General features: G+C 48.7%; 1 protein-coding gene across 1 annotated transcript; it reads left to right on the top strand.

Annotated features, from left to right (window-relative positions):
- Nucleotides 1-65,889: 65,889 nt before the first annotated feature.
- Nucleotides 65,890-140,032, top strand: LOC133342593 (scm-like with four MBT domains protein 1). The gene is given in 23 exon segments (XM_061551815.1): nt 65,890-66,433; nt 106,935-107,078; nt 117,036-117,130; nt 118,183-118,423; nt 118,998-119,086; nt 119,677-119,751; nt 119,753-119,800; nt 119,802-119,897; nt 119,899-119,992; nt 120,602-120,696; nt 121,169-121,270; nt 123,475-123,724; nt 124,999-125,081; nt 125,480-125,597; nt 126,515-126,628; nt 127,217-127,259; nt 129,572-129,642; nt 130,191-130,330; nt 131,226-131,335; nt 132,919-133,094; nt 134,853-135,016; nt 135,921-136,460; nt 137,076-140,032. Coding segments are annotated over 22 exon segments (2,970 nt in total). The 5' UTR covers nt 65,890-66,433; nt 106,935-106,993; the 3' UTR covers nt 137,217-140,032.
- The last annotated feature ends 4,147 nt before the right edge of the window (nt 140,033-144,179 follow it).

Raw genomic sequence — 144,179 nt, 5'->3', positions numbered from 1 at the left:
ATCAATTTCTACAAGCATGGTGAGCATGCCCATCACCATCGAAGAGACGAGTTGGTGATACCGCGTTAGCAAGTGGTGCAGCAAGCAAAACATTAACAACTCAATACATTCGTCATTAACAACGGTGGCCTGTAATAGAAAACATATCAGGGGCAACGTTTCGGGCGATACCCCTTATTCAGTTACGTGCTAAGCAGACGAGCAATTACGTGACATCATCCGTGTGACAAATAAAATCAGCTCGGCAAACTCATTGCCCGACGCGTCGCATTATCGCTATGTTGAAGGTGTTATTGATGAATGCGCTGAGATTTTTTTTCTGAGCATGCCGATGTTCATTTCGCGTGCTCACACACATTAGCGACGATGCCTGCCTGCCTGCCTGAAAGCGAGATTATTACATGTTTTGAACGTCTCCCTTGGGTTTACGTGTGTTGAAAATGCGTTTTTTTAACTTGCTTTGAAATCGACTTCCTTTGAAATCGAGTACCCATATCAAACTTTAATGTGCGAGTGTCCAGGTGGGGAGCGGTGGTGTGGCGGTTAGCGCGCTGCGCTACGAACCCGGCGACAGGAGTTCGATTCCCGCTCACGGCCAACACCGGTGACGATTATTTAAACCGGTTTTGGGCCTCCCCTAGGGCGACTCAGCCTCAAATGAGTACTCGGTGCGGTGTGTAAACATCGCCACTGGGGAGACAAAGGCGGCCGGGCGTGGTGCTGGCCACCCACCCCCTGGTGTGCCGTTGCCGGCCTTCATAGGTGCTCGCTAACAGCACTTTGCCCAACAGTATGTTGCAGGCTACACGGGGGATCTTTGTCTTTGTTTGTGTCTTTGTGCAACTGGGGAGTGGCAGTGTTATTAATTAGCACACTGCGCTGCAAACATCTTTGATGAATATGTGAGCCAGTCTTGAGCCTTCGCGAGGTCGATTTAAGCCTTAAATACCAGCACTGGCCAACCACTCCCTTGTGTGTTCGCTAACAACACCCACCCTAACAGTCTGTTAAAATACATGCGGGCGAGGGGGGGGGTCTTTGTCTTTGGGGCCGTCCATAAATGACGTCACGCACCTAAGGGGGGGGGTCAGACATTTGTGACGTGGGGGGGGGGGGGTTGAGAAATGTGGCGTCACATCAAAATGCGCAACTTAAAATAAATATAGACAACACGTTCTACTGAATTAAATTTACTTTTTAATAAATGTTTTCTCCTACATGAGAGTGCAGCGCCACATTAAATACGCACTACAATGACTATAGTTTAACGCGATTTGAAGCATGTTTTATTTTTTTTGGGGGGGGGGGGCAGAGCTTTGTGACGTCATATTTCAGGGGGGGGGTCTGATTTTTTGTGACGCCGTGTGACAAAGCGGGGGGGGGGGGGGGGGGTCAAAAATCGTCCAAAATCGCGTGACGTCATTTATGGACGGCCCCTTTGTGTTACAATGGGAGTGGTGTCCATTGGAAAGAGAAACTGGGCTGTTGTTGCAACAACCTCATTGCAACACCTCGCCATGATGCAGAACATCAGTCTCAACGATGGCATCTGAATTCGGTCCGGTCCTCCCCTGGGTCGACTCAGCATTAAATGGGTCGTGGACATCAGCAGTGTGGGAAACGTGTATGTTGAACTTCTTTTGCACCGTACGTAGCCAACCGTGCTAATCCAAGGCGCCTTTATAGCTGTGTGTGTGTAAGCAGATAAGCAAATACAACAAAAACACGAATGATTATTGCGCACACACAACACTGGGTAGCCCTGCAGTATATACGTGAACGTGCGGTACAATACCACACAGTAATTGCTGAGCATACATCAATAATATACTTGACACGTTGTGGGCGCAGGACAGCAAGCATTATTAGAGAGCCATCGGGTTTACTCACTCACCACTCTAACCCTGAATAATCCCCTAATCGGCTTTAAATGCACTGCAATCACAAGGACGTTACTCAGCTTTTGTCTTGCAAGTTAACGCGTTGTTTTTAGCTCTGGAGAAGGCGTTGCATGTTGCGCGTCTGCATCCTTGCCTTATCGCAATCGCTGGTGACACGAACGCGTTTGCTTTCCAATCGAGCCGAGTTCATCGTAACGGAACGTGCAATGCACCCCCGTAGCGAGCAAAGCCAGAGACAATTGAGGCAGAGAGAGAGAGGAGGGTTATGTTTGTTCTCTCACCTTGGCGCAGCGGAATTTTGTGATTTCCCCTTAATCAGCCAGTCATTTCTGTTATGCAGAAAACAACGAAATGGGTAAAAAAATACTTGTATCGTCATATGCACACACAACAACAACCAAATATATCCCGTATAGCCTTAACAGACTGTTGGGGCAAGTGCTGTTAGCGAGTAGCACACCTATGAAGGCCAGCACGGCACACGAGGGGGTGGGGGTGGGCCAACACCACGCCCGGCCGCCTTTGTCTCCCCAGTGACGATGTTTACACACCGCACCAGGTACTCATTGAAGGCTGAGTAGACCTAGAGGAGTCCCCGGACCGGTTTAGATAATCGTCACTGGTATTGGCCGTGAGTGGGAATCGAACCCGGGTTTGCCGGGTTTGTAGCGCAGCCCGCTAACCGCTACACCACCGCTCCCCCACACTAACACACTAACACACCAATGCACACACCTACAAATGTTCACCAATTGAATTGGCCAACATCTTGAAAAATATGACAGTTTTCAGACTCGAAAGGAGTTTTCCTCGGCAAATGAAAAACATTGTTTCGACCATGCACACAAGCACAGACACGATAGATATAAATGCTCCATATATTATGCACTCAGTTAATTGCAATATCCATAGTGACCGTCATACCGTGTGACATTTACATTTCCTTAAATGCAACGCCTGCGTTTAGCATGCAAGACTACATTTCAATTGTGCATTTTTTCGTATTGCACAGACACACAAAGACACAAAGACAATGATCGCCCGTATAACCTTTATTGTATTAATTAAGTATGACACACACAAAGACGAAGATCCACCGAATGACCTTATCTGACTGTCGGTGAAAGTGCTGTTAGCGAGCACCTATCAATGCTGGCATGGCACACGAGGGGGTGGGTGGCCAATACCACGCCCGGCCGCCTTTGTCTCCCCAGCGGCGATGTTTACACACCGCACCAGATACTCATTTGAGGCTGAGTCAACCTAGACAAGACCCATGACCGGTTCAGATAATCGTCATTGGTGTTGGCCGTGAGCGGGAATCGAACCCGGGTTCTCCGGGTTCGTAGCGCAGCGCGCTAACCGCTACACCACCGCTCCCCCGCACGCACACAACACACACAAGACACACCACACACTCTCGCACGCACACAACACACACCACACGCACGCACACAACACACACAAGACACACCACACACTCTCGCACGCACACAACACACACCACACGCACGCACACAACACACACAAGACACACCACACACTCTCGCACGCACACAACACACACCACACGCACGCACACAACACACACCACACGCACGCACACAACACACACAAGACACACCACACACATTCTCGCACGCACACAACACACACCACACGCACGCACACAACACACACAAGACACACCACACACATTCTCGCACGCACACAACACACACCACACGCACGCACACAAGACACACCACACACTCTCGCACGCACACAACACACACCACACACACGCACACAACACACACCACACGCACGCACACAACACACACAAGACACACCACACACATTCTCGCACGCACACAACACACACCACACGCACGCACACAACACACACAAGACACACCACACACTCTCGCACGCACACAACACACACCACACACACGCACACAACACACACAAGACACACCACACACTCTCGCACGCACACAACACACACCACACGCACACAACACACACAAGACACACCACACACTCTCGCACGCACACAACACACACCACACACACGCACACAACACACACCACACGCACGCACACAACACACACAAGACACACCACACACACTCTCGCACGCACACAACACACACCACACGCACGCACACAACACACACCACACGCACGCACACAACACACACAAGACACACCACACACATTCTCGCACGCACACAACACACACCACACGCACGCACACAACACACACAAGACACACCACACACATTCTCGCACGCACACAACACACACCACACGCACGCACACAACACACACAAGACACACCACACACTCTCGCACGCACACAACACACACCACACACACGCACAAACACACGCGCGCACGCACCCGTGCGGCAGACCGCAATGTGCAAGCGGGTATCAATGCGCTGCAGATGGCTGTATCTGTAACCAATCAGAACTGCGAAGTCAGTCCTGATTACGCAAAGCGTCTGATCGCTCGAGTGGTGCTGCGACGGTGGCGAGCAATGCCCCCCCCCCCCCACCGTTACCCAGTTTCTTCCCCGCCGCCTCTTCACGGCTGGGGTTCTACTCAGAGCCCTAAGTAGCCCCGTGTCCTAATTAGGGCAGGCAGGTTAGCCGTGGATGTGGCAAGCCTCTTAAGAGGAGAACGATCGAGCGAGGGAGTGAACAAATGCCGCCCCCCCCCATCAACCACCACCAACACACCGCCATCTGAAACCTCAGAGAGAAAAAAAAACCCGAACACAAACCCTGGCTGCTTTGCACCATCGCTGTTTAAAAACACAGTTGTTGCTACTGCCGCAGCTGCTCGATTGCTGGATGATTCCTCTGTCTGCTCGGTGAACCTATCACTCCCCCCTTAGATCCCTCCCCTCCACCAGCGTCGTGACGTCGCTGAAGAGAAACACACAAATGATGTGTTCGCAATTAATGCGAGGAAATCGTGAATTGTACACAACAAAAACGACAATGACACTCACATCCCAGATCTGTTCATTCCACGCGGCACTGGTGTGCACACATGTTCGAAACCCGCTCACGGCCAACACTAGTGACGATTATCTAAAACCGGTCCTGGGCTTCACCTAAGTCGACTCAGCCACAAATGAGTACCCGGTGCGGTGTGGAAACATCGCCACTGGGGAGACAAAGGCGGCCGGGCGTGGTATTGACCACCCACCCCCTCATGTGCCGTGCCGGACTTCATAGGTGCTACTCGTTGATGACACTTGCCCCAACAGCCTGTTGAGGCTATAGGGGAATCTTTGTCCGTGTACACACGTGTACACATGTGTACGCACACGTGTACACGTGTGTACGCACACGCCAGGCTTTAGGGCACGCGGGAATTACGTTGCACGAACGTCGCGTGAATTACTGTTGTTTTCTAGTGAAGAGGGCAGAGTCATTAAAACGATAGCCATGCCGAAACGCGTGGTCACAGACCGTAGTTGCTTATCGGCTTGGAGCAGGACTGATTCCCGGATCCAGGCAAATTCACGTCAGTGGCTCCGTGCGGCAATTAAAGTCGCTCGATTTCGTCATTGCATTGCAACGGATTCATTAGATATTACCGTTCTCAGCTGCTCGGCCAAGAATAACACGGACAGCAGACATAGGGTTCGTCGTCTGAAACGGAACGAAAGCAACGTGCCTCACTCGAAGTCCACAAAGCCACTAGGCTGGCTTGGAGTCGGGGTTTCTCGGTGTAAGGCACTACCACTGGAGTACAACTCAGTACACGTGGAACGTTGGACCAACGTTGACCCCAATCCTACGGGCGAGTTTGTAAGGTTAGATGGACACAATGAAGGTTAGACCGGACAAAATCCAGCGATATGGATGCGGCAGAGTGCCAGATGTAATTCCCGGGACGGCGTTCCGTACAATTCCAGCTGAAACGACAGCACCGAGTCCACTGCGCAATAAACTGCACGTGCGCGTGTTTAACACCAACGCGAGCAATATCCGTGGAATCGACTGCAATCTGTGCGGACAATGGGACGGGGAGGGAGACAACGGCGGTGTTTCATCTCCGGTCATTTTCATCCTGAACGGCCGACCCTAATTAATTCCAGGGCTAGCGTGGCCGCGCGGCATCGCTGCTCTGCCAAACGCGCGCCGCGAACTCAATTCGGGAGGACGTTCGGATGAAAAAACGCGCGGCGCGGAAATGCCGCGTGGATGAGTCTGCCCCAGGCGAAGCGTCGTTCGCTGCTTGCAGGCTGCAGCTGATCTGCCGCGCCGTTTATGGTCGCGCGGGCACTCCGCGCACGACCCACGGGGGTTATTTTTGGTGCGGAGACTAAATAAGCAAAAAAAAAAACGAGCGCTCGCACGCACGCAACGCGCACACGAATGCATTCATTAATTGACGAGATCCCGGAGAGTTTGGCGGTACACGTGCGTGAATTCATAATCAAGGTTTTTTGGTCAGTTTGCGTCAGTATAAATGCGTCGTAAACCCTCCATCACCCGACACAGGCAATTAGTAAGGGATTTGTCACGTAAACAAAACGCCAATTAGTTTACTACTTCAGCCCCACCGGTGTGTTGGAGAGTAAATCCACAATGTTTACAATTTGAGTAGCACGACGTATCGCCGGTAATTACATTCGGCATCATCGGGCGATTTGCCAGATTAGTGAAGCCCTCCACTTGGTTACGGTCTTCTATCGAGCAGCAGGGTGACGTCATCACTGAACCCATCAGGTGCAGAGATCAGAGGCGGAGGAGGAGGGGGGGGGGAGCTAGTATATGCTGTGCACGTGTATTTAGTATTTTACACATTTACATACGTGCGGCAACTCGTTGTCCACTCACGTGCACAAGTAACAAAAAATTGCACAGCTTGACTGTGCATCTGAGCGGAGAGCTCGTCCCCGCACGGTATGTAAATGTTTAAAATGCAAAGTAAAAATAGGCATTCTTATAAATTTGCAAATAGGTGTGTGTGTGTATATACATCTGTTGTATATTTGGCGTTTGTTTGTTCTCTCTGTCTCTCTCACAGAGGTTGCATGACATTTTTTCTCCGGGTCCTCTGGTTTTCCCCTCCGTATTTTGAATCAACGCGCGTTTCAATGATTTGGCTGCTACTGTAAATTTCCCACATGTATTGATGATATAAGCCACTTCGATGTGCCATCACGTGTGGCCAGGTCGCCTCTGAAAAAGAGAAAATAGTTCAGTATAGGCATTACCTGGTAGATAAAATAGTTTGATAAAAACAAACGAGTGAGTTTGATTGCATGCGCCTCGCCAATACAGGAGACCCTTGAATATCGTGGGGTTTACATTCTTGCAAAGTTCCGCGAAAGCCAAAACACGATTTTTAAAGGGGTCTCCTGTACCCAGTCTGGATGAATATGCATACTTGTAAAACAATATTCATATTCTGCTGCGGCCTTAACACGCGAGCATGGCTGGCGCAATAGCAGAGGGGCGCGTTGTGATCCAGACGCGCATACAAAGTGCCCTCACTGCAAATTAAAACACGAGAGTTTACACCTCTTAGCTCACGAGAGACTATAACATTGCAGTGGGTTCTGGCAGACGCACACATATAGTACAGAGGCAGGAGCGCGGCGATGGTGACCACGCACGTGGCCTCTAATCCAGCACTGTGGAGCCAACGAGGGTTGGTTGCCCCAACGGATCTCCCTTCCCGTTGGTGTCAAGGGGCCATGCCCTCCCGCTTGTCATGATACGGCAGTACAGCTAAGTGCGGAGTAATCTCATCCGTCCCTTCTGTATGGGATAGAGTGTTGGCTCCACGCACACGTGCATTTTTTTTCCGAGTGCTCCGGTATCCTCCCATATGCATTCTTCTTCTTTAGTGCTGCCTAACGGCGTGTGCGACTTCACGATGATATTGGTCCCGGTCTAGCACGGCGTGTAGAGTTTGTGCTGTTGTTAATTGTAGCCATGTTTTGATGTTACTGAGCCATGTCGTTTTTGGCCGTCCTGGTCGTTTTTTCCCTTCGATTTTTCCTTCCAGGATTTGCTTTAATAGCTGGTATTTGTGGTCGTTTCGGGCAATGTGGCCTAGGTAGTAACACTTCCTGCTAATGATGGTCTTCAGCAGTTGCCTGTCAGTGCCCATATCTTGCACAACTTGTGTATTGGTGGTTTTGGCTGTCCATGGGATTTTCAGCATTCTTCGATACAGCCACATCTCGAAAGCTTCGAGCCTTTTTGTTGCTGTTGTTGTCAGTGTCCACGTGCATTAAGACTCACTAATTGGCTGAAAACATATTTAATATATATAGAGGACTGCTGAGCTCGGGCAATTGTTAGGAGCGTCGAATCACCGCATCGCTGCTTTCCAGCTTGTCTGTGCTTCCTCCGTGATTGTGAGATGCAATTTGCGTGAATGATGCTACGTGAAACTCAAACGTAATCATGATTAGTCATATATTGCCGCGGCAAAAGGATACAAATAAATAATTCCCCCATGCAGCATAAATAGACTGCTGGGGCAAGTGCTGTTAGTGAAGAAGCCACGGCTGTCCGCTGAGGTCAGTATCACACGTAGCCACCTGTTGTCTGCCCAGTGCTGATGTTTACCCAATACACTTGCTAGGAATACTTATTTTAAGGCTAAGTCGGCCTATAACCGGTTGAGATATTCAGCACTGATGTTGGCTGTTGCCGGGAATCGATACGCAGTCGCTGCTAGGTCCGCGCAAGTGCAGACACAGGGAGAGCGATGCAATAGCATTTGGATTGATTTAACGGCGAACATTAAATCACATTTCAAGACGCTTTGTAAAATGGCGGGACGTGCATCCTGAGAAGAGCGGTATACTGTGATTATTTAAAGAAGAGATTCGGTTACAGCCACAGAAGGAGAGAGAAGAGGAAGATATTGAGCCTGGACCTGCACAGGGGTCGGGGTTCAACAGCACGGAGGACTTGGGGAACGGAATTCCACATCACAGGGGCAGGACATAACGAGAGCTTTTCCCCTCCTAACATGATGTTTGTGTAATATTTTCTATTCCTCATATGTGTGTATGTATGTGGAACGTCTTCTTGGTTCTCTCGGTAAAGTCACGTAGAAGGGAAGTAATAAAATAATAAAAATAAAACACAATAAAATAATTCTCACGACGTTTGGGCCACAACGCAAGCAGCCGTCCTCTTCACCTGAGGACGGCTGCTTGCGTTGTGGCCGAAACGTCGTGAGGATTATTTTATTGTGTTTTATTTTTATTATTTTATTACTTCCCTTCTACGTGACTTTACCGAAAGAACCAAGAAGATGAATCCCTGCAGTTACGAAAGCTTTAAATCGAAATTTATGTGGATCGTATTTTTCACTGTACGTAGCCAACCATGCTAATCGGATGTACGGGGAAGGACAACAAACTAAGCACCAAAAGCAGTTGGAATGAAATTAATTTCTAATCGAGATGATTTGAAAGTGCATAGTTCCAGTGGGTTTCTAATATTGGAAGGAAGAGCGCGTTCCAGACGGCCGCAGAAATCTGAATGCGGTGACCGTCTGTGTTTGATAGCTAGCCAAAAGCCGGCGCTGCGAGGATGACTGGAGTTCGAGTGACACGGTTGTTTTTTGTTCTGATTTATATTTGCTTCATTGCGTTACTCTCTCTATGTTGTTCTGCTGTTGTTATTTTTGGTGGACCCCAGGTCCCTCTTGCAACTGAGACTCAACCTGGTGTATTGCGTTCCGCAACTGGTTGAACACAACACGCTTAAAACTCGCACAAAAAGGCCGATACGCCAGGCTGTGATAGCTGTCATCTCTGCCGTGGAGCCATCGGAGAACTGTGGCCCAGCCGACAATTGGCACCAATCAGATCAGCATAGCAAAGAGCAAAGAAGCCATTCACATCTCACAGCTGCAGATTATACACTGGTCAACACACTTTTTCTGGCATCAGTTTTTGTCTATCACATCAGGTTTTTGAGATATAAAACATTGCATTTTCAATAAAAACTGCAGAAGAAAAATATTAAATAAATGTGGATATCTACATAAAATTATTTATAAACACACTATCCTAAAAACACAGCACCATATTTTATCACTAAAGCAGTCACTGACTCGCAACAACTTGCAATCATAAGTGACAGAGTTAATTTCGGGTAAAATCAATGATAATGGGGTATGCCGATAGCATAAAAATGAGATGTGATAGAGCAAATCTGAGATCAGATTTGGAATCAGCACCCTGAAATTAGTCTAAAACAGCTGAAAAATGTCCAGGCCAGAATTTTTTTTTCTTTTTTTCTTGACCAGTGTTATTTTTTTGCTATAAATGTTCCAAATGATAAGCCACTTTGTCTAGCTATCATTTATGGTCAGGTTACTTTTGAAAAATGAGTTAATACCTCAGTGGACTTTATCTGTTATGATGGGCACGGTTTCGTTTTATTGGTATGTGTTTGGGTGATTTGTTTACCTTTGATGTACTTTACACTCCTATCGTCTTTTTGTATTGTTTGTTGGAACGTTCTTATCTGCCCCGACTGGACATCTGTGAAAAAATAAATCATAGCTCATCGTATTCCTCCGGTATGAATAAATATTCGGATGCTGTATACTCTATTGCATTTTTAAAGTGTAGATGATATTGACAATAGTATACTTTTATACCGCATGCTGAATTATATTTTTATTCGAGATATATAAAAACGATTAAATGCATCTACTCTAGACGATTGAAACCCATAGACTGGCTGATTTAAATTACAAATATATTCGAGGTTATCCCACTTATCCTGACCCAGTGTCCCACATTCCATCCCCATGATTTCATTCTCGAAGACCTGAAAACAATTACAGAAACGTACGCAGCCATATATTGTAGAATTGATGTACGTATGACATTAGGCACACCTATAGTTAAGTTCACACTTACTGTAATACAGATCTGAAACCCGTACATGATAGGCTCCCAGTGATGGCATCATCTTTATCTCTATTTAAGACCCAAACAGGAAGACTTCTTCACAATTCTGGCAATTCGCCTGATGAAGCTGGCTGTAATCACCAGCGAGACGCCATTACTCAAATTGTAAATGTGTATTCTTAGGTTTTTTCGGTAAAGTGACGTAGGTAAAAAACATTAAAAAGTAAAATAAAATAAAAATCACGACGTTTCGGAGGCAACACAAGCTTCTGTCTTCAGGTGGTACCTCCGAAACGTCGTGATTTTTTATTTTATTTTACTTTTTAATGTTTTTTACCTACGTGACTTTACCGAAAAAACCTAAGAATATGAATCATTGCAGTCACGAAAGCTTCAAATCTAGAATGTAAATGTGTATTTACTCTCCCACACACGGTGTGTGCTGAAGTAGTTGACAAAACGTGACAAACCTCACTGATTGGCTGTGACGCGTGGTGGCATGTGAACGACACATTTATATGCGCGCAAACTAACTCATAAAACCTTTACAATGAATGATATTGGTCGCTAGAGCCTACCACGTGTTCAACTGAAAACCAAACATCATCTTTTTTTGGTCCTCCAAAAAATACAACCTGGTTGTACTGCTCTCACGCGTCCGGTAGGGTCACCCCGTGGCTACACATTGATGACATCTCCTGCTGAACACTTTAAAATGCATTGTCCCCGTCGTAAGTTAATTTAAGTTACTCGCCTCTAATTGCCTGTGACGCTCAACCCAATGGGAAGGGGGCAACGCTGACTTCGGGTACAATGCGCAGTGTAGGGGTGAGTGACATTCTGAACCGGTCCTGGTCACTCCGCAATTGACCAACCCGCACTGACCAGCGTGGTGAAGTATGGTTAAACAATCTCCATTAACCTCATGGCGCAAATTGTGCGGTGAGGCCCCTTCATCCAGCAGTGGAATAACGAAGAACTCAAAGAAAAAAAATTAAGTCATTGTTATTTATTGTTTGTTACCATTAATCGCATTTGCACAAACCATGGCAGTAGATGTGAATACCTGATGCACGAATGGAACAATAAAAAAAAGCTCCAGTGTGCGACCGCAGTCATCCAGAACAGACTGTACAATGCTTAATGACGCAACTGCCCGATCCACGGATACGAAGGAGACGTCGCAGCGATGCAACTCTTCCACTGCTCCTGACGCGCTTGTCTGGGCTTGAGCACCTCAATGTGACATCGTAGTCCTTGCTCTGCATCTACATCATCATCAGCAGCAGCAGCAACAGCCATACGGAAGAAGAAGACGACGAAAGCGAATTTTTTTTGACCGCATCATAGAAACGTTGAACTCCCGCACATGGCTTAGCGCTGGCATAGAGGTGAGCACTGCCTTCTGCTTGTTTGAACAGGAAACATTCTGACTTTGAGGTGTGCACAGTGCGTACCGTACTTTGAGTTCGTGTACAAATTCAAGTGTTACATTTTTTATGAACTAAACACAAATCTAACGTAAGCTCAGCCGTGTCAGCACTGGGATTTTTTGAGAAACCCAAAATGATCTTGCTTATGGCTTTGAAATAAAATCATCAAGATCATCAACATCATCATCCATGGTGAATCCGTTGCTGGATGAAGACCTCCCCAAACCGATACTCATCCACACAGACACAGAGAGACACACACACACTCTGTGTGTGTCTCTCTCTGTGTGTCTCCTTCTGTGTTGTCTTTCTCTGCTTGTGTGTCTGTCTGTGTGTCTCCGTGTCTGTGTTTTGTCTCTCTCTCAAATGTAGTTCTACCTGATGACGACTGCTTGTGTTGCAATCGTAAGTTCGTATTCTATTATTTCATTTATTTTCTTTCTACGTGACTTCATTAGATCTTTCAACGGATTTAGGGAATTATCGAATGCTATCTCACCTTCATAATTATGAGTGAAAATGTTACTTAATTGACTCATTGACAACTCGCTCGTTCTGCACGAGCGTTCGTTTGAGAATAGGAAAACGCAAATGTATGACTTATGCATTGCCAGTGACACTGCATGCGTGTATACATCTTGATGTCGACGGATCTAAAGCTAAAGTGACATCATTGGAAAGTGATAATTTTATCCCCATTCCAAAGTTCAAGCAGAAAAGTGCTTTAAATTTTTTTTTGCAGTACAGATGACACCATTGTAATTGACAGACAATAGTCAAAAGGGATAAATTATTCAGAGTGGTGCACATTAGTAGCGGGAATTATTCTCAATCTCGAGGCAGGGTAATGAGGCTGAACTTTTTCGAAATGACAGCACACACCGAATCAGAAATATTCAGCACGGGGTGACAACAACTGCTAAGGTGGCCGTGGTGAGATTAGGAGACGGGGGAGATTGCGTTCGAATTGCTCGCAAAACTATTTGTGCACTGATTTGAAAATAACGCGTTCGCGATTTTAATTGGGTTTTTATGTTGGGTTGTGAATCTCAAGTTTGTGTTGTGTGTACGTTGAACCTCTTTCGCACCGTACGTAGCCAACCGGTCTAACCGGAGGTGCGGGAAATCGGAGGTTTTGATGCAAACACGAAACTGAGCTCGCCATCACCGGCTCGACGTCGATGAGAAATTGCAGTTCGTCATTGACGTGCGTACCGTGAATGGAATCATCGATTTAAAAAAATCAAAGAGTTCATGCATCGGATTCACACTCCGATCCTGATGTAGCACCGGAAATAATTGAGTGCCGTTTATTTTATCCCCCAAAAAATATCTTTAAATTACGTTTTTGGAATTTCAATCAACTTCACATTTTACAGGAGCAAAATATTAACAACTCAGTTAATATTATTGGTTCGGTAAAGTCATATACGTAGAAGGGAAATATTTCCCTTTTACGTATATGAATCCCTGCAGTCACGAAAGCTTTAAATCGAAATTTAACTCGGTTAATGTCGATTAGCCGAGGTCGAAGGTGTACATGTGTAGCCCCTTTAGCAATCCACTGCTGGATAAGGGCCTGCGAACACATTTCCCGTCTATGATGGATACTTGACCATACTTCACCACGCTGGTCAAGGCGGGTTGCTGAAGGTGGTGGTAAGGGGAGAGCATTAGGGACAATAGTTGATGTCTCTGCACTGCCCTCTGCTAACCCTAACACCTCTCACAGCTGCCGAGTGTCTGTGGTGGTCACCCATCCACGTGTTTCAGGATGTGATTGGGCGCACTGCGGCTGCGTTGGTCACAGGCGAAGTGGAAGAAAGGCATTCTTCTTTCGGATTGTCCAAGCGTAGTCGATACGCGGCGGCTTTCTGGATAGCCACCGAACAAAAACGGCACGCTTTCTGACGCGCTTCTGCAACCGTCTGGAACGCTCTTCCTTCTGATATTGGGAAACCGCTGAGGCTATGGCACTTTTAAATCATCGAGATTGAAATCCCATTTCTTTAGAACTGCGTTGTTGTGTCTAGTTTGTTGTCCTTCCCCCCCCCCCCGTCGCACCTCCGATTAGCGCGGTTGACTACGTACGGTGCGAAAGAAGTTCAACATAATTCGTACATACAAACGAGTCTGTATGAAAACGTTGTTTGAGGAAGTGATACTGCATTGTAGGCAGGACGAGCGTGCACTTGAGAGAAAAAAAAAACTTTTCACCAGCAGTGAATTAAATAAATGAGAAAACAATGTCTCCTTCACGTATCCGTCTCTGTGCATGAACATGAATATGTAATGACCAAAACATTACCCCAAGCCATATGCAGCCTAAACGGCTATTTAAAACTAAACAACAGTCTCCGATTGGAGGAAAGAGACCTCCACGGTGATTGGTCGGCAGGCAGACTTTAAAGGGATTGGATAATAAGGGGGTTGAACGGGAAAACAAAAATGATCCCTCTTATTGGTTCTTTCGGTAAAGTCACGTAGAAGGGAAGTAATAAAATAATAAAAATAAAACATAATAAAATAATTCTCACGATGTTTCGGCCACAACGCAAGCAGCCGTCCTCAGGTGAAGACCAGGTCTGTCGGACGGCTGCTTGCGTTGTGGCCGAAACGTCGTGAGAATTATTTTATTATGTTTTATTTTTATTATTTTATTACTTCCCTTCTACGTGATGACTTTACCGAAAGAACCAAGAAGATGAATCCCTGCAGTCACGAAAGCTTTAAATCAAAACAAAAATGAGCCGTTAATGCGAAAGGACGGGGATTGGCTGTAGGTAAAACAAGGACGAGAAGGTTCGAGAAAGGGGGCTGATGAGATGTATAAGGAGGGAGAGCACGAGGAGTGGAGACGTTCGGAGGAAGACACAAGCTGCAAGACAGTCACGAAGCCCAGGGTCCCTTGATGTGGAAGTCTTCTCAAATAAAAGTGGCTCTTCATATAACTGTTTTCGTCGAGACGAATTGGCCACGTTCTGTTTACGTGACAACCCTTACTAGTTGGCTGCGTCGGGTGTGTGGCGGGTTTAACGACACATGTATATATTTACGCGATCTAACCCCCCCAAAAAACCACCTCTATAATAAATGTTTCCTAATACAACCCGTGAGTCGATCGGCCTTCTGGGAGTGCATCAATTCAGCAGCCTTTTTTTGCTTTGTTGAGACGAGCAAACTGCGAGACCAGGTTTCGTCAACATAGCGTCTCATTAGCAGAGTCAGGCTTGCTTGAATCACTGCTGGTGGAACTGTCGATCATTTACAGGCACGCAACTGAGCAGCATGCGATTGTGATCCATGCTGTGTTTAAATGCCATGCTAAATGCTGCATGTCAGTTCCTCTCACTGCTGCTCTGCGTAACGCGACTTTAGCTTGCTCGATAGATTTAAATTGTACAGGGTTCTCATTGCTTATTAACCATGTTTTGTAAACAAAAATCCCTGCGTTCCATATAACTCCTGTAAACCCTCCTTGCTCATGTTGCCTGCTAGCTACTATCATACCAGCCGTGCTATGCTGCCCATGTAAACCCTCCCTCCCCATGTTGCCTGCTGACTACCATCATACCAGCCGTGCTATGCTGCCCATGTAAACCCTCCCTCCCCATGTAACCTGCTGACTACCATCATACCAGCCGTGCTATGCTGCCCATGTAAACCCTCCCTCCCCATGTTGCCTGCTGACTACCATCATACCAGCCGTGATATGCTGCCCCTGTAAACCCTCCCTCCCCATGTTGCCTGCTGACTACCATCATACCAGCCGTGCTATGCTGCCCCTGTAAACCCTCCCTCCCCATGTTGCCTGCTGACTACCATCATACCAGCCGTGCTATGCTGCCCCTGTAAACCCTCCCTCCCCATGTTGCCTGCTGACTACCATCATACCAGCCGTGCTATGCTGCCCCTGTAAACCCTCCTTGCCCATGTAACCTGCTGGCTACCATCATACCAGCCGTGCTATGCTGCCCCCTGTAAACCCTCCTTGCCCATGTAGCCTGCTGGCTACCATCATACCAGCCGTGCTATGCTGCCCCAGTAAACCCTCCCTCCCCATGTAGCCTGCTGGCTACCATCATACCAGCCGTGCTATGCTGCCCCTGTAAACCCTCCCTCCCATGTAACCTGCTGGCTACCATCATACCAGCCGTGCTATGCTGCCCCTGTAAACCCTCCTTGCCCATGTAACCTGCTGGCTACCATCATACCAGCCGTGCTATGCTGCCCCCTGTAAACCCTCCTTGCCCATGTAGCCTGCTGGCTACCATCATACCAGCCGTGCTATGCTGCCCCCTGTAAACCCTCCTTGCCCATGTAACCTGCTGGCTACCATCATACCAGCCGTGCTATGCTGCCCCTGTAAACCCTCCCTCCCCATGTTACCTGCTGGCTACCATCATACCAGCCGTGCTATGCTGTCCCTGTAAACCCTCCCTCCCCATGTTACCTGCTGACTACCATCATACCAGCCGTGCTATGCTGTCCCTGTAAACCCTCCCTCCCCATGTTACCTGCTGACTACCATCATACCAGCCGTGCTATGCTGCCCCTGTAAACCCTCCTTGCCCATGTAACCTGCTGGCTACCATCATACCAGCCGTGCTATGCTGCCCCCTGTAAACCCTCCTTGCCCATGTAACCTGCTGGCTACCATCATACCAGCCGTGCTATGCTGCCCCCTGTAAACCCTCCTTGCCCATGTAACCTGCTGACTACCATCATACCAGCCGTGCTATGCTGCCCCCTGTAAACCCTCCCTCCCCATGTTACCTGCTGACTACCATCATACCAGCCGTGCTATGCTGCCCCTGTAAACCCTCCCTCCCCATGTAGCCTGCTGGCTACCATCATACCAACCGTGCTATGCTGCCCCTGTAAACCCTCCTTGCCCATGTAACCTGCTGACTACCATCATACCAGCCGTGCTATGCTGCCCCTGTAAACCCTCCCTCCCCATGTTGCCTGCTGACTACCATCATACCAGCCGTGCTATGCTGCCCCTGTAAACCCTCACTCCCCATGTTGCCTGCTGACTACCATCATACCAGCCGTGCTATGCTGCCCCTGTAAACCCTCCCTCCCCATGTAGCCTGCTGGCTACCATCATACCAACCGTGCTATGCTGCCCCCTGTAAACCCTCCTTGCCCATGTAACCTGCTGACTACCATCATACCAGCCGTGCTATGCTGCCCCCTGTAAACCCTCCCTCCCCATGTTACCTGCTGACTACCATCATACCAGCCGTGCTATGCTGCCCCTGTAAACCCTCCCTGCCCATGTTGCCTGCTGGCTACCATCATACCAGCCGTGCTATGCTGCCCCCTGTAAACCCTCCCTCCCCATGTTACCTGCTGACTACCATCATACCAGCCGTGCTATGCTGCCTCTGTAAACCCTCCTTGCCCATGTAGCCTGCTGACTACCATCATACCAGCCGTGCTATGCTGCCCCCTGTAAACCCTCCCTCCCCATGTTACCTGCTGACTACCATCATACCAGCCGTGCTATGCTGCCCCTGTAAACCCTCCCTGCCCATGTTGCCTGCTGGCTACCATCATACCAGCCGTGCTATGCTGCCCCCTGTAAACCCTCCCTCCCCATGTTACCTGCTGACTACCATCATACCAGCCGTGCTATGCTGCCCCTGTAAACCCTCCCTCCCCATGTTGCCTGCTGACTACCATCATACCAGCCGTGCTATGCTGCCCCTGTAAACCCTCCTTGCCCATGTAGCCTGCTGACTACCATCGCATCAGGTCCACTGAGTTCAGAAGACGTACTTCTGAACTCAGTGGACCTCACCCGACATCATTTAACCGATTGAAGTGTTTCCCCCCCTCTCTCTCTCCCTCTCTCCTACGAAACAAACGCTTCGTACTCGTGTCGGTTGGACAGCTCACGACAGACAGCTGATGTGCGCATCTGCTAGACAAGGGGGTTTACCAATCTACAAGATCAGAGTTATTTGTTCAGGTGGCTGCGCCTTTCCTTCAAAGGAACCCGCCCTCCGCACTCGCTCCGTGTCTTGTAATTTGCCTAAAACATTTTGAGAATGTAGCACAGTTCAGGGTCGTGCCCTGCCTCTGAGCCAGGAACAAAAGGAGGGGGGGACTTCAATCGAGTACGCAGTAACCCTGCACATTTATCTGCGCTCGCATGGACATACTTAGCATTTATATGGCAGCCCGGACCTGTGAGCCCCCGCTCTCAAATTGTGAGTGCGGCGACGGCGAGAGAGAGGTGCGTATAGCAGGGGGACCGAACCTAGGTCGGCGGTTCCGATCCCAGCGGCCTCCCTGGTTAATACTGCGCGCCGTCTCGCTTCACTCCCAGTTGACGTTAAAGATCCCGTGACGTCATTCGCAAGAGTAGGCCGCAGCGTTTCCGGCACCCGTGCGTCCAAAAATTGTGACATTTTAAACAAACAAAAACCACCCGCAAAGTACTCGAATGGGATTATACAGAGCGATCAACTCCACCCGATTTGCAAACACTTGGCAGGACCAGGCTGAAAAGGGAGGAGTGAGACTGGGTGTAAACAAGACGTCATAATAACAACAATCATCATCTTACACTCACACATCCAGCGTGACGTGCCAGTCGCTGCCTGTGTCATTGAGCAATGACGCAAACACGCCCCCACACCCCTCCGGCAGACTCACCCAGTGGTAGAAACACACCACAACGCAGGGTGAGAGGGGGGGGGATGATTGCATTTGGGTCATGCCACCTGCGTTACGTGACGTCTTCTCGATCGCCGCCGCAGCAGCAGCGGCTGTCTGGCGTTGTAGCTCAGCGGTAGAGCGAGCGGCTCGTAAACCAGCAACTCCTGGTGGATGTGGGCTGACTCAGCCCATCGTCCCCCCGGTAGGGGTGGAGGGGAGGCGGCGATAAAAGGATGGACCGCTTTGCGGGGAAAATCAACACCGGTTGTGCAATGGAGAAACTCACCATGCCGAGCACGTGAATATGGAATGTCCACCACTGCCTGTGCAGGGCTGTGAAACAGGAGCAGGGGACACGTTTGAGCAGGACATCACTGTGACTTTGATTCTCACAACTTGTAAACTGTATCCCCCCGTGGCCTTGATTGCACTGATGACATGAGCGTGTACAATGAACGTCATATACAGGACGGGCGCATTGAAGTCGGTTTAGAGGAACTGACAACGGGAATTGAAACCGGTGTCATGTCATACTTTCACAACGCCTCGTAATGCCACCGATGTGGAGCGTCCACTTCTTTACTCGAAGAAGTTCAACATACCTATGCGCACTGTAATACATCAACAACAAAAAATACAGTCACCCACCTGATATGAAATGTTGCATTACTTTAAATGTAATGCTGAACAATTTGAAGAGATATGTATAAAGAATGTCAAGATTTCAAATGGATCTTTCTGCATCGTTTACGTTTTTCTCTTACCTGCTCGTGGACAAAGGTCGTCTGTTTATCTGGCGATGATGCGTTCCGTAAGAGCGGATTTGACATTGTGCGTCCAACCTACGTTGTTGGCTGATTTCTGGAAACATTTAACACCGCTCTGCTTGATGCATGCAGCGCTGGACAAAGCTTAATGGGTCTGCAATTAATCTCCATCGAAACGGGAATGTATCACGCCCGTGGTACGTGTATCAAACCTATGCGTCTAACAGTCGATTAATTAGTAGTTGTGCCGATTATGTTGCTAAAATACCTTTAGGTTCACAGAACAAACATTGCATTTCATCGACACAATTAATGCAAATAAGGCATACAAATGAGATGAAAGTATATGCATTCTTGAGTGGAATTGTGATTCAATAATTGGTCTTTCTGGTTAGTGACAAATCATGAAATTGCCATGGTGGTGGGGTCATCACACTCGCAAAGCTCATGCTCGCGATCGTCTTCAAGCCAGAGGAGAGATATTGTATTGATTGCGAATCGTACGAGTAGCCTTTCACATGCTCGCTTTCCTGAATCGATATCGCCTGGATTCAATAATTGATCTTTCAGCGCGTATACATTTTGTAAATTCTAAGTGTCACGATAGAATGTGCTATCTTTAAAACAATATCATGCAGCAAGTTTGCTGTTCCTACATTTATTGACATTCTTCTATCGAGAATTGCAAGCACATCCACGTGTATCAGCCACAGCAAAATGACCTTGCAATCATACCAATGTTCACGCGTAAAATTGTGCGTTACGAATAATGAATATAACCAACTACATTTATTTATTCCAGATTTTAAGCTTTCGTGACTGCAAGGATTCATATTCTTGATACAGTCAATCTGGCTGTGACGGTCCCACCTGATGACGGAGACTTGTGTTGCCTCCGAAACGTCGTGATTTATTATTTTATTGTATTTCTATTATTACTTTTATTAATTTTATTTTTTTACCTACGTGACTTTACCGAAAAAACCTAAGAGTACATTTATTTAATTTGCAGATAGTAGCAGCTAAAATTGTGTACTTGCATTGCTGTGAATTGTCCACCAGCAGCATTGTGTTTGTCGCAAGGTCAAAGGCCACATCAGTTATGAGTTGTTTTCTTTCTGTATTGATGTGGAAACAGTGAGCGGAGCATGGCTGCTGATTAAACGATGATTAAATAATCAAATGAAACTTAGTGATAGATTCAGCGCACAGCGATCAATTGCACGTGAATACAAATCACACCATGAACAGGCATGAGTGCTGACATCGGGGTCGATTCACGGCTTGTGCGGGCTGATGGATGCTCAAATTGCTACGATTGGTAAGCGCGCTGTGCGTGACGCTGCGTTGTGATGTGTGTGGGAGTACCAAAGCCCTGCTCCTACAATGCAATCAAAATAGAGCGCACATAACACAGGGAGTTTATATATATGTATAATATTATATATTTATATATTCACGCGATCTCACGCCAAAAAAAAACCTGTATTATGGATGATATTGGTCGCGGAAGCCGACGTGTTTAACCGAAACAAAGGGGATTGCTTGCTTATCCCCACGTTACCAATTTAATTGCAAAAATATATATCTTTCCAATGTTTTTTTTTTCTCCCGAATAAACGTTTTTTTTTATGTAAAAGTATTTTTTACAGCTTCCCCCATCAGCCTGCGTGGCCTTGTTGGAGTCAATCTTATTAGCAGCAGTAAACTCGACTAGTATCAACACTTAGTATCTCATCAGCAGTCAGGCTTGGTTGAAGCAATGTCGGTGAACTGCCCAACGTTTATAGGAAAGGACCACTTCTGTAATAAAAAAAAATATGGTCCTGGTTTGATGGGTAACTGTGTTACATAAAAAAAATTCAATAATTCCCACGACTTATCCTTAAAACAAAAAAAAACGTCGTGTACAAAGGTATTCTTAATAAACTGACTTAGTCATATTTTTTTTATTAGTCATATATATTTTATTAACATTTTTTTTAATATAAGCCATTCATTATATAAGCTGTGTTTCTATGCTATCCTGCAGAGGACGTTACTTGTGTAAAAATTCGGTGGTGACTCAGAGTTTACTGCACTGCTGAACAACCCACAAACCTGAGATTAATCCTGATAATTGCAACGTTATTTTGTAATTACACAACAATTAGTAAAACAATAATACTCTGCGTGAGCTGACTTACACGAAAGTGAATCCAGTATTTTTCATGATTTGTGTTTGTGAAATATTTTCTATTTCTCACCTAACAACAGTGCTGTTTTTGTCCTGAATCTCTCATTTCTTCATCGCTCTATTTCACTTTATTTGTTTTGCATTTGTCAATTCAGTGACACCTCTTCTTGGTTCTTTCGGTAAAGTCACGTAGAATGGAAATAAAAAAATAAACAAATAAAAACATAATAAAATAATTCTCACGATGTTACGGCCACAACGCAAGCAGCCGTCCTCAGGTGAAGAACAGGTCTGTCGAGAAGACAGAGTCTGTTATGTTTAATTTTTATTCTTTTATTATTTCCATTCTCCATTTTACGTGACTTTACCGAAATAACCAAGAAGATGAATCCCTGCAGTTACGAAAGCTTGAAATAGAAATTCAGTGACACCTGTCACTCTTGCAAATGAGACACGTCATCCTTGTCTCCTAAGTTCTCACCCTGGTGGAGCAAAATCAACTTGAAAACCGGACTACCGGCTAACATCCGTTGCCAGTGATATCTGAACAACCGGTCCTGGACACACGCATTCACCAGCGTGGTGAAGTATGGTGCTGCAACCCAAGCACGACACAGCATAGAGATGCCTTGATCCAGTACTGTCGTTAGGTTAACAAAGGGCTGTATATTATTGGTTCTTTCGGTAAAGTCACGTAGAAGAGAAATAATAAAATAATAAAAATTAAACAATAAATTATCACGACTTTTTCATTGCAATACAAGCAGATCATCATCAGGTGTGAAAACCACAGCAAGCGAAACGTCGGAAGCTATTCACTTTAAATCTAGATGGAAAAATAATTTCTATCGAGACGATTTTTTTCGTGATTAGTTTCTTGTCCTTCCCCCAGCACCTCTGATTAGCACGGTTCTGTACGTACGGCGCGAAAGAAGTTCAACAAAACATACAAATAAAGTTTGTCATGAAATTGCCCGCAGTACAGAAATCCACACTTTGTTCGTGTCGGAGAGACTGCTGACCGCAGAGTTGGTCGCGTGGAATTTCGGTCTCCGTTTCACGAAGTCCACTGCGACGTACGAATTAAAGACAATTGCGCGCGACCTAGCAAGGATTGGACGCATATGAAGCGAAACTGCACGCAATTGTATGATGTTTGGCTATTGGCAACGTAGCCTGGAAACAATGTCACGGCAGAATTGTCTGTAGGAAACGGGGGTAGTGGACGGGGTTGGGCAGGTGCCTATGTACTAATGCAAGCATGTGTATTGTATCATGCATGTTGGACTTCTTTCGCACCGTACGTAGGCAAACATGCTAAGTAGACAGAGTCTGAATGACAGACCTGTTCTCCACCTGAAGACGGCTGCTTGCGTTGTGGCCGAAACGTCGTGAGAATTATTGTATTATGTTTTATTTTTATTATTTTATTATTTTCCTTCTACGTGACTTTACCGAAAGAACGAAGAAGATGAATCCCTGCAGTCACGAAAGCTTTAAGTCGAAACAAAACTAAGTTATAACGAAACGAGTTTTCCATCGAGAAATTCGTTTTACATCTCGCCGATGACGTTGCACTCACACAGCTTGGCCCTCGGAGCCAAAGTGCAGACTTGCGAGCATTGCACGCGGATTGCGTGGCGAGACAAATTTAAACGGCAGGGCCATGGGGGAAGTTCACGACTTTCCATATTTACTGCAGTTAAGCGGCAGCGTGGGGGCAGGAACTGAAGCAGGGGGTGGCTGTGTGGGTGTGGAACCGATCGTACCGCCCATGCTAATTCTCTCTTTGGGAAACTTGTAGCTCATACTCAAAACAAACATTGTACAGTGCAGTGCTCAGGATCATTATCTCAATCTTGATTTGTTCCACTGAATTCACAGGGCCTGTGTGTCGACAAAAGCCCTTTTCTCTATCATGCGTGGATTTACAGCGATGATTCGTTTGTTTGCTGGTGACTGTGTATTTCATATCGGAATCGCCTCCAGCGCTGTTGCTGCTGGCGGCAATAAAAGTTGTTTAAAAGTCAAAGTCTATCATTCGGTTTGCTTGTCGCGATTCGAGTGTTCCACTTCTGCTTGTGTGCGCCTCCTTTGGAAGCAGACTGTCTTGATCTTGGCTGCCACGTCTCACAGCTAATCTCCTGGATCACAGGCGTCATCGCGGTTTTGGAAACTTTCGACGGTGCCACACTTTTACCTGCCAACTTCCTGAATCGTCGGGGCGACGTCTCTCACACTCACGGGTGCGCGATGGGGCGCTGCGGAGGCGAGACATTAACTCCCTCGCCCGGTATGTAGGAGGTCGTGGGTTCGATCACCTAACCCTCTGACGCCTGCTGCTGTATGTGTGGAGTTTGCGTGTCTCTCTCCCCGTGGTCGCGTGGATTATTTTCTGGGTGCCCCGGGTTTTCTCTCCACATTTGGAATCGACATCGAGCGTTTAGAGTATTTGGTTGCTATACATTTCCACGTGATAAACCACTTATTTGAGCTATCATTTGTCGCTTCTGAAAAAGAGCTATGTTGCTCAGTGGGCTTATCTGGTAAAAGTAAAAAGTTCTTCCGTTAGAATGTTGATGGCTCCCGACTATAGGCTTATTGTTCACCCGCGTCTTGGAGTGAGTGTATGAACGCATTCAGGTTTTGTCCACGGCTTTCGTCTTTATAATTAAAAGGGTAGGCGAATTCGAATACAAAAAAACATTCTAAGGGCCTGATTCACATGTTCATGCGCATCTGAAATGGCTCGCCTTGGGGATTTGGCCCCAATGTAGAGATGGCATCGTCACTTTTTTATTGCTAATCGAAAGTTGGCAAAAACTAAAAAACAGGAACGTTTGTGAATTGACCAAATGTGGTTCACGTGTGTTCGGCCAAGGCCACAGTTTGTCTCCAAACTCAAATTGCATGGGGAAATTTCGGCTTTTAGCACCTTGGTTGCGTATGGTGCAAAAGAATGTTTAAAATTTACGGAGTGGTATTCCTGTAATCTCTCATTTAATTGATACGGCTGTCGGCGTGACGCTTCCAGCCTGAGACGGAAGCTTGGTTTCCTCCGAAACGTCGTGATTTTTATTTTATTTTACTTTTATTATTTAATTTTTACCTACGTGATTTACGAAAAACCTACAGAATTGATCATTTGCAGTCACGAAAGCTTCAAATCTAGAAGAAGTTTAACACATATATATCGGTAGGACCCAGAGCCCATGGTAAAAAAAAAAAATCCATATTCCTATGTTGGGTGCCAGTATCTCCAATGGGTAACGGATAGGCAGAATACTTTGGTAGAAGATTTAAATTGAGAGTCAGAAACGTATCGCATGCTGCCGTGGAGGATTATGAATCGTAAAGTATGAAATACACGTGCAAACTAACATTTTTCTCTCCAGATAACAAATAGGTTCTTTATTTTATTAACCCATCCAGCGTATTTGCCTTCTAGACAAGTGTTTTACAAGGGCATTTGTTAAAGCAGCCAAACTCTATACTGGTCTTGACTTCATTGGCAGGGTCATGTCTGTGAAATAGATGCTGAAGGGATTTCAGATGTTATTGGCAAGAGCGACTGTGAGTTATTGTAACACCTACATGCAGTTCGCGCGCACGTGTGCGTGTGTGCATTTTTCTTGTATTGGAACTTATATTATTTAAGAAAATAAAATATGAGATAAACATGTTGTGCTAATGTATCCTCATTCCTCAAAATGAACAGATGACTAAAACTGTTGGATGCAGATTAGGTGTGATACATCTGCATTATATTACCTTAATTGAGCAGCACAAAGCCTTATTTATGATTTAAAGCTTTCCTGACTGCAGGGAATCATATTCTTGGTTCTTTCGGTAAAGTCACGTAGAAGGGAAATAATAAAATAAAATAAAATGTATTGTTTTATATTTATATTATTTTATGATTTCCATTCTACGTGACTTTACCGAAAGAACCAAGAATATACTTAGTAGGCAGCACAAAGACTTATTTATGGCTTTAGAGAAAATGAAGACATCCATGAGGCTGCTGTGGACTTGTACATATGTTTATTTTTATTTCTTACCGGTGACATTATCTGTTTACTTAGCAGCTTGGAATCAGAAATCGCAATTAGCATGCGGCCTTAGGGAATATTCCGTTGTCAAGTGCGGCAGTAAATAAAAGCCTGCCACGCTTTTAAAACCTGTTGCTGACTTCCGGACAATTTCTGACACACGTGCGAGCCATACTTTCCACGGCTCCGATGGCAATGCGCGAGGGGGGTGTTCGTTATGTCCATCAAGTCTCGCTCATCACGGATCGTGCACACTTTGAGCAATTAGGCGATCACCAAGCGCGGCCACTGGCACGGGGAGGAGGGTAGGCCGCCGTGCGAACGTTTGTTGAGGCCCACCGGCGTTTGAGAACCCTTCCTCGATGAATAATATACATCGGCTGGGGGGAGAATAGTTCATTGAAAAAGTCTGCAGGGACGTTCAGAAAGCGCCGAGAAAGGCACAAAAGGAATGGAGGTCGTTATTTTTTGGAGTGAACGTGGCAACTCTTAAAGGGCCTCGTACTGCAGTGTCATTGCTGCTGCTTTTCTTTCTTTCTGCCGAGCATTAGCGCGGCGATGAAATGCCACCAAAGGCCACGTTATTTTAAGAACGTTCCGATGTTTTTTTTTAAGCGCGCACCGTGCACCGCATAGGTGGATCCTCTTGCAGAAAGCTGAAGCGTTCATCGTCGTCGGCAAGCGTGGTCCATCTACTGCTGGATGAAGGCCTCCCCAAAACCGCTGCCACTGCTCGCGAATCTCGCTGGCGATGTGACCCAACCAGCGCCCACGCGGTAGCGCGAAATTCCACCGCTCCCATCTCAATCGGTGGACGGTACCGTTTAGCAGACAGTGCCACGAGTTCTGCGAGGAAGTGTGTATATATAATATTATTTCGTGCAACCTATCATACAACTTTCATTAATACTCTTTGGTTCTTTCGGTAAAGTCACGTAGGTATTCTAGATTTGAAGCTTTCGTGACTGCAAGGATCATACTATTAGTTCTTTCGGTAAAGTCACGTAGGTAAAAAATGAAATTAAAATTAATAAAAAATAAAATAATAAAAATCACGACGTTTCGGAGGCAACACAAGTCTCCGTCATCAGGTGGGATAAAATAAAATGTAATTAATAAAATCAAATTTCATTTTATACCTACGTAACTTGAACTTTAATGAACTATTATTTTTGCTACGACTGAGAGAATACGTTCTACGCTATGCCCCTTCGCTGGAGCCCACTCATGGTGGATTAAAGAGACTGCATGCGGCCACAGGTACGCCAATTGACCACCACTGCTTTGAATGCATTCGTTTGTAAGTTGAACTTCTATCGCACCGCACCCAGCTGACGTATCCTGGCGCAGCGCACTCTACTTTTTAAATATATTTTGGATGACGATGTTGTTAACCTGCGTGTGTACCCGAATCCACGTGTTCCTCTTTCCGCCTCGCACTGTAATTCCATGTGGGATTCCACGTGGATGGAGTTACATTGTTTTGCTGCATTGCCCGAAGCGTGCATTTGGTGTTGAAACATCGGCAGGAATTTACGTAAGTTTTTTTTAATTTCCCGTGACTTGCCTAGCTTTTCTATATGTTGCACCCCTGTTGTGTTTTTTGTACTGTTTGTTGTTGTAACTTGCTGACCTGCCCCTGCTGGACATCTATAAAAAAGCCCCTGGAGCTTGATTGAAAACGAATTTCTTTCCAACTGCTTTTCGCGTTTAGTTTGTTGTCCTTCCACTGCACCGCCGATCAGCACGGGTGGCTACTTACGGCGCGAAAAAAGTTCAACATACATACGTACAAAAAGAGCTTCATAGCTCATCGGATTCCTCCAGCCTAAATAAGGATTCTGATTCTGATTAATTAAATGTTTCATGGCCGTGTATATGTGTTATAAGAGCAGCCACTGCAACACACGCACGCACAGAGTTTAAGAGTCGCCACACTGAAGTTGCTGGCAAATGTCAGAGGCATTGCACGGCTTGTGGAAAACTCGCCCTCGGCACCACCGCAAACCTCAGCACTTCCCCAAAAACCTACGGCAAAAACGGATCTCAAATCACCGACGCCCCGACCAGTTCCAGTCCCTGCGTCAGCTGTTCCAGCGATTTCCTGCTCAAATGAGTGTGAAGGTGATGACTCGTCCCCCTGTGTGCAGCTCTGTACCGGCAGTGGAAATTCCACTTTCCCGTGGCGGGGACACGTCCTCCCATGGGATGGTCGATGCGTGTTGACTTGCTCACAATATGGTACCAATTGTATCGTCCCCGGAGGCATGATGGGCCGAGTCAACCCCCAACCAGGACTTTGACTCGCAAATTTTTATAATAATACGACTGCTATGATAATTATTCATGTGCATATTGCACCTTTCCTTGAAAGATCACAACGTGCTGTACATGTGAAAATATTCAACACTCCGTGACTAACAGAAGATAAACATTAAACTGCTGTACGGTCCAAGACAATACATTTACCGAGGCATTGATTGGCCTTTGTGTTCCAAAAGCTTTAAAATATCAACTTTAAAACAAACTTGAAACTAAACAATTTTTTGTAACTTTACCAAGTAAGGACCACTGAGCTAATTATCTCATTTTCAGAAGCGGTCTGGCCATGATTAATAGCTCAACGAAGTGGCTTATCACGTTGAAATTTATAGCAGCCAAATACCCTAAACGCACGTTGATTCTAAATGTGGAGGGAAAACAGGGAGGGCCTGGAGAAAAATGCACGGGACCACGGGGATTGAGAGAGAGACACGCAAACTCCAAATATACAGGCGTCAGCGTTGGGATCGAACTCACGACCTCTTTGCATACCAGGCGAGGTAGTTATCATCTCGCCACTGTTAGCGTTGGAGGGGAGGGAGTTCGACACACAGCTGGGGTTTAGTACGGTATCATAAACTTCTTTCGCGCCGTACGTAGCCAACCGTGCTAATCGGAAAGACAACACAAATTTGACACGCAAAAAAAAGTTCTAAAGAAATCTAGAAATTGAGTTTTCAATCTTAGCTGGTGACGTGACACTCACACGCTGGTGCCGGGAGTGCCGTGTGGGTTTGGGGGGGGGGGGGGTGCAGTCGATTCCGGCTGTGAGCCGCTTGCTCCGGCACAGAGACCACGTGGCGGATGGGGGGTCAGCCGCTGCAGCGATCGCCTGTGACGCACGCGCACGCACGCACGCGCCTCACGATGAGCCGTGCGCGCACGAGGCCAGCGGCCCCAACGTAGCCGCCGCCGCTACAGCCGCTCGATAGAGGCGTCCTCCTACCCCATCAACCTCAACGTATAGTGCATAGATTAATACACGGGACAATAGATTCCCCGAGTGGGGGCATGCAGACTCTGACGAGTGAGAGGGGGGGGGGGCAGTTAGCGAGAGGCCTATGAAGGCCGGCATGGCACACGAGAGGTATGCGGCAGGCTGACAACGGCACAGTGCCGATGTGTCCACGCCCCACCAGGAACTCGTGTTGAGGCTGAGTTGACCCGGTGAGCCTGCTGGAAAAGGCTCACTCCTGCCATACTAATGTGGAATTTCCTCCGCTGAATCAGGGATGTGAACAGGACGTGGGCACGAGCCCACGCTCCTTTGAATGTGAAATTGCTCACTTGTTGACTATGCTGTGAATGTCCGTAAAGCAGATGGAGATAAAGCGTTTGAATGCCAACGTTCGAGACTCACAGTTTAAAACAATGCCAAGTAAAACATGCCTTGCCGTGGAATAACCTTGCATCTGTTTCTTTTAGAGATAGTGTACAATGTTCGCTTGCTATTCGCCACCCTGCACTACCCTTGACGTCGAACACTGAAGTAGACTAACGTCTTTACTTTTCTACGGCGCATTCATTTGTAAATCGTACGTTGAAAATGTAGCCAAGCTGTTGTGACAGATATAGATATAGAGGGTGACGTGAGTTTATAACTGCGAGCTTCATCGTAGCTTATTCGCCGGATTATAAAGCACACGTTTTGTGTCCGTGTTTTAAAGCAGAAAGATTGGAGTGCAGTTTTATAATCTGAAGCGTATAAGTGTGTGCGTGTGTGTACACGTGTGTTAGTGTGGAGAGCGGTTGAGTAGCGGTTAGCGCCACGGCTAACACCAGTGACGATTATCTGAACCGGTCCTGGACCTCCACTAGGTCGACTCAGCCTCAAATGAGTACCTGGTGCGGTGTGTAAACATCGTCACTCGGGAGACAAAGGCGGCCGGGCCTGGTGCTGGCCACCCACTCCCTCGTGTGCCGTGCCGGCCTTCATAGGTGCTACTCGCTAACAGCACCTGCCCCAACAGTCTGTTTAGGCTACACGGAGGATCTTTGTTAGTGTTGTGAGACCAGATTAGTAAACGTCTATTGACAATGGGTGCGAGTTTAGGGTTCATCTCGAAGGTACTTTGCGTGACTTCTGTTTTATTTCAGGAGGCTGTATGTGTGTGTTATCTAACGCGTGTAATGAGCATTTCGAAAAAGAAAAATCCCTGAAACGCGCCGTGTCACCAACGCACCATTACCCCGCGCCTCACCGTCTACGTGTGCTTTGTGACTTGTACTGAAAGTTATTTCGTCAATAGCGTGCAAGAGGGGCTCTGACACAGCCTTGCGATCTTCTGCTGCGCATTATTCATTTTCTAAAACAAATGAATAAACACACGTGGACATGTGTAATGGCACGCCACGAGACCGAATTCAATCCTATATGAAATGCAGACGCCTTGCAATGGTTAACCACGAGTAAGCAAGGCAATCGTCCTTGCGGGATCAGAGCTCATAAGGAAGCGATATGCGTACTGCATGCACACCTTAGACACACACACAGACACACCGTTTCACAATTTCAAGCCTCTTTGCACCCCGCCCCCCTTCTCCGCCCTGCAAGATTTTCGTTGCCCGTTGTGTGATCGCACAGCCACTTGTTTTCTTTGATGACTAATATTGCTAAGTGTTTTACCAAATAGATATTCTTCTATACTCCGCCACCGTTTGCAGCCGACACTCCCCGCTCTGCACAAAATCCGTGTAGTCAACCTTGCATTGTGTTCACGAAAAGCCCCTTTAAAAAGCCAAGGCAGCATGCGTGCTCTCTCTCTCTCTCTTTGGCTCTCTCTCTCTCACACACAAAGGACAAAGATCTCTCCCCCCCAGTACAGCCTCAACAGACCGTTGGAGCATTGTTCTGTCAGCGAGCACCTATGAAGGCATGGAAAAGGCACACGAGTGGGTGGGCAGCACCACGCCCGGCCGCCTTTGTCTCCCTCGTGGCGATGTTGAGACCACCGTACCAGGTAGACATTTGAGGCTGAGTGGACCTAGAGGTGTTCCCAGGACCCGGTTCAGAAAATCCTCAGCGGTGTTGGCCGTGGGCGGGAATGGAAGTGGGGACGTCGGTGTGGTTGCATAGCGCGCTAACCGCTACGGGACCCCCTCCCCCACACACACAAAGACAAAGATCCCCCGTGTAACCTTAACAGACTGTATGGGGCAAATGCTGTTAACGAGCACTTATAAAGGCCGGCACGGCACACGAGGCGGTGGGTAGCCAAAATCACACTTGGCCGCCTTTGTCTCCCCAGCGGCGATGATTACACACTGCACCAGGTACTCAATTGAGGCCGAGTCGACCTAGGGGAGGCCCAGAACCGGTTGAGATAATCGTCACCGGTGTTGGCCGTGAGCGGGAATAGAACCCGGGTCGTCAGGTTTGTAGCGCTGACCACTACACTACCAGACACCCCACACACGCGTGCATTCACACACACCACACACACACGTTTATTCACACACACGCACGCGTGCATTCACACACACGTGCACAGACACACACGTACACACACACACGTACACACACACACACACACGTGTACACACACACGTACACACATACTACACACACCACACACACACACCACACACACACACCACACACACCACACACACACACCACACACACCACACACACACACCACACACACCACACACACACACCACACACACCACACACACACACCACACACACGCGAGGGTAAAGAACACGGGACATTAAACGAGGGTCAGCGACCGCGCGTGGCAGAGAGCGATTCGCTCCAACAAGGCACCGTGACGCTACGAAGCTGTCTCGTATTCTACAAGAGGATGAGGGGGGGGGGGCGATCACGTGACTCCCTTTCTTTTAATCCGACCACGAATTTGGGCGCAGAATTAACAAAACAATGCACCCATTAGCATGTCTGTCAACCGCTTATCAGTGCTTATTGATCACCCCGTGGTGCCCTTATACATCTCAACGTTCATCCTACAAAGTCCCATCGCAAGGAATAAATAACAACAACAACAAAAAATGTTGCCCGTATTGAAACGGCTGTACGGACCTGAAAACTCAATTTCCGCGGACAAGAAGAATACTGGAGGGTTGAAACCGTCCGAGGGTTAACGACGCGGTGCTCAGTAGCAGCGGCGTGATCGCCGTCTCAGTAAGTTCCACGCGACAATTGAAACGAAGCTGCGAAATAAACCATCCGAGGTGCTGCTGCTGCTCAACCCGCACGAGGATTGTCACCACGACGCACCCCCCCCCAAAGCACCCCCCCCCCCGCCGCCTCCACCCGCCACCCCCCAATTAGCGACTTGGCCCATGATCAGAAGGGACCCCCCCCCCACCCACCCACCTTGCTTTTGGATACATGACGTTAACAACAACAACAACGCTTACACGGGGCAATTGATTTTGTGATAGATCGGTGGGAAGACAAAGGCGGCCGGGTATGACGTCGGCCTAATCTCTGCCCTCCTTTTGCTCCCCTGTTCCGCTTCAGCTCCCCCAAAAAGGAGCACCCTCGACTCCAGGAAGTCACCGCCGCCCTCCGCAATCCGCCGCGATTCACACACGAACCGCGGCCGGCGTGCGAAGAACCTCCACGGGCGCCTTTGCTCAAAGCGCCCCACACGACAACCAATTTGTCCCCAAACGCCTGAAGTTGAACGGAGGGGCTGCATGCTGCATCCTCTGCTCTCGCTCACTGCCAGCCGCGAGCCCCCCCACCCCCGTCACCACCCCCTTTTATCCAGGAGGTGACAAAGAGTGGGGCACGCGCTTTAATTGCCGCGTGATTTCTGCGCGTGGGCATGAATGGCTCATTAAAAGTCGCGGGGAGAGGAGGGGAGGTTGCTGGCAAGCGGGCGTGTGTGTGTGTGTCTGTGTGTGTCTGTGTGTGTGTCTGTGTGTGCGCGTGTGTGCGTGTGTCTGTGCGTGTGTGCGCGTTGGTTTGTGTGTGCGCGTGAGGAGCGGTGGTTTAGCGGTTAGCGTGCTGAGATACGAACCCGGCGGCCCGAATTCGATTCCCGCTCACGGCCAACACCGGTGACGATTATCTGAACCGGTCCTGGGCATCCCCTAGGTAGACTCAGCCTCAATTGAATACCTGGTGCGGTGTGTAAACATCGCCGCTAGGGAGACAAAGGCGGCCCGGCGTGGTGCTGGCCACCCACTCCCTCGTGTGCTGGTCTTTATAGGTGCTCGCTAACAGCACTGGCCCCAACAGTCTGTTAAAGGCTATATAGGGGATCTTTGTCTCTGTGTGCCCGGGTGATCCTGTTATGTATAAAGGTCGCCACTAGAGAGACAAAGGCGGCCCAGCGTGGAGTTGGCCACCCACCTCTTCGTGTGCCTTGCCGGCCTTCATAAGTACTCGCTAACGGCGCTTGGCCAAAACGCGTGGAAAGGCTATACGGGGTATCTTTATCTTTGCACGTCCAAGCATTGCGGGGGCTGAACGGCTGAACGGCTAAACGGGCACGGCTCAGACTCTAGAAGAGATGGGCTGATGTGGTCGAGGAGGATTTGACGCTGAGTGGACTTGCCGATGATTGGTCCCAGCGGTATCAATATCGGCGGTTGGAGGCAGTCGCCCTTCAACAACAATGGAGGGCATATGAGCGACCCTCACAACGAGCCGAGAATCGGGTGGAGAAATCTCAATGTGAGGTGACACCGTGGGGAGCACAGCTGGTGCATCTGCCAGTAATCTCAGTCAGTCAACCCACGCCACTTGGGCCTTCGACGATTCACGTGGCCTCAAAGTGCACCTCGCCTGTGGAGACGTGACAGCCGCCTGGTAGGGCAGCTGTTGTAGTTGCATGTGACCGCTTCATACTCTAATCGGTGGAACAGTCCGTGGCGACGCAGCGTTTATGTCAATTGGGCTCCAAACCCAAGTAGCATGAGTTTAATTCCTGGCCATGGCTATACATCACAGTGGTGAATATCTGAATCGGTCCTGGATCACATCACCTCCACGTGTGCCATGCAGGGCTTTAATAGGCACCCACAAGCAGCACTTGCCCCAGCAGACTTATAAGGGCCGTATGGGCGATCTTTATCTTTGTGTAGGGGTACTGCTGTTAGTACGGGACTCGAGGCTTACAAGGATGAAGAACGGAACCCTTGTCTTTGTGGCAACCCGCATTACAATTTGGGCGACCCGGGCTCGATTTACATCACACATACAAGGTGCTTCAAAAACATATTAACACTTACATGGGGCCATCGTTTGTAATGGAAAAAGAACGGACAATACACTATAACACGATAACAAATGTGATGTTAACAGCTTCAAGAAGTCAAAGAGTCTCTACTTGTTCGTCATCTTTCGATTTAAAGCTTTCGTGACTGCAGGGATTCATCTTCTTGGTTCTTTCGGCAAAGTCACGTAGAAGGGAAATAATAAAATAATAAAAATAAAACATAATAAAATAATTCTCACGACGTTTCGGCCACAACGCAAGCACATGAGGACGGCTGCTTGCGTTGTGGCCGAAACGTCGTGATAATTATTTTATTATGTTTTATTTGATTATTTCCCTTCTACGTGACTTTACCGAAAGAACCAAGAAGATTGTTCGCCATCATTGTCAACGCGTGCCTGGAATCTTCTCCAGGTGGTCTCCAGAGCCCAGAGGCACATTTATTGCGGTACTCTTGCAAATTCTCAGAAGCGTTATATATCCTCGGTGGCACTTGCTATTTTAACCCTCCCCGAGCAATGCCCTAGGTCAACTCAGCCTTAAACGAGTACAGAAACCTGGCGTGGGGTACAAACATCAGCGCAACAGGGCACGATGCCGTCCAGGCCACTCGTCATCCACCCCAATCTCTCGCTTCGTGTGCCGTGCCGTGCTTCGTAGGCGCTCGCTCTACAGCAGCTTGCCCCAGCAGTCTCAGCAGGCTTGCGCAGGGCGGTACTGGCGAGAAATGCCCCATGTTGTAGCTGCTTGTCCCGAGCTATGAATGCCCCGAGATGTGTGGCATTGTCCTTGTGCTGTTCGCCTCTTGGCGTTGTTCTCTGGTCGAACACTGGGTAGGACTAGTCCCTAAAGAAGGCTGCTGTCTCTGGGTTAGAGCAATCAGTTTGAAAGACAACGCCATATATATTGCCCGTCCATGTGTTTGTTTGCATGTTCACCACAAGTACGTGTGGTTAATTCCGACATGATTCATGGCAACAGGTTTTATGTTTGGTGTTTGAACATCTTAACACCACCTGTTTTATTGCCAGAAAGGCTAAAACGTATTCTTATACACAGGAGGATATTGTCTATTGTGCGTGTATACATAAGGTCACGTTGCCGACGAATGTGCTGCCGCTGTATTATTCACAGCTTGCTCGTCACACCCACTCGCACATGGTTAGCGGGGGAGGGGAGTTCTTTCTGTCTGTCACGAAACTTTGTGAGGCTCGGACATTTGGCTCGTGGTGAGGGGGGTGGGTTTAATAGTTTGATGCGAAACCACCCAGCCAAGTGCTCATGAATGTATCTCTGAAAGAGAGAAACAACCAACGACACACGACACGACACACACACCGATGTTTGTACACGAGCCACGCACGGGAAATCACACACGGGTCGTTGAACTGCGTCGTACATCTTCTTGGTTCTTTCGGTAAAGTCACGTAGAAGGAAAATAATAAAATAATAAAAATAAAACATAATAAAATAATTCTCACGACGTTTCGGCCACAACGCAAGCAGCCGTCCTCAGGTGGAGAACAGGTCTGTCAAGTAGACTGTACAATGCTTAACGACGCAATTCCCGATCCACGGATACGAAGAAGACGTAGCAGTGACGCAACTCCTCCGCTCTTCCTGACAGAGGTGGGACAAAGTCATTGTTATGCAAGTCCAAGTCGAGTCTGAAGTCATCAAATTCATGACTCGAGTCTGACTCGAGTCCAAGTCACATGACTCGAGTCCACACCTCAGAGGTGGGACAAAGTCATTGTTATGCAAGTCCAGGTCGAGTCTGAAGTCATCAAATTCATGACTCGAGTCTGACTCGAGTCCAAGTCACATGACTCGAGTCCACACCTCTGCTTCCTGATGCGGTAATCTGGCGTGACCACCTGAATGTGACATGGTAGTCGTTGCTCTGCATCTACAGCAACAGCAGCAGCCATACGAAAGAAGAAGAGTGACGATCAAAACCGGTCCAGAGTTTGTTCGTGTGAAACCAATGCTGCTGAATATTGTGTACTCACAAAAGGAAGACTGTGTGCTGATGATGTGTAAAAATATATATATTTTTTATTTTGTGTGACGGAACAGACATGGGGCAGGTGTCAATGGTGGCATATTTTTTTGATTGTTTAAGAAGATACTTTGCGGATTTATTTCCATATTCGGATTTTCCTGTTGAATCGGATTACCACAATCATCGCTACATTCAGTTTTTTCTCCATGTCACAGTTATATGCTTCGTACCTTCACATTGTACTGTCACTAGGAGCCAGGATTAACTCAGCCCATTAGAACCATCATGACAATCGTGACATGGCATAGCTAGCAATATAATATCATTATTATTAATATCTTCCTTCACACCACCATCACCAGCAGCATCATCAATCTGTCTTCATCGGCATCAATAATAATAATGTCATCATCATTATGAATCATTGTTATCACCACCGTCATTGCTTTTTCCATCACCGTTATCATCATTGTCAGCACCATTATATCTCGTGCACAGCTCAAATTAGTTCAACACCATCAGTAGCGCCTGGAGAAAAGTCAACAAATATTGTTCTCAGCATAGACGAGAAATGTGTAATGTACACTATTATCTCTCTACGTAACAATGTATGGACCAACTTGAGAATTGCTTGCAACTAAATTGTAACGTGTTTATTAGTCTTGTGTAGCAATGATACCAATAACGACATCTTTCATTTAACCACATAATCGTCATTGAGTCTCGAGACTCGTTTTCATGAGGGTCCTGCATGGCTGAGTGTGACTAAACGACACGAGGAGTTCATTTCAGCAGATACTGAATACTGAATCTCAGGGGTGGAGTGGTGGAGCTGTGAATCCGGCCGGCCAAAGTTCAATTCCCAGGCAGGGCTAGCGTCAATGGCAAGTGGCATCGGAACCTGGTCTGCCTTTGCTCCACCTTCATCAAGCCGCGCTGAAGAGCGTGGTGAAGTATGGCTAAAAAATGTACGATGACAAACGTGTATTTATGTTGAACTTCTTTCACACCGTACACAGAAAACCGTGCTAATCGGAGGTGCGGGGGGAAGGACAACAAACTAAACACAAAAAACACTTCTAAAGAAACGAGTTTTCCACCCAGATTTAAAAGTGCTTAGCTCCAGTGGCTTCCTAACATTGGAAGGAAGAGCGTTCCAGACGGTCGCAGAAGCGCATCTGAAAGCGCGCGATTCGGTGACAGTCTTTGTTCGATGGCTCAGCCAAAAACATGGAGTTGGGGAAGCCTTCATTCACTTGGTGGATTGAGAATGTCCGGAATTGTTGTTGTTATCATCAATGAGTGTCAGTGATGTCCTGAAGTTCTTAAATAAGAGACACAACATCGAGTGTGGTCGAAAGGCGTACGCTTTCGGGAAAAAGCAAACCTTTACCTAGCTGCCGGCTGGCAGCACTCAAAATTCCACAAATGTTTTAGGCTCTTCAAATAAAAGCACCGAACACTTTGTGCAAAAACGAGCGCCAACGCTGCTGCATTGGCTGCTATGAGAACCCCGCGATCACTCTCGACGGCGGAACGGCTGAGTAACGACGAATAATAGAAATGGCACAGATGGATTTACAAGGAGTCAATATTTATGCGTGCGAGTCGTAGCATTACACGTGCAATGAGCTGTGTCCGCGATCCGGCACTGACCACACGCAGCAAACACAAACAAATCTGCACACGACCGTCAAGATCCTCCGCCCTCCCAAAGACATTGAGAATCAATGGGGTCCCACTGCGCTAAGTGACATCCCGTTGAATGATTACTCCATGGCGCCGTATATGTACATAACGTATTGAAGAAATCATCAAAACTGTCGGTACATTCACAGTTTGATTAAGAATAGAGTGTGGGAAGGAGGCATAGATATATGCATGTGATGATGTCTGTACTTGCTAAAATACTATACATTATATATATATATATATCATCATCAAGATGTAGTCATCCACTGCCTCTGATGTCGTTCCCGTGTTGTTCGGCACCATGTCCAACGTTTCACTCCACGTTCTGGGATCTTCTTCAGGAATCTGCGGAGGTCGAACGTCACGCAGTACAACCCGAGAGTGCATCGCAGAGTCGTACGCTACAATCCCATGAAACATTTGCAGTAGCGTAACGGCGAGGGAGCTCTTCAGATTTAATTCGCTCAAATATTCCTGCAACAAAATTGCTTTGCTCTGCCATTGGAAGGCTGGGCCACTTGATCCTGGCCAAATATAATGCATAACAAATGTGGGAATGCCTCTGGCTTTCACGATCAATGAGTCCACAGACATTGATAAATCAAAAGGAAGAAAAAAGCATACAAACACAGGCTCTGTGTGTAATGGGCAACATGGAAGTGGTTTGCATTAGCATCCAGATGTGTTTTCTAAAGTGGCACAATTGCATCCAGTTAGTGCAGGGGTGGATTTAAGCAGAGTAGATCCCTTGTGCCATCCAGTGATCGGAGGGTACTGTCCAAAAACACTGCTCATGTTGTCACACTACCTGTGCATTTGTCTGTGTCCATGTGTTTCGTGTGGAGTAAGATCGATGCGCTCCCAATTGTCAGATCACGTCAGAAAAAAAATCCCCAAAATTGTGTCGAAAGACAGCCCTCCCAATGATCAAGAAATCATGCTTTTCCTGCCAACATTGATTGTCAACCTGTCATCCGGCACCATAGCGGTGAGCCTTAAATGAACGCCTGGTGCGGTGCGTACACATCAGCAGTGGGGAGACAAAGGCGGCCCGGTTTGGTGTTGGCTAACTTACCCCTCGTGTGCCTGCGCCAGCCCTCATTGGTGCTCGCTAAGAGCACCTGGCTCCAACGGTCTGCTAAGCGCTCTACGGGTATTTTTTGAGTGCTTGTTCTAGATTTTTGTAATGTGTGCACGTGTTTATGCAAGCCGCACGAGCTACCTGGGCAATGCTTGCACCAATGGTGACACACCTCTGCTATCGATTGATATTCAGTATTGCATACATAGGCACACCAGCGGTAGCCGATGGGTTTTAAATCGCGTAAGTCTTTGCTTATTAATACAAATGTTCAATGGGTGAGTCATGCAGCCACATTGTTTCGAGACCTCCGCGGGCCAAATGAGGTTTCTTAGGCTCGATTCTGCATCGGATAGAAATGTCAATAGGCATACGGTCAAGATAAAGTGGACTATAACACATTTGTATCCCATTTTCCCCGTGTAACTCTTGCAGACAATCTATAACTTTTTCAGAGGTTAACGTGCGAACTTACTGGGATCGCAGACCCGCCCCCTCACCCTTCGTCCTGCGGATGGTGGGGCCCACAGGGACGGTAACCACGTAGACGTTTCGGGCTGGGCCCAACCGGGTTACGTGGGGGGGGGGGTCATCCGGCCACCGGCACTTGCCGGCGAACACCACTCCCAGGCCTCGCTCCAGGAAGGTGTCCAGGTCTACCTCGTCCGAGCGAAGTTCTCTGATTTTAACATTTCAAAAGCATTCATGAGAGCCTTTGTTTTGTACCGTTATTTGCCTGGAACCTCCCCCCCCCTCCAGATCTGTTCGCCAAGGGAGACACGTGCCAGGAGTACGAGACTCCAGTCGACATTGTTCTGAGGGTCATCGGAACACACAAACTCCGCAACCATGACAAGGTTGACGGTGAGACCGTCACCAGGACGAGCGGACTGAGAAAGCGAGCGAGCGAACGTGTTGATATTGTTACCGACAAAATGTTGTTGAAAATCCCTCCAGATGTCCGCGTATGTAATCCCGAAGAATCACTCTGAGACTCTCGCTGTATTATGGGCGCAGTGGTTAAGAAGTGCCACGGAATGCCTTAAATATGCAATCAGTGTACTGCAATGCCGTAACAATGCATCGTTTATATCTGCCAATGCCCTATAATGCATTGCCTAATGATGTATTTATATCAGAAATATATCAACGAAGCTCTTAATCTCTCAATGCACAGGAATTCTAATACACATATCAAACTAAAACTAAAGATACTGTAATATAGGAATAATATAAAATAACACAATTTTTGCTTACTGCGTAACAAAACGCCGTCCCTAAACGCTGTGATACGCACGCCATGCAGATGGTAATAGCAATAGTACACATGTAGAGACGTAAATAATCCAGAGAAAAGGCAGTCAGTCATAGGCAGAAAAGAGGAAAGTTTGTATATACAATACACAGTACTCTGTGTGTGTGTATTTATAGAGTACATAGAAAACATGTTTTCTTAATTGACGTATTAACCTAAATCATATTATGAACGAAAATGCTTTTGTTTAGTCATTAAATACACATTAAATGTTGAGCCAGCAAGATATAGCATTGCCATTAGTGACTCTAAAAAATGATGTTGCATGAATAATGTAATCGCTCTGCAATTATATAAAAAATTCCCGAGTATCACATCACTGTCCTTGCTGCTCTGCTACGGTCCTATCTGCTCTGTTGAAGTCAGGATGCACGGCATTGGGTGTTGGACTTTTGCAATAATGCTGAGTGCAAATTATGTAAATGCACATCTGTAAAATGTAACATGATGTGTTGGTGAATATGTAAGTGGCAGAATGAGCCCGTGCAACGCGTTACCACCAGATAAGACTTCACCAAAACAGATCTACAAATGCAACGCGGCATTGTTCAACAAGGCTGAGTTCATCCACCCTCTCTGCCTGTTTCACCACTGTACAATCACCCTCTGGTACCTAAACGCATTCATGTTTGCAGTCTTTCGCACTCACGGAGTTGCATTGGATACAGCTATTCGATGCAAAGTTAGCTTTAAAATCATGGTGATCGATACATTAACAAAAACATATTTGTTCAAAACGCATTTCACTGCATGGAGGAATTCAGGAATTCAATTCCACTGACTTTGATGAGTGCGTGGTAAGCACGATAGACTACGTATGGCGCGAAAGAAGTTCAACATACAGACAGGGTTCACTGTGTCTGTATGTTGACACAATTCAATGTGTCTGGGATTAAGACGGACGGATACTGGAGCGGTTAAATCATTCATTTGGAATTCGTCATCTCTCGCCAAGACAAACGTGGTTTCTTGAATCGCGAGTGATTATTCGCAAAATGATTTTCATTGCCATCAACAATGAGGCACACTTCATCCAACGGGGAATGTTATTTGAGGGTTAATATTTTTTTTAATGAATGCCAATATTACTGAAGTGAAACAGCTCCAATTAATTTTTGAAACACGAAAGGGAATAGATTAGCGGCTTAAATTAGGCACACATGACTGGTGTGACGAAACTTAAATGTTCAAAAAAATGTAATCTAGGAGGTAACACACGCTAGAGAAGGCTGCTGCTACATAGGGTTGCGACGATATATTCTTTCACAGTACGATATTGAATTTCACTGTATGCCGATTGTCACGACATCAGTTTCTGTCAACTCTGTAATTGTATTGAACACTTACATTTAATTATTTTTGTGCTTTGCTGAACTTCAAGTTTGAACAAAACTGCGTTTTTCTCAACTTAAAAGGCTTCGAAGCTTTGTTACTCCACTCCCAATAATGCAGTCAGTTACACAAATACATTAAGAGTCAAATAAAGTACGGCAATAACGGTGCCACAGTACGATCATCCGCAAAATGCATTCCAGAGCCCCAACATTCATGGGTAATCGCGCTTTTTATCAAACCTACATTATTATAGATTCTTCAATTCACTTGCCAGGAAATGCGCTGCTGCATTTCAGGAACATTAAATGAAAACGGCAATCATAAGGTGACAATGTTTTGCCCAACGGACGATCCGATTCCCACGGATCGGATATCGTATGAGGTGTCGCAGCATCGCCGTTTCGCGGGCATAGCCAGATTCACGGTGGTTTCAGCCGGTAAGAAAGTTGAGTTCATCTTCTAATTATAATTGAGGGTAACCCCTCATTTAAAACGAGCCGTCGGTTATTCCCGCCAGGGATGAATTGTGGAAGAAAGTTGAGTTCAACTTCTAATCATAATCGAGGGTAACCCCTCATTTAAAGCGAGCCGTCAGTTATTCCCGCTAGGGATGAATTGTGGAAGAAAGTTGAGTTTCTCTTCTAATTATAATCGAGGGTAACCCCTCATTTAAAGCGAGGCGTCAGTTATTCCCGTTAGGGATAAATTGTGGAAGAAAGTTGAGTTTCTCTTCTAATTGTAATCGAAGGTAACCCTCATTTAAAGCGAGCCGTCGGTTATTCCCGCTAGGGATGAATTGTGGAAGAAAGTTGAGTTTCTCTTCTAATTATAATCGAGGGTAACCCCTCATTTAAAGCGAGCCGTCGGTTATTCCCGCCAGGAATACATTGTGGAAGCTCCGCAACTGATGATGAAGCACTTTAAACAAAATGAAAAAAAACATTCCTGAAACTCACAGACGGGCTGGGAGCTCGTCGCTAGTAAGCCATCAAACCCGACCTTGCGCCCACTTTAAATAGGGCAGCAGATCGCATGGCAATGGCTCAAAGGAGACGCGGTGAGCAGATGCTGCTCATCGCTCACACAGTCAAAACCACAAGTGCAAAAATTAGCAATGCCCAACACCCAGGGAGAGCACGGTCAAGTTAAAAGCCATGGTTTTTGCGATTTGTGAGCGGTTGTTGAAGATAATTTCCTGTTGCGTGCCTTCACAGTACGCTTGTTACAGCCCTTTGTCAATCCACTGCTGGATGAAGGCCTCGCACAAGCTCTGGGGGTTATGAGGCTTGTTTGACCATACTTCACCATGCTGGCCGGTGTAGACTGAAAAAAAATCGGGAGGTGAGAGGGGTAGGGTTATAGTCCAGGACTCGTTCAGATGTCGCTGCTGATGTTAGCCGTGGCTGGGAATCTAAAAACGAGTCACGATGTTGGTAGCGCAGCGTTGCCAGCTGCTTCGCCCGTGTACCTTTCAGATGTACCTCAAGCGGCGTTGTGTTTTTGTATTTTGCTGCTGCTGCTGCGTGCAAACTCTTGCTCGTTAGAAGACAAAAATCAGATATCGCTTGCCACTAACGCCATCCGTGTGATCAGGAAATACAACCCCCGAGTTTGGAGCGCAGTTCACTAACCACTGCGCTACCATTCAACGACCCAGATCGATGGCTGAACGTGACACGAGCTGTGATCGTAAGAATGGGGTTCATGAATTTGATGCAAACGTGCGTATTTCGTTGCACGCTGTTACGGCAACGTCTGATCGGAACTCGCGTTACTGCACATGTGCACGTGCGTTGCACTTCTTTAGCACCGTACGTAGCCAACTGTGTTCGTCGGAGGTGCGTGGGAAGGACAACAAACTAAACCGCACAAAAATCAGTTCTCAAGAACAGCTGCATTTAACTGCATTCGCGGAACCGGTATTTTCATTTCAACCTATCTTCAGCAAAAAAATAAAGTGTACTGATGAAAATAGAGCAAGACCGTATGACGGCTTGCCCGTTCATCCGTCGGCAAAGTAGCCGTGCATGGCCAGTGAGGTATGCTTGAGATGTACCCTGGATGGATATTGTCTGCGATTTTATTTAAAGAATCGGATGTAAAAGACCCCGATCGTTATTGTGGATCGTGGCGGTGAGCGAGGGGCAGACACGGCAATGCCCTTTTTTCAACGATTTCCAGGGTGTTCTTTAGTACCACGTTCAGCTTAGAGCGCGCTACTCATGCAAAGGTTTAAAGTTTCTACAGCTGTTAGAGCTGCCCGCGTGTGAGTGAGTGCGCGTTCAGCCATGCTTTATGAGCCGGCAATGGATTACATCAACCGAGTGGCGAAATGTTTAGCGTCGCTGACTTTATAGCCAAATGCGGTCTAGGATGACCGATCTTTATTTAGAATAATATATAGGCTCAATTTCCCGTGCCATCTGTGTGGCTATTTGTACGTGAGCACAGACGTGCCTTCAGCTGGATAGTGGCAGCTAACACCTGCAAAGACAAAGTAGAATTTGTCATCATTCACCATTGCCCCCGTGTGTTTCCCCAGGGGCACAGTGAAATCGTCACGAATCAGGGTTGCAAATTAAATGCGAGAATGAATCACGTTTTGGTTTCACTCTCACGTCTCGTAATTCCCTCCAATTGTCTCTTTCTCGCAAGTCCTTTACAATAACCTTGTTCAGCTCCAGCCACCTGTGAACTCTGAGCTCATTAACACCCTCGATCGTGTTGCTTGTTGCTGTCTGTCAGTATGGCACGTGGGCGACTTTTTGGGCACTGGTGATCGTGGCAAATGTTTCGGACCTGTTTTGTAAACATTTAGGTCCACTCCCATTATCCTGAATGTAACATGAGCGCGTAATTTGCATGTACGTTGCATAAATCGTAAAATAATTCCCAACACGCACGTGATTTAACGCGTGCATCATGAGCATGAATCAATTTAAACTGCGCAATGAATGCTTCATTAAATGCTTAATGGTTATATGCGACCTATAGTGTAGAGTACTGTGCATAGGGCAAATGTGTGTATAGTGTATGTAGTGTGTATAGTGTATGTAGTGTGTATAGTGTGTATAGTGGGGAGCGGTAGTGGGTAGTGGTTAGCGTGCTGAACTACAAACTCGGCGACCCGAGTTCGATTCCCGCTCATGGCCAACACCAGTGACGATTATCTGAACCGGTCCTGAGCCTCCTCCCCTAGGTCGACTCAGCCTCAAATGAGTACCTGATGCAGTGTGTAAACATTGGCACCGGGAAGACAAAGGCGGCCGGGTGTGTTGCTGTCCATCCACCCCCTCGTGTGCCGTACCGGCCTTCATAGGTGCTGGCTAATAGCACTTGCCCCAACAGTCTTAAAGGCTACACGGGAGGGGATCTTTGTCTGCTTGATAGGCCGGGAGCGGTGCTGGGCACACCCCCCCCCCCCTCATGTGCCGTGCCGGCCTTAAGAAATCTTTAATTTTTTCTAGCATCATTCTTGCTAATAGCATCCCAGAACGCCGACAAAGGTGCTCGCGAATTTGCACTTGCCCCCAAAAGTGTGTTAAGGCCACGTTGGGGGATTTTGTCTTTACCTTTGTGTGTTTGCTCAGAAATTGCCCGGACATGTCATAAGGGAGAGGAAAAATCACAGCAGCAGCAGCAGAAGAAGAAGAAGAAACGCAATGGACAGGAATGCACCAGGGCAGAGACCCAAGGGCTGGCCGAGAGAGTGGTGTTTTTTTTTGTGTGGCGCGCCAAAAGATGAGGGCGAGATGTTAACTACCTCGCCTGGTATACACGAGGTCGTGGGTTTGATCCCGACCCTGACGATGTCTGCATATTTACAGTTTGTATGTTCTCCCTCATGGTCACGTGGATTGTTCTCTGGGTCCTCCGGTTTTTCCCTCCGCATTTAGAATCATGTGTTTAGAGTAGTTAGTAGCTGTACATTTACACACGATGAGCCATTTCGTTGAATTAACATTTGTGGCCAGGTCGCAGACCCCACGATCGTGGGAGAAATGTCAGATCGTAGAAGATGCAGTCTACCTACAATGTGACGAGGGGATGAGCTCGTTGACAGTATATGCAAGTTGAGATATCTTGAGTCAGCTTATTTGAGGTAAAACCCATTGAGTTAAGACGTTATTTTTCCATCGTGAGCCGGTCGCCAGGAATTTCTACCGGGAAGTATCAACGTTTGCCGTCTCCTGTGAAATGGATGAATGCCAGAGGCCCTACGATATCGTTCACATGAGCAGGTCACCGAGTGCCTGTGTAACATCCACATCTCACGGATTCCTATAAAAAATAATAAGTTGCAACGATATTATAACTGTCTCTTAATAAACTATAGTTGTCCATATCTGCACTGGTTAAGATACAATTCATTTCACTGAAAGAGCATATATTTGCATAATTGACATTCATTTGCATAGCATGCATATGTATATCAAAATTAAAATTGTTTTTTGCTCAATAAGGTATGGAGCAATGCTAATTTCTTGACTGCCTTAAACCATTAGTGGAAATTTCACATTCCTCTGATGGGAGTAATTTTATAGGACAACCGCAGTTGGCTTTCACACAAAGTGACACTCGTTTTATCGACCTCAGAGGCACAAAATGCTGAGTTGATTCCCTCACCCGCTATACAGGAGGTCGTGGGTTCATTCCTGACCTGACACCTATATATTTGGAGTTTGGGTGTCTCTCTCTTCCCGTGGTCGTGTCGATCTTTCACCCGGGTCCTCCAAAATTTCCTTAAACATTGAGAATCAACGTCACTACGCGTTGAAAGTAATTTGACTGCTAGAAATGTCCACACAATAAGCAAACTTTGTAGAGCTATGATTTTAGGGCAGGTCGCTTCTGAAAAAGAGCTATATAGCTCAGTGGGCTTTACCTGGTTAAAATCAAAATGTTTAGTTAGATGCATTATTCAGCGTGATGGAAAAATAGGTTGCAGATTTCACAAATACAATTCAGCTATTGAAAGCGGCAGATTTTAGTCGCATACCGGATTGCACTTCCCGTGGTATTTATTCCCAATCGCGTGAATTCTGCTAATGAAATAATGCGTCTGCGTGCGTTCGTCTGTTTTATGCAAAAGCGACTCCGACCTCAAATGTGCGTGAGCGTGCCGCGTGTGCCTGACCACAGTCGACGTCGTCGGTGAGACGCTGCGAAATCCCCCGTTTGATGAAGTTACGCGAGCAACGATGGTAGCTGCGACGAAGGCGGGCGCTTTAATCCGCAGACGCTGCTGCTTACGGGCGCAATGCAGGTGCGGAAAGAGGGAATGTCGGTACCCATCTCAGTTTCGTGGGGGGCTTTTTTGCTGCGTAAATAACACTGGTCAAATAAAAAAAACATTTTTTTCTGGCCTGGACTTTTGCAGCTGTTTTAGACTAATAGCAGGGTGATGATTCCAAATCTGATCTCAGATTTGCTCTATCAGCATACCCCATTTTCATTGATTTTACCCGAAATTAACTCTGTCACTTATGATTGCAAGTTGTTGCGAGTCAGTGACTGCTTTAGTGTTAAAATATGGTGCTGCATTTTTAGGATAGTGTGTTTATAATATCATTTTATGTAGATATCCACATTTATTTAATATTTTTCTTCTGCAGTTTTTATTGAAAATGCAATATTTGATATCTCAAAAACCTGATGTGATAGACAAAAACTGATTCCAGATTTGGAATCAGCACCCCAAAATTACCTTAAAACCGTTGGAATCCCTTATGCCAGAAAAAGTGTGTTGACCAGTATAATCGACAACGGCTGTCATTTTGCTTGTCATTTTTTGTAATAATAATTCTGCACTCAGATAGCACGCAGCTGCACAGAGGTAAACGACACTTCTGCGAACAATGACGTTCAGCAAAGATAATTTACGGCGCAATAACTTGGAACGTAGAATGCCGTTGCACCATACATGGCTCGCGCGATACGACAACCATGAGAAATAATGTGAGCTTCAACTCCATCATTACCATCGTCGTCCTATATAATAATACAAATAATAATTTACGTCCCCATCTCAATCCACTGCTGGATAAAGTCATCCCTACACCGTGTGGTTGGGAGGGGTTGTTTGACCATGCCGGGCACATCCATTGTAGGTGCTTGTCATTTGCACGCCCCAAGGCTATGATGCACAGCCAATATAAGACCTGCTGCAGCTAGCCTCTCTTGACAAATGGCAAAAACATTCACTTACGGTGGCACTCTGGGGGGGAAACGCCGTAAAATGTGCGCGGGGAGTCGTGGGTACATTTTCCAGTATTTCTTGTTATGTTAATTAACACGCGTGTGAACTTAATTTATAACCATGTCCATGAGTTAAACAATATGCCGTCTCTGCGTGCCGGAATAAAACAACTGCGGGCTTCTGGGCCAATGTTTGGCCCATGTGATTCAGTTTGTTCACAGCCAATGGGATCATGTGTTATTTTTACGGGCGGACACAGATGCCTGTTGTTTGTATCTGTTACCCGCAGTCATATATGACGGCACGTTAGTGTTTTATTTTTGTATTCAATGCAGTCATATCAAATACAATGGTTCGGGGAGTGGTGGCGCAGTGGCAAGCAACGCTTTGCTACGAATCCAGTGACCTGAGTTCGATTCCTGGACACGGCTAACACCAAGTGATCGGTGAAATCTGAACCTGGCATGGGCCTCCATTTCTTTCCGACCGGCACTGATATACGGCCAAGCAAACCCCCACCACCGCCACGGCCTTTGTCCAGTGAATGGATTGACAAGGAGCCGCAAATTACTATCATTGTCCAAATAACAACGCTTCGATGTTTTCGCTCACTTGGTTCGGTAAGAAGACGCCTCTTGCTTGCTCGCGTCTCTCGGATTCACTCTCTTTGTGGCCGAAGGTTCGACGAGAAGAAGCGAATCGGCGCGTGAACGAGAGCACAGTGGTATTATCACGTGAACGTGGTTTGTGCAAGTGTGTGTGTGTGGGTGGGGGGTAAATAGGCAAGGGATTTGTTAACCGCTGTTAATGTAACCCATTCACAATCACCACAGGACCTTACTGAAATTGCCAAATCCATGCGCGAAACAAATGCTCAACGCCAATGCATCAACCACGCAAACAACAACAACAACAAAAATCGGCAAATAAGCGCGCATCTTACGAATAAATAGATATGGTAATGCCGGCTAAAGTAAAGCAATACACAATGAGATTTAAAGGTAATGTGCATTGCTTCTTGAGCGTCGTGTTTACACTGATGGGTTGGTGGCGGTGGCCGTGGCGGCGGGGAGTGCTTTTTTATTACTGCGGTCTTATTGGCATTATGTTGACAAATTAGAATGGAGAGAGAGAGAGAATTGGGGGGTGGGGGGTGGGCATGAAATGGCTTGAATTGCCCGTCGATGTTGCGAAGCCCTCTCCATCGTCGCGTGCGCGTTACGTCTCTTTACATTCGAGACGAGTGTCACGCGCGCGGCGGGCGCGTTATCCCAACGACCGTCGCGACGTGATTCACGCTGCCGAGACCCGCCTGGCGCCTATGACACGCTGCTGTTCGCGTCGTGGAGGCGCGAGGTGGAAAACGAATGTTATTGGCTGCGGAGACTTTCCACGTTGTCGGGGGGGGGGGGGGGTAGGCGCAGATGGGTGCGACTGTGTGTGCTGTGCACATGTATGGGGGAGCGGTGGTGCAGCGGTTAGCGCACTGCGCTACGAACCCGGCGACGCGAGTTCGATTCCCGCTCACGGCCAACACCAGTGACGATTTTCTGAACCGGTCCTCGGCTTCCCTCATGTGCATTGCCGCTCTTCATAGGGTGCTCGCTAACAGCACTTGCCACAACAGTGTATTAAGGTTATACGGGGGATATTTGTCTTTACATGCATACTCATCCATTTATTGAACCAATTTATAGCCGATTGAGACGCACGGCTTTTGCAGAAAAGGAGAGCCGGGGGAAATTCCCCGGACACAAAATACTGAATATAAATGTGTTCCTGTATATTATTTAAATGTTATGGTGATGATGGTGGTGGTGGTGTGGCGCAGTGGGCACAGCGGTTAGCATTCTGTACGACGAACCTGGTCGTCTGAATTTTGATTCCCAGCCATGAGTTCCATCACCACCACTACCATCACCACTACCATCACCACCACCATCAACACCACTACCATCACCACCACTACCATCACCACCACCATCACCACCACTACCATCACCACTACCATCACCACCACCATCACCACCACTACCATCACCACCATCATCACCACCACTACCATCACCACTACCATCACCACCACTACCATCACCACCATCACCACCACTACCATCACCACCATCATCACCACCACTACCATCACCACTACCATCACCACCACTACCATCACCACCATCACCACCACTACCATCACCACCACCATCACTACCACTACCATCACCACCACCACTACCATCACCATCACCACCACCACCACTACCATCATCACCACCACCATCACCACCACCATCACAGTCAGCACGGCATGGGAGGTGATTGACACCCGGCTGACAACAACAACAATAGTCACTGTTTTTTTTAATTAAATGACGATGGTTAAACAAATAGAATGACTTGTCATTTATTTTGTTGACCCATCCATTATCTAATCTCCGCTTGTCCGTTGAGTCGCGCATGGATTTTCAGTGTCGCTTGCGACATTCGCAGCTGGCATGGGGGGCGGAGGCGGTCAGTGGGTTGGTAGGGGGCAAGGTGACGGATGAGATACATCGGCTGAAAACGACTGAGATTATTAATGGCACTTGGTGGAAAAGTACAGAGCGAGGTTATAAATAAGGGGGAGAGAACGCTGGCGTTTGGAGGAGTACAACATAAAAAAAACCGCACACATTTGGGCGGCTTGCCGTGACGGAGGCGCGCAGTCGTCTCCGCGTGTGCGTCACAGACCCAACTTGGTGTGACCTCACAGACGGACGGGGGGGGGGGGCTCCTGTGCGTGGCCCCCCCCACCCCCCAGGAGGAGGAAGCGGCCAATGAGAAGAGAGGGCGGTGGAACGACGACAATGGGGTGGCAGAGAGGGGGGGGGGGCTGCCTAACCTCGCCACGGGAATTGTTACAACGCGATCCGAATGTGTGCGTGTGTGTTTGTTTCGTGTGTGTTGTGTTGTAGTCGTTGTTGGGGTTGCTTTCATTACGTGAAGCTGGTTGTAATCACCAGCGAAATGGAGTACTCGCATTGTAAACAAGTGTGGGCTTTACTCTCCGACACACCGGTGTACAGAAGTAGTCACTAATTGGCACTTTTTTAACGTGACGAAGCTTACTTAATTGGCTGTGTCGGGTGGTGGCGGTTGAACAACACATTTGTCAGAATCTTTAATTATACTGGAGGAATCCGATGAGCAATGAAGCTCTTTGTTAACAGATGCCCAGCAGGGGCAGGTCAGAACGTTACAACAGAAATACAAAAACCCGATAGGAGTGAAACGTATAGGAAAGGTAAATACATCACTTACAAATATAATATAATAAATAAATATAATCTTACGAGGTAAGGCCTACTGAGCTATTAGCTTATTTTTCAGAAGCGACCTGGCCACAAATGATATCTCAACGAAGTGACTTATCACGGTACACATTTATAGCAGCAATCATTAATAGTTTACGCGATCTAACCCAAACAAAAACACACACCTTTGTCATGGACTCATTGTGTGTTGTTGTTACGTGGGTACAAATGCGAATGCGTGCGGCGTTGGAGCCACGGCGCTGGGGCTCGCCGGTCGCGCTGTGAACTCGCTAAGTTTATTCTTTATTTCTGGCCACAGCCAACCAAACGCCATCCGCGAAAAATGTCAGAGCCCAGAGAAGTCGCGTCTCGGATTCGCCACCAATCTGTCCCGGGCAGCGTGGCGAACTCCATCACTGACACGGACGCGGAGAGGCCTTCATCGCGCAGTGGATGACAAAGGCGCTGAATAAAATTTGTTGTGTAAGCATACACAGATACAAATACAAAGATCACCCGTATAGCCTCAACGGACTGTTGGGCCAAGTGCGGTTAGCGAGCACCTATGAAGGCCAACACGGCAGACGAGGGGGTAGGCGGCCAGCAATACGCCCGACCGCCTTTGTCTCCCTAGCGGCGATGTCTCCACACCGCACATGGGTACTGATTTGAGGCTCAGTCGATGCGTATGTATGTTGAACTTTTTTCGCACCGTACGTAGCCAACCGTGCTGATTGGAGATGCGGGGAAGGACAACACAGACTAAAAACACAAAAGGGCAGTTGTAAAGATATGGCGATGTATACACGCTGCCCTATGGACAAGATAACCTGAGCTAGATTCCTGGTCATGCCTAACACCAGCGATATCTGACGCCGGTCTTGACCATCCATCGCCCCCGTGAACAACCCATACTGACCAACGTGGTGAAGTATGGTCAAACAACCCCCATGGCTGACACCACGTGAGCAGGCTCTACTGCAGCAGGAGACGGAAAAAGCTTTGCAAGTGATTATTATTATTATTGATATATAAGCGTACATACGTGGAAAGTCGAACAAAATTGCATACGTGCAAACATACACAATGTGCAATTGCAAACTTGCATCTCGAGCTTACATCCTCAAATGTATGCACACGTCATGCATACTGCACATGCAATTGCGTATAAGTACTGAGGTCTATATGCAAGCCTATGCTTACACACATGGGACATTGAAGCCACACTTGCTAGCATGCATGCATACACACTGTAAATGCATGCGTACTAGCACACGCGGGTTGTTTGACCATACTTCACCACGCTGGGTGGGTGAGAGGTGAAGCGAGACCGATTTTGATATCACAACGGATGTAGGCCAATTCGTTCCAAACACAATGCATCATATTATCAGAGCATGTTTGTTTGCATGTTAACCACAAGTACTGTGTGGTGGTTAATTTAGGAGCCGTCCATAAATGACGTCACGCACCTAGGGGGGGGAAAGGTCAGACATTTGTGACGATGTGTGATGAGGGGGGGGGGGGGTGGTTTAGAAATGTGACGTCACATCAAAATGCGCAACTTTAAATAAATATAGACAATATGTTCTACTTAATTAAATAGACTTTTAATAAATGTTTTCTCCTACAACATCAGAGTGCAGCGCCACATTAAATACGCACTACAATGACAATCGTTTAAAGCGATTTAAAGCATGTTCTATTTTTTTTTGGGGGGGCGAGCTTTGTGACGTCATATTTGAGGGGGGTCTGACTTATTGTGACGCCGTGTGACGAGGGGGGAGGGGGGGTAAAAAACTCGTCAAAAATCGCGTGACGTCATTTATGGACGGCCCCTTAGCCACGATTCCTTGCAAAAGGTTTTTATTTGGCGTCTGAACGTCTTAACACCTGTTTTGTTGCCAGAAAGGGTCAAACCTATTCTTATTTTTCCATACAATGGATGTTGTTAGCCGTGGCTGGGAATCTAACTGCGCTGGCCTTGGTTCACAACCGCGGCAGCGCGCTCGCCACTGCGCCATCGTTCTTCAAATACCAACACAGCCGCCATTGGCCACTAAACAACGGTGACGTCACCACGCCGCCTGTGCCAGGCTAGGTGCACTTTGAGGCTGCCACGTGAAGTGTCGCTGACAGGAGGAGGTCTCGGGACAGACCTCGCTGGTGCCATGGTTTGGCTGAGATGACCGGTAGATGCACCACCAGCTGTATCCCCGACTGTGCCAACTTGCTTCATTTTAATCGCCCGGTGCTCCGCGCGTTGTTGTGAGCGTCGCTCCTCTGCCCTCAGTGAGGTCCTTCACGAGCCTCCTCCATCGAGGCCGATCCTGACACCGCTGGTACCAGTCGTCGGCAAGTCGACTCAACTCCACATCTCCCCGTACCGCATCAGCTCCATCTCTTCTCCAGCCCCACGGCGTGGCCGTTTAGCCCGCTTCATGCGCAAACACACAAACACACACGCACAAAGACACTTGAATAACTAGCGTCACTTTTCCATCAGCGTTGCTTCTGGCTCTGTAGAACCAAAAAAAAAACCTGCTATGCCGCTAAAACAGAGTCATTTTTCAAGGCACGGAATGAAAGTGCCAGTGTTTGCCTTCGTGCCAATGTATTACAGTATATAAGCGTGCACTGTGTGTATGTGCTTCGCGCTGTATTTGCTCTCAGGGTATATGGGTGTCTTGTGGTCATTCAACTTCGCATGATGTCTCTTTGTATTCGCCGTGTCTCTTTGTAGTCGGAATTCATGGCCACGTTAGGGACGACCTCCCGGGCCAGCCTCTGTCAAACAAAGGAAAGAACAATCGACGTACCTGGCTATTTACACCCCTGTCGACGTGACACACAATGCGCACAGTATACATACACACGCGAACTGCCTGAATGCCTGCTGGAGAGAGACATCTGCGCACGGGCAAAACTGCCGCAGGGGCAATATTTGACGCGTAATCCACCGCTACGTTATATATGGGCTTCGTTACTTGACAATGTAAGCTTCAGCGTAATTGTTATCACCATCAGCGTCACCATCTGTAGAGTCCTTGTGTAAATCCACTGCTGGATGAAGGCCTACCCACGCCGTTTCAGTCACGGCGGTTGATTGACCATACTTCACCATGTCGGTCAGTGCGGGTTGGCGAAGGAGCAAACCACAACTGCTCTGGATGTCTCTCGCCACCGATGTTAAACGTGGCCGGGTGTCGAACTCGGGTTGGTGGGGTGTGCATGGTACCGTTCCACCCGTCATTTATACACAGTTGACCTCTTTACCACACTAGTCGTGTTTACCATAGTGAATCATGAATGTGTCTTCTTGGTTCTTTCGGTAAAGTCACGTATAATGGAAATAATAAAATAATAAAAATAAAATGCTTTTTTAAAATAATTGTATTATTTCCATTCTACGTGACTTTACCGAAAGAACCAACAAGATGAATCCCTGCAGTCACGAAAGCTTTAAATCGAAATCATGAATGTAGTTATTAACACTGACACATATATTGCACACGTATGACAACATTGCCATTGTAGGAATAATAATCTTATTCAAATGTCCATTTGACGCCAGAGTCCACACTGTGACCTACTTATTTGCGGAGTACTCCTGGATCATGCGTTATATTGATTAAAGCCACGCTAGTGCTTTCCTTGAGCTTAATCTGTTTATACAATGGCATTGCATTCCCACCGGCAGTATGTCATCAAAATCAACTGTGGTCAATCCACTGGCCAATCCAAATGCTTAACGAAAGCCTGTGCCGGCTGCCACCATCTTCCCGCGAATGTGTTATCAATCCTGCACACGATCCGATTCCGTCGCTCCATCTCTGTGTTGGACGGAAAAAAACTATCGGACGCGTTTCCATCCCCTGGGTTGCCACTCCACCAATGTTCTTGACTATCTGCCAGTGTTCATTATAGCCGTCACGTGCCCTGTCTCAGCTCACTTACCTTTCTCAGCAGTCTTCATTTCGCCTTTAACCCGCACACGTCCTCTAAGCCACGCGTTTCAACGTTCCGTCTCTAAGTGGAGTCCCAAGCACGCAATGCATGGTTCGAAGCTTCGTTTATCGCTCTCCTTCGTTTTCTTTCCGCCGTGTGTACGTACATTGCAAGACATTATAATACTGCCGTTGTTCTGGGCTGCTAACCGTTGAAACGGCGATGCACAGTGAGCACAGACGCTCATGACAGACCACGCGATGTGGAACTAACACACGCTGCGATTAGCTTGACAGTCCGTGATGTTTCAGAGGCCAGAGACGCAGCGCACGGGGATGCCGACGTAACACGAGAGAAGTCGCAGAATGCAAATAGACCAAGAGATCAAAACATTTATTTCTCTCGCAACGTCTGAAACGTCTCGCATTGACGTTGAGATTGCGATGTTCTCTTGTGGTCGGCGACAAACAATAGCAAATGCACTGCGCTGTGCGTGTGTGCGTGCTCTCTCCTATTCATCCTCGCCTTATTTGTCTCTTGTGTATTCCCTTGAAGGCATTTCGGCCTCATAAAGCGGCGCATTAACACCGCACGATGTTCGTCAGCGCGTGGCGTGCAGGCCGTCCCGTTTTCGCAGGCTTGGCAAATATGCACGCCCAGTGCCTACCGGGCACGAATCATCAAGGGATGCATGTGGTCAAAGTACAATGACATATATATCACGGGGACATTGTTTTTCAACACCTGCATCAGGCACGGTCAAAGCCACTGCTGGATGAAGGCCTCAACAAGGAGCCCGTCACCTCCCAAAGAGCCTGCGATGATTGAATAATATAATGAACCCGAGCATCCGCACACGAACTGATTTGATCACTCCATCTCCTTGGTGGACGTGTTCTCTGTCGTACGCGTTCCGTATCTTGGATGCCTCCCCATTACTATTATTATTATTGGAATTATTATTGCCAATCGGTTATGATTCCTTCTAACCGTGACGTGTTCTGTCAAATTCCGTTTCCTCTACTTATCTTAACGTGTTGAATGAAGCCATTGCGTTTTGTGTATATCCTCGAATGCACGTGTTCCTCATTATCTTACAATACAATTCCCAACGTGCTATATATATTTGTGTGATGGACATGTTTCTGAATCGTATGTCATCGCCTATATATTGTACAGCATAAACATACCATGAATATGTACATGTGCATCATGTGTGGCCCTTTTAAATAACCCCGCTCTTTATCCCAATCTCTGCCATTTCAAGCACTACACTTTTATATTTGCTGTTACACGACTTGGACCAAGGCGCTACGTGAATATATGTAAGGTAAAGATGCTCTCCCTTATGCTGTGGGGGGATATTCCACCATGCTTTACCGTGTGGCTCAGTGCGGCTTGGTGAAGAACTCTCCACGTGTGATACAATCAAGCCGGATTTTATATCGATTTAAAGCTTTCGTGACTGCAGGGATTGATCTTCTTGGTTCTTTCGGTAAAGTAACGTAGAATGGAAATAATAAAATAATAAAAATAAAACATAATAAAATAATATAATAAAATATTACTTTATTATTTCCATTCTACGTGACTTTACCGAAAGAACCAAGAAGATGAATCAAGCCGGAATCAACATGTGGACAATCTACATTCTTTGATCACTGCTTACTCTCTCATGGAGTAGCCATCATCACATGTTCATTAGTACCGTGTGCGTTCACGCATTTCACTCGTTTGCAATGTTTCAAACTAATGTCACGTGTCGCAGGTATTATCAACAAGGAAAACCATTCATCGTAAGGGTTGAATAAAGGCCTGGGAATTATTGCATTCATCCAGCAGTAGATATATCAATGCCGACCACGATCATTATTGTCTTCCCGACAGACCTGTTCTTCACCTGAGGACGGCTGCTTGCGTTGTGGCCGAAACGTCGTGAGATTTATTTTATTATGTTTATTTTCATTATTTCCCTTCTACGTGACTTTACCGAAAGAACCAAGAAGGACGATCATTATTGATAACATATTCGCGACGTCTGCCATTGTGTTGTTTTTCAATCCGTTGTACCATTTTACCTCTTCGCAATTATTTTTGTCTTTACTTTTGCTTCTCCCGCGCGTCCCATTGTCCATTGTAATCAGAGACTCGTGCTGTCAATTGGGCACCCACCTGGTTGCAGGTGAACGATGTTATGTCTGTGAGTCTCTCTTTGATTCTTAATTCGTTTTTTTGTTGTTGTAGTGTGTGCGTGTCGGCAGCATTGAGTAAATACCAACGCTGTAACGTCTCCTCTCTCAATACGACCTGCAGCTGGTGTACATTTTCAGGGAGTTAAGGGTTTCCCCGTAGGCACACAAGACGGGAATATCAAATGACCCACCAATTAGGCATTTCGGTTCGCATACAGAGTGGCCAAAAAGTCAGGACACGAGGTTATTTTATATGCGTAACAATTCACATAGGGTTGTTTAATTTATATTCACACATTTTGAAACTGACTACCATTATAATAATGCATGGATTATGTTTTGAAATTAATTTAGGACTTAAATATTATGCGTGTAATCGTTGAACATTCATCAATTATGTATCGTCTCATTTCTTTCAGGGTTCTTCGTCGGGTTTTGTAAATGAAGGAAGCGAGGTGACCCCAAAGGAAGAAGACAAATAAAAGCCATCAATAACGATAATAGATCAAATACTCTGTTAAAGAATGAACATTTACAAAATGTTAATGCCTGTGTTGAAATCAATTTAAGAACCCAATGTGCCCTGACTGTTGTGTCACCCTCTGCATTAAACACTAGTGGCGTCCACTTAGCAAACAAAAACAAATCTATGCAGCTAATAAACAAAATAATCGGATGCATGCCGTGGCGCAATGGTTATGAGCACACCGCACTTGGTATCCAGAGGTCGCAGGGTCACTTCGATCTCCAGGTGTGGCAATCGAAGCAAATACGCGCGTTGCTGAAACCACCTTCTTCCACCTCCCTAGCGGCAGGTTGAGGGGCGACGGTGCACGTACGTGCGTTCAAACCTCTCGCCAAAGTGAAAGAGGAAGCAAAAATAAGTGATATTTAAAAATACTTTTTTTTAAACACGCTTTAACACATTCCTGCGGAGGGAGCTGGTAGGAACGTTGGGTTGCTCGGTCAATGGCCAGGGTCAACGGCGGCGTGGTGTATTCCGCAAATATGCCCGACTGTGAGGGCGGGCACAAGCCGGCGTGAGTAGGTTAAACGTTGAGTTTTATAAGGGCACCACGGGTGACCAGCCCCTCCCCTCCCCACCCAGCCCCACCCCTCCCACCCCCCACCCAGCCCCACCCTCCCCACCCAGCCCCACTCTCCCCACCCAACCCCTCCCCTCCCCGCCCAGCTCCACCCTCCCCACCCAGCCCCTCCCCACCCTCCCCACCCAGCCCCTCCCAACTCTCCCCTCCCCACCCACCCTTCCCCACCCAGCCCCTCCCCACCCTCCCCATCCAGCCCCCTCCCCACCCAACCCCTCCATGCACGACGGACGGACGGACACAATAATCCCCTGTGGGATGGTGTAACCAGGAGGTTCCTACCAATATGAAATGTACCGTACCCGTAATGGCAAAACTCCACGACTTCAGGAAGTGGCACCGAGGCTTGCCATAACGTAAGGGGCCGTGGTGATTTACAGCCAACATCAGTTGAGCGTGGACAATTAGAGCCAAGGCGAAACATTACATATAAAAAATAATATTTAAAAATATTTGTTTTAGTTTTAATGATAGAATATAGTATTGTCATCAGTATGACATAAGTATACGAAGTTTGCAGTCGATAGCACATTGGGAAGTGGGTTAAAATTGAGTTACAATATTTGAGGATACGACAACAACAACAGACAGAGTGAGTTAATATAAAGCGTGTAAAAATGTTTTAAAAAATATATTTTAATGATAGAATATAGTATTGTCATCAGTAAGACGTAAGTATACGAAGTTTGCAATCAATAGCACATTGGGAAGTGGGTTAAAATTGAGTTGCAAGATTTGAGGATACAACAACAACAGACAGACTGAGTTAAATATAAAAAATATTTTAAAATACTTTTAAAAAACACGCTTTAATGAAATGTACTGTCCGAGCTGCCCTTCCCCCTACCCCCTTCCCCCATCGCCCCTCCCCTCCTTCCACACCCCCCGCCCCTCGGCGTAGCTCCCCGAGGCTTGCCCGTGACGTAAGGGACCACGTGGTGATTTACAGGCAACAACGTGAGTTGAGCGTGGACAATTAGAGCCGTAAAAAAGATCGTTTGAAAATATTTATTTTTAATTTTCAATGATAGAATATAGTATTGTCATGACTATGCCATAGCTATACCAAGTTTGCAGTCGATAGGGCATTGGGAATACGGTTGAAATTGAGTTACAAGATTTTTTTGGATACGACAACACATACAGTAAGTTAAATAAAAGTGTGTAAAAAGTTTTAAAATGTATGTTTTGGATTTTTAACTGATAGAATATCGTGTTGCCATCAGTATGACATAGCTATACCAAGTTTGCAGTCGATAGGGCATTGGAAAGTGTGTAAAAATTTAGTTACAATATTTATTTTTTGAGGATGCAACAGACGAAGTGAGTTTAACACGTCGGCTTTCACGACCAATATTATTCATAATCAACGTTTTTGGGTTTAGATCGCGTTATTTCTAAATGTGTCGTAACCCTCCACCACCCGACACGGCCAATCAACAAAAAAAAGCGTCACGTTGACAAAAGACAAAATAGTTCATCTGCTTTAGCCCACCGGTGTGTTGAAGCGTGAAACCACAACATCTACAGACGGAGTGAGTTAAATAAAAGCGTGTAATAATAAAAATAAAAAACCCCACCCTCGATAAGAGGCTTCCCATGGCTCCCGTCTAGCGGAAGCCTCTAATTACCGCCGGTAGTGGCGTGGGGAAATGCATTCAAGGGTTTGCGCCTTTAACGCATCTAACTCCTCCGATCCGAACTGCCTTTGCGAACTCCGAGTCGGAACGCGTTTCTCGCGAGTCGTACGACTGCGGGAATACATCGTTTAATATGCCACCGGCGACGATGTACATCCCGACTCTCTGTGTTGCATTACATCACATTTCGATATTTTGCTAGGTTATTTAATTTTAGTGTGCCTTTCTCCTAATTTTCAAGCTTGCGTGCCGTGCCACGTCGTCATCTTACTTGCAGCAGCAGCACGTTGCCGTCCACTCATTGATATGCTAATTTTATCTGCCCCCTCCCTCTCTCCGTCCCCGCCCCCCCTCTCTATATTTAAGGGACCGTCACAGAAACGACCCCTCTCTTTGTGCCGATATGTGTCCTCTCTCTGTGTGTCCGTGTGATGTCTGTCTGCTTGTATGTCTGTCTATAGTTTTCTAGTTAGATTTTTGTTGCTATTTCTTTTATGCATGATGATTGCTTGTGTTGCAATCGAAACGTCGTAATATGCTATTATTTTAATTTATTATTTTATCTTTAGACGTGACTTAACCGAAAGAACCAAAGAATAATTCCTGCAGTCACGAAAGCTCCAAAATTAAGATTGATGTACATCCCCTTTGTAAATCCACTGCTGGATGAGGGGCGAGAAAGCAGGGGAGCCGTGCGCAGGAGTCGAACTTAAGTGAACCGGGTTCATTGCGTGAAGGCGTTAAACCCTGCGCTTAACGCTCCCCGCTGGCAGCCAATGCACGGGGCAATCTCGTAAAGGATGTTTTTACGCATCGTAATTTGTAAGCATATCAGAACATTAGTCATACATAAACTATGATCACGTGTCGGCCGTGTGTGTGTGTGTTTCATGCCAACCCAATCACGTATTACGTAACCAAATATTAATTCACAACACACGCACACCATACAAGATAAAGACAAAGAACCCCGTACGGTATTAACAGGGGTTTGGGGCAAGTGCTTTTCACGATAACCTTTGAAAGACAGCACGGCACACGAAGGGGTGGGGTGGCTAGCACTACGCCCGGCCGCCTTTGTCTCCCTGGTGGTGATGTTTAGACCCCGCATCAAGTACTAAATGGAAACTGAGTCGACCTAGGGGAGGCCCAGGACCGGTTCGGATAAGTCACATGTAGAAGAAAGGCGATGCACTCAGACAATCCGTACACACACAACCACACACTCACACACGTCATAGACGCAGCAACAACAGCGGACACTCGCTAAATTACGGTGACGTCACCACACAGCGTTTGTGCCAGGCTAGGTGCACATTGAGGTCACGCGAAGTGTCAAAGGCTCGTTGGCAGGAGGTCACCGGACAGACCCAGATGCAATGGGTTAAGTGACTTAGAAAACTGGCAACGCCACACACACCACATACACACTCACACGTGACCACGTGTTGTCACAACATGTGAGCCGTGTATGACTGATGAGGGATGCAGTTAAGAATAAATGCATACGCAAAAAAAATTGGTCAAAGATGGCACGTATAGTATTTCTTGGTTGCTGGAGCAATACAAGCACCGTTTGCGAGCACCTATTAAGGTCGGCATGGCGCACGAGGGGGAGTTGCGTGGATAAGGACGACGCCCGGCCGCCTTTGTCTTCCAAGTGTCGATGTGTGTACTTTGCAAGAGGCAGGCCCAAATTATTTGCTTAGGTTGAGTCGATCTAGGGGAAGGCCAGAGGAGCGGCAGCCTATGAATGGAACGCGTCCGAGAGCCCGTCTGACAGGGAGAGATGGAGCGATTAATTCAGCTCGTGTGCAGTTGCTCAGGTGGATACATCGCAGGGTCGCGATGGATGGTGACGGTGTGGGGGGAAGTTTTTCACCCGGCAGTGGATTGATCACGGCACTTGGTGATGCTGATAATTGATTGTTATCCGTGGCCGTGAATTAAACTCAGGTTTGCTAGCACACGCAGCCCAGCATTTGAGACCCCAGGTGTCATCGCGTAACGCACACGAGCTCTGCACGGTGTGAAGAACACACAGCCAACATGAAGCGTAATGGAAGAGCGCCGTCTTATTTATACTCGATCGCTGCATATTGATGTGAACGCAGTTGTTTTAGAACTGAAATTGTCAAGAAATCTCTCCCTGCAGAACTGGCAGGAAATGATGATCATCATCACGATGATGACTGAACAGTGGAGATTTCCCAACACGTATGTAGATGTAATTCCTCCACCTCCCACAATCAAATCACCGTACTTTTCGCCAGTTTCACTGAACCCTTGACATTTTAGGAACATAGTAGCGGATAAGCGCCAAAGAAAATCCAACAGCAGCGTTTGAAACATTTTTCGCTTATCGTGTTCCGCCAGGTTTTTTTTTTGGTGTTACTTTGTGGTTGCAAGTGCCGCAGGTTCCGTGGCATCGTCGCGGTTTTATTTTTAAAATAGAAAACAACCCGACATATTGTGTTTCCGACAACCATTCACACTGCATAGCCAGCGTCCGCGCTCCGGTGTCTGTCTTCAAACGGAGTGGAGAGAAACGAGGTAGACGACGATGATGATGACGATGATGATGAGGATGATGACGAGGAGAAATCCTAGCGATTGTTCGTTAGTTTCTCAATCCGCTGGTCCTGGTGAGGGTCACGGCGGCAGCGTGTTGAGTAGTGGCGGTCCACACCTCCATCTTCCTGGCCACACTCCAGCACTACTACACTATACACTACTACACTATACACTACTACACTATACACTACTACACTATACACTACTACACTATACACTACTACACTAATACACTACATTACTATACATCACTACACTATACTATACACTACTACACTACACTGTACACTACTACACTACACTATACACTACTACACTACACTATACACTACTACACAATACACTAATACACTACATTACTATACATCACTACACTATACACTACTACACTATACACTACTACACTAAACTATACACTATACACTACTACACTATACACTACACAAGACACTACAGCAGCATGTTGAGTAGTGGGGCTACACACCTCCCCTTCCCTGGCCACAGGCTCCAGCACTACTACACTATACACTACTACACTACACTATACACTACTACACTACTCTACACTACTACAATACTATACAGAATTACACTATGCACTACTACACTACTATGCAGTACTACACTATGCACTACTCCACTATACTACTATACATAACTACACTACTATACAGTTGCACTACACTAATATACACAATCACACTACACTATACACTACTATACACAACTACACTACTATACAGTTACACTACACTATACACTACTAAACACTACACTTCTATACACAGTTACACTACACCAATATACACTATCACACTACACTATACACTACACTACTAAACACAACTACACTAATATACACAATCAAACTACACTACTAAACACAACTACACTAATATACACAATCTCACTACACTATACACTACACTACTATACACAACTACACTACTATACAGTTACACTACACTATACACTACTAAACACAACTACACTTCTATACACAGTTACACTACACTAATATACACAATCACACTACACTATACACTACTATACACAACTACACTACTATACAGTTACACTATACTAATATACATAATCACACTACACTATACACTACTAAACACAACTGCACTAATATACACAATCACACTACACTATACACTACACTACTAAACACAACTACACTAATATACACAACTATACTATACACTACTACACTATACACTACTATACACCACTACACTATACACCATATACTACACTATACACTACTACACTATACACTACTATACACCACTACACTATACACCATACACTACACTATACACTACTATACACAGACTCTAGCTCTTCCTGTGGTAATTCCCAGGCGTTCCCAGGCCAGCCGAGCGACATCGTCCCACCACTACACTATACACTACTACCCTATACACTACTACACTATACACTACACCATATACTACACTATACACTACTACCCTATACACTACTACACTAAACACTACACCATACACTACACTATACACTACTACACTATACACTACACCATATACTACACCACACACTACTACACTGTACACTACACTATACACTACTACACCATACACTACACTATACACTACTACACCATACACTACACTATACCTTACACTACACTATACACTACACTATACACTACTATACACAGACTCTAGCTCTTCCTGTGACAATTCCCAGGCGTTCCCAGGCCAGCCGAGCGACATCGTCCCACCGCCACCAGCAGCAGCTTGTGTCCTGGACGTTGCTGCTGATGCTGTTCGGTCGTAGAGTTCCAGAGGGAGTCTTACCAGGTGCCAGAACCATCTCAACTGGCGATTTGTGTTGGGTTTTTATTGTTGTTGTTGTTGTTGTGACTCGCCATGCGATGTCTGCATTATGCATGGGGCCGACATTTTCAACAGCCCGCGTGGCACAAAGCGCACTTGCTTCACAACGCGGCCGGTTCCAAGAAACCAAAACAGCCGTCAATAGAACAACTATATGTATACAGTACATACTATGGGTTATATAAATAATCACGTCGTGTTTATATTACTGGGAGCGGTGAACCGGCAAAAACAACGAGTATCATTCCTGACCTCCCCCCCCACTCTCCACCACACCACGAATCCGAATTGACCAGCTCGGTTGAAGTATGGTCAAACAGCAATGCACCACCAGGGGACGGTTTGCAGGGAGGACGCATTCGCCGTGCAATCGATTGTCAAAAGAGGCCCCCCGTATATTGTTAATTACCCGTGCCTTCATTAACCTTTCTAGGGAACGTGTTATCATTTCATGTTACATCTACAGTGGCGCGACAGCTCCCGGCGACTAACAGCTGCGCGAACGGATTTGCGTGCGCATCAGTGGGCTGAGTTGTTGATGAATCTCCGGGGCTAACACGCGCTGGCATTTGTTATTTTGTTATTTAAGAAACAAACAAACAAAAAAGCCTCTTTGAGAAATAATAGTTTGATTTTTTTTTTGGATAGTCCACCGTTCATCGCACACCGCCGTCGACGTTTCACGAAAAAATATTGGCGTTGTTAACAAAGTTGCCAAGACTAACACACACACACAAAAACGGGCTTCATCATCAGTCATGATCGATCTACTGCTGGATCAAAAGCCCTCCCCTTCATCCAAGCCGCCGCAGCAGCAGCAGCAGCAACCTTCTCACAATCCACACCACAGCACACACACACACACCACGAAGCTAGCTGGCACCTGCACGAAAACTCATTACAATAGCACCGCGTCCCCAACCCCCATTCGGTGGGGGGATGAATGATGTACGTTCATCCCCCCCACCACCACCATCCCTCTCTGGCTTGCCACATAGAGTAGTCGTCGTAGTCGTCGTAGTAAGAAGGTCTCTCTCGTTGGTTGTTGCAGTGACGGCCGAGATGGGCGTGTACACACAGCGAACGCGACAGAGCCCTGCTCATAATTGGGCGGAATAGAGAGCGCGGTGGGTGGAGGAGGAGGAGGGGGGTTTGGGTGCTGGATTGCGCTTTAGGTCACAACCATTGGATGAATCTCTCACATCGAGAGAGAGAGAGGGACGCGGGCGGACGGGCGAGCAAGCAAGAAAGAGATAGCCCCCCCCCCGGCTTTTTTTTGGATGAGAACAGCGCAAACCTCCCATCACACACGGACGAGTGAGGGAGGGAGGGAACGAGCGCACGGACACGCGGAGTAGCGGGCGTGACTTAACAACAACGCCGCTGACGCAGAGAGAGAGTCAGCAGCGGCGGGGCTGTAGCGAGGCAGGGAAACCACGGCGAAGCGAGCGAGCGATCGCCAGGGTGTATATATGGGAGGCGTAGGAGACGTACGAGTGTAGAGAGCGAGAGAGAGCGAGAAAAACCCACAACCAACCAACCACCCTCCCACCCCCATAGCATGCGCATGCGTCCTTGCCAGATGCCATATTGGAATGAGACTTGGGGAGCTGTGGACAACACGTCGTTGTGAAAGTAGTGTGCGGATAAGCGCTCTGCGCCTCGGGGAGGGAGGCGCTTCCCTTCCACGCGTTGTCGGCGGTGGTGGCGGCGGCGGCCGTGGGAGAGCACACGAAGGAGACGGGGAGGCGAAGAACGCCGCGAGGTGAGTGGAGGATGAGAGGAGGCTTTTAAAGCCCCGGCCAAAACGCGATGACGCACTTGCCGTGTGTGTTGTGTGTGGCGCGCACGGGATTTGCAACGCGGGTTGTATTTATCGCGTGTTGTGCGTGTGTTTTGCGCGAGTGAAATTGTGAGATGTTGCTGTTGCTGCTGCTGTTGTTGTTGCTTCCCGCCCCTGATGATGTTAAAGCGAAATTTTAAGACTATAGTGGGGACGGGACCCAAATATAAGTTGCGGGTTGAGTGCAGAATTTCATTTTTCGTGCGCGCGCGTGCGCGCACAATTGGCCTAATTGGGAGTTTGGGTTCGATGTGATTACTAAGAGTAACAATGTATATTTTTGAACGGTGTGAACGTTGCCTTGAGCTCGCATCGGCTTCACCGCAACAGCCTTGTGGGGTACATTGAGAGTGTTGAGCTTGCAAATAAGACTTGACTTTGCTCTTGTGCGTTTCGGTAATTATATTATGGGAGGGACGGCGGCGGTTAAATGTATTCCGATTTGCGTTATGTTAAACGTTCTTCTTCTTGGTTCTTTCGGTAAAGTCACGTAGAAGGGAAATAATAAAATAATAAAAAATAAAACATAATAAAATGCAATTCTCACGACGTTTCGGCCACAACGCAAGCAGCCGTCCTCAGGTGAAGCAATCGAAATTTAAACGTTCTTGTATATTTTGCACGGTCACAGACAAACAAACTGTTCACCACTCGCCGCCCTTACGACTTAAATGTGACGTCCGGGCTAATTATCCGTGGCAATGGAGCGGCTTGTGGGGAACGAGAGAGGGAGGAGGAGGATGTTTACGGATGGATCTTCGGGGATGGTTAACGGCCTCTCTAAGCAGCCACGCAACAGCGAGAGAGACATTCTGCGCTGTAGCGGAGGCAGCAAATTGTGTTTGGAAGGCGAATTCTGCTCGAATAAGCTCGCCCCGTCCAACATCTCGCACGCATCACACATTACATTACACATCACACCCCACACAGCCACTTGTGTGTCGGCTTCACCCGCATGTCTTGTTGAGAAATGCAGTCTCGCATTGTTACAGTACCACAGGGAAGGAGGCCACATGGATCGTGGCATTTTGTCGTGCGTTACCCTAAAATAAGATTGTCCTGGGTTTTGAAGGTACATCGGTAGTAACGTCACCGATTGTGTATACATTTGTGTGTCCTTTCATGGCGGTGTTATTTACGATTGCGTTGATTTTTTTTTTGGGTGGAGGAGGGTTATCTTCGAGACAATTCCACTCATCCCCCCCCCCCCCCCTCGTAAGCGACATGAGTGAGTTTTGGCCAACACGCAGTCACACAAGCTGCTTTCACATGGGAATCTTGAACGTGATAGTTCCCTCGTGATAAACACCGCATACTTAGAGCGGTGGTGCAGTGGTTAGCGCACCGACTGCCCTATGAATCCGGACCCAGCTGAGTTCGATTCCCATCCACGGCTAACATCAGTGGCGAGTGATATCTTGAACAAAAAATGTTTGCTCCTCGCCTATCCTCGCCATCCCCCGCATTGCCCAGCGGTGAAACGCAACCTCTTATTATCTTGAGCTCTTCATCCAGCATTGGATTGACAAGGCGACCTCAGAGCAGTACCCTACGCATTACTGTTGGACCTTGCAAAATATACAAAAGTCGCATCTTTTTTTTCTTTGGGGGGGGGGGGGTGGTTTGTACGCTGCAGGCGTTCCCTTTTCTCTCTCGCCTCACTCCGCCTGCGGCAAGAGCAATAGGGTAAGAAGCAAGGAACATTGCCAAACGCTCAACGTGGAATAACGTCAACGTGGAAGAGCGCCCGCGTGCATCCGCGGCGAGAGATCGGTTGTAGATGCTGGCTGCCTGATTGACAGGTGACGAGACTGCTGACAAGAAAGGATGCCACGTGAGAGGGCATTGTTGGGGCTAGTGACAGGCAGACAACAGCAGCAGCAGCAGTCGCCTTCCGTATTGATCATTTGCGTGTACGGCTAACACGCGGGGAGCGCTGTTAATCCAATTTTGCAAAGCGGGGGCCCACTCTTTTTGCATGCAATGCATACACATGCATTGCATGCATGCAAGTGTCATAATGCGTTACAACAACGGGCACGCGTGCACACAACGATCCTGCCGTATAGCCTTAACAGACTGTTGGGGAAAGTGGTGTACGCGAGCACCTACTAAGGTAGGCAGGGCACAACGACGCCCGGCCGCCTTTGTCTCCCTAGTTGCGATGTTTACTCGTTTGAGGCTGAGTCGACCTAGGGAAGGCTCAGGATTCTGATAATCCCGCAGCGCGCTAAACGCAACGCTACCCCCCCCCTCCACGCACAACACACACAGACCGATGCCAATTCAGAGCTGTAGCCAGCCCAGCAAGAGAAGGGGGAACGTGACAAAAACACACACACACACTCTCTCTCTCGACTGCATGGTTCCACGTTGACTCACGCTATTTGGCAGAATTGTAGAGGCGAGGCCGTTCTCGAGTGCCGTTTTTGGAATTTGCATGCGCGCGCCATGTGGCAGATGGGAGGGGGGGACCCCCTTGAGTGGACGATACACTCGATTATTTAACATGCATTATTTCACACGAGCAAAATACAAAGGTTCCTTCAAGCCCCCCCCCCCCCACCACCGCATAGTCTTTATTAACACACTGCTTGTAACAAGTGCCGCTATTGAACGCTTACGAAGGTCAGCGTGATGCACGAGTGTGTGTGTGGAGGAGGGGGGGGGGCGCTGAGTCGAGAGGAAGCTCAGCTTCGTATATTCGCCACTAATTTTAACCGTGGCCGAGAAATCCAACTCGGGTGTGCTGGCGTCGTCACGCCGGGCGCTCACCACTCGGCACACAAAGACAAAGATCCCCCCCCCCCTACCTCGTGTAGCCTTAACATACTGTTGGGGCAAGTGCTGTTAGCGAGCACCCATGAAGGCCGGAACGAGAGGGGTGGGTGGCCAACACCGCGCCCGGCCGCCTTCGTCTCCCTAGTGGCGATGTTTACACACCGCACCAACTACTCACTCATTTGATGCCGAGTCGACCTAGGGGACGGACCGGTTTAAATAATCGTCGCCGGTGTTGGCCGAGAGCGGCAATCGAATCCGGGTCGCCGGGTTCGTAGCGCAGCGCGCTACCCACTACACTACCGCACACACACACACTTGCGCACACACACACACTGAAACACGTGCGTGCGTGCACACGTGCGCCCGCTATGAATGAACAAATGCTGCATAGACGCACGCGAAGCAGCGGCTATGCAATTTTGGCGAAGGCGCTGGGGAATTCGTCGAGCCAGTTGTTCAATTTGGGTGCCTTGAACTTAGTTGGCACTGACGTTGGTTGCGTTGGGCGCGCACTTCGCTGGGTGAGCGTTCATTTATGCGTGGCGGAGGCCATGGCGACGAACGGGGATATCGGGAGAGATAATGGAGGGGGGATGGTTTGGGTTGCGTGGAATTCACTCACTCCCGCCTGCCATACGTACTGCAGACTCCCTTCCCCTGGTCAGTTCCAGGCTCGAGACCCTAATTTTCTCCCCCCCCTCCCCATTTTCGCTCTCTAATTCAATAAACAAGTGCGCTTTCTCCTCTTCTGCATGTCTATTTGCCACCGTTTTATACAGCGTCTTGCTTTTGTATGCATGTCTACGACTTGGGAATGCCTTCATCCAGCAGTGGATGGGCCACGGCTGCTTCTGCTGATGATGATACCACATCCAATTTGTATTTCATTCATCATACCACGTGAGCTCGCTAATTGACCGAACAGCAATTTGAATGTTTTCAACCTCACTCGCAATTGTCCACGGGAATGTGGCGATTGCTGAACGGAGCAATTATAAGGAGCATTACTAAATCGTGATACTGAATCAGTGACCCTAACTAGGCAAAGCAGCGAGCACGATTAAAAACGTTAAAAGAAATGTGAGCACTCCGGCTAAAGAGACTATTCAAACGACGGGAAAATAACACTGCAAAGTAATTGCGTGGATAAGCTTGTTCTGCAAAGCCACGTGGCAAATGAACTAGAAACATTGCGTGTGGGTCTCTATATATACACACGGATATATGAGATTATACGCCAATATTACTCTCATAATAAGCTATCGCAAGATAAGTGAGTTAATAATTGTTATTGTGGAAATTGCAAGTTCATTGCGAGATGATGTTTACATTTCGGTGAACGACACCGATGTTATATGTTGCGCGGCTTCGGTTGAACAAGAGAAGACTGCGATGCTGCTGCTGCTGCATTGTTTGGTGGCGCACAAAGCACATTGAACGCACCCTCCGCACACAGATTAGTCGAGAACACTGCCCAAAAAGAGAACACGATATAATAGGCGACGTTACGGGAACTGACCCTTTTTCAGAGGGTTCTGCGAACCAAGAATGGCCATTGCGTTTCCCCCTCTTTAGGGCAGTGCTATTCATAAACGTATTGAGGGCTTTTTGTGTGTTTGGGGTTCGCGCTCCTAAAACCACGTGCGCTGACACCACGGAATCTATAAACACGCGCGCACACACGCCACAGTCTGCGCAATAAGCCCTCCCAGAAGCACAGTTATCTCAACGACAATCGAGCAAGAAGGGGAGGGGAAAAAACCCGCTGCTGACGACTGTTTTATATCGTGTGCGCGGTCTAAAGATACAGCTGCCAATGATTGTAGGACGATCGGATTGTTACGCATTTGCATTGCGCGGGAAGGCAGTAGTGATGGGTTGTGTGATGTTGCAGATCGAGAGTTGCTTTTTATATAATGCCCTCCTGTGCGTAATGCTCACTTGTACGCACTAAGAGGCGCTATCATCCCGCTGAAAGAAACCTGCGGGACCGGGAGAGAGACCCACGGGGGGTGGTGGGTGTGACGACGACGACGACGAGAGCTAGCGTCGTACGAAGGCAAACCTTTCAAGTGTAAAATCTTGGTTTATCTTGAAGCAAGATTTGCGGCGGGCTTACTCGCTCGCTTTATCTGCCCGCAGTGTGATGCAGTTTGATTTGCGAGTCGCTGCTACGCCCTGCACTCGAGTGGCCGGGGAGATAGAGAGAAATAAACAAATCCCACACGCATATACACAATGGACACGGGCAGCTTTCAATTTCCACCCAGCAACCAAACACCCGCCTCCTACTCCACCCACGCCGCTAAAATACAAAAAAACAATGCCGAGCAGCAGACCCCTCCTCGCCCCCGAACGAAACCCACCCATCACATTTCACTTGTTTCTGACCCCCCCCCACATCCATGCATCTTCTTCTGAGCCACGCAACTTCTGTCTATGCTCAGCTCCTGTTCGGCCGGATAGAAGGGGCCTAAACGGGCACCGCTCTGGCTAGAGAAGAGTTAGAGCTGATGTCGTACGAAGGATGTGGAGCTGAGTAGACTTGCCGATGAGCGGTACCAGTGGTGTCAAGATCGACCTCTGGATGAGGTTCTCGAAGGATTCTGCTGGGCAGTTGGAGGCAATCGCCCTCCAGCAACAACGGAGGGCAGAGGAGCGATGCTCACAACAACGAGCGGAGCGCCGGTCGGCTAAAGCGCAGTGATTTTGCACAGTGGGGAGTACAGTTGGTGTATCTGCTAGCTATCTCAGTCGATCAACCCCATGGCACCTGGGTCTGTTCCATGACTTCCTTTCCAGCAGCCCTTTGACACGTCACGTGGCCTCAAAGTGCACCTAGCATGGCACAAGCACCGTGGTGACGTCACCACCCCTTAGTGCTGAACGACGGCTGTTATGTTACATGGCCAAATAGTACAGCGGTAGAGACTGCTGAGTTTCTGTCCTCTGTGCCCTGCAGGGCTCACATTCTCGATATTTTCCGTGACACTGTTCATCTGGCCTGCGAGTGAGTCGCGCTTATCGGCGTAAGCCGCCACCGCCGGAAAAAAAGTGCGCATAATCTGCAACAACTCTATCCATATTCGAATGCTTCTACGCTATTATATCTGTAAGCCTATGAGGATAAAAATACGCACCGTGACAAAATAGTTTGCCGGAACAGCGCTCCGCACAATTCCAATGGTGAAAGTGGAGCAATGGTGAGCCGGATACAGACACTCCACTAAAGTAATAGAGATACGCTGTAGTAAAACATATCACAGCCGCCACGCGTCTCCCACCAATGTCAATGTCAAATTAGCCGGTGAAAAATTAACCCGTTAAAACAAAGTTTTTCACTATAAATCCTTTATATGCGTGGCATCGGTTTTATTTTATTATTCATTTCTGTTTTTCTTGAGTAAGAGTTTCATTTTTATCACATTGGTATTTTTTAATTAAATATGAAATCTTTTTTTTCCCTAAAAAGTGGGAAATTTTTGGGAAAAAATTTCACGAAAATTAATTGTCACGCACAACGAGTCGGTGCAAAATGTCAGCTCGATTGGATCACGGGAAGTGGGTTAAAAAACGACCAAAAGATTTGCACGGTCGTAAGCGCGCAAGCAAGCACGCAAGTGAACTTAATATAAAGGATTTAAAAAAAGAGGGAACATTCTAAATCGGTGGGGTATCTATAATTGGAACACCGTGTGTGTGTATACAGTATACTTTAACAGTTATGTCTACATGGATGGGTTTTTTAGACTAAATGTGTTATTTATATTCTCAACAACGCTAATTATTATTTTTAGTTATGTGTTATATAATTGAGTATCTAACTAGGACGCCAGAGTGTAAATAAAGTGCGTGTATTTTATTAACACATGGCAACTTTCTGGCACAAATCTGGCGGTGCACCGGTATTGATTGAAGCGAGCCGCTCTCTGCTGGATCAAGACGCGGTGCTGTCGAAACCGGTCCAGAGTTTGCTTGTCTTGAATCAACGCTGTTGAAATTATGCACTCCCAGAAGGCCGTGTGGCTGATGATGGGCTGTGTAAGACACATTATCATTTTTTTATGTGGAGAGATGGACATGTGAAGGAGACATTGCTTGTTTATTTTGTTCGTAGCCTTAATGTTAAACTTCTTTCGCACCGCCGGAGAAGCGCATCTGAACCCGTGCGTAATGCGGTGACCGTCTTTGTTTCGAGACAGTCCTGGGTGGCTTAACTCGGACAAGTTCACTTGCAGAGGTTACCGACATCCAAACTTACATCGTCGGCTCGTGTTTAGTTTGCTGGGTGGATCATTACACCGCGTGATTGCGACAGACGGAGCGATGGCTCAGGGGAGAGGCCTTCATCCAGCACTGCATTGATCAATGCTGATAATCATTGCGACGATAATGATGATAATGATGATGACAATTAACGTTACCGTCATTTTCCCAGTGTGGGCGATTCTAAGCCAAGGTGCTCCCTCGAGGAGAGCGTGTTTGCTCTGTGTGTACTGCACACCTGTGGGGCCACTGGTTGGCATCTCTGCTGACTGGTTACCATTCTACTGGGATCCTCTGTTGCTTACCGTCATGTCCTTTGCTTGCAGATGCTCAGCAGTGCTTAGCTCGTATTATGGAACGAAGGCATCAGGGACAATTATAGATCTATATATATTTGCGTGACTAAATATAGCGTCGTTAATCGCACGCTTGTGTGAGTCTACCCCAGGGGTCTGCAACCAAAATGACAAGAGCCATTTTCGAATTTGATAAAAAATAAATCTTGCTGCAATGCATGTGAATACGGGGACGGTGGTCCTTTAATGAATAATGTCGCGAAGCGGCAATCCTTAAAGAGTCGCATTGCGGCTCCGGACCTCTGGTCTACCCCCTCGCGTGCCGTGCTGGCCTTCATAGGTGCTCTTGAACAGCATTTGCCCCGATAGCCTGTACGGCCATACGGGGGGAGGGGGGGGGGGTCATTGTCTTTGTTGGTCTGCTGAACAAAAGTGGAATTTCTTAAAGACGTTTCGTCTCGTAACACTGCCGCTGGAGTAAGTAGGCCAGAAGCTACGCTAGCAAAAATAAAACACACAAACCAATCCCTTATTTTCTTCTTGGTTTTTTCGGTAAAGTCACGTAGAAGGGAGATAATAAAACTAATAAAAAATAAACATAATAAAATAATACAATTCTCACGACGTTTCGGCCAGAAATGTCTCATCGATTTCAGGAGAGCGTCCTGCATTCGGACGCGTGGCAAAGTTCCGTGACTACCAGGGACCAGGTCCGTTGTCACCGCCTGGCGTTGTTTCTCCGTGGCAACACCCTTCCGTCTGGAACGCCGTCCCCGCCGCACATTCGCAGCAGTAGCAGCGGGGCAGCGTTCAAGCCACGCCGACTTTTTTGAGAGATGCGTCAAGGCCCCCGCTAAGTTGTTTAGTGTTCCCCCGCCACCTTTTATACCCGGCTTGCGAGCATCACTGGGCCTGGCTGGCACGCCTCTCGGACCTTTGCGTCTGTGGAAATTTTGAGTGCGTGTTACAAATTGCGTTCTCGTTATTATTATTAATGATGATGTGTGTTTGGCTTCATGTGGGTGGGGGGTGGGGGGAAACTGGAGTACCTGGAGAAAAGCGCCCGGTTTATTCGGGCTAATGATGAAACGTCCACACATTTTAAATTCCATAAATCGTTGCCGTCCTGCCATATCCTGGGCAACTCAGCAGCCCAAGGCTGCACATTATCTGCTTATTCCCAGGTAGTCTTCTATCCAATTACTAACCGTTCTCAACCGTGCCTAGTCGGCATGTAATAATATACCTCTAAGCAATGATCTGATTGTCAAGATTTGGGGGTCACAATTCAAATCAAGAACCAGTAATTTAAAAAAATAATATTTTTCCCTGCTCATTTGTATTCTTTCTCATCGTTCATTTGTTAAGCGAGTTTTGTTGCCGCCGCGACGTTTAAAAGCAACATCGGCTCACGCCGATTTTTACGAATTCTCTTAATTTTGGGGTTGTGATTTGAATCAAGAAAAATCTTTCGTTTTAATCGCCTCGATTGGGTTCAATGTAATATGACATTAGCACACACTTATCGCAAACGGTTGGGTAAATTGACCGTCAAAGCCGTGCTTCGTGAGCATACCGTTCCTTTTCAACGCTGAATCATCGTTGACTTTGTCCAGGCTGGGTTTGCAACCTCTGACGAGTACTCGCACGCAGGGAACGTTGTCGTAGGCAGGACTGATGAGACGTTCTTGAATCCGGTGGTTCCTCTGCGTGTGCTATTTATACATCCAAAAATGCGACGCGGCACTAATAGCCGGTAATGTTCGAGTAATTCTCTCGCGCATGTGATAAAACACAGCAAAAATTATCCGAGTGCATAATACTCAAATTTGCGTTTAAAAACCTTACTAGCGGCCGCGGTTGGGCGCGCGCTTTTAAAATGATTTACATGCCCACCTCGTTAAATGGGGCGCTGTTAGGAAACGCAGCCTCGGTGTGTTTTGTTGCTGCGGGTCTCTCGCAAGAACGCGCCGAGCTGTCGGTTGACGACGCCACGGGCGAGTGCCGCGTATGTTCATGAACGGCGGGCACGTTTCACGCAGCGCTAAGATGGCGCGCAACGGTGCGCCTCGGTTTTTACAACCGTTCCGAGCGTTAAACCATCACGAGTTCTTTTTTTTTTCCATCGTAGAGAGTTGGAGAGGCGTTAGGGGGTATGTGTTAACCTATTTTTATTTTACCTTGTAAGGCCCCCCCACTGAGCTATATAGCTCTGTTCGGAAGTGACCTGGCTATCGTAAATGATAGCTCAATGAAGTGGCTTATCACGTGGACATTTATAGCAGCCAAATAATATTAAATGCATGTTGAGTCTAAACGTGGAGGGGAAAACCGGAGCACCCAGAAAAAAATCCATACGACCACGGGGAGAATATGCAAAACTATAAATATGCAGGCGTCCAGGGTCGGGATCGAACCCACGATCTCCTGCATACCGGGCGTGGTAGTTAATATCTCACCACCGTGGCACCCACTGTATGTATGGGGATTACCGCATGCCAGTCAGTCAACCCGTGGCACCTGGATCTGTCCCGTGACCTCCCGCCAGCAGTGAGCCTTCGACGCTTCACGTGGCCTCAAAGTGCACCTAGCCTGGCACAAGTGCCACGGTGATATCACCGTAACTTAGTGGCGAATGGCGGCTGTTGTCAATTCGTTAAAACACACACAGATTATCACCCTCACGATACGCTTGTTAGTTTGCGCGCGAGTCCCGACTAGTTGTGATTTACGCGTTACCCACAGGCTCATGGAGCGGACAAAGCTGTGCAAACGGGACAGACTAAAATTAGAAAACAATACCAAATGGGATGGTAAAAATGAGACGAGCAGTCGATTCTTAAATACTGAATCACGATTCCCCAATTTGTGACAATACAATTTTCTGCTGCATGAAGGCTGCGCGTTAATGTACAAGGACAGGACTGTTTTATTGACCCCAGGAGGATGATGGCTCGATTTGACCCCCGATGTGAAATCGAACTCCCACATCTTCCGTTCTTACCACCGATTAATTTTGACCACGTTTATTTTAACGGATAAGAGGCGTGATCCGGAAGCAGTGGCAAATGTATCTCGAACTCCATTTTAATCGACACGCAAATCGCTTGGGGGGCGTGACCTCCGCGGGAAGCCCTAAAAACATCCGGCTAATCGTGATGTCAAGTGGCAACGAATGACGATTCCCCGTTATCCGTGGGTGGGCAGAGTGTCCACCATATCACGCGTACGTTTCAAAACGCTTTGATAGATTCCAGCGTAATGTCGAAGTGTTTTTTTGTTAATTGGCCAAAGTTTGTCGGCCAATTAGGACGGCGATTCTGATATAAATAGTCTGTCCACCTTGCTTGATTAAATGTAAAAAAAAATGCTCATTAAATTCTGCGGTATTGGATGTACTTGGACGAATTTGACTCTCACCCACGCTGGGCTGGTGGTGGTGCCATTCAGTGTTGCTTGTGAGTTGTCAAACCCCAGTGAGTTATCCCACAAGTAAGCCACAATTTCTAGAACTCTCTCTCTCTATATATAAAATGTATTTCAAAAAGTCACCCCGAATGTATTATTAGAATAATAAAAAAAAAAACTCTGAGAAGGTCACCTAATTTAAGTCACTATCTGCCTGGGCGTCTTGTCCGCTGGTAACTGCACGGAGATTTCCACAGACTAGTAGCACGCGGTGAAAGAAAATGCCAGCAGCCAACCCTGTGCTATGTATGTATGTATGAACTTCTTACGCACTGCACGTAGCCAACCAATCGGAGGTGCTAAAGTGGGACTTTGAGAAGAAGACAAGAACCGCACGGATATCCACAACACTCCCACGCGGAAGCGGACAGATGATACGAGCCCTCAGCCCGGGGGGGGGGGGGGGGAAGGGAGTTTCGTAACATCTGTGTGATCCGACAACCCTAGTCGCCTCCGCTGTGCTGGATTACAGGCCAACGTGCACAGCCAGCACCCTCCGGCTGCATGTGAACACGAGTAGCGCAGTCAGCCAGCGGACAACAAGAATCACGGATGTGAGGACCTTTTGCTGCGCGGTAATTGTTTCTCGTTTTGTTCCGTTATTGTGTCGTTTTCTTCCACCCAAATCGTATCCCGATTGTGCTATCAGCCGTCGCGTCACCAGACGAAGCATCCTTTCGGATGTCGGTTTACCGACGCAGCGAGTGTCGAGGATGGATATTAAGGGAGGGGAGCGGGATGGGGATTTTAAAGATGCCAGTGTGAGCTGGGAAGAGGCACGCGCTCTATCAAAACGCAGTGCCCTGCGCTGCTACTACTACTACTACTTCAACTCATTAAACACGGAGCAATCGTGGCACTGCTGAGTTAGTGTAATCCCACAGCAGAGTCACGGTGTGAAAAGAATTAAAAGAGTGAAAGTGTTGTGAGATGCACCTGCTAATGAGCTCTGGGCAATTGATGTCGGTGCTCACTCGCAGGAGTGCGAATCTTGTTATTGTGCGTTATGAGTTGCGATAATGTAGCTTCTTTTCTGTTTAAAAATGGCAGTGGCTTTAACACGTTGCGTTTTCATCTCATTAATCTTCGCCTTTCACAGGTGAAGCTGTGTTAATGAAAAAACGTAGTTTTTTTTTATATCCACTCATTTTTGTACCTAATTGAAAAATTAACCCATTTTACCTGGAGAGTAAACTCAAGTTTCACTTACTAAAAACATCTTGCTAAATTGCTCAGGAGCTGGGTTTACATTTCAAGTTCGGTTGCATTATATTTTTTTAAATGATATTGAGTAAGTGTGGCAAATACAACAATGCATCTGTCTGTCTATTGAAATCGCTTCTTTTACTGACAATGCGTGCATTAAATCGTGTGCGTGAGAATGTATGACCTACGATCTTTGCAAACCCCATGCTAATGTAGCGTTATGCTAATTGGGTCAATGAGGCAAACAATAGGAACGAGACAATGCAAATGAAACAATGTAAATAATACTACTAATGAGACGCTGTAGATATGAGGCACTGTACATCGGACAGTGTAAAGGCAAAACATCATTTGAGAAGCAAAAGAAACTGTACGAATGATGCAGAAAAAAAGTATCCATTCTTGAATCGAATTGTGTACCTGATGAGCAACAATGAATCAACTGCTGTGGTGAGTTTAGTGGTGAATTGTTTGGCCTATTTATCGTCGGATACATTATGCGTAGGGCAGGTGGTAAAGACTTCTGTTTTTATCAATTTCCGACCCGAAAAAATATCCGGACGTTGTCCCAATATTTAATCGGGCAAAAAACAAAATGTAGCGCGAGTTGGAATGGGCATTTATGTTGGTGGCTGGATGGCATTGAAATATATATAATTTTTTAGCATAAATTGTGCACGGTGCCCATCGCGGACGGGAATTAATGACGTAAATTAGTGTTGCAGTATTAATGCACACGCGCGCACACGCACGATGGTCGCATTGTGATTTGATGTGGAGATGTTAATTTTGTGTGGGAAAAAAACACACACAATGGAATTATCATTCTTGCTGTATCGCTCATTAACATTACACTGTGCCCCATTATTGCTTAATACCGTGCAGTTTTATACGCCGTTTGCGCATTAATTGCACTTTAAATAATGCAACTTAAGTAAGTGAATTCAAGTGCATGCTTCGAAGGCATTTTCTGCTCAATCGCGGTGAGTTGCGGTGCGCTAATGCCCTGAGCCAGCCGGTGGTGGAAATGCTGGTGGAAATTCCACATTCCCATGGCGAGGACCAACAACTCCAGTGGTTTCGATTGAAAGCTTTCGTGACTGCAGGGATTCATCTTCTTGGTTCTTTCGGTAAAGTCACATAGAAGGAAAATAATAACAATTAAATTGTATTATGTTTTATTTTTATTATTTTATTATTTCCCTTCTACGTGACTTCACGTAGAAGAGAAATAATAAAATAAAGAAAATAAAATTAGATATTTTATTTTTATTATTTTATTATTTCCCTTCTACGTGACTTCACGTTTAGAAGAGAAAAAAAAATATTGTTTTATTTTTATTATTTTATTACGTCCCTTCTACGTGACTTCACGTAGAAGAGAAATAATAAAATAAAGAAAATATCATTTTATTATGTTTATTTTTATTATTTTATTATTTCCCTTCTACGTGACTTTAACCGAAAACTCCAGTGGTGTCAAGGCAAAATGTTAAAGGTGCAGCCCTGCAGTCACTTGGCCACACCACGGCTGGTGGAAGAGAGGAGTTGGGGGGTGTGGGACCTGCATTAGACGGAGCTCCGGGTAGGTTGTGACTACACGTGGTGTTGTTACGCTATGCGTGACCACGAGATTGAACGCGCAAGGCGAGCACGTGGGTTGCAGTGGCACAACGCGTGACGCGTCAAGAGACGGCGCCACCTTAAAGTGCGCGCTGCCCCAAGCACCCAACCTCACCACATAACCCCGTCTCAGCTGCCTGTTTCTAAATTTAACGCGGACAGTTTCCGCCGCAACCCGGGGGCTGTGCTGCCTGGCACCGGGCGGGCACAGGTCCAAAAACAAAGACAAAGATCCCCCGTGTAGCCTTGACAGGCTGTTGCGGGGCAAGTGCTGTTAGCGAGTAGCACCTATGAAGACCGGCAGGGCACACGGGGGCGGTGGTGGGGGGGGTGTGTGGCCTGCACCACTCCCGACAAAGACAAATATCCCCAGTATAGTCTTACCGGACTGTTGGGGCAAGTGGTGTTAGCGAACACCTATGAAGGCCGGAACAGCACCCGAGGGGGTGGGTGGCCAACACCACGCCCGGCCGCCTTAGTCTTCCTAGTGCCGACGTTTAGGCACCGCACCAGACACGCGCACTCTCTCGCACGCAAACACCCCCCCCCCACCACGCACTGCCTCCCTGGATCCCCAGCACTCCCCACCCCCTCCACGTCTCCCCCCCCCCCCCTCGCAAAACTCTCAACTTCCTCCGAGCAACAACTCTGCCTCACTCCTCCCAATTAAAACAATTTTGACAAGTAATTTCCTGCAGTTTAACGGTGGTTTAAGAACACGCCCGGCCTGAGTTGTTGCCGGGCCAAACCGAACTAGAGCAAGGGGGGGGGGGGGTGCACGTGCTCGCCTGTGGGAAACGTGGGCCCCCCCCCCGCCCCCCGCCCCCTCCGAGACTCGTTCGCAGATTTTACTCCGAGGCCTCGGCTCCGAAGGTGGTGATCGTGGTTCGCCGAACGACGACGACACCCCGTCGATCGCCCGTCAAGAGGGGGGCGTTAGTCGGACGCGCTCCTGTGGCCGTCCGGAACGCTCTTCCGATTAAAAGCTATGCACTTTTAAATCTGTATTGCAAACTCTTTTTTGTTGGAACTGCTTTTCGTGTTCATTTTGTGCCTTCCACCCGCACCTCCGATGAGCACGGTTGGCTACGTATGGTGCAAAGTAAGTTCAACATGCATAAAAAATTCCTGTAGCCAAGGCAATTGTCTCGGCCACCCACCCAATATTTGTAGAAGTGGCGAAAGAGACACCCAGCAATTCGTTTTTGGTGTGTGTGTGTTTTCTCTGCACATACAATAAGGTGAATGAAAGTCTCGAGTGAGGTGATTATTGATCCTTTAAATGCAGTGCCGAATCATTATCCGGTAGTTGCATAGATCTAATACGATAACATAGCACAAGGGGGTGGGGGTGATCTGGCAAAGGGGGTTGAAACGGTTGGCGAGGTGCAGTGGGATCAGCAGCTTTGGCCACGATGGTACCTCGATGGGCAAACCACGCTCCTCCGTGTGTCCTATTACCCACGACTCCTGTCATCCGTGGAACAATAATCCGTAATCAACAGCCGTCGGTGAGCGCTTGCTGGTAAGGGCACCGCCGGCCGGACGGACGGCCGTGGCTGCCCTTGAGCCACGGCGACCACGCCGAGTAAATCCACGTTTGGATCGCAACACAATCTGAACGCTTGTGTTCGCGGCAAGACCTTCCGGGGGAAGGTGAACTTTAGGCGGGTTCGCTTGATACAAGGACAATGATTGGGTGGAGTGTTTCCTTTCGGTAGTGCAGCAAGTGCACGGCTTAGCATAGAGAGCCAACAGTGGATTCGCCGTGGTTGAGGATGATGATGACTTTGATAATGTAGTTAAAGTGGTGCAGACTTGACCCAAGTGTAATTGCAGCAGCTACGGTGAAAATGAATGCAATGAAACAGGCGTGTTTGTTTAACAAGCCCGCATCTGTTGATGAGACTCAGAAATTAGAAACCTGTCCAGAAATTTTGCTGGAAATTGAAACAAAAATATTGTTATATACATATGGAGACACGGGAGAGAATTGTGCTCTGTTTTTAATTTGAATAGTATAGTCGTTCAGTATCGAGAATCCACTCTGCTGCTGTGGCTGCAATGCAGAGCCCTTAATCCAGACAAACCCGGGTTCGATCCCTGGTGAGGGCATTTGGAAAGTTGATTAATTAGTCCATTCTGTCTGTCCACACTGTGGGGGAAATGACCTAATGCCAGCAAGTTCATAAAACGGTAGGCGACTTGTGGTGAGGTTAACTATGAGTATACGCTCCTTCCGTGACCTTTTGGTGGCCATGTAACTCTAGACAATTTATATGGCCTCGAGAGAGGCAGCGGTATTTCACTTCTGAATGTTTGAGCATGCCTTTGCCTGTGAATACACCACGAATTAACTTCCCAGTCTAGAGTTGTGTATATATAAAGATAGCGCAAAATATAACGAACAAAATCGTTATGCATGTTGTTAATAGTGTTGAAACTTTCCCGTATATTCATGAGTAGGTGGGGAATTTGTGTTTAGTTTAATGTCCTTCCCATGCACCTCCAATTAGCACGGTTGGCTGCGTACGGTGAGAAAGAAGTTAATCGTACATCCGGGCATACACGTGTCTTAAAAGTATATATATATTTTTTTATCGTTGTCGAACTTGTTGTACTGTGCTTATCTTAAAATGGGTTACTCCATTGACACACGTTGAAACGAAAACCAAGACGTCTGTAAACTTGCTTGGTTAAGCTGACCTCGATTGTGATGTTCTGTTTGTGAATGGCGAGCCAAGTGCGTTATTGCTTCCCGTAAGTAATTGCTGATGAACTCTTCTAAGTGAGCAGTGATGAAGCACAATCAATGTGTAAATGTGCACTTGAACGACCAGGCCAACGAAACACTCTGCATTTCATGTATGCGTCACAAAACACGCGTTGCCTTGAGATGCTATAAAAACGCAGTGAGCAGGTAAACGTTTGCAATTGAAAGAAAAGGTCGAATTCCGGTTGCAGGTTCAGAACTCTGCATGTTGTCTATGAGCAACGGGCTACATTTCTGCACCGCACAGTAACGGGTCCCACCGCAGTTAGTCGATCGGCAGGTCGTGTGCGGATGGTTGGGTTAAAGTGTGGGAACCCCCACCACCACCACCACCTTGCGAGAACATTTGGCCAGCGTGGAAGGGGTAGGCCATAATAACTACTTCTGGAGGTGCGCACCTGAGCTCCATTCTAGGAGCGGATGCCCCTTGAGTGATCGGTTTTCCCCCTTGGCAGCCGTGGACCATCGGGGCCAAAATAAATGCGGAGGCAGAAACAGAAAATGTCGATCAAAGTACGGAGAAATATTATTGCGAAAGGAAAAAAAACCCGTCGCGAGACTTCGACCGGGCACGCAGGCAAAACTGAGATCAAGCAAGGGGGGGGGGAGGGGAATGTGCTGAGTCTGGCGGAAAACATCGCGAGTCAGGTGTTGTTTCACTGGCTGCCCTTTTGCCTGGACATTCACGTGTAATTGAGAAAAGCCATCCATTTATTAATGAGCCTCATGTCCCGGGGACAGGTTTGCCATCTGCCGCAATCCCCAACTTTCCCAGACGTTCCCCCGTTTTTTTATTGTATTTTCAGCCACGTTGTTTCTCACCGGCCCGCGAAATAATAATTAAAGAATATTTTTTTTTTGCGTGGGCTTCCGCGATTCCTTAAGAGAACGATGATCATTGAAGCCATGTGTATTGCATTGTGAAGGATGTTGATAACAATGTTGTTGGGTGCAAAAGGATTATTAGTATTATTATTGTCTCAAATCACTCGTAAATACGGTGGTTAGCAGCGGCTGTGTGTGTGTTGTGTCCTTTCACAGTGAATGTATAACTGCGTGATTTTGACGAACTTGCATTGGATATGTAAATAACGCGGTACATTAATGTAGGTATGTGTGGGGTGGTGACGTTAGTGGCTTGCAATGCCATGATTTGAACCCGGCTGGCTACCTTTATTGGTCATAATTTGATGGATACATTGCCATGTTTAAATAATAATAACAACATATTTGTAAAAGTGACAATGTTGTCGAGTGATGGAAGGTTAATGACAATAATTTTGGCATAAAACCAATGGATGGCATCAGCGGAGAGTGAGAGAGTGGTGTATGCGTTTGACCAGCCCTGACCAACACAACTTCCCCATGCCTCACCGATGGAAGTGGGCAAGTATGGGGTGGGTCAGAGTAACATTTACGAACTAGCCTCCGGACCAATACATCACGGACAGGCCTTCATCCAGCAGTGGATTGACCAAAGTCGGCAATTTGTTTATTTTTAAATTGTAAAAATGTCGTGTCTTTTTTTGGCAGCTGGTGATGGTGGATGCTTCTAACTCAATATTTTCGAGGCGTTGCTGTTTGTGTGTGCGAGAGACACTCTCACCGGCGGTGGTCGTGAGAGGAAACGTGTGAGGGACGGTACAGCAAGTCGGTTGCTGACCAACCCTGCGTGTTATTGCCTCGTAACACGGCTTTTCCCACGGCGCTTTTCACTTCCTCCCACACGCAAATATATCTCCACCCGCCCCCTGCCCCCCATAGGCAATTGTCCAATCATTCGCAAAGCCGCAGGAAGCCTCCTGGAAATAAAACGGCATTGTGGGGACTCGGCCGTGGATTTTCCCGAGTAAATAAAGTCACGTTATCGCTGTATTTCTACTGCGTGCGGGGGCCATATGACAGTCACACACGCAGCACACACGTGTCTGCTGTGTGTGTGTGTGATCGTTGCAGGGAGAGGTGTGGGTGGTGGGGCGGATCTACGTGAATGAATATGTTTTTGAACGCCTGCTGTTTTTCACACGAAACGTTAAAAAGTGGAAAAGCGAACCCATGCTGCCGTGGCCGCTTTGTTTTTTCCCATTAGGCACTCGCGCCGCAGTGTGCCACCCATGGGGGGGGGGGGTGACCTGAGGTGTGACCTCGCGCGTGCTCCCCTCCCCGCAACGCTCTAATGGTCGCGTGTGGTGCCCGCTCGCCGGAGGCGGACCCCCTCGGATTGTCTGTGTGCGGGCGCCGTTCGTAACCCTCGCTGCACGGTTGTCAAATGTTTGTGCTGCTGCTGCTGTGCGGGGAGCGGTGGCGCAGTGGTTGGCATACCGCGCTAAGAAACCCGGGCGTGTGCCCGCCAGCGACCGATAACATTGGCGAAATATTTGAACCGGTTTTTGGCCTCCTCTCGGTTGACTTGGCCTCAAACCGGTACCTGGTGCGGTGTGTAAACATCCGTTGCGCGGGAGACAAAGGCAGCCGGGCGTTGTTCTGGCCACCGACTCCCTCGTGTGCCGCGCTGGCTTTAACAGGTGGCTCGATGACAGGACTTGCCCCAATAGTCTGTTAGAGGCTATATACGGGGGATCTTTGTCTTTGTGTGTGTGTTAGAGCCCTACGCGCATGCCCGCATGCTCGCCAACCGGTAACCCTCCCCACCCAGCCGACTCCCAGTAATGCGCTGTTCTGGGGATGCGATCTGCAGCACTTGGATGACAAACCGTGGGCGGGTGTTGCCGTGTGTCGGTGTCGAGGCTACCTTAAGCGAATGAACGGCGGAATAAAAACAAAACCACCAGTTTGACCAGCTCTCAAATGCTTCTCAGGGGTTAGATTCGCACTGTCGCGCCGGCCTTGGGATGATCCCGTGTCTTTAAAACCCTGAATCCAACGTCGCTTCGCCCGCACAGGTGTCGGGGGTCAGGTCCCAGTCTGTGGTGTTTTTCACTCGCCGTTGTGGTTTTTTTGGCGTTGCCTATTCGTTACACGTCGAGGCTGTTTTTGTGCATTTTTAATGTTGAAGCTCGGGTTGCATTTATGCCCTTTTACACACGGGAAGGTTTGTATGGCAAACCTTGTGGTGAACGTGTGCTGCTTTTAGCAAAGCAGGCGTACTGTGATTGAGCAGCCGCGGCTGGATGCATACATGTGCTTTATTTTACACTGAATCTAGCAATGTCCGAGTTTGACAATGGATTTATACTGCAATATATATAGAAGTAAAATAAAAAAACATGAGAATCTGACATTGAATACATAAATATTCTCATGAATATACTTAACTAAAGTTGTAGCTGTATATAAAAAAGAGCTTTCACCTAACAATTCATTTATTTAATCACGTCTATTTAATTTGACGCCCCATTCTACCGAAATCTATTATTGAATGGCAGCAGATGTATGTATGTAGAACTTATTTCACACCGTACGTATTTGGCCTACTCTTCCAAGCGTGCTAACCGGAGGCTGTGGATCCGTGGCGAAGCCGGTGAATGTGCGCTCGCTGCGCCTCGAGCCCCACTGTGACTTAAGTTCGATTCCAGGTCACCAGTGGGTCGTTGGCTGAGCCAGTCATGGCCCAGGCATTGCTGAAGGTGCGGTCAAACAAAACCTCCAAGGCTCGCATGGTGTGGAAAGACTTTCATCCAGCAGCGGATTGACAACAAAAGGGGCTGAAAAAACTTGAATAAATATTGGTGCTATTTATCTTGCTTGGTATTCAGCACGACAGCTGTATCCACCTGAAGACGGAAGCTTGTGTTGCCTCCGAAACGTCGTGATTTTTATTTTTCTTTATTTATTTTACTTTTATAAATTTTAATTTTTACCTACGTGACTTTACCGAAAAAGCCTAGGAATATGAATCCTTGCAGTCACGAAAGCTTCAAATCTAGAATATCTTGCTTGGCTTTAGCGTTCTGCTGCAATGATCTTATAGCACCGTCTGATTCATGGCATGGGGTGGCAACAGTCAGTTTTGCCTGGCTGCATTTTGGCCTCTTGAATGATTTACCTCGTTGTGAATACCCCACCTTCAGAAGAGGGCGCATTGGAAGCGTCTACAATGGGGGGTTGCGTACGTGTTCGAATGCGACCGCTTCCCCCGTAAGGAATTAGCAAGTGAAGAGGCCAGCCTTTGAATAAATAAACATGTGTGGCGGAGAGATGGCAGAATGGATGTCTTTGCTGGCACAGAATGCGGTGCTTCCCGCGTGGAGTTTTTGCATTAAACAGCAGTTTGTGCATTTAAATCAAAACGCGAAAGTCAAATTGGACGTGCTTAAAATTCATCTTAGATTGTTTGCTTTTTTTTCCTTTCCCCTTGCGTGACTTTTGAGTTATTTTAGCAAATCGGCAGCTGGAAACATTCTGTCTTGTTGTTCCCTGGTTTTCCTTAATTGTTGTTTCATTTTACATGCGTTATTTTGTTGTTGTTGTTGTTGTAAATATTTGCAGTGCTTGAGGTCTGTTACGATAAAGCTCTTAAAAATCGATTCTTACGCTCGCGACAGTGGCCTTGAGTCGCGCGCACACGCCGCTCGTTTTCTTATCATTCACGCAATTGATGTGCAATTTGTGTGAACGTTTTACGTTGAAGATAATGACGCGCAAGCGAACCGTTACAAACGAGACGACAAATCGAGTACGAATGGAAAATGGAGATGGCAAAAACAACCTTCAATAAAACCGAGTCGCGAACCACAAATAAAGTAATTTCGTCATATCTCGCAGGCGACAATGGGCTGTTCTCAATCGCATTCAAGCCGCACATGGCATGCACGGCTGTTTCCTTCACGAATGAAGAATGAGTCGGCCCCGTCTCTTGTGATTGTGGTCAATTGCGATCTGCTAATCACATAACTGACCACCACCTATTATGTTACACAAGAGGCTATGCATCAAGCTACCAGACTCCACGTACAGCGTTAATAGTTCGTCAGTTCCCCTTCAAATGCCGTACGAAAGAGCGAGAAAAGCACATTTTTTTCGGCCAGGGTTGGGAATAATATACCGAGCAAGAAAACCTTGGAGTGAACTCCATAAGTTGATGCACTGCGTTGGTACGGACCGTCTCCTGGACATGTCAACAACATTTCACCAAGCAAAATTGAAAAGGAATATAAAAGTAACTCCGAATTTGAAATGAACATCAAAGCTCTCCGTAACAAATGTTTGAGTGTAGCCGGTCTGTCCTGTCCCCTCACCTCTTGTCGTGAATCCTTGCCGGGGGGGGGGGGGGGGGGGCAAGGCGGGTAAATAGACAACAACAACAACAACGATGAAAATTATGAAATTTGGAAATGATGAGTCGACTCTGATCTGTCCTCCGGAGAAGCGGGCGACTCCACAACTAATGAGCACGGGGGGGGGGGCGGGGGTGGGGTTTGTAAAATGACAAACTTTATTTCTTAAGTCCTCTTCAGAAGGGGAATTGCGTATCTGCAACAGCGATCAGAAAAGCCGTCCACGTCACACCGCTTCTCAATTCTACAGCACCAAGTCCGGTCAAATGTAAATGTTGTTTTTACGATTGTGGGCGCGAGCACACGCAGCCTGATCTTGGCTTTCGCCGTTGGCGCGTCGTCACACGCACGGACACAGTTTTTTTTGCTCCGTAATTATTTTTTCCTCGGTGGAATGTAATGAGAGCACGCGAATGTCACTCGCGGGGGGCAGCGGTCAATTTGCAGTCCCCCCTCGATGACTTAAATTAATCTTTATTTTTTTCCCCTCCCCCCACCCCCCATAATGCGGCTTCCAGCGAAATGATTTCTCTTCTCGCAGCAGGAGGCTCCCTCCGACAAAAACGCGCGCCGTTTAGAGGGTTGTGCATTTTTTTCCCGATGCGCTCCGCACGCCGCTCGCCCCTAATGCTAAACACGGGCTGACCGGCGTGGCCGACTCTTGCCGTATCGTGCAGTTTCTTTTGTCCCCCCCCCCCAAGCCGTGACCTCAAGCAGGAAATGGGGCTTCTAAGTTCTCGCAAAAAATGCAATCCGACGGCAAAGACCCGGCGCGGTCGTTCTTTTGCGCCCGCGAGTTGTTCGTCGGTGAAAGCAAAACCGACGGCTGACGGACTCAAAGCGACGAAATAACGCTTGCCCGTCAGGGTGCCCCACGGTGTAGAACCGTGGTGCGTTCTCCAACTGTTATTCACTCAATGTCTCTGGCTTCTCTCTATCTCTTTGATATGAAAAAGGTCCATTGTCAGACTTGTCACCGATTCCACTGTTTTTCTCTAATTAGGGCAGCATAATTGACAAATGCGGAGTTTTTTTCTTTCCCATTTCAATTCTGCTTCCGCATCACTGCCAATGATGCAGTGGCTGTGATACGAGCCCAGGGTGCGTGGGCAGTGCTGGTGTGGCACAGGGTGGCATTCCTGCTCATTAGTGTTCCCGTGTGACGTCTCCGCAGCATTAATCCCATGGAAGGGTTTTGATTTAATTTTCATTGTTTTCATTTTAATTGCGGGAAGCGTCGACGATACAAGCCCAGTGCACGTGTAGCGTAAGCTGCGTGTTTGTGCGCTGGCGAAATAAAATACGTTTGTTTATCTTTTGGGGACACATCTGCCTTTGCAGATTTCACTAAACATTTTCATCAATTTACCTCCGCGTGTAATTTAGGGCACTGTAGAATAGTTGAATGCATATTTTATGAGCGAGTTTAAATAAAAAGAGTCATGCTCTTTCTTTTTGTTAGTTGTAAACCCACCGCGTAGGCCTCGTTTCGTGCGAAGCGTCAATTATTAAACACCGCTCGTTTTAAGACGCGCAATTAAACAAATTGCCATTCTAAAGGAACGTCGTCGCCGCCGCACGTCAACTTGTTGCAAGCAGCGCACAGCTTGGGGAATCCTGGCACCCTTTTCTTCCTCCGCTTGTGTCTCTCTTCCTCTACGTACATACGTGCGTGTACGTTGAACTTCTGTCGGACCGTGCGTAGCCAACCGTGCTAATCGGAGGTGCGGTGATCATGACGGGTGCGATCACCTTTGACTACAAGTTAGTAAGGTGCCGAATAAGGAAATGTATGTGTGTACGCTGAACTTCTATCGCACCTTACATAGCCAACTGCTTATCAGAGGTGCAGGGGGAAGGACAAATGTGATTGGGTAAATGTGATTCTGCGCGTTAAATGAAGGATTACTGTAACGGCGGAATATCTCAGCCCAGTTTACTTTTGCACACGAGGTCATCGATAGAAACCGCGGATAAGAGTTATCGCAGCTCGATCCGAAGCAAAGCGTGTAACTCGGAAGACACGAAGGTGAGGGTTGTCACGTGAAAGATAGAGGGACAGCTGTTGAGACTTGATATGAAAACAAACGACAGGCCAAACAAGTGGGGACGTTGCAACAAAAGAGGCTTTCGATCAAAAGTCTGGTGTGAATCATAGCCGTGGGTGGACGAGAATGTTGGACGCTCTAAACGAAGAGAGATGAACACGGGAAGGAATGGAGCTGATGGATGCATGGTGCCTGAGGATAATCTTCATGTATTGGTTTCGTTGACAGGAATACAAATCCGCAAGCCATGATAAATTTGTGGGGGGCGGGGGGGGTGTGGGAATAACAATGAACTATTAATGCAATTTTAAAATGTATAATAGCAAATTATGGCTATTCGAATCCATCAATAGGGATTATTTATGCTGAAGGATGAGCGATGAAGCTCATTCACAGATGTCCCGTTTCGATTTAAAGCTTTTGTGACTGCAGGGATTCATCTTCTTGGTTCTTTCGGTAAAGTCACGTAGAAGGGAAGTAATAAAATAATAAAAATAAAATATAATAAAATAAAATGATTATCACGACGTTTCGGCTACAACGCAAGCAGCCGTCTTCAGGTGAAGACGGCTGCTTGCGTTATGTTTTATTATTATTAATTTATTACTTCCCTTCTACGTGACTTTACCGAAAGAACCAAGAAGAAGATGTCCCGTTGTCGTGCCGGAAGTCTGATTCGCGACAAAGTCAGTGGGTTAGATTTTCGGCGAAAATAGAATGTGATGTTGGTCAGTGGTTGAGATGGATGTGTGAACGTCTCCGTATGGATCCTGTTCGACCTGCAGTTTGCAGCAGATGTCGCCCACATTCACTGCTGGCCCTCTGCGGAGAAGTTCCATGTCGTAAAACTAAAAGTACATTATTTTTAATTCATCGGGTAAGGCTCAATAAGCTATATAGCTCTCTTTCAGAAGCGAAAGCTTGTTTGTAAATGTGGATGGAAAAACCAGAGGACGCGGAGAAAAGTTCACGCAACTGTGGGGAGAACATAAAACTCTAAATATACAACAGGCGTCATCGGAGTCTGAATCAAAACCCACGACCTCCTTGTATTTATGGCGAGGTAGATGACACCTCTACTGTGGTATAGGAATGGGAGCCGTCGCCAAAAGTTTCAGGAAATGCGTTTGGTTAATGAGGGACGTGTCGGTGTGGCGTGTCGGTGTGGTGTGTCGGTGTGGTGTGTCGGTGTGGTGTGTCGGTGTGGTGTGCCGGCGGTATGCAGGCATGTTTTGACCACGAGGTGTGATGACGACGATGGTGACGACGGTGATGATGAGGTTCTTGTCGAAGGGAATACCTCATGAGGCGAGTTCATTTTGTTTAAAGCCAGGACTGGCCACACTCCCTCCTCCTGCTCTTTACCAGGGGATTTGGGCTCCCCAGGAAACCTTTGTTGGTGGAATTTACTTTATTTACCTTTTCAAATCATTCAAATATCTTTGTTTTTTTCTAAAGCACCCACGCTAAAAGGACGGAGGGGGTGGTTGTTGACTTAACGTGTTGACACCTTCTTTCCCTTATCCTAAAGAAAACACTGCTCTGCCAATGATGTGAGCAAACGCGGCACTTAGAATTCTCTCCACCCAATGGCCGCACAGAGACTGAGTGGGTCACTCCCCACTGCACTCGTTTTATTGTGGAGCTACTTTGCATTGGGGATCTGCAATAGTCGAATGGTCCAATTCCATCTCCCCTGCGTGCCAGTTGAAACAATGGGGTAAGTTCCCCCCCCCCACCCCGTTCTCTTCCTCTTCCATGACTAATGTAGATGTAGAGCAACGACTACAATTTCACAGTCAGGTGGTAAAGCCCAGATAGCCACATCAGGAGCAGCGGAGTTGCATCACTGGGGCATTGCGTCGTTTTACGTTGTGCGGCCTCTGATCTGGATGACCACAGTCGCTCGCTACTGGAGAGTTTTAAATTTTCCACTCGTGCATCAGGTATCCGCGTCTGCTGCTGCCATGATTTGTGCAGTGGATGCGGTTTAGGGTGGGCAATGAACTGCGTGGAAGATCAAACCCAGAGATCTTCTGCGTTGGCCCTTTCACAACGCGGCGTTTGTTTGAGAATTCTTTTGAAACCCCCATTTCAGCTGAATCGGGGTTGAATCCGCCTATACCCACCCAGCCGTATAAATGGGGGTACTCGACAGTAAGTAGATGGCGGGGTAAAGTGCGGGGGGGGGCTCTCCCGCTGTTTGCAAGACGTGTGGGATGTTCGGCCAGAACACCCTCCAGAGGGACTCCCTCGTCGTGTGCAGGAGGCCTCCCCGCCCGTGCGTGGTGCGAGCGAGCTATTGCAGGGCTGCGCCATCATCTTTTTGCTTTTGACCTTGCGGGGGGTGGTGGAGGGCGAATGTTTTAATGCCCAGGAGTCCTGGATACGAAGCGGGGAGGTGCATTGCGCTTCTTTGCCTCCGTAGTATTTTTTTGTTCTTTTTATGTTTGTGTCGTGAAAAGCTTGTTTCCCTGGAGAGTTTTTAAAACGCTTGTCTGGACGTGCGCACTCTAAACTAAAGTACAATGTTTATTTTTATTTTACCAGGTAATGCCCACTGAGCTACGTAGCTTTGTGTTTTTTTCTTCAGAAGCGACATTGGGCCACAAACGATTGCTCAGCGAAGTGGCCTGTAATCACGTGGAAATTTACAGCGGCCGAATGCTCTGAACGCTTATTGATTGTTAATGTAGAGGGGGGGGGGAAACGGAGGACCCACCCTGGAAAAGGATCCACCAAACGACCACGGGGAGAACGTGCAGACACCAAACATACGAGCGTCAGGGTCGTGATCGAACCCACGACCTCCTGCATACCAGGCGAGATAATTACCATCTCACCACCGTGGCGCCTACTCCAATACGACCTCTGCTGTGCTGCTGTAGTGTGGGGAGTGTCACTTTGCAGCGGTTGTTGTTTACTTGTATACCGCTGGCTTAGTTTCGACCGTGTTCACAGTGAAGTGTGCAGATTGTTTTATATTTTTACAATGCTGCACATTTCGATAAACATGTAGTGTTTTATTTGATTGCTGCCATTCATGGATTTGCATCTGAAGCAAGCGAGCTTAAATGTTCTTGAAGGTCCCGTGTAGGGCTTGCCTTCGTAAATACGCAATTTCAAATCACTATAGTAATTTAATGGAATGGCAGATATTTATAGGATCAACACAATCCCTGCTTTCGTACCATCTTTGAAGATATTTTATAATGCAAGCTTCATCATAATCACGAGCTGTATCAATCACTTCTGGATGAAGGACTCCCACATGCAATTACAACAAAAACTGGACACATACATGAGAGCTGACGTTTCAGGCAATGGGCCTTCTTCATAGCACGTGAATTTTTTTTTCTGTATTTTAAGATGAATGAGAGGTAATTGAGATTGTACAGTTTTTTTTTGCAATGGAGAACTGGCCGTTACTGGCAATTAGTTGCTCTGAATGTCATCCGCTCTCATATTTATCCCAGGTCAATTGCCTGGATTTAAACCTATGTTAGTGTTTGCTGGTTTATTGCTCTGACAAATCCATTATGTGCCTTACTTGTTGAGATTCCGAGAAAAGTACTGGACAGTCTTCAGCTTGTTCAGAATGCAGCTGCTCTAGTGTTTACACCACGTACACCATTCCGTGAGCACATTGCACCAGTCCTCGTATCTCTTCGATGGCTACCGGTCAAATTCCGAGTGGATTTCAAGATACTCCTATTAACCAATAAGGCTTTAAGAGGGCTCACCCCAGATTACTTGAAGGAACTAATACTATTCCATCAAGGTCTGAAAGAACTTCTGATCTCCAACTGCTGAACACTCCCAGGTCAAGGTTGTGATGTTTTGGTGATTGGTCTTTTGTTAGTATGGCACCCAGGCTATGTTCGGAACGCCTTGCCAATTGAAATCGAGGAATCAGAGTCGGTATGGATATATTTAAGTCTGCTTTGAAAAACCATCTCTTTAAAGTGGCCTTCCCTCTTTAGTTTGGTCGGTTGTCCTGGTTCTGTTTTTGTTTCCTGCTGTTCATGCATTTCGCATCAGGATCCTCGGATGGAACGCGCATTATACCATCACTAAGACAATTTGATTTACAACAGTGTTGCATTCCTATTCGCCAATCATCGTACAGGCACCGTACATTTATTGTACAAGCACCGAGATGGTTATCCCCCCCCCCCCTGCCTCATTGGCTCCTCCCTGCCTAGCACCCGATATAAAAACACGTGTCTCTGAATAGTTCTCTTCATACGCTACAGCAATTTTACTGGAGCGGTTACACCTGATGACGAAGGATTGTGTTACTTCCGAAACGTCGTGAGTTAATTTATTTTCATTTTTTACCTACGTGACTTTGCCGAAAAAAACAAAGAGTATGAATCCTTGCAGTCACGAAAACTTCAAATCTAGAATTATAAATTTTAATTATTATTATTAGCCACATAACCATAGCAGTCTGCACTACACAAACAAATGACGCATTATTTTATATTCGCCATTCAGTTCCAAATAGAGCTCCTCCTCTTCAGTAACAATTCCTGGCGAGCGCTGGTTAATTATAATGAAATGGTACCGTTATCTTGATTTGAAGCTTTGGTGACTGCAGGAATCCATACTCTTATTTTATTTTTCTACCTACGTGACTTTACCGAAAGAACCAAAGAGCATGGTACCGTTATTTTCGTGAGACCAGGCATTGAAAAATCTGCTTGCATATAAAAATCCTTGTAGAGTAGAAATGTGATTAATGCAAACGCAAACTTGTAAAATTGAGCGTTACGATTCTTGTTACAGACAGAAACACCGATATACTTTTTTTTTACATGCAGGGACAATGCGTTGTATATCTTGATGCGGCACGGAAATAAAAGTTGTGCAGGTGCGTCACGAAATCACAAACGTTACGGAGGTGCTCAACCATTGAGCGATCTGCAATGCAACCCAATTAATCAATGGGGGATTGAAAGCTGTCACTTTGTCAGCGGCTGGAAGTGCGCGTGGCCTTCGCGTTCAGCTTCTCTGCACCTTCACCTTCACCGTCCCGTGCTGCGCTGGCCAATTTAAACGGCTTCTGCTTTGCGCCAGCGAGTTGAAAACCCAAGAGGCGGCAGCCGTGTCGTCTTGCCTGCTGCCATTGCACTCCGAGCTGCTGAGTGGTTTCCATGACCCCCCCACTCCAACCCCCTCCGCCCCCCGCCCAACTAGAAGCCTAAATTCCCACGAATGTCACAACAGAGCACAGCCCCCCTCACCCCCCACCCCCCCCAAGAGCCTCGCTCGCAACTTTTTTGGTGCCGTCTTTCGCCCGAGCGGAAATAATTTCTTCCGCCGGCCGTGTGCTCGGCTCACCTTGTGGATTGGCAGCAGCAGCGGCAGCAGCAGCGTCGTTTGAAATTGAGTCTGGGGGGTGCAAAATTAAATTTTTTTAAATTACTCAAAGGGACTGGGATGGGGGGGGGCGCAGGTTGCCGCAAGGGCGGATGTCAGGCAGGGGACGTTGAGCGCTGGAACCGAGAAAAACCTCCCCCTCCCCTCCCCTCCGCCCTTCCTGAACGTGGCCACGGCAGCCGCGGGTCAGCGGACGCATCTGGGCGGGTGGCTCTTCCGAGGTGTAACTCCGAGCGAGGCGCAGAGCCCTCGCTCCCCGCTGCGATGAGATTAACCGCTGTCCGGCTCGCTGGCGCTGACGATGCTGCCAGCCCCCTTTCGCGCTCGAGATCTAATGCACATTGGGCCACCCTGAATATGTTATCTTTATATATGTCATATATTTATTATAATATTTTATATGCTTTTTTGTTCACCAGGTAAGGCCCACTGAGCAATTTTTTTTTCAAAAGTGAAATTGGCCACAAATGATAGCTCAACAAAGTGGCTTATCGCGTGGAAATGTTGAGCAACCAAATGCTCTAAATGCGTGTCTATAAATGTGGAGGGAAACATCATCCGGAGGAACCGGAGGAAAATCCACGCCACCATGGGGAGAATGACAAGCAAACTCCAAATATACAGGCGTCAGGGTCGGGATCGAACCTACGACTTCCTGTATACCATGCGAGGTAGTTAACATCTCGCTACCGCGACACCCATGTCTGAATAATAAAATAAAAATCAACAGTTTCGATTTAAAGCTTTCGTGACTGCAGGGATTCATCTTCTTGGTTCTTTCGGTAAAGTCACGTAGAAAGAACAGGTCTGTCGAGAGACCTGTTCTCCACCTGAAGACGGCTGCTTGCGTTGTGGCCGAAACGTCGTGAGAATTATTTTATTATGTTCTATTTTTATTATTTTATTATTTTCCTTCTACGTGACTTTACCGAAAGAACCAAGAAGAAAAATCAACAGCTTACGAGTAGACCCGTGCTTGCTTAATAGTAAAGCAACGGTGCTTGGTGTCGCGAAGCGCGCGGTAGCCGGCGGTTACGTCCAGCGTGAATCGGTAATCGCGCTTGCGGTCCACGCGCTATGGATTTTCTGTCGCAATCCAACAGATTGCCGAGCGTCGCGTGATGCCTTGCCTTGGACGGTGACGCGTGCCCGTGCGGTGCTGTCTGCGGGCCATTAGTTCGTGCGCGTTGGGACCCCGCAAGGCTTCCTCCATTCCGGTCGTTCTTAAAGCCGCGTCGGGGCTCCCCAGGTTCTGCAATGGAGATGGCTCCGGATTGCCGCAGGCAGAATCCCGCAACGTCTGGGCAGGGGGTTGAGGAGGGAGTTGCGGAGGGAGAGTTGAGGAGGGAGAGTTGAGGAGGGAGAGTTGAGGAGGGAGAGTTGAGGAGGGAGAGATGAGGAGGGATAGTTGAGGAGGGAATGAGTCTGGGAGAAGGACGAGGGAGGAGGGTTTCCCTTAAAATGTTGTCGCGTGGCGAGTCGAACGAATTCGGCCGGCTCGCTGCATGCCCGGGCCCAATCGACGCAACCGTTGCACGCGGTTGCGTCGATTGGGCCCGAGCGTTGCGATGCGACTCCCGTCGTGAAATTCACTGCGGCTGCCGTGCCTGCCTTGGTGGTTGCACCGTCAATTGAAAGGGTTGCCTGAAATTCAATCACCCCGACGATTCATTAAATGTTAACAATTAAGAGTCACGACTCGATTAAACCATTTTACGTGATTTATTTGCGTTGATCCGTTTTTATTTTATTGTAAAGTGCCCTGGGATGCTGTGTTATTTATTGGTTTGTGTGTTGTCTTGTTTTCCTTCTATTAACATAATTTAGTATATCCACGACAGTGTCGCAATTTTTCTCCCTGGGCGACTGCGGTATATCCCGATGTGTGACAATGTCAGATACGTGAATATCTGTAAATACCGCCCTATACACCATGCACAGATACTGCACTGGGTCCAGGCGATTAATTGGTAAGACCGATATGTGATGGTCAAATGCGCGACATTGCACTGCAATTTGTGTGTAATCTCTACAGATGTTTAACAGTTGATTTTTAGACTGCTATTCATTGCCTTTACAATGGGTCCATTTTAATCGATGGATGGTTACGTGCCGACAAGGCACCTTCTGCTTATCTTTCAAAATTGACTGCTTCGTAAGGCCACGCAAGCCAGGCAATTGTTCTTGAGTTTATCTCACAACGCTCAGGCCCATTGGGATTTACGTTTTTTTATGGCCCTAAATGGTGGGACCCACTCCAGAGTGTCAATCAGCGACGGTGGACTGCCTCACATGGTGGAGTGCCTCGCCGTTTATAAGTGATGTTTTGTTGTTGTATATTTTCATCCTACCGCAGGTTGCGGTGCTATCACTTTGTCACGTTATTCCCTGTTGAGATTGGAATCCACCACCGTGTTAAATTCCCGCACCACCGATTAGCACGGTTGGCTGCGTATGCTGCGGAAGAAGTTCAACATGTGGTCATTTTCTTACTACATGTTACTTTGTGAAAATTATCACAAGCTCGTTTATAGTATAATCGCATCGATATTATTCAATTGATACATACAGTAGGTAGACGACCTTTATATAACTGGGTCATAAGGCAGTGGGAGCAGGTGGTCCAGTGCTTTTAACCCACTGTGAACCTGGTGACCTGAGTTTGATTCCCAGCTGTGGGTCATGTCGGTGGTAAGTGATATCCTGGGCCCCCACCTTCAGTTACCCTGAAAGGGTGCCACAGTGGCGAAATGTTAACCAACTCGCCGTGCACGCAGGGTCGTGGGTTCAACCCCGACCCTGGTGCCAGTAATTTTACTGGTAGGAACCTCCTGGTTACACCAGCCCACAGGGGAGTATTGTGTCTGTCCGTCGTGCAGGGACGGGCTGGGTGGGGAGCGAGGGTCTGGGTGGGGAGCGAGGGGCTGGGTGGGGGGGAGAGGGCAGGCGGGGAGGGGCTGGGTGGGGCTGGGTGGGGAGGGGCTGGGTGGGGAGGGTGGGGAGGGGCTGGGTGGGGAGGGGCTGGGTAGGGACAGTTCAGCTGGGTGGGAGTGGGGCTGGGTGGGGAGGGGCTGGTCACCCCGTGGTGCCCTTATAAAACTCAACGTTTAACCTACTCACGCCGGCTTGTGCCCGCCCTCACAGTCGGGCATATTTGCGGAATACACCACGCCGCAGTTGACCCTGGCCATTGACCGAGCAACCCAACGTTCCTACCATCTTCCTCCGCAAGAATGTGTTTAGTTTGCATGATCTCCCTGTGGTCGCATGGAATTTTGCCGAGGCCCCTCTAGTTATTGCCTCCACATTTAGAAACGTGCATTTCGGGTATTTGGCTGCTACAAATTTCCACGTGATAAGACACTTCGGTTGTGACAGCCAGGATCGCTTCTGAAACAAGAGCTGTATCGCTCGGTGGGCCTTACTTGGTAAAATTTAAAATTGTTTTTGGTAGTTTATAGAATGATGACGTACGGACATGAAATCACTGTGCGCCACGTATTATGGGGTCCGTGGGGAAGTCACCCCATATCTCCGTGGACTTTTGGAGTTTCACCGTACTCTAGTACATCATACGTGTGCCTATATTTCAAATAATGTTTCTAAATCGTTTACATTCCTCGTTGTCGAGGCTTGACCGTGGCAAATTTACCTTATGTGCTGTGTGGGCGAGGCGTCGTGGATTACCTTAAAGATTGACAAATTGTAGAAATAATTGTAAGAGCATGACATGGGACGTGGAATCGAAATTTTCCGGGTTCTTTCCCTCCCGCCAGCTGTCTCGAAGGTGCAGAGCGGAGCTGAAGGCAAAACTGTCTCTTGGCGTTAGGGGCAAAAAGCAGTGTGGAGCCTTGGGCTCTTAACAAAACAGACCTTCGGCATCTGTGCGTGACTCGCACGCATCGGCTGTGCGGCGCTAAATGCACAGGCGAGTGGTCCTGTCCAGTCACATCCATTCATTTCTTTTCCTGCGACCTGTGGATGTCACCACCTGTCTAAGCGATTCCTCGTGGAGGTATTGGGAGAAACTGTGTAGCTCTGCAATTGCGACAACTATTTAAACTAAAACTATTTTAATTTTTTTCAGATAAGGCCCGCTGAACGACGTGGCTCTTTTTCGGAAGTCACCTGGCCGCAAATGATAGCTCAACGAAGTGGCTTATCGCGTGGAAATTTAGAGCAACCAAATACTCTAAACGCATGTCTATGAATTTGGAGGAAAAAATCGGAAGGCCCGGCGAAAAACCCATGTGACCATGGGGGGGAGAGAGACATGCAAACTCCAAATACACAGGTGTCAGGTTCGGGATTGAACCCACGACCTCCTCCATACCAGGCGAGGGAGTTAACATCTCGCTCACACCAAACTCGCTTTGCCAGTTTTACAGCATGCTCTGCTAACCAGAGAGGGGGGAGGGGAAACTGCTGCCCTCCATTACCAATGTGAATATTACGCTGGAATATAAAAAAATTCCCCGAGCAATCCGATACCGATCCAGCCCTGGATCGATCCCAAGAATCTACTTCGCCCATCTCACAGATCCTCCATGGAATTGCTGCTGTCCTACCTCTCTTCCCTCCTTCATCCGGAGCCCTTTTTATCCCCTGCCCTATGATTGTCTCTTTCTGTCTCTAAATGCACGATTATGCACCCTGCAATTGAGCACTTTTGGCTACGTACAGCGCGAAAGAAGTTCAACGTACGATGACTATTCCCACTGTTTGTGTACATCCATTGAGGGAGGCGTTCTCATTTTACATGCTATTTTAATACAAATTGTATTGTCCTTTGCAAAAAAAAGATTCGTGATGCTTGCGTGAGGCTCGGAGCCAGAGAAAGCCACAGCCGCACAACATGCACGGGGAAATGCGACCGTTGCAGTGTTTACCCACTGTTCGTGAACTATTGTGCCTGGCTTGTAAAAGCTCCGTGGCCTCCAGGCGACTGGATTACGTGTCATTAGCTTCGTTTAACTCCTCTGGCACGTGAACTACACGAGTGATTGTGTTTTACATCCTCGGGATTAATTTGGGAATTGTAAACGTCTATCTTTTTGGATCTTGAAGTCAAAAATGAATTGGGTTGTATTTTTTTCTCCCACGTTTGGCCATCATTTTAAACGCTGCGACCTATGCCGTGCGGCTCACTGTGGCGTGTAACCCAGTTAATGAAGGGCAGACAGAGGGATGCAAGAAACTTGTACCGCTGTGTCGCCCGGCACGCCAGGAGACTGAACCGGCGACGGCCGAATTGCAAGTCCAGTGTGTGGCATCATTCTCCTTAAGCTGTGGTCATTTTCTTAATATATATTTTTTTTCCCAAACCGAACATTTAAATGTGCTGCGTTTAAAGTTTAAATGCCGCAGGCGAGGGTAATTTAGATTTATCCCCATCTCCACACATCCCCTGCTTTAGCCTTAACAATATATGATACCTGTTTAAAATCACAATCCATGTATACATTGCGATGTCACATGTAAGCGCTGTTAACTTGTGTCGTACTGTACCGTTATATTTGCGTACCCACCGGGAGGCACGGTCACACGTTGTGTTATGTTCGGTATTCACATCGGTAATGGAGGGTAAGCAGTGCCCCCCCCCCCCTCTCTGGTTAGCAGAGCACGCTCTAAAACTGGCAAACCGAGTTTGGTGTGAGCGGGATGTTAACTCCCTCGCCTAGTATGGAGGAGGTCGTGGGTTCAATCCCTAACCTGACACCTGTGTATTTGGAGTTTGCATGTCTCTCTCCCCATGGTCACATGGGTTTTTCGCCGGGTCCGTGTTCCATTACAACGATGCACTGAGGTGTTTTGCAGCTTCAAAGCAAAGGGCTCCTTTGCGATGTAACGTGAATTTTCTCCGTATAGTGATGAGATACTTTTGTTTTACATATTTACATCACGGTTGCTCGACGCGGAGTTCCCAGCGGCTTAAAGCGCCAAGTGGCCAGCAACAAACTGTGCCATTGAAGGCGTGAGAGTTAAGAGCTCGTACGTTTCTTCAACTGAGCAAGATTACGAGAATAACTTGGGGAGGGTTAGGGCAGGGACAGAGACCATGGGAGGGAGGGAATTCCAAAGTGGTGTATTGTGAGAGACGGGGGAACAGAAGGAGAAATGTCCGTGACCCTGTAGGGTGGAACAGAGCGTGGATGAGATGAAAACAGTCAGGCGAATGTGGTGATACCTCGCTATTCGCGAGAGCTAATAGCTCAGTGGGCTTTGCTTGGTAAAATTAAAATAGTTTCGTTGTATTTGAATTTTTCGGTAGTGATTTTCTTACCTTTCCTATGCTTTGCACTCTGATCGTGTGTTTGTATTGTCTGTTGTAACGTACTGACCAATCCCTACCGGACGTTTGAGAAAAATAGCTTCGTAGCTCATCGGATTTTTCCAGTATAAATAAATATTGTGATTCTGAATAACACATTTCGTGGATAATGATATTGGCCTTCGAAAACCTATCTTTTTTTTGCGAATTACCTTAAATAAATACGTACATAACCTATTAAATGCATGGACATCATCATAAAAGAAGAAAAATAATATTATAAATAAGCATCTCATCACTTTATCTCGTATTACATTCTCTCATCAATTTATCTCATCACCTTATCTCTCTCTCTTTCTAGATCCAGTCATGCAGAGTTCCAGATGCGATTCGTGGATAGCCAAAATCACCTGATAGCAAGTTTGCGAATAATGATGGCATTACGTACATCATTATTATTTCCCTTGAGTGTGTATTGGTCCCACCTGGTGTATTGGCTGGTCAAATAATCTGTGCCGGCTCACTTTTAGCTCAAACGCACCGGTTGCAGAATACAAATGGAACTTTGTGAAGTGACCGTTGGCACGATGCGCACGGAAATGGTAAAAAGAATGTTTTACGGCGCTGGAGTGCGCGAGCGTTGATCCATTTCAAGTGCCTTTTTATTTCACGTCCGTAACTCTTTATTCCCCGTCTCGCCGTACGCCAAGGGGGTCGGTCTTCACAGCGTCGCCGTTTGGCCCGCTGGTCAGAGCGCTCGACCCGCGACCGGAATGTTCCGAGTTCGAATCTCACCGAGAGGGATTTTCGTACCGGAAGGGTGCGGGCGGTGGGGTGGTCAGTGGGCCAAAAATCACCGCTACCATAGCAATGTAGAATTTCCACAACGGGAGTCTTTGAATGGAAACTGCTTGGCATTGATCACCTCGATGTCTGAACTGTAATCTGGTATAATGGGTAAAATAAAAAAACAAAAAAAGTACAGTAATACAATATAACTCGCGCACACCGCTTAGCATTGGACTTTAAACCGCACACGGTCTGTTGGCTGTGCTCCGTTTGCCTGGCATGCCACCCACCCCCCCATCATGCTCGGTTTGTGTTTAAGCACGGCCCATTTGTATTTAGCCAGAACCGGCGGAATGCTGCTCAATTGCTTGTGTCCTTGAACCGTTGCGCACGGCGGGCGGAAAATCGACGGCGAAGGTGCGAGCGCCGTTTGACATGAAGGGGCAACCGCAGCTGCACTTGCCGTGCTCCGTTTTGCCGCAGCGTCTTGGTACCAAGCGTCGTGCTGCTGGCCACTGACCCTCCCTCCCACCCTCCTCGTCTGCCGTGCAGGCCTTCACGGGTGCTACTCGCTAGCGGCACTTGATCCGATGGTCTGTTGAGGCCACAATGTAGGTCGTTTGGGATTTGATCGCGTCCGTGTGAATGCGTCGTTGATCCCGCCACCAGCGACGACACGGCCGGTTAGTAGTAAGGTTTGTCGCGTAAACACAACGTGCCGATGCTATGCTGGTACAGCACACCGGTGTGTTGGAGAACCTTCCTCGCTCGCTGGCTGTGTCGGCTGGTGGCGGGTTTAACGACGCATTCACAAAACTGACACCTTTTTTACGAGGAGTCGTGTTTGCATAGACCACAATACCTGCAGTCATAATGCAAACAAAAAACACAACTCTGATAATGTGTCAGTTTGTTGCCAGATAAAAGGGTTAAAAAAAACTATTATCATTTTTTACTGGCAAATGAGGTACCAATGGTGACGCATTCACACTTACGCGATCTAACCCAAAACAACCTATTATGGATGATATTAGTCGCGAAAGCTTAAGTGTTCGTCTATTAATGCTTCAGGGGGGATCTTTGTATTAGTGGTAGTGTAGCGGTTAGCGCACTGCATTGCGTACCCATCGACCCGGGTTTGATTTCGGTTCACGGTCCAACACTGGTGATGCTTATCTGAACCATTCCTGGGCCTCCCCTAGGTCGACTCGGCCTCAAATGAGTATCTGGTGCAGAGTGTAAAAACATCACCACTGGGGAGACGAAGGCGGTCGGGCGTGGTGCTGACCACCCAGCCCTTTGTGTGTCGTGGCGGCCTTCATAGCTGCGACTCGCTGACAGCACTTGCCCCAACAGTCTGTTAAGGCTACACGGGGGTTCTTTGTCTTTGTGTGTACGTGTATGCATCTTTGATAAGTACAACGCCGGTTCTTTAGTTTTCTTTCAAGCGAGTAAGTTGTTTTGCAAATCCTTAAGGGCGAGGATATGCTCCATTTATTTTGAAATGCCATAAAAAATGTATCCCTAGTGTGTGGTTTTTTTTGTATACACGGTATATATATCTCTTGGGTATGTTGGCAGAGGGATGCATTTTTTATCTATCTACTTACATGGGTGAATTGGCGCTTCATTTGAAAAAAGACTACTCGTCAGAGGCAGGTGTGGGTTTATACAAATGTATTGTTGTTGGTGATCACGTTGGTAATTATGCGCGACATATTGTTAACGCGAGCGTCCTATTGTTCATGATTATTACAGAGGGCTGAATACCGGAAAACTCCTCTTATCATCCACGTGGCTATCGTGGACCAAGATCGCGGATTCTACTATCTGCAATTTTACTCTTATCTGCAGCAGGGTAAAATATCGCGGATAGATGACCCCGTGGATAAATGGGAGTGATTTGCCGTGTAATTGCTCTCAGCCGCGAACGCATCCGCGAGCATTAGGAAGCTGATTCGCTGTGCATTATTGGTAAAATTGTGGATAATAGGAAATAATAGCCCCGTGAAACATAGGAGTTTGTGCCGATAGGAGTTGTGTATGATCGTGGCGCGGATCACCCGAGTTCTCCCGTAAAGTTAATATTTGTAATTTTTTTTTAAAGAAGAATAGGTTTTACCCTTTCTGGAAATTAAACAGGTGTTAATATCTCCAAAGACCAAATGGATACCTTTTGCAAGGAATCAAGTCTGCATTAACCACACTTGCGTGTGGTGAACATGCAAACATACATACTCTGATAATATTAGCATCGTCTTTAGAAACTAATTGGCCAACACCAGAATGTTTTGCCACAAGTACGTGTGGCTTATTATTTTATACATATATATTTTTGGTTATTTTCCTTTGACCACGTACATACGATCAATCGGATGCCAGAAACGACAGCTAGATATAAAGTACCAATACGCTTGCCGCTTTGTGGACTATGCAGAGCCATTTGTTTAGACGGAAATTGCAACCGTCCAAGCTGTCGCAAGCCAAGGTCCTGATGAAATAAATATTCTACGTCGTATATACGTAGATGCATGTCAAAGCTATCAAAACATTTCATATGGCTGCAACAGCTACACTGACATTGCACGGATGAAGTAACGATATATATATACGAACCGGCCGAGGAGGCAGGCGACGCTCCGACCAAAGCTAATTGTAGAAGCGTTCTTCGATATTTAACAAAAAAATGCAATTGCAGTGGGATTATCCGGCGGTGAATAGAGCATGGCTCTTGGCGATTAGTGATCTAATTATGTCCTTGCTCCAAGGGTGCGCAGCTGGCCTTGTCTCAGCTGCTGCGTGTGTACTGTTCACACAGTAGGCCAAAAAATTCTGCTGCAGATACACGTGTTTTTTTTTGGTGGGGAAGTGTTCGGGGTGGTTTGTTGCTGCAGGGGGGAGGGGTGGTGGCTGCACCTGAACCAGGATCTATTCTGCGGACGCGCGTTGTTTTTCGTGACAAATCGACCGTCGACAATTTGGCAAATCGCTTACAAGCCGCTGTGCGACGGCCGGCTGAAGGTGAGCCGTCGTTGATGAGCGCCGGGAGAACGACAGCGTGTCGCGATCTCTGGCGCCCGGTCAACGTCCGAAAAATACTTCCGCAGCCCGAGTTACCTGGGACGTCTCCGTTACTTGTGGAGGTTATTTTCGTTGTTGTTGTCACCCTCCCCTCCTCTCTTTGCCCCCTTTTGGAGAGCCGAGTGGTGTGTGCTTAGGCTTCTTGGATGCACGTGTGACGATGTTGCAGCGCGTTCCCCCGCCCCCCTGCCCCCCCGCCGTAACTTGACTAAAAACGTTCAACACGCGCAGCGGGGGGGTGCCTGTGAGAAACACAAAGGGGGTGACGCTGTGGCGAGATGTTAACTACCTCGCCTGGTACAAAGAAGGTCGTAGGTTTGATCCGGACCCCTCGGTTGTATATTGGGGTCTGCGTTTCTCCCCGTGGTGGTCGCTTGAATTGTTCTCCAGGTCCTCCGGAGGTTCCCTCCACATTTACCATCAACGTGAATTTAAAGTATTTGGCTGCTATATTTGTCCATGCAATAAGCCACTTTGTTGAGCTATCCTTTGTCATAGCGAGTTCTCTTCTGAAAAAGAGCTTGAGAGCTCATTGAGCTTTATCTGTTAAAATTTAAAATGCAATTTTAGTTCACAAATACCCCTTTGAATCTACGTATGTTGAACTTTTTTTGCACCGTCCGTAGCCACCAGCACTAATTGGAGGTAGACGACCCCGGTTTGTGGTGAGCTCCAACATCGTGTCGCCGTTACTAGCGTGATGAATCCGGACAAGTCGCTTGAACGGTCCGCGCCACATTCTTGATGCCAAGGCGACATATTAATGTTTATCTCGCAGCTACTGGATCATGTTTTACTCTTGTCATTGTTAAATTCATAAAGGCAAGGTCAAACTACCTCCCCTGCTCAAACGAGCAATGGGATAAGAGAGAAGAGCCCAGCTTGATCACGGGCAGCTGGAACCCAGATTTTCATCTGGACCTTGGGAGTGCCGGCACGGCTCGCCACTCTAACCAAAGGGGCACTGTGGGACGCTGGACCTTTCTTGAGCTGTTACTTTCTCCGGGTTAATTAGCATCTCGAAAACCTTTCGTGGTCGTTGAAAACAAACGACGACGATGACAACTTGCAAACGCGCACAGTTTCCCGAAAAGGTACTAAAACTCGAGCGCGACTCGGATGTGCGGAGCCGAACGCGCAGTGGTCATCGGTCGCTGATGATTATTCTGTTGTCGTTGTTGTCGTTCTTCTCGCAGGCCCTGCAGGGCACCTGGGAGGTCACGAAGCAGCTGGCCGGTGCGCCCCGCCGCACACCATGGATGGCTGGGAAACCACGAAGCCCACGCTGCCCGGAGAGATGTTGGTCTCCGCTGAGACGAACGGAGAACTTGTGGGCTCTGGTAAGAAGCGGCGGCCTCAAGGTGTTGCTCCGATTAAACCCCTTTCCCTCTCCCCTCCCTCTACCCCTGGTCTTCCCTCATCGTGTTGGTTCGATCCCCCGTTTTCCCATTTATTTTTAATCTTCACCGCCCCTCCCCCCAAAGCGAGGTCCCCGACTTTGTTGGGTCAGCAGGGGCCCCGCTTCCCCCGCCCCCTCGTTGCACCGGGGACAGTCGCAGGATGTTTGCGGTTCTCTGTCGGCGGAACCTCTTTTCGTGACGTTATCGGGCTCTCGCGTTTTGTAAATAAAAAACGGTGTCAGTCTGCGTGACTCCCCGCAGAGGAGATTTGTGCGTTGGGGGGGGGTGCTTGGGATGCCTGGCTAGACGATATCCCCCTTGACTGACATGGTGTAGGGGAGGACTTCATCCCGCAGTGGATTGACCACGGGGCCGTTGTTTGATCTGTTCACGTGACCCCCCCCCCGCCGCCGGCAGCCACTTCGAGGTGATGTATTCACCACGATGTAAAAAACGATATTCTGTTGAAATGAAAAAAAAATGAGATTCCGCGTCACGATAATTGTCTTACTTTGTCTTACTTTACTCATCGAAGAACGAATCTGATTCCACGTTAGCTGATGTTCTCGGTTCGGTTAGCAGTTCGAGCAAGCAGCTGTTGCTTGGTAGACATGCCATGCCTGACTTGGGTTCATTGTCGATGAAGTCAGCCTCGTCTAGAGAGCTCAGAAACGTGAGCTCAAACCGGCACGTGCAGCACATTGGAAAACGCGAAATGTTTTATGATGGCAGCACAAAAGAAAGGAGGGTTGACGTGGATGTAGTGCAACGACTATAATTTTTTAACTTTACAGCGAGGTGGTGGCTGAGCCCCAGGTGATTGCGTCGGGAGCAACGGAGCGAGCGGCGCATCGCTGTGAAGTGCGCCTCCTTGCTGTTTGTGAATCACGGGGTACCGAGCCGTTCCACCTTCCGTGGGACTGACCGCTCTGGAGCAGAGGTCGCAAACGGGTTTTGATTCCTTACCCGTACCCGGCCGCACCAGGGTCGCAAACGGGTACCCGTACCCGTACCCTACCCGTACCCGGCCAGGTACGGGTAGGGTACGGGTATCGGGTACCTGATTGCGACCTCTGGGATGAAGCCATGTTGCAATCGCGGGTGGGTTGATTCTAGGAACTTGAATTGTGAGAAGAGACAAGACGTTGGGAAATGAGTGACAAACGGTGACTCACCAGTGACTCACGGTCTACCCGTACCCGGCCCCACACCAGGGTCGCAAACGGGTACCCGTGCCCGTACCCGGCCGGGTACGGGTAGCCGGGTATCGGGTAGGGTACGGGTATCGGGTACCCGGTTGCGACCTCTGCTCTGGAGTGCGAGGTCACGTTTCGTCGTTGACCCTTGACATCGGACGAGCGAGCCTGGCGAACGTTACGTGCCGCTTGCGAGTGGAGTGAACTGAGCAAGTGGAAATTAAAAGACACGGAGCTTGGCAACTGGCGCTGTGAAGTATAAAATGGATGGTTACGTAACTTGACGGCAGATTATAAATAAGTTTGATCGGCAAAGTGGAGAGAAGCTCCCTTTGAAAATGTAATTTGGGAATGGGTTGACATCAAATGGGAGAACATGAAACTAAGACTGTGCGACTTTGTTAGACGCCATGGGGGATGGAGATTGAGAAGGTCACCGAGCTGGAACAATTAATCTTAATATCTTTCATTTTAATTTCTCTCAAGTCTTTTTTTAATTCAGTTTGTCTACTTTTTTTTTAAACTAGTTATAATTAAACTCAATTTCCATTTTTAGAAGTCTCACAGTGTGTCTCAACGGCTCGATGGAGCTCACATCATGTCACTTTTTGTTATTATTGTCATTGTTATCATGATTGTTATTATAATGATTCATCTTCTTGGTTCGTTCGGTAAAGTCACGTAGAAGGGAAATAACAAAATAACAAAAATTAAACATAATAAAACAAAATTCTCACGACGTTCTGGAAGCAAAACAACAAATGTAAATTTGAGTTTTTCTATGCGAAGTTATTTGTGAATGGCCTGAGGCCATCAAATCCCTACACTTGAAATCCCGGTTTAATCCACAGGTTGCCGTCCGGATTAAAGTGGTGTTGCTCTGGTTCGTGGTGGAATCGGATCGCCTTGCAGTCACCTTCTTACGAATAACCCCCCTCCCCCGCCAACTCAGTTTCAGCCTCTAATCTGCAAGTCAACAGATTCTGCTTGTTTGCATCTCTCACAAATGAATTTACATCTGGTGCCTGTTTCGTGATAAGTGAACACTGGCATGCACAGGAAATTGGGCATAACGCTATTGTTACAACCCAGTGATCCGGAGAAGATTGCACATTGTACAGCTCCTTTTCCGTCACGGGTACACGGAGTTCACGTGTATAGCACTTTTGTTGATCCACTGCTGGATGAGGGCTTTCGCTTGCTGTGCGAGTCGTGGTTGGCTGTCTGATCGCATATCGCTCCACTTGGTCAATGCTGGTTGGTGGAGGCGGAGAGCATGTGTGAGCGTAGATGTGCAGTACGATAATGGATGTTGCTGCTTCGCCCTCTGCTGCCCGCCATGGCCCCCACAGCCTGTACACAGTGGTCACCCAATTCTAGCACCATCCAGGCCAAACCCTAATTCGTGTCTGGGATCGGACATGGTTGAGTGGATTCTGGGTGATTTGTTCAATAGTTGGGAGCAGTAGAGGAGAGAGGTTCATGCCCCGCGCAATGGTCCCGGCGACCTGAGTTCGATTTCCGCTCCTGGCCAACAACACTGGCGAATTTCTGAACAGGTCCTGGGCCTCCCCTAGGTCTGGTGAGCTTCATAAGACTGGTGCAGTGCATGCAAACATAAGTATTGGGGAGATAAAGGTGGCCGGGTGTGGTGCTAGCCACACCATTGCGTGCCATGTTGACCATCATAGGTGCTCACTAACAGCACTTGCCCCAACAATCTGTTTAAGGCTTTTTGGGCGATGTTTGTCTTTGTCTTTTTAAATCCTTTATATTAAGTTCGCTTGCTTGCTTGCGCGCTTACGACCGTGCAAATCTTTCGGTCGTTTTTTAACCCACTTCCCGTGATCCAATCGAGCTGACATTTTGCACACAGACTCGTTGTGCGTGACAATTTATTTTCGTGAATTTTTTTTTTAAAATTTTTACACTTTTTAGGAAAAAGAAAATGTCATATTTCATTTAAAATACCAATGTGATAAAAATGAAACTCTTACTCAAGAAAAACAGAAATGAATAACAAAATAATACCGATGCCACGCATATAAAGGATTTACAGTGAAAAACTTTGTTTTTACGGGTTAATTTTTGCTAATCCAAATCATTTGCTGCTCAATCCTTGAACCAGTGGATGAAAATTCCACATTCCTATGATGGAGGATGAGTCCATGCTTGAGACGACGTGTGTTGACTCGCACCAAGTTGGCGTCAGTTTTATCCATCCGGGAGCAATAAAGTTCTCGAGTGGACTCCCCTGACCAGGAATTAAACTTTGCAACTTTCTGATCGCAAGCCAATGTCTGTAGCCAGTGTGCCGCCCCGGTGCTGGCATGTTGTATTCGGTGATGTGAAGTCGCGGCTGCTGTAAAAAAAAACTCGCATTTCAACAAGAGTGGACAAAAGGCATTTATTTTTAATCGAGAAACATGGTTTATTATTTGCACAATATGAGACCAATTCCATTTGCAAAGCCAAGTACGGCAGTAAAATGCAGCGTGTGGTGCAATTGAATGTTCTCCGGGGTGAGTAGTATGACCTTATTGAGTTGGGAGAAAATCCCATTATCACCGCGAAGCCCACCCATGCGAATGAACAACGGCGTTCACGAAATGCGTGACTTTTTATCATGGTTTAAGACTAGTTTAATGCATGTAACACACATTTTCGAACATAATGAAACAGGCCTTCGAGAAAATCCTTCTAAAATGAATTGAATGGCACCTTCATGGGCCATTACAGCTTTTTTTTATCAGTTCCTAACTACCAATTCACGTCTTATTATAAAATAATTATCTTCGCTTTGCTAAGGTTATCTCAGATCACAGCGAATTTTGGGCACCTAAACCACGTTTATTGATCATTAAAACTGCATACCATTCCGTGTTCTCATGTGTTTTATGCCATTTCTCTTTTTCCCCCCTCTTAATTTTTTAACAACTGCCAGTTGTTTATGTTTCCCTCATGTGATTAGTTGACCTCATTTTTGTTGTTTGTTTCCATATTATTTATTCAACCCACTGCCAAAAGGGCCTGCTCTCAATTGTATTAATTTTCTCATACTTTTTTCACCTTCCCCCCCCCCCCCCCCCCCCAACTTTAATTCAATAGTCCACACCGTGACCGTCACGATACGAAGAAATGGCCATCTGGTGCCACTTGGAACTCTGGAAGAGCAACTCCATTACCACTCCCGGTTAGAGAATCGTCCCGTGGGAAAACGGCCTCCCTGAGCTTTTATCCAAACTAAAGGGGCCCTTTGACCTTTGCTGCACGTGCCGCTTCGGGGTGACGTCCGTCGCATCGCGGTCGAACTGCCATCGTTCGTCCTTAGGGCTGTGCCGCCGCCACGTTAAGTGGAAAACCCCACAAAATTCAGTTGGGGGGAGGTCATTGCCGACGAGTCTGGCTGCTCGACGAACTTGAGAACCCAATTTGACCACGGGTCACTGAAGCCCACCGTCACGCCTGGGATCTTGGTGGTGCTTGCTCCTTGCTCTCACGCTCAACAACCATTGTTATGATGGTGAACATAGTTTGTTTTACGAAAAAAGTGCCACTTGGTAAAAAATAAATTGCATTCGGCCTCGAGTACAAATGGTTCACCTAAGTGATTGGATGCTGATGAGGCAATTGGAAAGTAATTGGTGAAAAATGGCAAGATGTCAAATCAAACGAGACAGCACTGTGTTCCCAAACTGAGTGGGGGCGGTTTTGGCATTTTCAGAACATTTTATGCTTTGCCTTCTTTAGAGTCTTGTGAACGCCACCACCACCACCCACCATTATAAACAAAATAAAACATAACAGCAATTGCTTGGTCAGCCTTCTACACCCCACCACTTGTTTAGATCTGCCAGAGGGAACTACCCATTAGGAACTGCAACCCTGTGGCCTAACTAGAGGCTCTCAAAACCACCACAAGTCCCGCATGGCTACAGGTTTTTGCTGACGAGGGAGACACAACCTTCCCCTTCTGCAAACAAACAGCAGCCGCAGATGACAGCTATGTATGCTGCGTGCACAAAACCGCAAACAAGCTCTCTGGCAGAGACAAAGATCCCTTCTGCACAGCCTCCGTCGGGTTTTGAGGAAACTGCTGTCTGCGAGCATCTAATAGGGCTGCGTGGCGCCCGACCACCTTTGTCTCTCCAGTGCTGATGTTTCCCCACCGGCTCCACCGCTCAATGCGGCCTTGGCCTAGGTCAGGCCCACGACCGTTACCGATGTTGGCCGTGAGCGGGAATTAAATCGAAACTCCGGGGGTCGGTGGGTTCGGGGCGTGGTGCGCCGACCCCCTGCACCGCCGCTCAATTCAACGACGTGGTCGCGCGTGCATGCGTGTGTGTGGATACACACGTGTGTGCGCGGCTACACATGCATGTGCGGCGACACTCGCTTGTGCGGCTACGCCGTTGTGGCTTGTGCTGCTCGCTTCACGAGGTAGGACGATGAGACAAATGTTTCCCAAGTGCGACATATTAAGACTTTCGTCGGTTACATACCCTCGAGGGCTTTGCGCGATGTGGCTCGTACCTTCGACACCAGCAGCTTGCAAAACACGAGTCGGGATTGCACAGAGGGAAGGGCGACCTGCGCGCGGCGGGTTCGGTGTTCGAGCACGGCGCTCGTCGCCCACGTTGGCACGCGTTTTATTTCCCGTTCCCGTGTGCGGTTGTGCCAACGCTTTAACCTTGCCGCGCGTGCCACCGGTCCATCGGCTGGCGATGTGGTGGGGGGGGGAAAGATCCTGAGAACCCAATGGGCGATGTTCGTAATCGCCCTGCCTCCCGCCACACCGAGCTGTTCTCGTTTTGACGGACCGGGTTTGGGCCGCCGCCTCTCCAGGTGTACGAGCCAACTCCTCACGCCAATTCGTGATCCCTTCTTTATTTCTTTGCACGAGGTTGGTTCGAGTTGGAACCCCTTTTGCCAATGAATGGTCACTCGCACAGCACACACATTCCCAATGAGTGCACAGCGATGCAGATGTATAGACAGCCTTGTTCTCTGGCCGCCGTGTTACTCCGCACGTGCGATCATTTTTGCTGTCCTTGTCATCAAGCATCCTCATCATCACCGTTATCTCCGCACTTATGTTTCATTCGGGTGGGGAAGCAGTGGCACAGTCGTTGACGCACTCTCGCACTGAGCTACGATTTGATTCCTGGCCCGTAGTTAACATTATTGGCGAGCGGTGTCTGAACTGGTCCAAAGTACACTGACTTCATCAACCCACATGGACCAGTTTGGCGAAGTATAGTCAAACAAACTCCACCCACCCCCCCCTGATAAGACGTGGCATGGGAAGGCTTTCATTTTGCACCATTATGTTAGAAAACAGCCGCAGAAAGAGATCATATAACAACTTGTGAGATCCTTCAATTGCCTCTAAGCTTCTCTCGGGGTGATGCACTTTCTTCAGCCTTCTTGCCTCGGCAGCGCAATGTGTCATTGTGGAGTGAATGGGATAATTATTGCAGCGCGGAGCCAAGCGTCGCCAGCGGTGATTTAGCAAAGAGTTGGGCCTCGGCCAGGGCGGAGGTCTCCGATGAGGGACGTGCGAGTGAAGCGGTTCAGACCTCGTCCCTGGGGATGCAGCGCTGTGTCTGGCGTGAGTGTTTTTTATTGAGGCCCACGCGAATCTTTCGTTAAGCGTTTGAACAAATGTGACCCAGTTTGCATTGCTGCCTCTCGCGCGTGCCCGCATTAGCCATGATCCAAAAGCATCTTCCAGATGCAGGGTTCTCGTGATCAACGGGGGCAGCCCTCCGACAAGTCGGGGGTGGTTGGGGGGGGCTGGTTGGGTTTGAGCCCCCAGCTGCTGAAGACCTCCCCCCCCCCTTCCCCCCACGTTTTAAACACTTATCATCCAAACTTGATTTGAAGCTTTCGTGACTGCAGGAATTACCCTTTGGTTCTTTCGGTAAAGTCACGTAGAAAGAAAATAAATGAAATAATAGAATACGACATTTCCATTGCAACACAAGCAGTCCTCATCAGGTAGAACTAAATGTGAGAGATAGACTAATCACAGACACGGAGATACACAGACAGACACGCAAGCAGAGAGAGACAACACAGAGACACACAGAGACACATAGAGAGAGACACACACAGAGACACACAGAGAGAGACACAACATAGACACATCAACACCAGTGGTGTGTTTTTTTTTACTCTGTTCGCCCGTTTGACATTTGTTTACCGTTGACTGTGTCGTGGCCACCCCGACGCCCCTCCCCCCCTCTGTCCACCCAGCAGTATAAATGGGTAACTCACAGTAAGCCGATGGTGGGGTAGAGTGTGGGTCACTCCCACTGCTTCCAAGACTTGCGGCTAGCGTGGGACGGCCGGCCTCTCTCTGTCTCATCGAGAGCTCCCCGCCCGTGTGTGGTGCGAGCGAGCAATTGCAGGGCTGCCCCTTTACCTTTGCATTTCAGTTCGCGGCAGGCACCGTTGCTGAGCTGCGTCTTTACCGTTACACCTTTGCGTTTGTAATTATTCACGCTCACGCAGCGCACTTGCGATGCAGCGTGTCTCATCACGATTGAACTCGAGACATCGTTACCCCCCCCACCACACCCCCAGGGCTAAGAGCTTTCAAAGATTCGCTTGTCGTTGAGAATAAGAGCTGACGCGCGTAACACCGTGTGGCTCGCGTTCTATATATTTTTTCCCCTCCCTATGGCGTACCGTCTGTGTGCGCGTACCGCACATCCCCTCGCGTGCTCAGAACGAGAGGGGAAGAGCCGCGTGTTCCGCCGCGGGGTGCCCCCGAACGCGAGCTGTGAACCCAACGGCGTTGTGTTCACTCTCGCATACAGAGCGCTCGCTAGGGCTTGTGAAGATTCGTTCGTTCGTGGTAATTATCCCCCTTTCCCGTTCTGAGACGTCTGCAAGTTGCAGGGTGGGTGTCCCGTTCACCGCTGAATCTCAGAACAGGCAAGCGGTTAGCATTAATTTTATTTAGAGAGGTGTTGCGCCGCTGTTTTTAAACACGTTGTACTCACCGCAGAGAACTGTAGCGACACAACCACACTGTGGTAGCTGGCGCCAAACTGCCACACTCCCTCGTGCATTGCCTTGTACGTCATCGGAACCGAGTCTGAAGAAAACCGGTGACGTAACACGTACACCATCGGAATGGAAAAGGGTTCAACTTCCCCTGTAATTGAAGCACTCCCTCTCCTTAACCTCCTTCCATTCCTCTCTTAAATCCTCACCTCTTCTCCATTGCCCATTCCCTTCCTCTTTCTTACCCTCACCCCTCCACTCCATCCCGTCCTTCCCCTGTAGCCCTTTCATGTCCCCAACGTGGCCTCTGTTACGGCCACTCATTCATCGGCCCTTACAAGCCATTGCCATCTAATTCACTCTGTTGTTGTTACCGCTTTTAAACCCTATTATCGAGCGCCTTGAGCTAAGGCGCCGTGAGCTAAGGCTCTCGACGTGAATGTAAAATGAGATGAGATGACAGAGTGAATGAGCGGGTGATGTCTATCTCTTTCTCGCGTAGCCGTTGACGCTGAATGAGACGCGTTGGCAGGTCGTGTGCAAGAGCACAGCTGACGGCGAAAAAAATAACAACACAACACACTCGCCAGTGACGCTGTGTGCGTGGCCTTAAACATGAATAAATATATAATCGGCGACGTTTCAGGCAATGGGCCTTTTTGAAAGCACATAAATAGGTGTGATGAAGAAGTGGGAATTGCCTTAAATATGACTACCTCCCCACAAATGCAGAAGAGTCAAGATGAGATGTAAAATCTTTTACGAGACGCAACAAATGATAGACCTTGGAGACAATCCAGACGTCGCAAATCAAAACATTCCAGGGGAGACGGTCCGAACGGGACCGTAGGAACGAGATTTAAAACTCGTAGTGGAATCGGAATATTTACTTATACCTGAGAAATCTGATGAGCTTTTTCACAGATGTCCAGTAGTTTTCACGAGAGCTACAGGGCGGCGAACGTGCACTTAGGCAAAGGCCGAGAATCGTAACACTTCTGTTGATTGTAGGGTGGAGATGGAGAAGCAACGCTAGATTCATGCCACAGAGAGAGGACTCTCTGTCTCTCCCGATTGAGCAGGGCAGTCCGTGCGAGTTGGCCCAACGACAGGGATGTGTTCACATTATTTGTCGACCAAACGGCAACAACAAACATCTATAAACATGCGTACAAAGTAGTTTGGCCTGCTTAATGAAATTCCCCCACCCACACACCTGCCCTCCCCCGCAGGGTCCCTGGCTGTGTGGAGCCTACGTGTTAAAGTATTTGGCTGCTATAAATTCCCCCACCCCCACCCCCCTCCCCCCGAAGGTTCCCTGGCTTGTGTGAGAAGTTGGGATTGTGCTGTGGATTGTCACTGAGTGGTCTCATTGCCTCCTTGCTGGTGCGAGGAGCTAAGAGTCTAGACCACGGCTCGGCAATCTGCTTCTCCGGAGCCGCGTGCGGCTCTTTGAGGACTGCTGCTTCGTGACGCGTTGTTTACTAAGTACCCACCGTCTCATATTCACCATACAATGCATCGCGGCTCTTGCAATGTTGAGTTTTTTTTAGAGGGAGAGAGTCTGCAGCTTCGTACGTCCCCAGTTGCCTGTTTATTTGGGATTGCGTCTCGAGTCGATTTCGTGGTGGTTGTATCGAAACGAGCGTCGCCGTTGATCGCCGGTGGTGGTTGTCTCGCCGCACAGATGAGGTGTGCAGTGCCGAGGAGGTCGAGTTTAACTGGGACGAATACCTGGAAGAGTGCGGCGCAACACCTGTCCCTCACACGGCCTTCAAGCACGTGAGTCTCCCCTGCTTCCGCCTCAACGCAACGCACCCTGATGTCATTTCACGCGCTGCGTCTGGATGAGTGGCACGGCGGTTAAGAGCGCATGACTCCCCCCCCCCCCCCCCTCCCGGCGCGTTGGGGAGGTCACGAGTTAAAATTCTTGTCAGGGAGATCGGCTCGCAAGCCCGTCATCTCTCCTGAAGTTTGCAAAACCGTTACAACTTTGTGGGAAGTCAATCGGTGGTTGTATCTGTGCATAGACTCGCACCCACCATGGGAATGTAGAATTTGCCAGGAAGGTCTTCCTAGCAGTATTATTGAAGGTTTGCAGCAGTGCGTGCTGGCGTTTTGATGCACCGTTTGGTTCAGGGCCCCCGTAGGGTTGCCTAGTGCCACAAACGTTCGTTATATCTGAGTAAAATTTCTATATATCCAGGCATGACCAAGAGGCGTGACGGCACATCTGAACCGTACCAGGATGGCATCTGGGCCTGTCCGGAGAGACGCCTGCGAACTTGACTCTCTTCTCGTGCATGAATTAGAACTTGGCCAGGCACTCGGTGAGACATCTACCGGCAGGGAGCTGCCGTGGTCTAACGGTCGGCACACCAGACTTGCAATCCAAGTCCAGGTTGCCGGATCGATTCCGTCTCCTGGTGCCGCAGTTAAAACTATGGGGGGGCTGAGCGTCTCAAATTACCCCCCCCCCCCGCCGCCTCTGTCCATTGAGCGGCGTAATTGGGTTAGACCACGGTTAGTCAATGGGCAGGTCGCGTGCGTGGCGGCGCGGTCCAGCGTGGGGTGCCGCCGACTCTTCCAAGACATCTGTTCGGCGTGGAAGAGGCCTTTCTGCCAGCAGTGGCGCGAGCGAGCAGCTGCAGCGCGTTCCGCTTGTGCCCTCGTTTACCCTTGCGCCTACCAACACTCGCTTGCCGCTTGCGGGACACCCAACCAACCAAGCCCTCGAGCCAGGCCCCGTCCATTCATGGAGAGGGGGATGGGGGGGGGTGAGGGGTGAGGAAACGATGCGGTGTCCGACGGCGCGCGACGGACCCCCTTCGCAGGTGGAGCGGAGCCTGCAGAGCGGCTTCGCCGCCGGGATGAAGTTCGAGGTGAGGAACCGCGGGGGGACGGGCACCTACTGGGTGGCCGAGGTGGTGACCACGTGCGGGCAGCTGCTGCTGCTGCGCTACGCCGGCTACTGCGCCGACCGGAGCGCCGACTTCTGGTGCGACGTGCGCACCGCCGACCTGCATCCCGTCGGGTGGTGTGCACTCACCGGCAACGAGCTGCAGCCGCCCGAGGGTGAGGTCCTCGCACGCGTGTGTGTGTGCGTGCGTGTGCTTGCGTGTGCTTGCGTGTGCTTGCGTGTGTTTGCGCGCGTGTGTGCACGTGTGTGCTTGCTTGTGCTTGTGCGCGTGTGCGTGTGTGCTTGTGTCTTTTCGTGAGCACTTGTGTGTGTGTGCACTCGCTAACAGCACTTGCCCCAACAGTTTGTTAAGGCTATATGGGGTGGGGGGGAGTCTTTGTGTGTGTGTGAGCACGTGTTGGGTGTGTGGGGAGCGGTCACGTAGCGGTTACGAATCTGGCGGCTCGAGTTCGATGGTTATCTGACCCGTCCGGTCAGCATTAAATGTTTTACCCTGGTGTGGTGTGTGAAAACATCAGCATTGGGGAGACGAAGGGTGTGAGGGTCGGCGCTTGCTGTCCGAATAGTGACCCAACCAGAGAGAATTGTAGCCGATTTGGCTCTTCTCGCAAACTGGCTGTGTGCCAATTAATTTATTGGCTGTTGTCCGACGATCGGGAAGAAAAATCTGAACAGTCGCACGGGAGTTCTGTTCGAGCGCGGTCTCGGTTTGTCCGCGTTGTCCAACAGCCATCAAGGAGAAGTACAAAGACTGGGGTGCATTCCTCATCAAGACGCTGACGGGTGCGAGGACGGCTCCATCCAGCCTCCTGGAAGGGGTGAGAGCCCCACCACCCCCATCCCTCTGCGTTGCCGCCACGCGCGAGATGTTTACTCGCTTAAGCCGTTTCCTTTTTTGCTGCGTCCATGCCGTCGTCCAGCGGTCTCAGCCGAGTTTCATCTGAACGGAACTTTTTTTTTAATAAAAAAAATTTTGAACAGTAGACCAGCGCAGGCCCAAATGCCCATTATTGACAATGACAAAACAGCATGATCATCAAAGTTGTTCTAGATGAGATTGTTTACAGGTATCGTGAGATTATCATTATTGTTGTTGTTATAAGAGCTTGGGAAAACGAGACCATGGAAGGGAAAATGCAGACGTAGAAGTGTCTTTACCTGCCGTGTGGTGGTTGAGATACATAATCAGCTTGGGAATCAAATTGTGTGGACTTACAGGAGGCCCAGGTACAAATGAGTATTTGGTGCGGTGTGTAGTAAAACATCGCCACTGGGGAGACAAAGGCGGCCGGGCGTGGTGCCAGACACTCACCCACTCGTGTGCCGTGCCGACCTTCATAGGTCCTGCTCGCTAACGGCACTCGGTGGGGTGTGGGGTGTTGTCTCTTTGCCTTCGTGTTTTGCACAGCCGAACCGAGGGAAGCCGCCGATGGAGCTGATCGTCCCGGGCTCCGTGCTGGAGCTATTCGACGACCGGGGGGACTTCGTGCCCCCACCAGCACCCCCACCTGGCGCGCCCCCACCCGCAGAGCCCCTCCCCAACCGCCACGCTGCTGGCCAGTCCTGGTCACGCACAACGTGGGGGGGCGGCTGAGGCTGCGCTACTGCGGCCTGGGCGAGCTGCACGGCGGGAAAGTACGACCGGTGGCTATTCTACCTGCACCCGCGCCTGCACCCCCTGGGCTGGGCACAGCGCAGCCAGTGCGTGCTGGAGCCTCCCGCAGGTGACGCGGCAAACGACGCCGGGATGGGTTCGCGGCCTCTGGGTTCCGTGCTGGACTAGCGGCGAGTGGCTCGCTTTAACGCGCCGTGGTGCTCGCGCGGCGAGGCGTTTTCGCGGATAGGGGCACGCCGTTTATAACGGGGAATTCCGCACCGTTATAACAGAGAACTGCCCACCGTATTAATGGGGAACGCCCCACCGTTACAGTGCAGAATGCACGTCGTTGTAACGTGGAACGTTTCGCCGTTATAACGAAGGACTCCCCACCGTTATAACGTGGAACGCCGCACCGTTACAGTGCAGAATGCACATCGTTGCACATTGCTTAACGCAGTTTTTTCTTAACGTGGCAACTATCGGGAACGCATCTGCCGCGTGAAACGAGAGATTACTGCGTAAACAATGAAAAATGTTTTAACTTCCATAGCTAGTGCGATTATCTGTATTTGTTTATTGGGGGTTAGGCCACGTGATTATTGCGTTTACAAAGATTTTTTTTCTTCATTGCCGATGCGTTGATCAAATCTGCCACCAAGTTTGTGTTGCGATGAACATAATAATACATTGCGGCTGATTGATCGATACTGTTCCTGTTCGTTTCCCTGCGCAGCCATCAAGACGATGAAGTCTGAGCAGGAGTGGAAGTCCGTCCTTTGCTCTGTGTACGAGAAGAAAGAGCCGCTCCTGTCACCAGAGATCTTTAAAGTAAGTGCGCGCACACAAAGATCCCCGTGGAGCCTTTAACAGACTGTTGGGGCAGGTGCTGTTAGCGAGCAGCACCTATGAAGGCTGGAACAGCACCCGAGGGGGTGGGTGGCCAAGACCACGCTCGGCCGCCTTTGGTAGTGTTTGTACACACCGCACCAGGTACTCGTTTGCAGTTGATTCGACGTAGGGGAGGCCCAGGACTGGTTCAGATAATCGTCACTGGTTTTAGCCGTGGGTGGGAATCGAACTCGGGTCGCCGGGTTTGGAGCGCAGTGCGCTCACCATTACGCTACCGCTCCCAACGCGCACACACACACACACACGATGGCCGAGCGTGGTTCTGGCCACCCACCCTCTCGTGTGCCGTGCCGGCCTTTTAACGGTGCTATTCGCTAACAACACTTGCCCCAAGAGTCTGTTAAGGCTATACGTGGGTCGGGGGGTGCCAACTTTGTCTTTGTGTCTGAAGGAGCGTGCCGAGGTGCGGAGCCACCGTCTCGTGCCGGGCATGAAGCTGGAGGCCGTGCACCCCGCCAGCCCTTTCTGCATCTCCCCAGCCACGGTCGCCACGGTATGAGCCGCCCCAAGCGTGTGACGGTGGTCGGGCAGTGGAAAAGTCAAGTCCGACGATATTCCCCTCCCCCCACCCCAAACCCACCACCACCGTATTCCACGACACGGCGGAGCGGCGGGCGCGTTCGCCGCTCGTTGCAGAGGTTCGCGGTTCGAGCCCGTTAGGCTGCCCTGGTTAATACTGCGGACGTATTAACCAAAACATAATCATCTCTGTCTGCTTCACAGTGGATGTTTAAAGTAAAACAGTAAAAGTTAGCCATATGTGCCTGTGTCAGGATCTAAAATTGGCCAAACTCTACTGTCGGCGGCCTACGGCCAACTTATTCTAGCTCCTGCCGAAGACTTTGGGCACTTGACGCCTCGCCCGTCGCCCCCACTACTCACTCACTGTACTTTTTTGGGGTGTGTGGGGACGACAATTTTTGGAAACCTGTTGGATCAACTTTTTACCCCCGCATCTGGCACGGGGGGGGGGGGGTCCAGTTTCTTAAAATTTCTCATTCAGGCCTTTTGAAAGGCTCTCATAATTTAGTTGACGGACAAGCGGAATGCCATGCTTTTATAATACCAAATTATCTAATTGGATAAACCCACATAACGACATTGCTCCCTCGACTGTGAAGCTACTGCAGACTGTTTGCATGTGGAACATTGCACCTTTCGTGATAGCCTGGGGCTATGACAATGGCGCGATTACCAATTCTACTCGTGATTTGCATTTGTTTCGAGAGAGACAGAGGGAGGAGAGTCTGAAGAGCCGGTTGATTTGCGAGAGATGGGCGGAGAAGGGTAGAAAACGAGTCAGTAACAGTGCTTGCATCTCTCACTTATCTCTCCAGGAAAAGCCACATTTGAGTATTGAATTGTGCTGCTTGAAATGTTGGTTAATACGAACACTTGAGTGGACCTGGAGAGATGCACAAATATGGGTTAGCACGCTAAAATACGAACGGATAAGTCGGCAACCCAGAGGTCACGTCCACCGTGACCTCTGTGGCCCACACCACCTCGCCTCCAAATTGCTGGATTCCAGGTGTGATGATCGCAATGCTAAACATAATAATAATATATCCTCCAACATTTTTTTTCTTCTATGACCAATTATACCACCTCATTGGTTCTGAGCCATGCGATCATTTTCGGCGACTATGGCCCATCCACTGCTGGGGTGAACGTCTCGCCAATGCCGGCGCCGCCTTCTCCGTCAAGCCACGTGACTTGCGGGGATTGAAGTTGGGGACGCATGAAAATGTATTGGCGCACGCCGAGAACAAGCGGCTTTCGTGCCTCGTGAAAAAATACTCATCAGTGCAAAATTCCCCCGAGGGGCCTCCACAAATGGGAAAACCCAAGCTGTTGTACCGAGCTGCTTGAGAGAACGTCGGAACTGGATTTTGGTTAAAAATGCCGCTTTAACACCACAGCGTCTGGTGCAATCGAGCGCCCATTAGAGTTTGAGGGTGATTCAATTTTTCATCGACTATATTTTCTCATCAGCCACTATAGCAGCAGCCCCTCCCCCCTTATAAACGAGTAAGTGGAATCTCAATAAAGTCACCGGCATGTGACATGGTGAGTGTCCTCTTGGCAGAGCTGACAACGAGGGAGCTGCACGCATTAAATATATCTGAATTTAAACCACGATATCCTGCCACTCTGTACTCTTGGATGTTTGCCATCCAGGCTGCTTGGCTGGATATTCTTGTCTTCTTCCCCCCCCCCCCCAATTGCATACCGATTGTGCCACCTGCGTCACCTCGTGAATAAAAAAAACATCTCCATTCGGAACTCTCACAGCGATGAGCGCTTCATCAACTCGTGCATCACTCAGATGGGCTCGTGTACGTGAACCCCGCAAGCAGCTGCGTGCATGCATATGCCGTGTATGCGTGCGCCTTGCGATTGCGTGCGCACGATCGCTCCCGCGTGTGTTCCCGCTGCGCTACAAACCCCGCGACCAGAGTTCCATACCCACTCACGGTCAACAACAACAGTGACGATTATCCGAGCTGATCCCGGCCCTCCCCAAGGTCAACTCATTCTGAAATAAGTACCTGGTGCGGTGTGCAGTGAACATCACCACGAGGGAGACAGAGGTGACCTTCCTATATAGCCGCTGCTTCTCGCTAACAGCACTTGTCCCAACAGTCTGTCGAGGCTATATCGGGGGACCTTTGTCTTTTGCCCGCCCCCGTGCAGGTGCTGAGCGATAAGTACTTCGTGGTGGTGGTGGACGAGCCGCGGGCGAGCAGAGCCGCGGGGCTCGACGCGATCGCCTGCCTCGGCGCGTCCGGCGGCGGGGGCGGCGGCACCGTGGCGGTGCGGCGACACGGATCGGCCGGAGGGCTCGAGGCCGCGGGGGCGCCGTTCGTGTGCCACGCCGACAGCCCCAGCATCCTGCCCGTGCAGTGGAGCCTCAAGAACGGCGCCACCCTCGAGCCTCCGCAAGGTCCGACTCTCGCATAGTGGTCGTTAGTAGTAATGAGGATAATAACGAATCGATGTGCTTATTATGTTTTAATTTTTTTACAAAACGCGAGCCCATTACAGCCCGTCACACGGGAGTCGAAGATCGCAGGGACTCGTCCCGACGCAGCTGAGCCGTATGGGGGAGGAGGTGGGGGAGCTCGGTGTTGCCCCACGTCGGGGAGAAGTTGAACATTTAAATGGAGGGGAGAGGGGATGGTGGGATGACGAGGGAGGGGAAGTTCGACGTGCTTCTTGAATTGAGGAAGGTTTTTTTTTTTTTTAAAGATCTTGGGAGAGAGAATCGGTGATGTTAGTAGTCTCCTTGGCTGTGGTGGCTGTTGCACGGCTGTAATCCAGTGCTTTGGAGGAGACGGGAGTTTTTGGATCATTGCAGTCGTGCGAGACGTCCAATCTTGCCGAGCTGCAAGATGTGGCCGAGAGATGGCAATAGAGCAAAGTGGTTTTGTGAATAAAAGTGTGCAGGTATTCGAGTGGCACCTGCTCGCATGCATGTCATGCACTCAATGTAGGAACCAGCTGATTTAGAGGGAAGCTTTCCTCGGCAAATGATTGGCCTTTGGCATTTTAAATTTGTCGTGTTTTGACGCTGTTTTCAGTCGTGTTTGTTAACAAAACGAATTGACATTATTTTTAATGATTGAAACTAATTTCTCAAAGTCCAGAAAATAAATACACAAATACCAGACCTAACCCCCAGTGCCCTCTGAACGTTCCCACAGTAGTCCCAAGTGACAATGAAGTGATGTGTGCCCGGGTGTGGGTAGCAAAGACAAAGAGCATTGTTTTCTGGGCAAGGATTAGATCCTTGGAACATCATTTTATCCAGTGCCTTTTCATCTTGAGAAGACCACGCGTAAAAATCACAGCTTTGTCAAGTTCAATCATTGCTCTATTCAGACTTTCCTATCAAGCATCGCATCTCGTTGCACACAGTTTTTTTAAAATATTATTATAATCCATAATGAAGTTTTTTTTGGGTCAGATTGTGTAAATATAAATGTGTCGTTAAACCTGCCACCACCCGACACAGTCAATCGGTAAGATTTGTCACAAACCAAAACGTGCCAGTTAGTATAAACCCACACCATTTACACTTGGGGTACTGCGATGTTTCGCTGGCGATTGCAACCAGTCCTCATCAGGCGATATTAAAACAACTCTTGTTATCGACGTTGTCCCTGCTGCGTTCGTTGGCTGTAACGTGAACTCCGGCTCTCCCCCCCCCCTCCTCAGGCTTCAGCAGCCACGACTTTGACTGGGCTGAGTACCTGAAGGTCTGCGGTGCCGAGCCAGCGCCACTCCACCGCTTCCCTGCCGTGAGTCCCTCCCAGCCGAGCGCGGCCGCGTCGCCATGCCATGCCATCACAGCCGTTTAAAATCTCTTCCCTCGGGAATTTGCCAAATTCACGAATCGTTTTAACAACGCAAAAACGGCCAACACGGCACCACTACTCCCGTGGCGGTGACGGAGTTGGCGCCGATTTCGTTGGTGGTGGTGGTGTTGTCTTTTGGGAATGCCCCTGTTAATAGCGGAGCTCGTAACGGTGCCGATCTATCGGGTTAGCGCTGCATGGGGTTTTTGCCGCGGTTGACGACACCGCTACTGCTACCGCTCTCGCCAAGACGAATGGGCGCCCGTGACACGCCGTGCCCACCGTGCCCGTGACGTGCCCTGCTTGTGTGCCCCGCTTGTGGATGCGGATGGATGGCGCAGGAGCACGAGTTCCAGGAAGGCATGAGGCTGGAGGCGGCCAATCCTCTGCAGCCGTCTGAGATCTGCGTGGCTTCCGTGGTGCGCGTGCGCGGGAGGCTTGTCTGGCTGCGTTTGGAAGGTGCGTCGATCGATCTGCCCCTCGCAAAGCATCAGCCAGGGGCTGTCACACAGCCTAACCCGGCACACGACTCACACACATGCAAAGACAAAGGTCTTCCCCGTATTGCCTTCACAGACTGTTGAGGCAAGAGCTCGCATTCATTATTGCACCATCTGTAACTGTCCTTGTAGTTAATCACAGTTTCTGTCTTTTGCCACATATTCACGTCCGGGTGCATTCGATCATTCTCACGTTTCGTTGCTGCTAAGCGGCATCACCGTAAGCCAAGATCTTCACATTGATGGTTGAAGTCCCCGCACCTCCCATTGGTCTCCGCACCTCCTATTAGCACGGTTGGCTACGTACGGTGCGTAAGAAGTTCTACAGACATACATATGTTCCCCACGCCACGGCTATATCTCTCGGTCTTGTAATGCAACAATCTATCCAGCACCTGCGCACAAGCCGAGCTCGTCGCTTCTTCTCCATGATGGAGAGGCCGTCGGTCAAAGGCAGACGAACAGAAGGTCCTGTGCCTGGTCTTGGTGCTTGGTGGAATATTTGTAAGTTTTGCATACCTGGGGCGCCGCCGTGGTGGGACGATAACCCTCTCGCCTGGTACGCAGGAGGTCGTGGGTTCGATCCCGACCCTGACGCCTGCCGAATTTGCATTTTCTCCTTGTGGTCATGTGGATTTTTCTCCGGGTCCTCCGGGTTTTCCCTCCACATTTAGAATCACCATGCCTTTAGAGCATTTGGCTGCTATAAGTTTCCACGTGATAAGCCGCCTTCGTTAAAGCTATTATTTGTGGGCAGGTCGCTTCTGTAAAAAGAGCTATGTAGCTCAAGTGGGCCTTACGTGGTCCTGGTAAAATAAAAAATAAATTGTTTAGTTTTAGTAGTCGTAGTTTACCTGTGACCGTGTCGCTACCCAGGTCTGAAGAATCCTCTACCAGACTGCATTGTGGACGTGGAGTCTATGGACATCTTCCCGGTGGGCTGGTGTGAAACCAACGGCTACCCCCTGTGCTTGCCCACCAAGGCCATCTGTAAGCTTCCCTGCCGCTCGCCTCCCTCTCCCATCCTTCTTCTTCCCATACCCCTCCCCTGCTCCCCTACCCCCTATTGTGCGTCCGAAGTTACTTGACAAAGAGCTGCGCAGAATAAAACAACGCAGCGCCTGTGGTTTGCCGCCTGTAGACAACGTAATTAACGGCCGCGGATTGATTAGCCGCGACTCTGTGACTCGCACGAGCTGCGAGGGCAGAAAATGTATGCGGAAGGGGTACGCGCGGGCTGTGGCAGGCTGTTACGGGCTGTCTGGGCTGTGCGGGCTGTTACGTGTCGTTACGTGCTGTTACGGGCTGTTACGGGCTGTTGCGGGCTGTTGCGGGCTGTCTGGGCTGTACGGGCTGTCTGGGCTGTTGTTAGCCCATGCGGCACAGGCTCATCCCCCCCCCCCCCCCCGTAAGCGCTGCAAATGAGAATAAATGAACTGCGGACGCGTCGGCCGGCAGGAATTCACCGTCGCGGTCGCTTGTAGAGGCGTCTCCCATTGAGCGCCTGTGAGCGTGTTGATTTGCACGCCGAGCGAGCGAGCGCCCGCTCACCCCCTGTGTTGTCTCTTGTATTTGCAGTCCCAGCTCAGAAAAAGATTGCCGTCGTACAGCCGGAGAAACAGTAAGTGGCCGCTTCTCCAGCTCGCCACGGCTTCCGCATCACCTGGCGTTGAGGCTGCAACCGTGCGGCGGAATTCGCATTTATATTCACGCGGAATGTGCAAGTCTTCCCAAGACCATTAAAAGTCCTGATTTTTTGTCGGTTGCCTTGCAGTGAGGACGATAGTAATATAGTACTGCTACATAACACCGCTCAAGACAATGCGTTTGCACTTGAACATATTATTTGCTGCTGCATTGGCAGGGGCGCGCAAGTGCAGTTCACGAAACACTCGATGAATCTGTCAATAACGCTGCCTTGAAAGGAAACAATGTATATATACGCAGCAGGTGTCATTTTTGGCAATGGCCCTTTCACATGAAGAAGGTCCTTTGCCTGAAACGTCGTAATTCACACGCAGTTTTTCCCTCCTCCCGCGAGTGTCCCACTCAACGGTAGGGAGGGGCGGGGGAGGGGCGGGGGGAGGGGTGTGGGGAGGGGCGGGGAGGGGCGGGGGGGGGCGGGGGAGGGGCGGGGGAGGGGCGGGGGGAGGGGTGTGGGGAGGGGCGGGGGGAGGGGTGTGGGGAGGGGCGGGGGGAGGGGTGTGGGGAGGGGCGGGGGGAGGGGTGTGGGGAGGGGCGGGGGAGGGGCGGGGGAGGGGCGGGGGAGGGGCGGGGGGAGGGGCGGGGGAGGGGTGTGGGGAGGGGCGGGGGAGGGGCGGGGGAGGGGCGGGGGAGGGGCGGGGGAGGGGCGGGGAGGGCGGGGGAGGGGCGGGGGAGGGGCGGGGGAGGGGCGAGGGAGGGGTGTGGGGAGGGGTGTGGGGAGGGGCGGGGGCGGGGGAGGGGCGGGGGAGGGGCGGGGGGATCCGGGTGGCGGTGGTAGTTGTGGATTGACGCTGCTCGTCGTCACTTAAGCAGCACCGCTGTGGCGGGGTAGTCATCGGCGGGTGTCCAATGGAGAGACTCGCCCTCGCCACAGGAATGTGGAATGTCCACCGCTGCCGCTCAGGGCTGTGTGCAAGGAGATGAGCACCCGCGCATTGTACATTTTGAGAAAGAAATCACTCTGACTTTTGGTATATCCTGGGTTTTTGTGTTTGAGAGGTGGCAACCCTCCCAACCTCGACTGCCTGCACTCATAAGGGGTCAGGCGGTGGTCTGACATCTCCAGTTTCCCCCGTGCGGACACGCGCCAACTCGGCTACCGGCTCCGCGCAAATCCCCCGGCCAAGAGACTTGCAGCGTGGACGTGAGAATGGGGATTAAGACTCCCCACTGCTCAAAGGAAGCTTTGCTTCTGCGTAGTCTCCACGGGGGGTGGGGGGGTACTGACCCATGAAGGGATCACGGGCATGTAATGTGAACGGTGTGTCGCGGACTGAACGGCGCGCGTGAGGCCACGTGTGTACGTGTGTCGAACTTGTTTCGCACCGTACGTTACCCAACCGTGCTAGTCGGAGGTGTACATTGAACTGTGCATGTGAGAATAGATGATGTTCCTGTGTGCTTTGTGCAATAGTTTTGGGTGACCCTTGCAGCCACTGAAAGTGCTATCAATGATTGCAATTAATTAACAAATTGAATCTTTGAACATCAAATCAAGCATATCTACATTGCGACATAACTGACATCATCATCATACACACATTTTCCACTGCTGGATGAAAACCTCTCCCATGCCATCACCATCTTTCTATCTCATCGCTCCATCTCTGTGGTGCTTTCATCTCGGGTGACTTTTTTCTTCGTCTGATATTCCTTCACCAGTCTCGCCCATTTCGCCATCACCCCCCTTCTATTGAGATAGCCTGCCAACAATGCCCGCTCTTGCTTGTCTATGATTAACTTAAACAAAGGCAATCTCTCATTGTAAAATCAACCACATTTTTGTTAATCAGCCTCTATCGGCTTTCTGGACCAATGGTTTCAGATCGCATTTGTTTATGCAGCCAAACTCTAGCCAAGAGCCTCTTCAGCAAAATCAGACTCATCCTCGCTTTAACACATGCTCCTGGAAGTCCATAATCTCATGTACAAATGAGTTATTTTAACTTTGTACCTGGCGAGAGATGTCTGACTTTCTTGTACGATTATTTATTGATATCGTTATAGGCCAAAGTCCCGTACTTACGGTGCATAACAAGTCCTTTGGTGTTCTGGCAAAGAGCTATGTTATAACTCTGTGCTTCCAACCTTGTCGCATGGTTTACCCTGCGACTGATAGTGTTGCGTTAAACGTTACTGTCCAGTATTTGCTGTCGTGTTCTGTGTAGCCTCTGGTCTGTTGGCACACTTGTTGACTTGGGCAATGTGTTTTGTTTTTATTTTTTGCAGGTTACCCATTAGCGTGGCTACGGAAGACGAGCCAAAGGCCCAAGACCTGACGGTTCACGCGTCAGACACGGGTAGCCGCTTTTGTTTCTGTCAGTGTGTCTTTGTGCAAGCGTATTGACATCTGCGTCTGTGTGTTTGTCCTTGTGCTTACGCGTGCATCTCTGTGGGGATGTATCTGTACGGAAAGCAAGTGCGGCGGTTAGCGTCGCGCTGCGGTGCGAAACCCACCAACCCGAGTTTTATTCCCGCTCGTGGCCAACACCCAGTGGCGATTATCTGAACCGGTCCTGCGCCCTCCCCTAGGTCGACTCAGCCTCAAATGTGTACCTGGTGCAGTGTGTAAACATCGCCACTAGGGAGACGAAGGCGGCCGGGTGTGGTGCTGGCCACCCACCCCCTCGTGTGCTGTGCCGGCCTTCATAGGTGCTCGCTAACAGCACTTGCCCCTAACAGTCTGTTCAGGCTATACGGGGAATCTTTGTCTTTGTCTGCCGGCCTTGATTGGTGCTCACCATGTCTTTGTATGTTGAAATTCTTCCGCGCCGTACGTAGGCAACCGTGTTACTCGGAGGTGCTAATCGCGAATGCTAATCGAGGGAATCGATTGTCCTGTGCGCAGGCACCGGGATTGGCAAGTACTGCTGCCCTCGGATTTTCTTCAACCACCGCTGCTTCTCGGGCCGCTACCTGAACAAGGGCCGCATCGCTGAGCTTCCGCAGTCCGTGGGTCCTGGCAACTGCGTAGCCGTGCTACGGGAGGTGCGTCCACGCGCAGACACGATCGTCGCCGGCTCACCACGGCGCCCGCACACGTGTGCGTCGTAGAGGAGCGGTAGCGTAGCGGTTATGTTTGTATGTTGAACTTCTTTCGCACCCTACGTAGCCAACCACGCTAATTGGAGGTGCGGTTAGTGCTACGCTACGAACCTGGCGAACCGAGTTCGATTCCCCACTCACGGCCAACACCGGTGACGATCATCTGAACCGGTCCTTGGCCTCCCCGAGGTCGGCGGTTTGGAAATGTCACCAATAGTGAGACAAAGACGACCGGGCGTGATGCTGGCCACCCACCCCTTCGTGTGCCGTGTCGGCCTTCATGTGCGCTCGCTGACAGCACTTGACCCTACAGTCTGTTGAAGCTATAATGGGGGGGATCTTTCTCTTGTCATGGGAACCTAGCCTGGCACAAGCGCAGTGGTGACATCACCGTCACTTCGTGGCGTATATGGCTGTTACTATAATTTGTGGCCAGGTCGCTTCTGAAAAATGGCTACATAGCTCGGTGGGCATTACCTGGTAAAATATTAATAGTTTCATAGTTTAGTTTAATCGCACTACGGCTGAACAATTGGTCAGGGGGAGGGAGTAGAGAAGGAGTAGGGAAGGAGGGATGGGGAGGGGGGGGATGGGGTGGTATGGGGTGGGGGAATGGGGAGGGGGTTGTGGGGGGAGGGGGTGTGGGGGGCTATGGGGTGGGGGGGAGAGGGGGGCGACACTTCTTGCCTTGGAGAGCTCCCCAATGGAACGTGACGGGAAAGATGGTGCCTCTACAAAGCTGGGGGGGGGGGCGGGGGTGGTCGTTGCCGTGGCGACCGGTTCCCCTGGGCGTGCCGGGGCTTGAGCGGGCGGTGGTGGTGGTGGTGCGGTGTGACAGGCGCTGTCCCTGCTGATCAACGCTGCCTACAAGCCGAGCCGCATGCTGCGCGAGGTGCAGCACAACGGAGAGGGGCGCTGGGGCGGACACAAGGAGACGCTCAAAGCCAAGTGAGGCCCGGAGTCTGGCAAATACACACGCGTGCATTCGTGTGAAAAAATAAATGTGTGAAAAAATAAATAATAATAGGGGGGGGTTTACCTTTTCTCACAATAAAACAGGTGTTGAGATCCATAATAGAGGTTTTTTTGGGTTGGATCGCGTAAATATATAAATGTGTCGTTAAAACCCGCCACCACCCGACACAGCCAACTAGTAAGGGTTGTCACGTAAACAGAACGTGGCCAATTTGTCATGTTCGTCATGTTCTGTTTACGTGGTCGCAAGAGTGTTAAACACCAAATAGAAACCCTTTTGCAAGGAATATATGTCTGCATTGAGCACACGTACTTGTGGTGAACATGCAGACAAACACATGCTCTGGTAATATATGACATTGTCTTGGAAATTGATTGGCCTACATCAGAGACAGCCTTCTTTAGGGCCTAGTCTTCGCCACCAGTGTCAGAGCAGAGAACAACGCCAAAATAGCGAACAGTCAGAAAGGATAAAACCTCTTCTTATTTATTCATACTTTTCATACCATGTGCATTTGTGTGTAGGTAACGTACGTACGCGCGCAGACACACGAAGATCCACCGCTCACACCCCCCCCCCCCCCCCCGCCCGCTCTTAAACCATATCGATTGAAAAACTCATTTCTTCAGAGATGATTTTTGCGTTTAGTTTGGTGTCCTTCCCCCAGCACCTCTGATTAGCACTGTTGGCTATGTACGGTGTGCGAATAAATTAAACATACAGTCCCCTTGAACAGACTGTCAAGGCCAGTGCAGTTAGCGAGCACCTATTAAGGTCAATACGGCCACACAAGGTGGCCAGTTGCATGTCTCTTGGCTGCCTTGTGTCTCCACACACCCAAATTCCTGTGACTACTCACACGAGCGTGCCATACGTGGACACGTATTTATACTGCGCAGTGCACACCCACTTACTGTGGGCATTCATATAGATGCACACACGTGTACGCTCGCACTCGTATGCTCTCATTCACATGAAAATGCGCGGTTCATCACCCCCATGCACAGTTTGATACGCGAGTGCATCATTTGCTGGAAATACAGCTTCCTGACTTACTCTCACCCTCATTGCTAATGCACCAATTGCCCCTCTGTGTGTCCGTACGTGCGGTTTTATTTGACACGGAATGTGTACGTTTATATCTCCCCCTACATACACCAACTTAATCTCACTGCCACACCCCGCACATACTTGTCCGTGCGCTTACACCCACACACACACCCACCCACTCCCACTCACACCCACTCCCACACCCACCCACCCACTCCCACACCTACACCCACCCACTCACACACCCACTCACACACCCACCCACACCCACCCACTCACAACCCACCCACTAACACACCCACCTACTCACCCACCTACTCACCCACCCACTGACACACCCACCCACACCCACCCACTCACCCACCCACAACCCACCCACACACACCCACCTACACACACACCCACCCACCCACTCGCACACCCACAACCCACCCACAACCCACCCACAACCCACCCACACCCACACCCACCCACACCCACCCACGGCTACCGATTGCACTGCAAGGTACAAGGGCAAGAGCTACCGCGCCACCGTGGAGCTGGTGCACTCGGCGGAGAAGGTGGCGGAGTTCTGCCGCTGGGTGTGCGTCCGCCTCGAGTGCTGCCCCGTGCTCTTCGGCCCCACCGCCGTGTCGGACGTCTGCCCCGAGCGGTGCTCCAACCTCACCAAGACCCGATACAGTGAGCCCCATACCCTCCCTTCCCTCCCCAGCCCACCCCTCCCCACCCCTCCCCTACCCTCCCCACCCCTCCCCTCGCCGGCCCACCCCTCCCCACCCCTCCCCCTCCTCCCCTCCCTTCCCTCTCCACCCCTCCCCTACCCTGCCCTCCCCTCCCCAGCCAAGCCCTTCGCCTCCCCTCCCCACCCCTCCCCTCCCCTCCCCAGACCACCTCTCCCCACCCCTCCCCTACCCTACCCAGCCCACCCCTCCCCTCCCCAGCCCACCTCTCCCCACCCCTCCCCTACCCACCCTACCCTCCCCACCCCTCCCTTCTCTCCCCACCCCTCGCCTCCCTCCGTGATCACAGTCCCCAGGAAGATACTCCTCTCGTCAATTAGCATAAACCATCACGCAAACTCCGGTCATCCTCGCAGGAGCGGCTTTTGGCTGGCCACCAAACAAAGACGGTCACCGCATCGCGCGCTGTCTGGAACGTTCTTCATTCTGATATTAGCAAGCCACTAGAGCTATGCACTTTAAAATCTGGATTGAAAACTAATTTCTTTATAACTGTTTTTTTTTGTGTTCCGTTTGTTTTCCTTCCCCTGCACCTCCGATTTGCATGGTTGGCTACATCCGGTGCAAAAGTTCCACATCAACAAAGTGGCTTCTCACGTGGAAATTCATAGCAACCAAATACTCTAAATGTATGTTGGTAAATGTGGAGGAAAAAAACCCGGAAAACCCTGGAGAAAAATCCACGTGACCACGGGGAGAGAGAGAGAGACACGCAAACTCCAAATATATAAGTGTAAGGGTCAGGATGGAACCTACGTCCTCCTGTATACCAGGAGAGGTAGTTAACATCTCACCTCACCGATGCCCATTAGCCCCTCCCCACCCTGTTGTGGAGGACGGTCGGCAGAAGCTAATGCTGTTTAGTCACAGGTAGCTGACTGGATTCGTACCCAGGATCTCAGCGGTGCCGGCTCTGCGCTCTGACCTCTGACCTACCCAGCAGCCTCCTCCTCCGCTGCCCACTTCTAATCTTGGCACATTCTCTCATCCGTGCCGCGCGCGACTGTCTTTCTGCGGAAGTGAACATTTTTCTTCGCTCTTTCTTTCCTGGCACAGCCAGGCTTTTGGAACGCCCCTTCCTTCATCTGTCTTGCCTGCGTCATGTGGTCTGATTAAATTAAAGAAAAGAGGAAAAATCGATTGCGTGACAGCCAGTGTGTGCCAGAGGGGGCAGCACGCTGACCATCAATAACAACAACCTGTCGAGCCGGACAGCCACCCATTACTTTCATCGTCAAATAAATTATAATTAAAAGCAGATACCGCATTGGCCGTGGTGCAGCCAATGATGCTGTCACCTCTCACCGACTACCCTTACTCTGGAGCTGTCTGTTGCTGCCACTGTCTTGTGATAGCACAGAGCCTCTGTCTATTAACACTTCTTCACAAACAAGAATTATATATAACCATTTGCTAGAAGTACAGCAAGTTGCTTGCTGATCTGTTCATGGCCAACACCAGTGACGATTATCTGAACCGGTCCTGGGCCTCCCCTAAGTCGACCCAGCCTCAAATGAGTACCTGGCGTGATTGGGTAAACATCGCTGTCCCCGGCATGGTGCTGGCCACACCATCCGCCCCTCGTTTGCCGTGCCGAACTTCCATAGGTGCTCGCTGACAGCACTTGACGCGACGGTCTGTTAAGAATCTTTCTCATTGTTCTCTTTCACCTCTGCCCTCCTGCCATGGCAACGCCTAGCGCACTATTATGGCAAGAAGAAGGGCAAGCATGCGGCGGCAGCGCCGCTGTGCGCGGAGGAGGAGACGGGGGCGCCCGGGAAGACCCGGGAGACGCGCGGACGGCGCAGGGGAACGCGGAAGGCACGGACATCCATAGACAGCACCCCCGCCGGGTCCCCACAGGTAACTGCCTAGGCCACAACCTCCTCCACCACCACCACCACCGTAACCACCACTACCGCCACGGTTGTCACCACCGCCACCAACGCCATCACCATCGTCACCACCGTCACCACCGTCACCACCGCTATCTCCGCCTTCGTCCACATTTGTCGGGTTGGTTCTCCTCCAACGGTCAGATGTGTAATCGGTCTACCGGGGTTCAGACTTATCCTCGGTCACGTTGTGTTATCAGTAGTCAGAGTCTGAACAAAGCAGGGGTCAGTACTTCCAAAGGTCAGCCCTAGTGTTAATTTAGTCAGGATTTGAGTTTATTTTGTCTTAGTCTAGTCGATGACAGCCCGCGCAATGTTTATCAAGTCACGGTGTTTGGGTTTCATCAAGTGATTATCTCAGTCTTGTCCAGGGGTCGAAAAGCAAGATAACAAGAAGAGACAACTTTTTTTGAATTCGGTAAAAAAAAACTCAATACTTCTAGAGCCGCAATACACTGTGTGGTGTATCCGAAATGGTGGTCCTTCATAAACAACGCGTCACGAAGCTGTCCCTGAAGAGCCACACGTGGCTACGGAGCTACAGGTTGCCAACCCCTGGTCTAGTTGATGGAAGCTGTCAAAAAGTTATTCGACCTTTTTCGTTGGTAAATTGTTTAGTCTTCAGTGCACTGCAGCCTCTGATCATGTCACTCAATGATCTCGGTCTGCATCTCTAGTCGGGCTCGTTAACTTAGTCTCGTAACGGCCACTCGGTGCTTTTGTCTTCCGCGCTTGGCCGCATCCATCGCCACGCTTGGTGATGTTTGTCCGCTCGGGAGCACTCCCCCGCCACTCATCACGTTCACTCAACCAACGCCGGGGTGGGAGGGGGTTGGCCTTGAGTCGTTCCGTTCCTCCGCCTCTCTCCGCAGAACAGCGTCGACTTGGACGACGACGTCGATGAAGAGGAGGAAGAGGACGATGACGACGACACGATAGAGACGGCGAGCAGCGAGACGTCGAGCCTGGCGGCGCGACCCCGCACGCCCGACGACCCACCCCGGCGGGTGCCGCCCCTGCGCATCAACACGCGGCCCCAGATCCCCACGCTCGTTGCGCCGCCCCCGCTCCAGCGCTTGCTCCGGAAACGGAAGGGCTCGCGTAGCGGCTCCGGGTCCGGCTCCGGCTCCGGCTCCGGTCCCGGCTCCGGTAACGGCTCCGGCCCCGCCGAGGCAGCGGCAGCCGCCACCACTTCGCCGCTGGACGAGAACGAAGAGGAGCACGGCAAGCGCGGGAAGCGGTCGGCCCTCGACAAGGAGGAGGAGGAGGCGGCATCACGAGCGGCGGCGGGGAAGAGATCGGAAGCCGGCTTCCGGCTGGAGAGCAACCCCCTGAAGTGGAGCGTGGCGGACGTCGTGAGGTTCATCCGCTCCACTGACTGCGCGCCGCTCGCCAAGGTCTTCCACGAGCAGGTGCCCCCCCCACTCCCCCCCCCCCCCAATACTTCCTCGCCAGGGTGGGGGGGGGGGGGGGGTTTGCTTCGTCTCCTCCGGCATGGCGGGACGTGGCGTGTGTTGTGCCGGGGAGGGAGAACGTCAGCGGTTATCTACGCTCGGCCTGTTGAGAAAAGTTAGCGGGGTTGCTGCTCTGGCAGGAGGCGTCAGCGTCGTGACTGAGGGGCGAGGGCCAACGGGCGGGATTAATGACGGGAGTGGCAGCCGAGGAACGGAGTGGATCCCAGGGGTCATCCAGTGGGGACGCTGGAGCAAGGGAATTAGCTCGTGCGCAGGCCCTCGGTGGATTCGCACGTCGCAGGATCCTGAGGCATTGCGACGACATCGGGAGGCCTTCATCCAGCAGTGCATTGATCATGGCAGATTATTCGATCCATTGTTTTGTGTTTTGAGGATTGTGCTTGTCTTATCTTCGTATATATATCTCATCTCGTCTCCTCCCTGTGTATCTGTTCTTGCGAATGCATTGGTGGGGCCTCTTTTCCATGAGCTGGACCAACCACAACCCATCCACCCCCCATGCAGTCACCTCTCTCTCTCCAGTATTTAATCTCTTGTCTCTTTCACACACAGGAGATCGACGGCCAAGCGCTGCTACTGCTGACCCTCCCCACCGTGCAGGAGTGCATGGACCTCAAGCTGGGCCCTGCCATCAAGCTCTGCCACCACGTGGAGCAGGTGAAAGCGGCCTTCTACCACACGTACGCCAACTGAGCCCGCCCCGGGCCGGCACGTGGCACGTGGCACGTGGCACGTGGCACGGCGCATCGTTGCGGTGGAGCCAAAGTCACGACAAGCCGGATTACCGACGCGCAGGAGAACGTTGCCGTGGATTAATTTGCAGGGCGAAGACAGAAGCTCTCATTCGGGAGAGCGCGTGGATTCAAAGCGTTGCGCCGATTACGACGTGGAGGTGGAGGACTGGATGCGTTCGGTTTGATACGTGCGCCCAACCGGGACGCTCGCGGAGGACTTGCTCACTTGGCCGACGTGAAATTCGACAATCGAGAAGCGTTGGGTGGAAACACGCGGATTCGGCGAACGGCCCCGGTGGAGGGCGCTCATGCGTGTGGAAATGGACGTGGAAGTGAACGCGGCTCGGGAATCCAAGCGGATGAGCGGCCTGCGTGGAAGATGCCTGGGAAGGAGGACCATGTGGATGAGTGTAATGTGGGAAGTGACCGGCGGGCGGGGAACAATACTTGGATTAGGCGACCGAGCGGAGCGGCGAGCGAGCGTGGAAGAGACACGGAGTCGGCGCTTGCCGTTTCACGTCACAGGTGACAGATTGTGCCCTCGAGAGAGAGACTCTGCGGATTTATATTCGCCGCGAAAAGATAACATTTATTTACAAGAAAGGCCCGCCTGATGTTTATGTCGAGACTCATTTAGCAACATCTTTTTATTTTATGGCTTGGAGTTGTGTGGTTTTTTTTATAATGAAGTTTTATTTGCGGTCGGTAATTTATATTTTTTTGAGCTGTCGTTGGAAAATGGCAATTTGATCGGTTAAATTCAAGATTCAACCACGTGGAATGTATTTCCCAAGCTTTAGCGCATATTCGAGAAACGCACGTGCACATTGCTCTGTCTCTCATTGTCTATTTCCCCCCCCCGCCCTCCCTGAAAACTCCCTCTTGATCGGAGGCAGGCCACGCGTAACACAATGCACATGCCTCTTGTGTGTTGCATATCCGTCGATGAATGTTCTGTTCAGGCGTTAGCCCTGGGAATGTGTACTGCCCGCACGGTCGTCGCCAGGAGGAGAGTCGTTTTACATCGGGTCAGATCTTCTGCCGATATTCCCCGAAGCTCACGGTCAAAAGTTTTTAATTGAGCAATTTGCATTCGGCCGGTGGACAAGCGATTTTTATAATTCTATGAATTTTTTTTTAGCGTCAAAAAGTTTATTTTAAAGTCGTAAATTAATTTGCTGGGTGTTGAGGCCAACGCCCCGTCTCGTGGATCTTTTAACCAAAGTATTGTCTTTTTATGTGGGGCATATATATGCCTGTGATGGAACTGAAGTGTGTGTGTGTGCACGTGTGCACGTTTATATGAATGTACGTTGTCTTAAACCCTGTTGTAATAAACCTACATGTAATCCCCCCTCCCCCTCCCTCCCAGTACTGTATATGTGTACACAATCAGCAATGTACTCTTCCTGATATAACACCGAATGTTGTGGCGCTCTGACATGTTTTCGCGTCACGCCCTACTGCGTGTCGTTTGGGGCGATGTCCGACGTTTCGCCACACTTGCTGGGAGCTTCTCGGCGAGCCGAATTTGGTTCCTCGTGTGGCGTGTGGTGTGAAACGTCGGACAATGTGGGGCAAACCCCGTAAACGCTTCGGAGAGCTATTACGGCACAACCGCGAACAACGACACGGTCGTGCTGAACGTTATGACCAGAAGTGGATGCGATTCGTAATTGGTTTTTTTCGGGGTTAGGTCGTGTGTCAAAATGTGTGTTGTTATACCCTCTACCACGTGACACAAGATGGCCAAGCAATAAAAGTGTCACTTGAATCGGACGTGCTTGGATCTCGAGTGAACAACCCGATGATGCTGGTTGTTACTCTCAAAAACAACAACAGCCGCTTCGACAACCACCGCTGGTGGTGGTGATGATGACGCGGTATTACACGTGGCTGTGTTTGATTCACGCGACACTTATGATTGCTTGCGTCGGGTGGAGGAGAGCATACGACACACTCTACCCCCCGACGACCCAACCCAAAAGAAACCAATCATGAATCATGATGTTTGGTTGTGAAAGCCTACGTAAGAAATTAACAAGTTGATGTGTTTGCACTATCGTAACTGTATCCTCTCTCATCACTCTGCTTAAGGACCCCCCCTCCACCAACCCCTCCCCCCCCAAAAAAAATATATTGAAAAGCTCTTGTAGTTTTAAACGTGGGCACTCTCCAACACACGTTTTAAGCTTTGCCAACAAAAAAAATATATACTTTAAATTTACAAATCGCTGAACCACTGTGGACTTTCTGAAAAAAAAATGCCAGTGATGGTCAAACAAAAAAAACCCACCTGGGCTAATATTTTTAATCCAACGCTTTGTTTATTTGCAAAAGTTCACGCACACTTTCGACCGTGGCCATTATGGACTTAGTGTAGATATGTGAAGGGTTGTTATCAAATTATCCAGCGTGTAGCAGCATTAGTCATTTGACCACCATTTGTTTCCCTTTAAATACGGAGCCTCCTCATACAAAGGGCATGTGCTAATGGTATTCCTGTCCCGCAAGTTGCATTCGTGATGGAGTTCCCTGCTGCACGTGTGTGGACATTGCACATGGCGATCGTCGTTATTATTGAGTATTTGTCCGGACCATGCTGGCACAGCTTCCCACGCGGTAATGAGTTGCTGACCTTCCATTTAAGCAAGCCTCTCTCTCTCTCTCTCTGATTTATTACAGGTCATTCTTATTACTGTACATTCGCACCAGAGGTAAAGCAAAAAATGTGGTTTTGAATGGAATGGACATGTACCAGAAGAAAAAAAGAAACTCGCATAACCAGATATTTGTTTATTTCCTTGCAAATATTCCTGCCGTTGCTCTCACCAAATCTGTTCGGTTAGCATTGGACTTCTCTGTGATAGCTGGTCGTGATGATGAAACCGATACATTTTTTTTTTTAAACACGCTTCCTTATAACGAATCGCATTTGTAACGCAGGACGTGTTCTGTTTATAACCCGACGCAATTTTTATTTTTTATATCCCACGTTAAATTGTGCAGCAGCAGCAGGGAGAAACGTGGGGAGAACTAGATGGCACTATTACAGGTAAATATGTATGCTTTGTATTAAACGATGATCTGGGGGGGGGGGGGGGGGCACCTGTAATTTAAATAAATTTGGAAATCAAAACCACGTGGCTCAAAGTTAATCGGCGTAGGTTTCGTGTTCGCAATATCACGGTCAATCTGTCGTTATCCGTTTCCGCAACCGCCTTGTTGTTTACGTGAAGAATCGGTGTGCATCGGCTGCTTCGTGGTTCGCTTGTGGGCCGACGCGTTCGCTTGCAAGATCCCCGACGGCTTGAATCCCAGTGTCTTTGGGTACCGGTTCACATTATCCACGCAACGGTGTTGTTAATGAGTTTTTTTTATTGATTATTCCGCTAACAGCGTTCGCGAGATTCGCTGCAGTCACTCACTGGCAATCGGGCACCTTATCACCTTTATATCGGTACTATAATGGTCACTCTTCCGGTGAACTTCCACTCATTGGTTAATACACCCATGTTGAGAGGACTCGGCCTAGCAGACTGATTGTTTCGTCTCATCTCATACAGTGTTCAACCACCACTGCAGATCACAACACTCACCCACTCACTCATCCACAGTGTTCAACCACCACACTGGAGATCACAACACTCACCCACTCACTCATCCACACGGTGTTCAACCACCACACTGCAGATCACAACACTCACCCACTCACTCTGTCCACACAGTGTTCAACCACCACACTGTAGATCACAACACTCACCCACTCACTCTGTCCACACAGTGTTCAACTACCCCACTGCAGATCACAACACTCACCCACTCACTCGTCCACACAGTGTTCAACATCGACAGTGCTGTTTGTGGCTGCCGACTTCACTTTTTCCTCCATGGGGCCTTTTGCTTAGCAACTGCGGTTTGTTTTTTTACACGAGACGGCACACGGGAGTCGAATTGTGCGTGTATGAATCATTTGTGTACAAATAATGCAAATAACATGCTGATCTTGTCATATGGCATGGTGTAGCGAATGAGTGCGAATCAATGACGAATATAATCATGGTACCTCGAGGTGCACTGCATGGGTGGTGGATGCTATGTAAATGTCAAATGATGATGTGGGGACAAAATACCAACGAGATTGTCAAAATGACACGAGGTCTTATTGACTCAAATGACGGACGCAGTTAATGAAGTTGCAAATGTCCATGGATGGATGGTGACCTGTGGAATGAACGCGCGCCGCTCTTCGTTAGAAGCGCAGTGAACGCATGGGGAGGATGATACCACGAGGTCTCGCAAGGAAGGAAGGCGGTCGTTTTACTACGTCAGGACCCAGAAGACACTTTTTTAAAAAAATCACAACTTCCAAAAGTATAATTTGATCGTGAACGACATTCCCATCGACAACAACAAAAATCAACCGAGGTGAAATTATTTGTCTAACGGCAATCATTTGATCACGTGAACATAACAGTACGTGTGTTAAACTTCTTTCGCACCGTGCGCAGCCAACCGTGCCAATCCGGAGGTGTGGGCAAACGATGCGTGCTCGTAGGGGCAGAACTTCGAAAGCGAGGCTGTGGACTTACCACGTGTTTTTAGACTCTCACACCTGCGAGGCGGAAAGGTGAGCAGAAGATGGCAGGAAGGAGATTGTGTTCACGAACCCATCTGTGTGGATTTTACAGCGGTGTCATTTTCTCGCTTGCCGCGATGGGCTTTCCCGAAACACTCCAGTTTTTTTTCTTATCCCACGTAGAAAATGAGAAAACAAATCGAAAATGAATTAACTCTGTGCGTTAACGTCGCGTAGTTAAAGTGATTGCGTTTCCAGCCCCCTTGTCGGTCCACGTGGGGGAGGGGCGGGGGGCTTTGCACAGCGGTGAATTTTGATGGGAGAGCTGCAATTCAGTTTGGCGTACACAGCCACACGGCACGCCCGTTTGTGACGTGGACCAATATCAACGAGTACATCGTGTGCGAGATTAACTACGTTGCCTAGCAAATGATGCGAACCCCCGCTGGGTTCATTGGTCTCATCGGTTAGGCGAGCAAAGTTGGGCAGCGCGTTTACTTATACGTGGGGGAAAAGTTTCCTCGAAAATGTTTTATTTCGTCGTCGGTGGATGTTGCTCATTTGCACACTTAAAACTCAAACATTAGTGACTTAAAGCTTTCGTGACTGCAGGAATTCATATTCTTTGGGTCTTTCGGTAAAGTCACGTAGATAGAAAAAATATTATTTTCTTTGAACCATCTACGTGACTTTACCGAAAGACCCAAAGAATATAAAAAAATTAGCTTTTTTATTTTACCAGGTAAGGCCCCTACTGAGCTATCCAGCTCTTTTTTCAGAAGCGACCTTGGCCATCACGAATGATAGCTCAACGAAGTTGGCTCATCGCGTGGAAATGTATCGCAGCCAAATCCTCTAAAACGCGCACCGTTGATTCTAAACGCGGAGGGAGAAAAAACCCAGAGGACCCGGAGAAAAATCCACGCGGCTTTTTAAAAGTGCCCGCTGGCTGCGCACGGTTCGACGGGGTTATTATATTCGGTCGGGGTTCCTTCGAACGCCTTTCACATTTTATTCCATTTTGTTAAAGACCGTGTCTCCGAGTTAGTTTTGTTTTTTGTATCCCCCGCACGGACGGGGGGATGTGTTCACGACGTGCCGTGCAGCTCGTCGCGTCCAGCAGCAACGCGCGTTCATTCCACGGCACCAGCTCGGCGTGCCTGCGGGCACACACTCGCCCGTGAAGAGGCGACGTCGCTCGCTGGCCATGCTGATGATCATTAACGCACGCGCGGGGTCTGGTCTTCGGTGGCCCGAACCTCCTACATACAGATTTTATTAGATATATTTGCGTAGCGCCTTATTCCAAGGTGCTTTACAGAAATTCTGATATTGCACATAAGACGATCGTGGTTGAGATAGAGTGGGGTTATTGTTAAAAGTGGTGTGTGGTTGTGGTGACAAGAGAGCAGGCGGGAGTGGTTAAGGAGGGGTCGTATGTATGATGAACTTCTTTTGCACCGTGCGTAGGCAACCGTGCGAGACGCAGGTGCGGGAAAGTGATCCGAGTTGGGATTGGGGTCGTGGGATGGGTTGTGAGAGGGGTAGGGTTCGTGGTAGGGGTAGTGCTAGGGGTAGTGATTGGTAGGGTAGTGAGAGGGGTAGGGGCAGTGGTAGGGGCAATGCTAGCGGTAGTGTTAGTGGGGTTAGGCCTGGTCGTAGCTGGGAGGCGGGGGCAGGGAGTAAGCAGTTGATGGGATAGAGGGAGACGAGATGATAATTGATGCACTGCGCTCGTGTGTGTGTGTGAGACAATCACTCTTATCAGCGCTAACGTTCGCTTTCTCTTCCCTCCCCCTCCCAAAGGCTTCCATCTCTCATCGCCCCTGCTCTGCTTGGTCACAGTGGCTTTGTCTTTGTCAAATCAATTTTGCAGCCGCAGCAGCGCATGCCAAACTTAGCGCTCTTTTCAGAGGTGTGCGCTGTGACTGTTGATGCATCTCCTGGCCCCACAAATCCATCATCATCAGCGGGCCTTGGTCAATCTACTGCTGGATGAAGGCCTCCTCAAGCAGCGACCATCTATCACGATCCCGCGATGTCACAATCCATCTAACGCATGCACGCGCTCTGAATTCATCACTCCATCTCCTCCACGGCGGTGCATGCCTGTGTTACATCGCATCGCATTGTGCATGCGCATGTTGGTGGGTCACGTCGGTTTGTGAAGCTCCCAAATTATCTGGGACGTGAAGCGGCCAGGAGTTGGCAGTACAGCAAGTGGGTTTAGTTGTCCTTCCACCGCACCTCCGATAAGCACTGTTGGCTACGTACGGTGCCAAAGAAGTTTTACACGCATATATCTTCTTGGTTCTTTCGGTAAAGTCACGTAGAATGGAAATA

Source organism: Lethenteron reissneri, chromosome 15 (assembly GCF_015708825.2).
Source record: "Lethenteron reissneri isolate LAM-NWPU_2019-01 chromosome 15, ASM1570882v1, whole genome shotgun sequence".
Lineage (NCBI taxonomy): Eukaryota > Metazoa > Chordata > Hyperoartia > Petromyzontiformes > Petromyzontidae > Lethenteron > Lethenteron reissneri.
Note: the sequence above shows the minus strand (reverse complement) of the source record. Positions and strands in the feature narration are given on the sequence as shown.